The sequence below is a fragment of the Topomyia yanbarensis genome, chromosome 2 (assembly GCF_030247195.1).
Source record: "Topomyia yanbarensis strain Yona2022 chromosome 2, ASM3024719v1, whole genome shotgun sequence".
In the NCBI taxonomy this organism is placed as follows: domain Eukaryota; kingdom Metazoa; phylum Arthropoda; class Insecta; order Diptera; family Culicidae; genus Topomyia; species Topomyia yanbarensis.
Window position 1 is genome coordinate 254,553,209 of NC_080671.1, and position 144,179 is coordinate 254,697,387.

A 144,179-nucleotide genomic window follows, 5' to 3' on the forward strand; every position below is an offset into this window, starting at 1 on the left:
ATCTCGCATTTCGTGTTGGAGATGCACGAGCAAGTATCATTCGGCATCCGAGTGTCACGCGATTGACAAAATCTGTCGTAACTGTCAGCAAAAATGCCACATCGAACGAGCATGCCGTCAAATGCCTTTGACAATCCAACCAAAGCGCCGGAACAGCGACGACGACATATCAATGCTGCCTAAGGTCAAGAGAATTGCAGCTGTTTCTAAACAAGAAGAGGAAGATCCCGAGGAAAATTCTGTAAGTGTTCAACCATCTGTCTAAAAATGGCGATGCATAGTTCCTCCTCGCCACGACATTCCTTTTTTTCTATCCATGACAGACTAACGTCGTTTTTTTTCACTATTGTACTCTTAATACGATATTTTGTTCAATAAATTTATAGCAATAAACTCGATTCGATTCACTTCGTAATACTGTCAGAAACCAAAAAATTCAAATTCGTAATTACAAAATCGATGTTAAATATAAGCTTTAAAACAAAAAAATACAAATAATGGAAAGAACTTGGCGAGGATAATTTAACAAATTGGTATTTTTTGTTTGTCTCCTCTTATTGTTGTCTGTTACTTACAGAAGAATTATCTTGTTATTCATGATCTGAGTGATCGCCCAGTTACACATAATCAGGAAGGTATCATATATGCTCTTGTAGCAGGATTCCCCGTATCTTTCCTGATTGATTCGGGAGCTGAGATAAATACTGTCGGTAGCGATGTCTACGATTTGCTAATGAGCAATGAACAATCGCGGAAAGCATTATTTTGCATAAAAAAAGGATCTGACAAACCGTTGAAAGCCTACGCAACTTCCGGTGAAATCACAGTAATTGCAACATTTGTTGCGGAGCTATACATTTCTGATGATCGTCCAAGCGCCATGGAGAAATTCTACGTCATCGCAAATGCTAGAGCCTTGCTAGGCAGAAGCACAGCAATCCGTTACAGTGTTCTCAAAGTTGGTCTCACTGTGCAAATTGATTCAGACAAGCAGGTTCAGGGTGTCCAGAGATTACTGGCGGGTGAAATTTTCACGGTGAATTCCGTGGAAGAGTTTCCAAAATTTAAGGTGCCACCCATTTTGTTGTCTTACGATAAAAATATGCCGCCATCAAGAAACGTATTCACGAACATACCGCTGCCGTTCAAGGAAGAAACAGAACGCAGACTTAAGAATCTCTTAAATACGGGTATAATCGAAAGAGTAACTAATGGAAGGAATAAGTCATTCTGTTCATCTTTACTGGTTGTCCCAAAAGGAAAATGACATTAGGCTGGTCGTTGATTTGAGAGGACCAAACAAAAGCATAATTAGAACTCCGTTTAGAATGCCAACTCTAGAAGCAATATTAGGAGATTTGGACGGCGCCACTTGGTTCTCCACTATTGACCTCACCAGTGCTTTTTTCACGTCATGCTTCACGAGGATTCTAGACATCTGACCAACTTCTTTGCCGAAAACGCAACGTACCGATTCAAGAGATTGCCTTTCGGGCTATCCAATGCCCCTGATATATTCCAGGAAATACTTCAAACAACAGTCCTGGCAGGTTGTCGCGGCGTCCGCAACTACTTATCTAGGATATCATAGTATTTGGAAAGACAAAGGCAGAACACGATAAAAATCTTCAAGATGTGCTACGTCGCCTACAGGAACATAATGTTAGCTTGGATTTAAAAAAATGCGTTTTCGGAAAGCAATCCGTGATATTTTTGGGCTTCTCTTTGTCGCACGATGGTCTACGGATTGAGGAAAATAAGTTAAAGGATATAAAGAATTTTCGTAGGCCGGAAACTCAGCTTGAGGTCAAAAGTTTCTTAGGCCTGATGAACTTTACCGAGCGTTTTATTTATAAGAGAGCCGACAAAACAGTAAAATTAAGACAGCTCGCTAAATCAGATGAATTTTATTGGGGTCAAGAGGAAGATGATGAGTTCGTTTACCTTCAGCAAGAGGCACTAAAGTCTATAGTGCGGCTGGGTTATTTCAATCACAAAGATGAGACTGAGCTATACATAGACGCTTCTCCTGTTGGTCTCGGTGCTATACTCTTACAGTTCAACGACGAAGGAGTACCGAGAATAATTGCGTGTGCCTCGAAAGCACTAACAGAAACCGAAAGCAAATATCCCTAAACACAGAAAGAAGCATTAGCTATGGTATGGGGAATAGAACGATTCGCTTTCTACTTAACAAGCAAACACTTTTCTGTAAGAACGGATTCTGAAGCTAATGAGTTCATTTTTGGAGATGGTTACCGAACCAATAAACGAGCTGTATCCCGTGCAGAATCTTGGGCCTTGCGACTACAAACATATGACTTCGTCGTAAAGCGTATCCCTGGGCATCTAAATATCGCTGATTCTCTCTCGAGACTAATAACAAAGACACAAGTGGATGACCCGTTTGATGAAGACAACGAGAAACATTTATTGTATGCTCTGGATGCCGGGTCTATGGAAGGAAATCGAAATTGTGTCTGAAGCCGACGAAGAACTTATTTCAGTCAGGTTAGCTCTGCAGTCTGGTAACTGGCCGGAAAATATTCGTCGTTTCCATGCTCAAATGAAAGAGTTGCGTTCGTTAGGTTCGCTTATTTTCAATGGAGATCGAATTGTGCTACCAGAAGCCCTTCGTTACAAGGCCATTAAAGCGTCTCATCAAGGCCACATTGGGTGTGGAGCAATGAAGCGAATTATCAGGGAATATTTTTGGTGGCCTGGCCTGAGTTCTGAAGTCGAAAAGTTTGTGAAATCCTGTGAAACATGTTTAGTCATCTCAAGGCGAAACCCGTCAATTCCGTTATGTAGTCGAGAGCTTCCAGACGGACCATGGGAGATTTTGCAGGTGGATCTCCTGTCCATTAACAACTGTGGATCGGGAGAATTTCTCGTATTGGTAGATACATATTCCCGGTACCTTGCTGTAGCAGAAATAAAATCGACAGATGCAAAAAATACAAACTTGACCCTCGCAAAAATATTTTACACTTGGGGACTTCCCCTTATTCTTCAGAGTGACAATGGACCACCCTTCCAAGGGAAAGAATTTATTGATTATTGGCAAAATAAAGGTGTGAAGATAAGGAAATCGTTACCATTAAGTGCTCAATCGAATGGAGCGGTAGAACGTCAGAATCAGGGGATTTTAAAAGCGATCGCAGGAGCAAAAGAGGATGGTCTGCACTGGAAAGAAGCATTGCAGAATTATGTACATGTCCACAACACACTGAAACCGCACTTCCGTCTTTGCATTACGCCCTTCGAGCTCTTGGTTGGTTGGAAGTATCGAGGTACTTTCCCTAGCTTATGGAAAGCTAAGTCATCGGAGGAATTGGACAGATATGAGATTCGTGACAGGGATGCATTGTCCAAATTAATAAGCAAAACCTATGCAGACAGTCATCGAGGAGCTAAAGCATCTGATATTAAAGCAGGAGACAAAGTCATTATGGCAGTCCCTAAAAAACCAAGGTAGATCCAGTATTCTCCAAAGAAAAGTTCACGGTTTTAACAAGACAAGGTCCCAAGGTTGTCATCAGAAGTGATAGTGGAGTACAGTACACTCGAAATATTCAAGATGTAAAACGAGCACTTGAGTTTACAAATGAAGAAGGCATAGCTGTATCCGACAACGCGTCCGTTGTTTCTCGAGAATCCGATAGTTCTTCAAAAAACTGTGTGGACACTCTACCGCATGGTCTATGGTAGAACATAACTCATCATCATGTTTTACCGCCGACGCCGGCAAAAAATTCTTCACAAATCCTCGCCTAGAACGACCATGCGATCATTCTTCTCCCTTTCTGCTAGCATCAAGCCGTGACGTATGCATTCAATCGACACCAAGCTATCGGTGTCGCACCGATCCTATTGTGATTGAACTACTTATTTATTTTTTCGTTCCGCACACACGGATGGCTGATAGCAATTAATGACACAGCTCAGCTAGCAGAAATCGAATTTTTATCTACTTTTTTACCAACTAGTTTATATGTTACTATGTTTTAATTGCCGCAAGGTTCTACTGTATCGATTTTGTTGGCTATTTTCGGCAAATTTGAGACTAAGAGAAACGAAAGCAATGAAATTGAAAGACGGATAGGTATTCTATGCGATCATTCTTCTCCCTTTCTGCTAGCATCAAGCCGTGACGTATGCATTCAATCGACACCAAGCTATCGGTGTCGCACCGATCCTATTGTGATTGAACTACTTATTTATTTTTTCGTTCCGCACACACGGATGGTTGATAGCAATTAATGACACAGCTCAGCTAGCAGAAATCGAATTTTTATCTACTTTTTTACCAACTAGTTTATATGCTACTATGTTTTAATTGCCGCAAGGTTCTACTGTATCGATTTTGTTGGTTGTTGTTGAAGGCAAAAAATTCTTTACATTTCCTTTCGATCATGCCCATATGAGCCTGCCTAGTTCTAGTTTTCCGTTCTAAGTTTATAACTGATTCGCTCTAGAATACCTATCCGTCTTTCAATTTCATTGCTTTCGTTTCTCTTAGTCTCAAATTTGCCGAAAATAGCCAACAAAATCGATACGATATGATTTTGTACCATATATTCGAGTAAGCGTAGAAGAGAAATGAGATGTAGAGACTGTAGGGAATAGGTAATAAAAATATATATATGCACTATACATTTAACACTAGAAGAACGAATAGCACTCCATGAAAAACAGATTATACAAAAAATAAATTGAATAAACTTCAGTCCTAAAACGTGCTTCAAGACGAGTGGAGGTTTCTGCCGAAAGCTGAACAAATTGTTTTAATAATTTTCTTGAAGAAACCCGATGGCCAACGAAAATAATTTTGAGGGTGATACGGCAGATCACGACAAAAGGTAATTGTGATGTTACCGCCAGAGGTGGTTCTATCGTCATTCCGTTTGGTGCGTGAGTTTTACTGAATCGACAGTGGACCACACAATTGATGTTCAAATAACCGTCATAATTATATTAGGGTATGCCAGTGGCCGTAGAGTTTTAGCGAATATTTGCGACTTAGCTGTAACATATTAAATTATTTCTTATTGTCAAAAAACAATAATTAATACACACTAGAACAAACTAGCAGAATTAATTAGCAGGAAAATTACTATTTGGACATTACGGTTACCAGTGCTCTCTAAATAATTCGATTTATCCGCTTCAGACCTAGGGGACTCAAAAGGAGATCAGAAAGAAGACAGAAACGGAATAAATGCGAAGTTTTAATTGCATCACTGACGACTTAGCATGCGTTGTTAGGAGCGTGATACATTGAAATAGAGTTACACACTTCGAGACAAACAGGCGCAAAATTTAGTCCTGCCGAGGACCGGTGTTTTCTTGGCAGACAGTCGCTACTTCGCCTAATTATGAAAATTTTGTCTCGCGGGACGAACCGAAATCATCTAAACTATAATCTGCAGTCGTATCAGCTGGCCTTAAAAAGAAGCCTTCATTTCTTGTATGTAAACTGTAAATATTCTATTAAACTCTTGAATGAATATGTTACTGTTATACCGTTTACTTTTAATCAGTAAAAACTATTCTCTTTAATTTTTTTTGTTTTTTTTTGTAATTTCCATGCGAACCGAAACGAATAGTTTTATTTTAATGATTTCTTAACCCATTATGACTCAGCTGTTAAAACTTTGTTATTATACAATATTTCGTGATCCCTTAATCTGAATATGTCTTCAACAGGTTAAAATTAAAGCTCCGTTGACATGTACTTTTAGTCAATTTACTCTGAAGAACTCTAGCAGCTTGCAAATAGAAAATAAAGGTAGCGAAGAATTCAAACACGTAACCTGTACATATTTGAAATAAATGCCTAGGGTAGTTGGTAAATCGACTACCTTTTACGCACCTCTCCTGGGTTTGGTTCGCAACATATGGTTAGAGATTTTTCTAACCCGAAAAAGAGGCGAATGACCTTAAGGTTAAAACCTCTATTTTTGGATACGTGATATTACTTTTAGACTTTTAGCCTGTACACTTGTTGGCTGTTTAACATAATGTGTTTTATTCCATTTTAAAATCTTACGAGCTAACCTAGCTAACCTGACTTAAACTATTCTATGTACATCAAAATGGGAGGAGTCAGTTACAATTTCAAAGTACATAATTATGTACGGGTAGCGTATGACCTAGTGAGAATGTTGCTAAAACAAGTGGTGCGACCCAGAATGGTTTAACTGGAATGCGCCCATCTGGTTATGCAAGTTGGATTTGAAAACGATCGTTCACGTAATTTACGATCTGTGGGAAAACATGAGTGTGGCCTCGTTTCAAGTGGCCTAACTAAAGGATATGTTAAATTTGGTTTTTATGACCTGTGACCTGAGAAGGATTCACATTGGTGGGATTGGTTTTGTGGGAATAATTTGTGATGCTAGAAAGTAAGTCCGTTACATCATCCCCCTTTTAGTTGAATGATGTAGCGAAGTGAAATTATTCATGTGAAAGAACTGACTCCCTTACAATTCTAATGGATATTACAAATATTAGTTAGTATTGTGCTTTGTTGCTAGAGTAGTCTAAATAAAATTGCTTTGCTATTTTTTTATTCTCCTTTAATAAGTCTGTTTTTGTGTACAATGTTTCTTTGTTTAGTTATTTTGTTTTCTATTTCACAATTTGTATCTAGTATTTTTATAATGGTGTAGGGACCTATATCTTAAATACGTTTATTTAGGCCCAAATGCTTTAGCTTAACGAGGCCGATAAATCATTTTTTTTAATTACATGTCACATGTTAGTGGGGGAAGGGAAAGCCGTATTTAGGGGCGGCTTGCTCCCCTCTTATGTAAGTAAAGGAAAAAGGTAGGAAGTGGGATACATATTGTGTAATTGACATCGTCGTTTGCTGATTGATCATTGTGGCGGATATGCACACTTTGTTGTAGTGTTGTAGTTTCCAGCCTGTAATCGCAGGGGCGAGGGGAGGGTCGATATTTCGGATAATTATTGGCACTCTGATGCTGTCATGATGTTCTCTATATCATCTGCATGTGAGGTATGTCATGATGTTCTGGGTAGACGGTTATCAAGAAGGGTATGCACCGAAGCAATGCCATATTGTAGATGCAGGGATAGGTTGGTGAGATTCTACTGTGAATGAGAGAGGGGAAAATGTATTAAACTTGGACATCAATGGTTTTCAAAAAGATATAGATAAGAAAAATATAGGGGTGGTCATGGCTTGCCAGGACGTCCCGGACTGGCACATAGGGTGATCTACCTCGGGCCCGAAGGGAATCTATTAGTTGGGACCTGGCAACACAGTACTCTGCGCACAGCCAAACAACATGCTCGATGTCGTGATAGCCGTTCTCACAAACACAATGATTACTTTCAGCAAGCCCTATGCGACGGAGATGCCCGTCAAACGTGTAATGGTTGGACATGATCCTTGACATCGTACGAATAAAGTCCCGGTTCACATCCAACCCCTTAAACCAAGCATTCGTTGATACCTTCGGGATAATGGAATGTAGCCACCGTCCCAGATGCCCATTGCTCCATGAGGTTTGCCAACTATCGAGCGTCCTCTGACGAGAGATACTGAAAAATTCGTTGAAGCAAATTGGTCTTTCGTAAGTGTCGCCTTCTAATGCGCCCACCTTGGCTAAAGAGTCCGCCTTCTCATTGCCCGCAATAGAACAATGTGACGGGACCCAAACCAAGGTAATCTGGTAAGATTTTTCAGATAAAGCACTCAGATATTCCCGTATTTTCCCCAGGAAATACGGTGAGCGCTTTCCAGGCTTCGCCGCACGGATGGCCTCAATGGAGCTGAGACTATCCGAAACGATGAAGTAATGGTCTGAGGGCAGGGTGTCAATGATCCCGAGAGTATACTGAATGGCAGCTAATTCTGCGACGTAAATTGAAGCAGGATCATTGAGTTTGAATGAGGCAGCAAGATTTTCGTTGAAGATACCGAAGCTTGTGGACCCGTCGAGAATTGATCCGTCAGTGTAGAACATTTTGGCGCAGTCGACTTGATGGTATTTGTTATAGAAAATATTTGGGACCACTTGTGGGCGAATATGATCCGGAATTCCACAAATCTCTTCCTTCATGGATGTATCGAAAAATACAGTGTGATCAGAAGTATCTAATAGATGAGCACGGTTGACGTTATACGTAGATGAATTGATGTTCTGTGCCATGTAATCGAAGTACAAGGACATGAATCGGGTCTGAGAATTAAGCTCGACAAGCCTTTCGCAATTTGCAATCACCAATGGGTTCAGAATATCGCATCGAATGAGCAATCGATATGAGAGGTCCCAAAATCGATTTTTCAGCGGAAGAACGCCCGTCAGCACTTCGAGACTCATCGTATGGGTCGAGTGCATGCAACCCAAGGCAATACGCAAGCAACGATACTGGATTCGCTCCAGTTTGATGAAATGTATGTTCGCAGAGGAGCGAAAGCAGAAACATCCGTACTCCAACACTGATAATATCGTTGTTTGGTACAGCCTGATTAGGTCTCCTGGATGGGCACCCCACCATGTTCCAGTTATTGTACGGAAAAAGTTGATCCTTTGTTGGCAATTCTGTTTCAGATGCCTAATGTGACATCCCCAGGTACCTTTAGAGTCGAACCATACCCCGAGATATTTGAATGTTGAAGCCTGAGCAATAGTTTGATCCATTAATTGAAGCTGTAGTTGCGCTGGTTCACGCTTTCTAGAAAATACGACTAGCTCAGTTTTCTCCGTGGAGAACTCGATACCCAGCTTGAGAGCCCAAGCAGATAAATTGTCCAAGGTATCTTGCAGTGGTCCTTGCAAGTCGACGGCTTTAGGACCTGTAATAGAGACCACACCGTCATCTGCAAGCTGCCTTAGCGTGCAGGAATTGACAAGACATTCGTCAATGTCATTCACGTAAAAATTGTAGAGGAGAGGGCTTAGACATGAGCCCTGGGGAAGGCCCATGTAGCTAAATCGTGATGTCGATAAATCGCCATGCGAGAAATGCATTTGTTTTTCAGACAACAGGTTTGGCAAAAAGTTATTTAAAATTGGTGAAAGACCATGCTGGTGCAGCTTCTCTGACAGAATGTTGATCGAAACTGAATCGAAAGCCCCCTTAATATCCAAGAATACTGATGCCATCTGCTCTTTGTTAGCATATGCCATTTGAATTTCTGTTGAGAGCAACGCAAGGCAATCGTTCGTCCCTTTGTCTTTGCGGAAGCCAAATTGTGTATCTGACAGAAAGCCATTTGTTTCGACCCAATTATCGAGGCGAAACAAGATCATTTTTTCGAATAACTTCCGGATACAGGACAGCATTGCAATCGGACGATACGAAATGTGGTCGGAGGCTGGTTTTCCTGGTTTTTGGATGGCGATGACCCTCACCTGTCTCCAGTCATGTGGGACAATGTTATCCTCAAGAAACCTATTAAATAAATTCAACAAGCGTCTTTTGGCAGAGTCTGGCAGATTCTTCAACAAGTTGAATTTGATTCTATCTGGCCCCGGGGCTTTATTGTTACATGATAAGAGAGCAAGTGAGAACTCCACCATCGTAAACGGTGTTTCGTTCGCGGTATTGTAAGGCGACGCGGCGCGGTAGATTTTCTGCGCCGGGGCGGAATCCGGACAAACCTTCTTGGCGAAACCGAATATCCAACGGTTTGAATATTCCACGCTCTCGTTAGTACTGTTTCGGTTTCGCATACGTCGGGCCGTGCCCCAAAGAGTGCTCATCGATGTTTCTCTTGTTAACCCGTCGACAAACCGGCGCCAGTAACTGCGTTTCTTAGCTTTCGTTAAATTTTTCATTCGCTTTTCTAATATCGCGTACACTCGATAACTAGCAACTAACCCGTCGTTCCGGAAGGTTTTATACGCGGCAGCTTTCTCCGCGTACACGTCTGAGCACTCTTTGTCCCACCACGGGTTGGGAGAACGTTTTTGGGTGTTCACGTCGGGTACTTGTTTCGTCTGAGTTTGAATCGCGCTATCGAGAATCGAGTTGGACAAAAACTTATATTCTTCCTCCGGGGGAAGTACCTGTGTTGAATCGATAGTTTTGGATATCTCAGCAGCGTAGCTCTTCCAATCAATGTTTCGTGTGAGGTCATAGGGAACATTGATTGGTGCCGATGGTCTTGCACCAGTGGTGATTGCAATTACAATTGGTAAGTGGTCACTACCGTGGGGATCAGATATTACCTTCCACTTGCAATCTAACCGTAGTGATGTCGAGCATAAAGATATGTCCAGTGCACTTGCTTGCGCAGGTGGTCTAGGGATCCGTGTCATTTCCCCTGTGTTCAGAATTGTCATATTGAAGTTGTCACAAAGGTCTTGAATTGTCGAAGATCGATTATCGTCGTATAGACAGCCCCACCCCGTACCGTGAGAGTTAAAGTCTCCAAGAAGCAGGCGGGGCGAGGGAAGGTGTTCAATCACGTTGGAGAATCTTCGATATCCCATCATGGCCCTAGGAGGAATGTAAATAGAAGCAATGCAAAGATCTTTGCCTTTGATTGTTGTTTGACAAGCGACAACTTCAATGCCTGGCGTCGAAGGGAGGTTGATTCGATTGAAGGAGTAGCACTTTTTGATCCCTAAAAGTACCCCCCCCCCCCATATGAGTCTTCTCTATCCAAGCGGATAATGTTAAAATCGTGGAAGTTGAGGTTTATATTAGAAGTTAGCCATGTTTCACATAGGGAAAATGCATCACAACCAGCAAGCTTTTCATAGGATCGGTAATGTTGAAAGCTGTGAATATCCAGTCCACAATGTCAGAAAATTTAAGGAATCCCGTTTTAGGTTGAGTTTCTGGCTGTAAAATTGGAGCACTTGGGATTTTTGGTGCCCCGGGGAGTGCTGGGAACTCCTGGTTGTATCTCAATTTCCCAAAACCAGGAGGTATTATCTTCGGATTTGTACCAGCACTTCCAGTTGATGAATTATTTTTATTTTGTACCCTTGTTTGGGACAACCTAGGACCCTTACGGTGAGTTTTGATTAGGTCTTTTCCTAGAGTTTCCAAGCGGAGCCAAAGAATGCCCCTCGCAAGGGTCGTTAGAGGCGTTATCGTCAGTTGGTAAGAGAGCGAATGGGTTTTCGGAAATAAGTGGAACAGCTCTTTTAAGCATTTCTGCGTAAGAGCGTCTGGAGCGATCTTTGGCGGATCGCTTCAGTTTATCCGCGCGAAGTTTGTACGTTGGGCATGTCAAAAGTGCATGCGGATTCTCCCCACAGTAAACACACTTCTCAGCGGGCCTACTGCAAGTATCATCCGCATGGCGTTCCCCACATTTACCGCACCGTTGCTTGTTGCTACAGTAGGTGGCCGTGTGACCTAGCTGCTTGCAATTGGAACAATTCATGACCCGCGGTACAAACAGGCGTACAGGTAGACGAGCTCCTCCCACTTCAACGTAGCTCGGAAGTGCAGATCCGGCGAAGGTTACGCGAAACGAGTCTGATGGATAGTAATTACCATCTTCGATGGACTTTGAGTGCAATTGCTTGCACTCCAAAATCTTAGCTGATTGAAGGTTGGGGTCCTTAAAGCGGCCAGCCCCATCATTCATCAGGTCATCGACAGTTAGACCCGCATCACTTACCACACCGTCGATCTCCACATCACGAGAAGGGATGTAGACGCGATACTCCAGCGTAAAGAGGCTATTGCTAACGATATCATTGGCCTGTTTCAAGTCAGTAACGACTACGCGCAGTTTATCTGACTGAACCTTTTTAATCTCGGTTACGGCCGAGTAACGTTTTGTCAGCTCCCGTGCAACAGTTATGCTGTTTAACGGTTTATTTTTGGGCCGAAAGTATACCACCCAAGGACCAGCGGATCCATCCTGGTAAACCTTGACTCGGGGGGGCTGTGAGACATTGGGAGGAAGTGGATCGACCATAACATTATTTGTCTCAGTATCAGATATACGTTCTTCTTCCCCATAATATTCGTCTTCGGAGGGTGATCCTTCTGTTTGTTCCATTTTGTTGCGGGAGCAACACGCTCGACCGCACTGTTTAACTTAAATCAAAATAAAAAATCAAAAGCAATAAAAAGAAAAAAAAATCGATAAGAAAAGTAAAAAACGAAACACTTCACCAGTTGGTTCCTGACGAGCTGGTAGGTGAATTGATCCTTCGTTTGTTTTATCCGTCACCCGCGTGACCTTCACACAATAGAGCTGATATAGCTCGTCTAAACAAAGCCGTCTTTCAGGCAAGAAAACTGTTTAGTAACTTCACTGCACCGATATCGCAGGTAATAATTATCACTCGCGGAACTGTTTATTAATAATGCTTTACTGCAGCCTCTGCCACAGCAAGCACCTTCGTACTACCGAAAAAACTAAACCACACCGGAGAGAACAAAAAGCACTTGTTTCCCGGTACAAAGTTGGGTTACGAATGTAGGGACCTATATAGAATGGGTCTAATTTTTTTCTATTTTCGTTTTTTAAATATACTATATCTCCTATGTTGATTATTAATGGGTTTGTTAGTATGTGTATAAATTCTTGTCTTGAATGTTTATCCTTTTCTAATTTTTGTTTCGCTATTGCGTTTGATTTTTCTAACTTGTATTTTAGTTCTGTGCTATATAAGTCTAAATTGTACATTGGTGTTATTGTTGTTGGGTAATTTTCTTGTGGTAATTTTGCTTTGTTGCCAAAAATTAGTTCATATGGAGTGAATTTATGTTCTGAGTGTGGGGTAGTGTTATAAGTAAATGCGTAATATGGTATCCATTCGTCCCAATCGGAATGGTGTTCATTTACGAATGATCGTAGATATTCGTTTAAACATCTATGATTTCTCTCCAATGATCCGATTGTTTGGGGGTGGTATGCTGTAGCGAATGTTTGTTTTATTTGTAGATATTTACAAATCTGTTCAAGTACTTCGTTTTTATATTCGGTTCCTTGATCTGATTTGAGTTCCAGAAATTTTCCGCATATTAATATGAATTTCTCTACTAGATTTTTACATTTCTTATAAAAGAAATGTATAGAATTCGCTCAAACTTTCAAGATTTTTTCCGAGGCCCGGAGGGCCGTATCTTATATACCAATCGACTCAGCTCGACGATTTGGGACAATGTCTGTGTGTGTGTGTGTGTGTCTCTGTGTGTGTGTGTGTGTGTGTGTAACGGACAAATTCTCATTCGTGTTTCTCAGCAATGGCTGAACCGATCTTATCCAAACCAATTTTAAATGAAAGAACTAAAAAACAGTATGAACGCTATTAATTTGTTTTTGATTCTGATGTTTAGTTTCCAAGATATGAATGCTTGAATGCGTAAAAATGGCGTTTTTTGCAGTTTTTTTGAATTATCTGCCGAAATTGACAATATAGAATAGCAATTTATATGTTTTTAGACAGCTTTAACGAATACCTTTCGAACAAGCTACAGATTGTTGAAATCGGACTATTATCAAAAGAGATATTTAACATTAAATGCGGACGAATGATTTTTATCATTTCCCATTGCCAGAATTATGACCAAAACATGTAATCTATTTTTAACGCCAAAACGGCTTATTTTAGGTCAATAGTATCTTCGGTGAATTTAATGGAGGCAATATGCCCTTTCTTTTGGTATTGTGTTTTTGCTGATTAATCCCCCTATGAGTGAGATATTTTCCCAAATTTTCTTGGAAGTGATTATATCGAAATGATGCCTTCAGCAAATTTGTAGCTCTTACTTTTGCAAATAACTTTACTGAAGACTTCAAATATCTATTTTGAATACTTTAAAAGTTATGGCTTGTTGTTTGTGGATTACTCTTTGTCGCCTATTTATTGTTCAATATAGTAATAATCCATTGAAATAAGCCAAACATTATTTCGATAAAACGAATTTTGTATTTCAATTTTCTATCTACAACCGCTAGAAATAATCACCGAACACTTCCAAGTTGTCTGGAAGGAACTTGATAACTTATCAGTGCAAAAATGTTCATTTGTGCGCATCTTCTGACTGCAATTTTTCTTATTCATGACCATCGGATCGATCTGAAACATATTGGAAAATGAAAAGCGAAATAACTAACTCCAAGCAACGGCGTAGCCAAGAGAAGGTTTTGGGGTTTAACACCATACAACGCCCCCCCCCACCACACCCACAAAAAAAATTGGATTGAAGTTGAAAATTTATTGATGCAGACTGATTTAATTCAATATTACAATCTGATCCGTACATTGATATTCTGTTGTTGCAAACATCATGAGGACTTTTGATAAATTGTCGGAATGGGGTCCTGATATGTAACTGATCTTTTGGTCTTGATTTCACAGTTGTCTAATTGCATCAATATCAAAATCCTGCCTGAAAACATTCCAATAGAAAATTCCAGAGTTCTGTTTTCAATCATGATCCTCAGATTTCTTTTCAAATTGAGCTCGTTTTTGTAGAGATGTACTGTAATAAGGGTCTTTATTTAATAGGAAGCGAAGTAAAAATTGATTTAATGTCTATGAAACATAGAACTGCGCACCAAAAAATGCATAACTTTCAACATTTGCTAAAAATGTTTTTGCCTTTCTCATTCACTCTAAAATTCGTCAATCTAATCCCGACCGGGAGGGCCGAGTGCCATATGCCAATCGACTCAGTTCATCGAGATCGGAAAATGTCTGTGTGTATGTATGTGTGTATGTGGAAAAATATGTGACCTCTGTTTCTCAGAGATGGCTGGATCGATTTGCACAAAGTTAGTCTCAAATGAAAGGTACAACCTTCCCATCGGCTGCAATTGATTTTTTATTGATTGGACTTCCGGTTCCGGAGTTACGAGTTGAAGAGTGCAATCACACAGCAAATTCCCATATAAACTGAAATGAAAAATTTTCAAAATCAAATTTGTATTTTTGATGCCAAATGACTTTATAATGCATGAAACATCGAGATTTGATGTAAACTCGAAAAAAATAATGTTTGGCAAAAATTGATTTTTTTGGACTTTGGTACATTTTTGCCTTTCTTTTTTTTATTTCGATTATAGAGGTTTTAACCTTAAGGTCATTCGCCTCTTCGGGTTAGAAAAATCTCTTGTGAAAAATTTCGAACCCTATGTGCGGGGTCGGGACTCGAACCCAGGTGCGCTGCGTACAAGGCAATCGATTTACCAACTACGCCACGCCCATCCCCTTTTGCCTTTCTCATACAGAAAGGTTATGCAATCAATCTAAAAATCGTCAATCATACCGGCCCGGAGGGAGTATGCAGTGAGTGGTTGCTTTACTTTACTAGTTTAAAATTTCTTAACAAGTTGAAAATTTTCGGCAGGACCCGGACCTCCCGGATCTTACTATGTGATACTGAAACATCGCTTGAAACCAGCGGCGGTCAAGCGATGTTTCAGTATCACATAGTATCTCAAGATCGTGGCTGTCGATCCATTGTATGTATGTGCAAATCGTACTGAACATGAAATATTCATTTCCACCATTTTATTGAACATAACCATCGTAGTCTGGACAAGTGAGACAAGCACAATTGTACCACTAGGTGGATTAACACAGGTTTATATTTTGGGAATGCGTCGAGTTGAGACGCAAACGTAATATGATTAATAACGAGGATAACACTTTCCGAATGTAGAGAGAAATTTATGAAAAATGACGATTTCCATTCGATTCTAGCAGGTCCTGATCGATTTTGATGAGAATTTGATTTTTGTTGTATGACCAATTATATGTATAGGTCAAATGTTCAAAAACAGTAATTTAAGGTCAAGATAACATCATTTTTAAACCGCCAATTTCGGAGGTTTAGTATCTTCGATGAGTTTTACAAACGTTAAACAGCGCATCATTTGATAAAATAATTTTGGCGGTATATCGTCCAAGAAGTATTTATGGTGAATTTTCTCAGGTTAATATTCATGACTACAATAAAGTCTCAACAAATTCGCTAAAACACGAACTCTGTTACTATTTTCTGAAAAATTAATTCTGCATAATTTTAAAACTTCAAAAATTACGGTTTCGGAATTATGCCGTTTGGACAGTTAGATCGATTTTCACCAAACCCCCACCAATTGTAAAATTGGTATTGTAAAAAAAACGTAAGGGCGATACTTCAATGCTGATAGGTGGGACCGAAAAAGTAAACAATCGTCAAAGGGGCGATACTATCATTTTGTCAATTTCAATAGCAAACACAAATTTTAATTTAATAATTTCAAATACTTCATGAAGTTTTGGGTTTCGATCACTGAATCATGCAATCTAGGATGTAAAAAACACAATAGTGCTTAAATAGGAAATAAAACCAAGTCTGGAAATATTCACTGTTGATTTTCTTTGAATGGTGTCACTGCTAGTGTCGCTTTTTTCCAGAAAAAGCGTTGATTTTTAGGTCTCAGTCGCGTTGGAAATTTGAGTAAAGTATAAACTTAATTTCGATTCAAAAAAAATCAATTTTTTGGCTCAGTACAATATACATAACCCCTTTAGGAAAATTCAGTTTTCCCACCACAATGCATTGATTGAGGAATTTAGATATTTTATTAACAGAGCATTAGCAATAATTCGTTTGTATGTCTATTTTATGGGCCATTTTTTCGCTTTCCTATTGATTTGGTTTGAGATTTCTAGCACTGATGTTGTCCTATGCTGATTTGAGCGGTGTCCTGCCACAATCCCATGTAGTATGTGTTATCAAAAACATCGCGAAGCATCAAGTTTTATATGTTCTCATACGATATAATATCAGAAGAGAGTGATAAGAGTTATAAGAAATGTCTCATCACACTGTTAGGTGGATTAAAAGCGTTTTTGCTATTATGTTTGCTTCTTTGGTTGGTGTGGGTATTACTACGATGTATTTAGTTAATTCACATTGTATCGTTATTGCGTAACGATTATTGTTGATTGTTTTTGGTAATGGACCTATTGTATCTATGGATATTATTTCGAATGGTTTTGATGGTGTATTGGTTATCCAGCTTTTTACGTGCTATAATGGCGGTCTAAAGTGTTCAGTTCGTAATACGTTTGATTTCCCTATTTTGACAATAATCGTTTACGCCAGCTTGACAGCAACGCCCAGTAGAATATGTCGGGCGTTCATTGAATAAACATCCAACGCATTGGACTAACGTAGGATGACTTAATCTCACAGCGCGGTTGACGTAAACGATTATTGTCAAAAAGGGCCATTAAAAGTATTATGAACTAATCAATTTAGACCGCCATTATGGCACGTAAAAAGCTGGATTATTTGTTTTTCTTTGGTATGTTTTATTATTTTGTTCTTTTTGCACGATTCACAGGCCTTTATGAATCGAGAAATAGATCCTTTCATGTCCTTCCAATTGTAATATTCTCTGATTTTCAGGTACAGTCGATGCTGTCCTAAGTGTCCTCCAGCAGGGGTTTTATGGTGGTTTTTTAATATGTACTGTATCTCGCCAGGATCACTAATGAACTTGGGTGGTTGATACATTATTATCTGTATATTTTTAATTGTTTGTTTCGCTAGCGCTTTAAATGTTTCTATGGGTACCTCCTTAAATATTGTTTGGTTGTTTGCTATAGCGATTTTCTTTATTTGCATCTTATTCCTTTCTTTTTCCAATGTTGAAAGTGTGAACTCTAGAGTTCTTCTTCCACTTATATATGTTGTGATTCTGTTTATCATTTTTTTCATTTGCGCGTCTTTGTATATATTGAATATTAAATAGTTATTTTCTACCGTTATTCTTAGTTTAGGTAAGTTTCTTGTTTCGGTCGGGTTTTCAGTCGTATAGATAGTGAGGTGATCAGTCTCTCTACAATTCGTCTTTTGTCCATTGTCGTTAAGTAATTTATAATTGTTGTTCATATTATTACTGTTGTTAATATTATTCTTTACATTATCGTTAATATTATTATTATTATTATAGGTATTTCTATTATTGTTGATGTTAATATTATCATTAATATTAATATTGGAATTATTATTATTGCTATTGCTATTATTTAATTTTTTGTCATGGACCTAGTGTTGACAGTAAGTACGTTTAAGGCTTTCAATTCGTCTGAGGTTGCAACAATTCTGGATAAGGCATCCGCTGTAGCGTTGCTTTTACCAGGAATGTATTCTATATTAAAGTCGAATTCTTCTAAATCTAGTCTCATTCTAGTGAGTTTGGAGGTTGGGTTTTTCATATTAAATAAAAATACTAATGGTCTATGGTCTGTTCTGACCGTAAATTTTCTTCCGTATAGGTAAGGTTTGAAATAATTTATTCCCCAGTGTATTCCTGTTAGTTCTTTTAGTATTGTCGATTTATTTTTCTCTCCTGGAGTGAAGCTTTTCCTCGCGAAAGCTATGGGTAAGTCGTTTCCGTTTTTAATATGGGATAAAACTGCTCCGCATCCTACGTCTGATGCGTCAGTTGTTAGTATAAACGGTTGAGCAAAGTCGAGGTATTGAAGTAGTTTTGGTGAGATTAGGTGTGTTTTTAGTGTGTTAAAGGCGTTTTGGCATTCATGTGTCCAAACGAACTGTTTATTTTTCTTTAGAAGTTGATTTAGTGGGTGTGCTATTGTTGCAAAGTTTGGCACAAATTTGCGGTAATAGTTACAAAAAGCTACAAATCGTCTACAGTCGTCACTATTTTTGGGTACGGGGTAGTTGTTAATAGTGCCGAATTTGGAACTATCTGGTAGTATTCCATTATCTGTAATTTTGTGTCCTAGATACGTCACTTCTGTATTGAAGAATTTGCATTTTTGGGGATTTAATTTTAGATTATATTTTCTGATTCTGTCGAAGACTTTTGCTAGTTTTTGCAAGTGGTATTGGATGGAACATCCAATAACAATTATGTCATCGATATAGACGAATGCATGTTCTGGTGTTAGTCCAGCCATTGCGATTGTCATAATTCTCTGAAAACTGTTTGGGCTAATATTTAATCCAAAAGGTAAGCGTGTGAATTGGTAATGACCACTCTGTAGAAAGCGGTAAATTTTCTAGAGTTTTTTTTCTAACGCTATTTGGTGAAAACCAGACATTAAGTCTAATGTTGAAAAGTATTTGGCTCTGCCAAGTTGATCTAAAATTGTGTCGATTCTAGGTAGTGGAAATTTGTCTGCCAGGATTTTTCTGTTGAGTTGTCTGAAATCTATTACTAGTCGCTATTTCTTGGTTTCATCATTTGATTTCTTTGGTACTAATAAAATTGGACTGTTATAGGATGATATTGAAGGTTCTATTATTTCGTCTTTTAGCATTTTAGTAATTTGAGTTTCTATTTCTGTATTTTGAGAATGGATTGTTTTATAATTGGGTATGTATACGGAGGTAATGTCCTTTAAGTTAATGTTTTGGTTGTAAAAATTGTTAGTCGACAGTGGTTCGTCAGTGAGTGCAAAAATGTCTGAATAGTTTAATATTAGGTTGCTTAATTCTTGTTGTGCGTAGCTTGGTACATTTTTCATGTTTATCTCATTTAAAACTTTTTTATTTCTCGTATTATTCTTAGCTTTATTGTTAATTTTCATTATATTGTAGTTTGCTAAGGGTTCCATTTCAGGTTTAAGTTCTAAGTTGGATATATTTACAGTTGATTTCGTTGTGTTCATTATTTTTACATAGGGATTTTGTGGAGATATGATAGCGTTTCCTACCAGAATTCCAGGTGCAATTTCTGTAGAGATGACTACCATGTCTTCCTTAAGATTGTTGTTACTTAATTTTCTAATCACTTCGCATCTCTGCGGTATTCTGAAATTGTTGTTTACGCTGTCTTGTATAGGTACGGACACGTTAGAATTATTTACTGAGAAATTTAATAACCAACATTCGTAATCGATTATACATTTATGGGAGGAGAAAAAATCTCTGCCCAAAATGCCATCGGTTTGAATGGGAAAGTCTGCGTTAACTAGATGAAAGTTATGTTTAATGATTATGTTATTTCTGAAATTTAATTCAGTTTCGGTCAGTGCTGTTGTTTATATTTCGCCTTCCGTTATTCCAGATAATTTTATTTTGATTTTGTTATTTACTAATTGTTGTGGTATTACTCTATTACTCTTAAAAATAGAGCTATCTGCACCAGAATCTATTATCAACGTACAGATCGAAATGGCCATACGCACTCCAACTTTTATGAAGTTAGAAGCGCTTATATTTAAAGTCAACACATTGGCCCCAAAAAAATGGTTTGGAATTTGTTGTTGTTGCTGTTCGCTCAGTGCACGGACCGGCACAGCTGTTTGCGCTTGGCCTTGGTCAGGCATGCATGATTGCGGTTCAGTATTTGCTAAATACATGTTTTGTCGATTCTGCGGGAATTGATTTGTTCCAGATCGAGTCTGTTGAGGTTGGTAATGACCACGGCCTCGTTGGTTATTATACACGTTTCTATGCGGATAAGTATAATTGTTATTATACGATCGCTGTGGACCGTTATAGCGCTGATTGGTATTAAAATTTCGCTGAATTGCGTCGTTCCTCCCGCTTCCTCTTTGGGAACGGTAGTACTGCTGTGTGTTATAGTAACTTGGGGGGTTTTGGAAAGAGTTTCGTTTAACTCGGTTGTCCCATCTGTTCGTATTTTTATTTATGTTTAGTAGGGTGGCGGATTCTTTTTCATTACAAGTTTCGTTTTCAACCATTAAGTCGATTGCGTCGCTTAATGTATCAAATTTGCCGACTCTTAACATCATCTTAGTTTCGGGGTGGCATGAGCCGCTTATCAGTGCTTGTATACCCGCCTTTTGTGCCTTCTTTTTGGCTACTTCACCCGGAAAGGCTTCCCGGATGTATGCGTTGGCGAGCTGATTGCTCAGTTCGTCGACGCTTTTAGCAAAAGTTCGCGGGTCGCTGTTATGTTTTATATTTTTTAAATTGTTTTCTGCGGAATCCGAACTGCTTTTGTCTGTGCAGTTCAATTGAATTTGCAGGGCGATCTCAACTAGGCTGGCTGGGACCGCTGTAAAAAGGTCTCTCGCTTTGCCTGTGAGCTTGGTCAGTATTATTTGTATCGCCGTGGGTTTCTGAGCTTCGGTCACGATCGTGTTTATAAAATTTACAGCATCTACGAAACCTTTAGCTCCTTCTTTATTACCGTCGTATAGTGGAATTAAAGAGGCTAGCTTCGCTGCCGTTTTAATATCCAAATTTGCCATAATTTTTAATTTATTTAGCCGATTCGTGAAAATGATAGCTAGAATTGTCCCTTTTAGTCTAAATTTTATTTTAAATTTGTGCAATCTCTTGTTTATTGCAATTGTAATGTCGAAATTTATCGTTCTAGACGATTTTTCAAAATAAAATAATTTCTTTGAGGTTAATGTATCCTCAGTTATTAGTTGATATTCTTGTATTGCCCTGTAATTGGCTTTGCATAATTTTTCTTTTTCAATTAAATTGGAATAGGAAAATTTCTTGGTGATAGATTTTTTTAAATTATTGTCGATCTTTATTAATGTTTCTAGTGCTATTTCCATATCATGTTACATGTTTTTTTGTATTGTTTAATTTACTGTTTTATCTCTAATTTATGTGCATTCTAGACCTGATCTAGACTTGCAAGCGATTTCCTTGCCTTCTTAAACGCTTGGCGCTTGACGTATCTTGTGTATGTTTTTTTTTTTTTTTTTTTTTTAATTGCCCACCACACTCCCCCACACCAAAGAACTCATACATGAGCCCCCTGGTAGTGGACGCAACTTGTCTCAGCCCATGAACAATGGCAACAAAAACAAACAAAACAAATAAAACAAACTGAGCTGAGACAGACATTTATTGATGTGCAATTAGTTTAAGATAATTAACTAAGGTGGAATCCCAGTGGAAATAGATTTCCTGTTAAGGGATCCACATTATAAATTAAATTAAAGTTAAATACTGCTGACGGATGTTTACATTAAATTACAAAACAATATCATTAATTAAATATTTCGTTAAGCCTATGTTTAAAGTACTGTTTCAATCTAGCCTTGAAGATGGTACGATTGTCGATTCTCTGCATGTCAAGTGGAAGTGCATTAAATTTGGTAGGGCCAATAAAAAGAATGCGCTTTTGGCCAAGGTTTGTGGCTGCTCGAATGCGTTGCAAGTTACTATTTCGACGTGTTGAACGAGAATGTGTTAAAGTTGTAAAATGTATATTATGCTGCGCGATGGAGTTATGTAGATTGTCGTGTATGAATAATAATGTTTGTACGTCACATAAGTGGGCTATGGGTAAAATATTGTGGGCACTTTCAGAGTATAACAACAAAGTCGAATATAAAAGTGGTTTATTAAATATAATTTTCAGGGATCTGTTTTGTAGTGTTTGTAGCTTTTTAAGGTGAGAGCTCGCTGCTCGCCCCCATACCGATACTAAGTAGTTAAGTTGTGAATGAATGTATGCAAAGTAGTAGTTCAATAGAGCTCGCTGGGGAACAAACGCTTTAACTCTCCACAAAATACCACAGGAGGATGCCACACGCTTTTCGATAAATTTTATATGGTGTGTCCAGGATAACGTAGGATCTAAGTGTATACCCAAATATTTGAAACAGTCCACATTTTCAATTGTACAATCTCTAAGTTTGGGATGATGATGTGTTGGTAAAGTTTTCCGTATGGATCGGAAGATCATGTACTTAGTTTTGGAAAGGTTTAGTGATAATAAATTTGCTTTGAAATATTGGTCGAGAACACTTAGATCGTTATCGATCGAGTTAATAATAGTATTGACATCATTGTTGGGATAAAACAGAGCTGTGTCATCAGCAAACAGTCTAGGAGTTCCAGTAAGCCTCAAGTTACCTAGGTCATTAATATACAACAGAAATAACAAAGGTCCTATATTACTACCTTGAGGGACACCGATTCCAATGGGAGCAAGGCTACTACGTTCACCATCCACAGATACAAATTGCTTTCTATTCGTCAGGTAACTATGAATAACAGAATGAGCAATGCCCCTGATACCGTAACATTCAAGCTTGGCCAGCAGTATTGTGTGGTCCAAAGTGTCAAATGCTTTTTTAAGGTCTAGGAATAGAGCACCAACAATGTTTTTACGATCCACTTCGCTCATTATTAGATCTACTAATTCAATTATAGCGGTTTGGGTGCTAGAGCCTTGTCTAAACCCATACTGAAATCTATAGAGGACGCTGTGTTTGTTCAAAAATTCTAATAATCTAGCAACAAATAGTTTTTCGAGGATTTTGTTGAAAACGGACAGTGTAGATATAGGACGATAATTATTACAATCACAACAGTTACCTGATTTAAAAACAGGGATGACTTTAGCCACTTTGAGACAGTCAGGGTAATAACCAGATTGAACAATTATGTTGAAACATTGAGAAAGGATTCTAGAAAAAGCGCAAGAATTTCCTTTTAACATATTGACAGGAATGTTATCAGGGCCACTACTCTTCTTATTATCTAGGCTATGTATCAGCATAATTACTTCGTTTGTTGATGAAGGACGTAAAAATATTGACTCACGGACGCGACGAACATTACTTAAAGGACAAATGTTTGAGGTGGTGGGGATATCATTTGACAGTTTTTGCCCTATACTAGAGAAGAAGACATTAAAAGACTCACAGACTTCTGCATTATTGTTGGTTTTTTTACCATCGACAATTAGATTTATCTGGTCGCTTTTCTTTGCTAAACCAAAAGTGCTTTTTAGGTTTTTCCATAGTTTTGAATGTGGTGTGTTAGTAAGAAGGTTCTCATAGAAAGATTTTTTTACCCGTCGTTTTGTGGCATCTACCTTTTTGGATACATGCAATAGCATTTGCTTTAGATGTTGATCGGCGGGATTACTTTTGAGACGTTGAAGGTAATTACTCTTTATTTTTACTAGAGTCCATAAATCCAAAGTCATCCAGGGACAGTGAGTGCCTTTCACTTTAACTGTTTTAGTTATTGTTTTCGTATGACGTTGAAGTAATGAGTTGTATGTGGATGCGATAGATTGAATAGTAGATTCCGGGGTTTGGTAAATGGTAAATATTAGTTGTATGGAGCAACTGGTCAGTAATAACCAGTATTTCGTATCTTGGTTATCTTGCCAATTTGCGTGCTGTTCCAAACTATTGATAATATTTATTTGCGGATCTCCGCTTACTGTCGGGGATTTACTTGTTCTAGACCCCATTTTTTTTGAAATTTAATATATAGTAATTTAGTATCTAATAATTAAAAATTTAATATACAGTATATAATGATTTAATATCCACCTGTAATATATGCTTTTAGGGGTATTGGGAGGATACTTTAGTTTTGTGTAATAAATAGTTGAAACATGAAAAAAAACTGTATTGTGCTAACCATGATTTTATACATGTATATATTTCTTTTTTTTTGACAATTTTATTTTTATAGACAATTTTAGCCTAGATTTTAACTAAAACCTGTTTATTGTTTGATTTGAAATTTTACTCGAACTCTTACCTCCGGATTCTGCTGCTGTTGCTAGTATCACCGTCACTCTCCGTCAGTCATGCACCCAAACCGTCCGAGTAGGAAGAGATACTGCTACGTGTCGAATTAATTTGTAACAACTCGTGGGCCTGTGGCTAGTGTGGCGGCATCGGTACCAAACTGTTGCTGTACAACTGCTTAATTTGCAACAACTCGTGGGCTTGTGGCGAATGTGGCGGCATCGGTACCAAACTGTTGCCGTACAACTGCTTAATTTGCAACAACTCGTGGGCCTGTGGCGGGTGTTTTGGCATTGGTACCAAACTGTTGCCGTACAGCTGTTTCACTTCCTCATGGTGTTATTCGGGTGGATAAATAACTGTTATTTGTGTGAATTCTTCTGGATTTCTTGTCACTTGTCACTAATTTGAGTTCGTTCTAACGATTACTAGTATACAGTACAGCTGCTTCACTTCCTCATGGTGTTATTCGGTTGGATAGATAACTGTTATTTGTGTGAATTCTTCTGGATTTCTTGTTACTTGTCACTAATTTGAGTTCGTTCTAACGATTACTAGTGGGTGTTAGATGTCCATTTTCACTTCATATTTCGAGTTCTTCAGTGGGGTTTTTTTTTACACCACCAGTGGATGGAGTACTTTTATGGGTAGCTTTGGTGGCAAGCTGCTTACGCGGAGCCTTACCTCCAGTAGATTTACGAGCTGTCCGTTTAGTACGGGCTATTGTCTAAGAAATGTGCCGGTGAATTGAAGAACTTTTTGCAAGTTAGTAATCCAATAAATCGAGAGCGACGAAAATTCACTATCACTTGTGCTGCCTTCACTTTACTTTTCACAGTCGCCATTTTGGATACGTGATATTACTTTTAGACTTTTAGCCTGTACACTTGTTGTCTGTTTAACATAATGTGTTTTATTCCATTTTTAAAATCTTACGAGCTAATCTAGCTAACCTGACTTAAACTATTCTATGTACATCAAAATGTGAGGAGTCAGTTACAATTTCAAAGTACATAATTATGTACGGGTAGCGTAAAAAAAGGGAAAACAAATCAATAAATAAGTATGGGTGCATCGGTTGCTATCGGTGCTTTTGTTTGGTTACGCAAGGCTGTTTATTTGTCGCCTCAGCATAATAATGACCTAGTGAGAATGTTGCTATAACAAGTGGTGCGACCCAGAATGGTTTAACTGGAATGCGCCTCATTAGAAGGCGACACTTACGAAAGACCAATTTGCTTCAACGAATTTTTCAGTATCTCTCGTCAGAGGACGCTCGATAGTTGGCAAACCTCATGGAGCAATGGGCATCTGGGACGGTGGCTACATTCCATTATCCCGAAGGTATCAACGAATGCTTGGTTTAAGGGGTTGGATGTGAACCGGGACTTTATTCGTACGATGTCAAGGATCATGTCCAACCATTACTCGTTTGACGCGCATCTCCGTCGTATAGGGCTTGCTGAAAATAATCATTGTGTATGTGAGAACGGCTATCACGACATCGAGCATGTTGTTTGGCTGTGCGCAGAGTACTGTGTTGCCAGGTCCCAACTAATAGATTCCCTTCGGGCCCGAGGTAGATCACCCTATGTGCCAGTCCGGGACGTCCTGGCAAGCCGTGACCACCCCTATATTTTTCTTATCTATATCTTTTTGAAAACCATTGATGTCCAAGTTTAATACATTTTACCCTCTCTCATTCACAGTAGAATCTCACCAACCTATCCCTGTATCTACAAGATGGCATTGCTTCACGAGTCTTCGGTGCACACTCTTCTTGATAACCGTCTATCCAGAACATCATGACATACCGCACATGCAGATGATATAGAGTGCCAATAATTATCCGAAATATCGACCCTCCCCTCGCCCCTGCGATTACAGGCTGGAAAGTACAACACTACAACAAAGTGTGCATATCCGCCACAATGATCAATCAGCAAACGACGATGTCAATTACACAATATGTATCCCACTTCCTACCTTTTTCCTTTACTTACATAAGAGGGGAGCAAGCCGCCCCTAAATACGGCTTTCCCTTCCCCCACTAACATGTGACATGTAATATAAAAAAAATGAATTATCGGCCTCGTTAAGCTACAGCATTTGGGCCTAAATAAACGTATTTTAAGATAAAAAAAAAAAAACTGGAATGCGCCCATCTGGTTATGCAAGTTGGATTTGAAAACGATCGTTCAAGTAATTTACGATCTGTGGGAAAACATGAGTGTGGCCTCGTTTCAAGTGGCCTGACTAAAGGATATGTTAAATTTGGTTTTTATGACCTGTGACCTGAGAAGGATTCACATTGGTGGGATTGGTTTTGTGGGAATAATTTGTGATGCTAGAAAGTATGTCCGTTACACTATAATCAAAAACTAAATAGCGTTTTTAGTTGAATGCTGACAACCAGCGACCGTTATGTGGGAAAATGCCGGTTTGTTTTTATGTAGAAAAAATGAAAATAAAACATGCCTGAAATGAACAGAGAAGAAACTAGACTCGACTTTATTATCAATGGGACATCGCAAGATGAAGTTATCTGAGTAAAAATGCTAGTTCAGTGAGCTTGTTTACAAGGTATTATAATTTAAAAGCAATTGGTACTGAGTGGAATTAAAAACTTTCTAAGTTCAAATAAACAAGCTCTCTGAATTGTCAAAAAAGTGAGGTTAAACATTTTCGTGCAATGTTCTATGACTTTGTTTACAAAAAAGCCAAACTTGTCAGAGTGAAGTTCATTCAGTTATGAATGAATGTAGTATCGCGATTCACCACTTCATTTGCAGTGTTCCAGATAAAAAGATAGAAAATATACAAAACAGTGCTGCCGAAACGCATATTTTGCGTCTCACCATTCTTGCATTGGTGTAAAAAATATTCACCATTCTTGCAATTTTCAAATTTTCATGAAAAATCAAGGAATCGCCCTAAAAGCCTCATTTAGACGGAGTTGTTTATAAAAATATGAAATCTTTAGATAAAAAATAAGAAAAAGAGGGGTTAGGTCTGACGAGAAAGGTCTATTGGCTCAGGAGGTGATAGGTCATATAACCTTACATCTATATAATCATTCTCAATATATACGGGAATCTTAATTCCAACGTTGTCACTTTCAACTACGTGTTTTAAGTTGTTCTTCAAAACGAAACGCTCGGCTTGTGCTAACGTGTTGAATGATATTAACACTGCACTGCGAAGATGATGATACTGAATGTTGAGGTACCAATTTCCTACCCCTTATTTTGTCTTGTGGTGTTACCCCTACCTTGTACGCAGCCTCTGCTATAATATAATAAAGTTACCCCATGAATAAACTTAATACTTTATCCTCGTATTATTTATTCCGGTTGAATGTTCCGTTTTCCCATAAGCTTATGGGCCCAGTGAATCGCGGATTGTGAATATCGAGAAAATGGAGAAGGAAGAATTTGTGCGCGTTCCGTTGTTCGATGGTTCCAATTATCCGGCGTGGAAGTACCGTATGCTGGTTGTGCTGGAGGAGCACGAGATGACCGAGTGCATTAGTCGGGAAATCGCGGAAATGGATTAGTTAAAAATCGAAGCGGAAGATGCTGCTGCTGTTCAAACGGGAAAGAAGAAGCAGGTCGAAGCACGGAAGAAGAAGGATCGTCGTTGCAAATCTTTATTAATTTCTCGAATCCATGACAATCAGCTGGAATACGTCCAGGATCAGCCGACGCCAAAAGCTATTTGGTCGGCGCTACAGAGAGTATTTGAACGGAAAAGCATAGCCAGCCGTTTGCATTTGAAGAGAAAGATGCTGACACTTCGTTACGAAAGAGGAAATATGCAAGAGCATTTTCTTGTTTTTGACAAAATCGTGCGTGAATACAAGAGCACCGGAGCTCAAATCGACGATTTAGATGTTGTTTGTCATCTTTTGCTGACGTTAGGACCAGCGTTTGCTACCGTCGTGACGGCATTGGAAACGATGCCGGAGGAAAATTTGACAATCGAGTTCGTCAAATGCCGCCTGCTTGATGAGGAGATCAAACAAAAAAGCGATGACGTAGAAGCAGGATCATCAGCCGGTGAATCGGCAGCTTTTTCCGGGGCAAGCAGAAAGAAAACAGGCCAACAGCAGAAGAAAAAGTTCAAATGTTTTGGTTACCATAAAGAGGGGCACAAACTGTCAGAGTGCCCGGACAAGTAAAGGCGCGATCTATGTTGCAGGATTCTGGAGTGAGTAGAGAGCTGTGGGGTGCTGCCATTCAGACGGCGGCGTTTTTGGCGAATCGCAGTCCAGCTAGTGCCATCGATGCCAGGATGACACCTTTTGAGATGTGGGAAGGTCGCAAGCCAAATGTGGAAAAACTTCGTGTATTCGGTTCAGATGTTTTTGTGCATATTCCGAAGCAACTTCGAAAGAAACTCGATGGTAAATCGTGGAAAGGTATTTTTGTCGGATACTCGAATAACGGTTATCGAGTTTTGGATCCAAGACGGAAGCCAGTTGTAGTGGCACGAGATGTAGTTTTTGTCGAGGAAAAAGGCAAAAATAGTGATTCTGAATGCAGTGTATGATATAATGAAATTACAGCGTGTTCCGGAGAATTAGAGCATGGTGATGAAGAGAATGAAGATGTAAATGTTATCGAAGAAGAGGAAGATGATAACGATGGAGAGTATGAAAGTTGTGCCGAGGAGACGCTTCGTGAAGCAGGAACTCAAGAAGAGGTGGAAGCAACTGAAGGGGTCGGAAATCACAACGAAATCGGAACGCTCCTTCTTGGCATCGTGATTTTGATATGGATGTCACTGGATATGCGTTAAATGCTATGAGCTATGTGAATAATTTACCAAGTTCGCTACGTGAGATGCAAAAACGAGAGGATTGGCCAAAGTGGAAGGCAGCTGTTGACGAAGAATTCGATGCACTGAGGCGGCACCAAACATGGACATTGATGAAACTTCCTGAAGGACGCTCCCAAATATTCTGTAAGTGGGTATTCAGTGTGAAGAAAAGTGAAAACGGAGAGGAAGATCGCTACAAGGCAAGGCTTGTGGCACGGGGATTTACACAGCGTCATGGATTTGACTATTCCGAAACGTATTCCCCTGTGGCAAAATTAGATACACTACGTGCAGTTTTGGCCATCGCAAACCAAAAGAAGATGACTGTTCACCAAATGGATGTTAAGGCAGCTTTTCTGAATGGGACGATATCGGAAGACATCTACATGACCCAACCGGAAGGCTATGAAAAAGGAAGGCACCTAGTGTGTAAATTGAATAAATCGCTCTATGGGTTAAAGCAGTCCTCAAGAGCATGGAATAAGCGTTTCCATCGCTATGTAAGCAAAATCGGATTTCGACGAAGTGCTAGCGATCAGTGTCTGTACATAAAGGGTACGGGAGAGAATCAACTTTTTCTAGTTCTATATGTGGATGATGTTTTACTTATTGGGCGACATTTGAAATTAGTGGAAGATGTGAAGAAGCACCATTCGGCGGAATTTGAGATGACTGATGGAGGGGAAGTGAACTGTTTTCTCGGCATGAAAATTGAACGGAACGTTGAGGACAGGATTCTGCGAATTACTCAGCGTAGTTTCCTCGAAAGATTGTTAAAACGATTCGATATGAGCGACTGCAAACAGATATCAACGCCGATAGAGTGCAGATTGCGGCTGAATAAAGGAGAAGAATCGAAACGAACTAATAAACCGTATCGAGAGCTGATTGGTTGTTTAACATACGTAACATTAACATCGCGTCCTGACCTATGTGCGGCTGTGAATTACTTCAGCCAATTTCAGAGTTGTCCCACTGAAGAGCACTGGGTGCATCTGAAGCGTATTTTGAGGTACATCCGTGGCACTGTTAATCTTGGACTAGAGTTTCATGGAGATGATGATGTGGCAACTATGGAAGCATACTCGGACGCAGACTGGGCTAATGACCTGGTAGATCGGCGGTCGCTGACAGGATTTGTTTTTCGAGTACACGGATGTACTGTCAGCTGGTTAACAAGGAAGCAACCAACGGTTTCCCTATCATCAACTGAAGCGGAGCTGGCTGTTTTATGCGTTACTGTGTGCCATGGAATATGGATGACTCGGTTGTTGAAGGAGCCAGGATTAAAATTGGAAGAACCAATAGTCTACTTTGAAGATAACCAGTCGACCATTCGAGTGGTGGAGGAAGAACGAGATGTCGGAAGATTAAAACATATTGATGTGAAATTTCGTTTTGTGCGGGAGCTTATTCAGAAAGGACAGATAAATGTGCGGTATATTCCAAGTGCAAATCAGCTTGCAGACGTTATGACAAAAGGATTACCAGTTAAAGCATTTCTGCAACATCGAGCCAATTTGGGAATGGCAGAGTATAAAATTGAGCGAGGGTGTTGAGGTACCAATTTCCTACCCCTTATTTTGTCTTGTGGTGTTACCCCTACCTTGTACGCAGCCTCTGCTATAATATAATAAAGTTACCCCATGAATAAACTTAATACTTTATCCTCGTATTATTTATTCCGGTTGAATGTTCCGTTTTCCCATAACTGAAGGTACAACACTTCCGTAAGTCTAAGTTGCATTTTTACCTTCAGCAGGTATTCCACTTCACTAAAACTCGGTCGGTTTGAACAAAATTTAAAGTCAACGACCGCAGCGTTGGGTCGGAGTAGAGCTTTTTCGTCAACTTTACTCATAATGACAAGAATAATCCGATGTTTCCTCTGTTCTCGAGACAATGCACACTAGATCGAGAGGCCTATTGTTCACTTGGCTCGATTGTACGTCTGACTGCGGCAGAAGTAGAAAGTAGACTCACACAGAAGTACTTAACCGCTACTTTGTATAGATTCGGGAATAGACCTTTCTCGTCAAAAAATTTTATATGATAGGATGCTTCCTTTTTTATCCCCAATTCGTTACTACTGATTGCCGCGATAATTTGGTACCTCTAACTATTGAAAAAATCAAAAATAGTGCAAGCTGCTCATTTAACCCCATATTCTGAATACCTATCTTGCCTTGTTTCCCCGTATTTTTACACCATTTGGATGAATTTCCTGTGGGGAATACTAAAAGGATTCCAGATCTGCAGATTTTGCATTTTCACTGCAGATGTTCTGCAGATTACAAATATTTAGCAGAACAAAGCCTATGCCAGCCAATTTATACACAAGCCTTCAACATTTTTGATCATTTAAAATATATACATACTACATTTCTATGTCAAATTTATTGAAGATTTTTGTAGCAATCTGCAGACTTTTATATTTTCACTGCAGGCTATTGTTTAAATAGACCTGGCATCACTTATGCTGAAATGATTCATTCATATACCTGTCAAAAACATAGAGCATTGCATGAAAATGTATAACCTCACTTTTCTGACAGTTCAGTGTGCTTGTTTACCTAAGACTTGTTTACATGGACTTTTAAAATTTACATTACTTGAATACTTTCGATGCTCTTTGAAAGACTATCAACTCAAGAGGGATGAGGATTGGAACAATGGGAACCTGGTGCCACATTATGCAACCAATTCGAATCGACCTTTTTTTTTGTAAAACTTTTATTGTCCTGTTTCTTAATTTTAATTACATGTTAAATAAAACTTATAGTTATTTATGCTCTTCTCGTTTGCTGGTACACTTGTCATATAGCATAACATTGACGAAAATTCTCTAAGGATTTGTTGACGGGTACGTCTAGTTTGTTGTTGGAGAACCGGATATATACATTCCTCCTGTTGCAGCTGTAAGAGCCGTCGATCCAGGCCCAGAAAAACGCTTCGTTGGTAAGTCCAAATGTGCTTGTTTCCGCTGCATTGGAATAGGTGGTGTTCGATGTTATCCGTCTGGCCAGGACAAATGTTGCAGTTAGAGTCAGCTCTCCTGTTCACCCTATGCAAAAACTCGTTGGTTACAATTTTGCGATGCATAACGGAAAACCACACTGATCGTTGGTGTGAGTTTAGAAGCTTGCAGTGAATATTTTTAAATATTGTCTTCCAATCACGTTGAGGATTTTCCCGCACTATTTTGGGCTCTTTAAGCTGTTTTAAAAAGTAGTTGTATATTGAGCTTGAGTTCGGTGCTCTAGATATTTCTTCATTCAGAAATGCTGTTTCTTTAACTACTGTTCGGATGTGCTCGTATTTTCGTGGAATGCACGAGAGATTCGGAGGATTTGCATTGTGCTCCAAAAAACTCCACAAAAAGGGTAGATCCGATCCAATATGCATCATGCGGTTGGTTAGCAGGGCCTTGGCTTTGATGGGTGGTGAGTGTAAGTTCAAACCTCCCCGGCATTTTGGTAATATTATTGTCTCGAAGGCAATTCTGGTCCAATTCTTCCCATACCACAAAAAGGAGCCGATCCTCGAAATGAATTTTCCAGCGTATTTATTCGGTAGGGGGATCACTGATGCTGTATACCAGATTTTCGACGTAATAAACGTGTTCAATAAAATTGTTTTCTGTATGAGATTAAGATTCCTGGAGTTGTTCATCCACATACATGTTTGTACTCCCCGTAGAACCGCAAGCCAATTTTGCTCTACCATGCTCGAAAAGTCTTCAGCGAAGTATATTCCGAGGATTTTCACCGACGTCTGCGTTTGCAACCACTCGCTTTGTGGTGTCATATTCAATATACCGATCCTTAAGGCGTTTGTTTTCTGGGTGTTGAGCTTTGCTCCAGAAACAGCTGTGAAGTCGGCAAAGATGTTTACGATTGCGAGTAACTGAGATTCACTTTCGATGAACATTGAGATGTCATCCGCATATGCATTCAATACCGCGTGAGGGAATTGTCTCCGCAGTTTATCGAGCAAAGGTTGTAAGTAAATAACAAACAAAATCATTGAAAGTGGATCACCTTGGCGCACTGACCTTTGAATTTTGATCTCACTTCCCAATTTACCGTTGACCAGAACTCTTGAGAAACTGTTATTCATACAGAACATGAGGAGGTTTATCAGTTCCGGGTTGAAATTCATTTGTCCCATAGTTCTTGCAAGGAAGTTGTACTCTACTCTATCGAAGGCGTGGTCGAAATCAAATGCTACCAATATCGAGTTCCCATGCTGCTGTTTTAGCTCACAAATGCGGTCCAGTATGCGGGCGGTAGCCTCAAAAATTTTTCGCTTTCCGTTGCAGCATTTTTGGTTTTTCGATAACACCAGTGGAAGAAGGGGGCTTATTCTGTTTTTCAGTATCCTAGTGAAGATTTTGTAATCAACGTTCAGTAGTGAAATCGGCCTGTACGATTTTATGCTGTCGTTACTTCTCTTCTTTTTGACTAGTACAATCACACCATCCAAAAATTCCTTGGGGGCTTCTGAGGACAAGGCTTCATTTATGATGAAGGTGAACTCTCGCTGAATTACTGGCCATCTTAATCTTAAATACGTTTATTTAGGCCCAAATGCTTTAGCTTAACGAGGCCGATAATTCATTTTTTTTAATTACATGTCACATGTTAGTGGGGGAAAGGAAAGCCGTATTTAGGGGCGGCTTGCTCCCCTCTTATGTAAGTAAAGGAAAGAGGTAGGAAGTGGGATACATATTGTGTAATTGACATCGTCGTTTGCTGATTGATCATTGTGGCGGATATGCACACTTTGGTGTAGTGTTGTAGTTTCCAGCCTGTAATCGCAGGGGCGAGGGGAGGGTCGATATTTCGGATAATTATTGGCACTCTGATACTGTCATGATGTTCTCTATATCATCTGCATGTGCGGTATGTCATGATGTTCTGGATAGACGGTTATCAAGAAGAGTGTGCACCGAAGACTCGTGAAGCAATGCCATATTGTAGATACAGGGATAGGTTGGTGAGATTCTACTGTGAATGAGAGAGGGGAAAATGTATTAAACTTGGACATCAATGGCTTTCAAAAAGATATAGATAAGAAAAATATAGGGGTGGTCACGGCTTGCCAGGACGTCCCGGACTGGCACATAGGGTGATTTACCTCGGGCCCGAAGGGAATCTATTAGTTGGGACCTGGCAACACAGTACTCTGCGCACAGCCAAACAACATGCTCGATGTCGTGGTAGCCGTTCTCACAATCACAATGATTACTTTCAGCAAGCCCTATACGACGGAGATGCGCGTCAAACGAGTAATGATTGGACATGATCCTTGACATCGTACGAATAAAGTCCCGGTTCACATCCAACCCCTTAAACCAAGCATTCGTTGATACCTTCGGGATAATGGAATGTAGCCACCGTCCCAGATGCCCATTGCTCCATGAGGTTTGCCAACTATCGAGCGTCCTCTGACGAGAGATACTGAAAAATTCGTTGAAGCAAATTGGTCTTTCGTAAGTGTCGCCTTCTAATGCGCCCACCTTGGCTAAAGAGTCCGCCTTCTCATTGCCCGCAATAGAACAATGTGACGGGACCCAAACCAAGGTAATCTGGTAAGATTTTTCAGATAAAGCACTCAGATATTCCCGTATTTTCCCCAGGAAATACGGTGAGTGCTTTCCAGGCTTCGCCGCACGGATGGCCTCAATGGAGCTGAGACTATCCGAAACGATGAAGTAATGGTCTGAGGGCAGGGTGTCAATGATCCCGAGAGTATACTGAATGGCAGCTAATTCTGCGACGTAAATTGAAGCAGGATCATTGAGTTTGAATGAGGCAGCAAGATTTTCGTTGAAGATACCGAAGCCTGTGGACCCGTCGAGAATTGATCCGTCAGTGTAGAACATTTTGGCGCAGTCGACTTGATGGTATTTGTTATAGAAAATATTTGGGACCACTTGTGGGCGAATATGATCCGGAATTCCACAAATCTCTTCCTTCATGGATGTATCGAAAAATACAGTTGGATCAGAAGTATCTAAGAGATGAGCACGGTTGACGTTATATGTAGATGAATTGATGTTCTGTGCCATGTAATCGAAGTACAAGGACATGAATCGGGTCTGAGAATTAAGCTCGACAAGCCTTTCGCAATTTGCAATCACCAATGGGTTCAGAATATCGCATCGAATGAGCAATCGATATGAGAGGTCCCAGAATCGATTTTTCAGCGGAAGAACGCCCGCCAGCACTTCGAGACTCATCGTATGGGTTGAGTGCATGCAACCCAAGGCAATACGCAAGCAACGATACTGGATTCGCTCCAGTTTGATGAAGTGTATGTTCGCAGCGGAGCGAAAGCAGAAACATCCATACTCCAACACTGATAATATCGTTGTTTGGTACAACCTGATTAGGTCTCCTGGATGGGCACCCCACCATGTTCCAGTTATTGTACGGAAAAAGTTGATCCTTTGTTGGCACTTCTGTTTCAGATACCTAATGTGACATCCCCAGGTACCTTTAGAGTCGAACCATACCCCGAGATATTTGAATGTTGAAGCCTGAGCAATAGTTTGATCCATTAATTGAAGCTGTAGTTGCGCTGGTTCACGCTTTCTAGAAAATACGACTAGCTCAGTTTTCTCCGTGGAGAACTCGATACCCAGCTGGAGAGCCCAAGCAGACAAATTGTCCAAGGTATCTTGCAGTGGTCCTTGCAAGTCGACGGCTTTAGGACCTATAATAGAGACCACACCGTCATCTGCAAGCTGCCTTAGCGTGCAGGAATTGACAAGACATTCGTCAATGTCATTCACGTAAAAATTGTAGAGGAGAGGGCTTAGACATGAGCCCTGGGGAAGGCCCATGTAGCTAAATCGTGATGTCGATAAATCGCCATGCGAGAAATGCATTTGTTTTTCAGACAACAGGTTTAGCAAAAAGTTATTTAAAATTGGCGAAAGACCATGCTGGTGCAACTTCTCATAAAGAATGTTGATCGAAACTGAATCGAAAGCCCCCTTAATATCCAAGAATACTGATGCCATCTGCTCTTTGTTAGCATATGCCATTTGAATTTCTGTTGAGAGCAACGCAAGGCAATCGTTCGTCCCTTTGCCTTTGCGGAAGCCAAATTGTGTATCTGACAGTAAGCCATTTGTTTCGACCCAATTATCGAGGCGAAACAAGATCATTTTTTCGAATAACTTCCGGATACAGGACAGCATTGCAATCGGACGATACGAATTGTGGTCGGAGGCTGGTTTTCCTGGTTTTTGGATGGCGACCCTCACCTGTCTCCAGTCATGTGGGACAATGTTACCCTCAAGAAACCTATTAAATAAATTCAACAAGCGTCTTTTGGCAGAGTCTGGCAGATTCTTCAACAAGTTGAATTTGATTCTATCTGGCCCCGGGGCTTTATTGTTACATGATAAGAGAGCAAGTGAGAACTCCACCATCGTAAACGGTGTTTCGTTCGCGGTATTGTAAGGCGACGCGGCGCGGTAGATTTTCTGTGCCGGGGCGGAATCCGGACAAACTTTCTTGGCGAAATCGAATATCCAACGGTTTGAATATTCCACGCTCTCGTTAGTACTGTTTCGGTTTCGCATACGTCGGGCCGTGCCCCAAAGAGTGCTCATCGATGTTTCTCTTGTTAACCCGTCGACAAACCGGCGCCAGTAACTGCGTTTCTTAGCTTTCATTAAATTTTTCATTCGCTTTTCTAATATCGCGTACACTTGATAACTAGCAACTAACCCGTCGTTCCGGAAGGTTTTATACGCGGCAGCTTTCTCCGCGTACACGTTTGAGCACTCTTTGTCCCACCACGGGTTGGGAGAACGTTTTTGGGTGTTCACGTCGGGTACTCGTTTCGTCTGAGTTTGAATCGCGCTATCGAGAATCGAGTTGGACAAAAACTTATATTCTTCCTCCGGGGGAAGTACCTGTGTTGAATCGATAGTTTTGGATATCGCAGCAGCGTAGCTCTTCCAATCAATGTTTCGTGTGAGGTCATAGGGAACATTGATTGGTGCCGATGGTCTTGAACCAGTGGTGATTGCAATTACAATTGGTAAGTGGTCACTACCGTGGGGATCAGATATTACCTTCCACTTGCAATCTAACCGTAGTGATGTCGAGCATAAAGATATGTCCAGTGCACTTGCTTGCGCAGGTGGTCTAGGGATCCGTGTCATTTCCCCTGTGTTCAGAATTGTCATATTGAAGTTGTCACAAAGGTCTTGAATTGTCGAAGATCGATTATCGTCGTATAGACAGCCCCACCCCGTACCGTGAGAGTTAAAGTCTCCAAGAAGCAGGAGGGGCGAGGGAAGGTGTTCAATCACGTTGGAGAATCTTCGATATCCCATCATGGCCCTAGGAGGAATGTAAATAGAAGCAATGCAAAGATCTTTGCCTTTGATTGTTGTTTGACAAGCGACAACTTCAATGCCTGGCGTCGAAGGGAGGTTGATTCGATTGAAGGAGTAGCACTTTTTGATCCCTAAAAGTACCCCCCCATATGAGTCTTCTCGATCCAAGCGGATAATGTTAAAATCGTGGAAGTTGAGGTTTATATTAGAAGTTAGCCATGTTTCACATAGGGAAAATGCATCACAATGATTGTAATTTAGCAAGTGTTTTAATGAATCGATTTTGGGGATAATACTTCTGCAGTTCCACTGTAAAACAGTGATCAGATCCCTGATTCCGTCTAATAAGTTAGCCATCGAAGGATACGATCGCTGTAAGGAGGGGCCATTGTTCAGTCAACTGTTTTAAAAATGTTCTTACTGTTGGTAGAATAGCAACCAGCAAGCTTTTCATAGGATCGATAATGTTGAAAGCTGTGAATATCCAGTCCACAATGTCAGAAAATTTAAGGAATCCCGTTTTAGGGTGAGTTTCTGACTGTAAAATTGGAGCACTTGGGATTTTTGGTGCCCCGGGGAGTGCTGGGAACTCCTGGTTGTATCTCAATTTCCCAAAACCAGGAGGTATTATCTTCGGATTTGTACCAGCACTTCCAGTTGATGAATTATTTTTATTTTGTACCCTTGTTTGGGACAACCTAGGACCCTTACGAGGAAGTTCAGGTGAGTTTTGATTAGGTCTTTTCCTAGAGTTTCCAAGCGGAGCCAAAGAATGCCCCTCGCAAGGGTCGTTAGAGGCGTTATCGTCAGTTGGCAAGAGAGCGAATGGGTTTTCGGAGATAAGTGGAACTGCTCTTTTAAGCATTTCTGCGTAAGAGCGTCTGGAGCGATCTTTGGCGGATCGCTTCAGTTTATCCGCGCGAAGTTTGTACGTTGGGCATGTCAAAAGTGCATGCGGATTCTCCCCACAGTAAACACACTTCTCAGCGGGCCTACTGCAAGTATCATCCGCATGGCGTTCCCCACATTTACCGCACCGTTGCTTGTTGCTACAGTAGGTGGCCGTGTGACCTAGCTGCTTGCAATTGGAACAATTCATGACCCGCGGTACAAACAGGCGTACAGGTAGACGAGCTCCTCCCACTTCAACGTAGCTCGGAAGTGCAGATCCGGCGAAGGTTACGCGAAACGAGTCTGATGGATAGTAATTACCATCTTCGATGGACTTTGAGTGCAATTGCTTGCACTCCAAAATCTTAACTGATTGAAGGTTAGGGTCCTTAAAGCGGCCAGCCCCATCATTCATCAGATCATCGACAGTTAGACCCGCATCACTTACCACACCGTCGATCTCCACATCACGAGAGAGGATGTAGACGCGATACTCCAGCGTAAAGAGGCTATTGCTAACGATATCATTGGCCTGCTTCAAGTCAGTAACGACTACGCGCAGTTTATCTGACTGAACCTTTTTAATCTCGGTTACGGCCGAGTAACGTTTTGTCAGCTCCCGTGCAACAGTTATGCTGTTTAACGGTTTATTTTTGGGCCGAAAGTATACCACCCAAGGACCAGCGGATCCATCCTGGTAAACCTTGACTCGGGGGGGCTGTGAGACATTGGGGGGAAGTGGATCGATCATAACATTATCTGTCTCAGTATCAGATATATGTTCTTCTTCCCCATAATATTCGTCTTCGGAGGGTGATCCTTCTGTTTGTTCCATTTTGTTGCGGGAGCAACACGCTCGACCGCACTGTTTAACTTAAATCAGAATAAAAAATCAAAAGCAATAAAAAGAAAAAAATCGATAAGAAAAGTAAAAAACAAAACACTTCACCAGTTGGTTCCTGACGAGCTGCTAGGTGAATTGATCCTTCGTTTGTTTTATCCGTCACCCGCGTGACCTTCACACAATAGAGCTGATATAGCTCGTCTAAACAAAGCCGTCTTTCAGGCAAGAAAACTGTTTAGTAACTTCACTGCACCGATATCGCAGGTAATAACTATCACTCGCGGGACTGTTTATTACTAATGCTTTACTGCAGCCTCTGCCACAGCAAGCACCTTCGTACCACCGAAAAAACTAAACCACACCGGAGAGAACAAAAAGCACTTGTTTCCCGGTACAAAGTTGGGTTACGAATGATTACTGGCCATGATTTTAGGTAGAACTCCTTTGGTAGACCATCAATACCAGGAGATTTTCGTGAGCTACTTGCCTTAATTGCTTGTAGAATCTCTTCGGATGGAATTTCACTCAGTATACGCTGATTGTCCTCATTCTCATTCGGGATGCATTGTGTTGGATTGAAATTGTCATTTATTGCGGTGTGCGTAGAGGAGTACAGGTTCGCGAAATATTCCTGCACGCTTCGGCGTATCTCATTTGGCTCCCTTATTGTATCAGAATCATTCTGCAGCGTTTTAATCGATGTTTCGGCTCGTCGAGTTTTTTTGTTGGCTACGTGGAATATTGATGTGCTTTCACCTCCGATGTATGCTTCGTTCCAACTTCTTGTTTGCTGTGCATAGTTCCGTTGCAGCAACAGCATTTTCCCTTTAATATGGTTGATAGTACTTAGCTGACTGGGATCGCCATAATAATTGTCATAAGACGAACGAAGCAGAGCATAATATAATTCCATTGTGTCGCAGAACGAACGTCTTTTTAACGAAGCTTTCCATTTGAGGGAAGAAACAAGTTTTGGTTTAACATACTTGATCCACCATTCGATCCAGGTGCGATAATTCCTTCGATTCCTTGTCCAGTACACCCATTTGACGCGAAGTTCATCTATAACTGCTGGATCGTTTACTAGACTTGGGTGCATACGCCATACACCCCGACCAGGTGGGTTATCAAGTGTGGGGAGCACGGTGCGGATAATGTAAGCTTTGTGATCCGAAAAAGCCGTTGCTGCAAAATGTGCTGTTCTTATCCACCCTCGTATATTGGGAGTCAGAAGAATCCGGTCTATCCTGGAGGCAGAGTCGGATCTAATAAATGAAAACTCGACATGTTGACGATGTATAAGCTCCCAGCTGTCGTCAACTCCTGAGGCAGACATAAATCTTTTAAGCATTGGACTGTGTGTATTTAAACCGGTGGCGTCTTTTTGATTCACTACAGAGTTGAAAACACCCCCGATGATTGCAGTGTTCGTCGCATTGTAGAAGTAGTGTGGTAGCACGTTGTTGTAGAAGTTCTCCCGAGCGTTTCGATTTTGCGTTCCCGACGGTGCATAAACGTTGATGAAGGTAACGTCATTTATCCGTACGCTGATTATTCTTGAGTCCATGCTTCTATCAATGTGAGTGAGGGGGAAAAAATTTCGTGCTGCAATCGCTGTTCCTCTTTTATGCTCGTCTAAATTGTACTCAATTCTAAAACCTGGTATGCTGAGGCTTGAAGTTGCCACCTCTTGCAGGAAGATAATATCTAGTTCGGCAGACTGGATGAAGGAATTCAGGGCATCGAGCTTTGTCCCGTTTGTCACTGCGTTCATGTTGATTGTAGCAATCTTGTAGCTCACCATATCAGCCATTTCCATCGTAGAGAAAGCAGTTCGTTGACATGTTTGCGCGAACAGCTAAATGTTGTCACGGTAGTGGCAGGAACACGAACACCAGTAAGGCAGCTTATGGAGATTGCAGTAGCAGCGAAAGCTGAGAGAGGTGAAATCTTGCTGAGGGTGGTAGTATCGTATGTTGCTTCGGCAGGACATATACTGTCGAAAATGCTTACCAAGGAGGCTGAAAACGCTACTGGCATCTTCGCTTTTTGCAGAGTTCCACCACGGCAGGCGGACGATTGCAGAGACATCGGAAGATTACCCCGGCAGGACGGACAGCTTATGGGTGCAGTTACGGTGGAGACGTGTGCAGGAACCGATGGAAGTAGGGAGGCAAATTTCGCTGCTTGCACATCCAGTTTGTTGCTGCAGTGTTGAGACGAGTAGCTGGTCAAAATGTACCTGATGATGGGCGCTTGCGTAAACATTTGAATGTTGAGCAAACGAAATGGATGGTTATCAAGTGCAACTGCAGCAAAATAATACTGCATTCTGCATTTGTTTATGTTTCGCTGACACGACGAATAGCAGCAGAACTCAGCAACAGCGGGGTGAGCTGTGAACGGTGAAAACTTGCTGAGGGTAGCAGTATCGAGGTTTGCTTCGGCGGGACATATACTGTCCAAAATGCTTACCGAGGAAGCTGACATCGATGCTGGCATATTCGATCTATGCAAAATTCCATCACAGCAGGCGGACGCTTGCAGAGAGATTGAATGAATTCCCCGACAGGACGGACAGCTGATGGGTTCTGTTGCGGTGGTGACGTGAGCTGGAAGCGATAGAGGCTGTGAAGCAAAAGGCGCTGCTTGCACCTTCAGTTTGTTGCTGCAGTGTTGAGACGAGTAGCTAGTCAAAATTTGTCTGACGACAGGCGCTTGCGTAATCATTTGGATGTTGCACAAACTGGGCAAATGGTTGTCGAGTACAACTGCAGCAAAATAATACTGAATACTGCATTTGTTTATGTTTCGCCGATGCGACGAATGGCAGCAAGGCTCAGCGGCAGCGGAGGGAGCTGGGAGCGATGAAAACGAGGAAGCTGAAAACGCTGTTGGCATATTCGTTTTTTGCGAAGTTCCATCACAGCAGACGGACGATTCCAGAGACATCGGATGGTTACCCCTACAGGACGGACAGCTGATGGGTGCTGTGGTGGCGACGTGAGCTGGGAGCGAAGGAGGCAGGAAAGCAAAAATTTGCCTGACGACGGACGCTTTTTTTTGTTTCGCTGACACGACGTATAGCAGCAGGGCTTAGCGACAGCGGTGGGAGCTGGGAACGGTGAAAACTTGCTAAAGGTGGCAGTATCTAAATTTGCTTCGGCGGGACATATACTGTCCAAAATGCTTTCCGGGGCAGTCAGAAGCTCTGCTTGCTGATCCAGTTTGTTGCTATGGTGATGACACAGGTATTTTGTTAATTTTCCTTCACGAGCAGTGAAAGTGTGCGAGGCAATCGATAACAGTTTATTGGCGGCAGGAACAAGTAAGAAGCTAATACTTCCTTTCCTGCAGTGACGGACCCAAATGTAGGTAGCATTGGCGGAGCGCCCCTGCAGTGGAGTATTATTGTTGTATTGACGAGATAGGTACTCGCCGGGTACAGCAGCAGTGGCACCAGCTGATGATAGTAAAATTTTGCTGAGAGCGGCAGTATCGAGATTTGCTAGGGCTGAACATATACTGTTCAAAGTGCTTACCGGAGAAGAAAAAGCCATCACGTTTGTTTTTTTGTTATTGCTATGCCGGGGCTGGTTTAGGTTGGTTTTTCTACTTATTGTTTGTTGCGCGAAGTCGATCGAGTGAGATGCGGCTCTAGCCGTGTGTCAGGCCGGGACGGTCTGTTTTCATTGTTTCTTCTGTTTTCAAGAGGGGATGCCGGTCTTTTTGTATTCACAGTGCTGGTTTTGTTTTTGTCTGCAGTTAAATCGTTGCTTTCGTCTGCGAATCCGGCAAAGGGACTCGTAAGGTTTATGATTTGCTCATCATTCGTTGTTTGGGAAGTACTGATAGTCACTGCTTGTTGCTGATCACTGGTCTCAGGTGATTGATCGGTTACCATTACGGTATCACTTCCAGCCAGCGATATGTTTGACCCATGGTGAGGTGTGCTCTTTTTTAACCCTGTGGAGCTGGCGTTGCTCGGATGACGAAAAGTCTGCTGTGAAAATGACCGACTGTCGCCGTTTTTCACAATTTCGGCTAGGGTTAAACGACTGCTGACGCTCGGCTTCAACGATTTTGCATATTCAGAGCACTTTTGAGCATAGTGAACTCGTCGGTTGCAATGTTTGCATGTTGCGACTTGGCCTTTGTAGGTTATGAGAGTCAGAGTCGGTTTTACGAGCTTCATGCGCATGATCCTCACTCCATTTGGGACACCGGGAAAGAAATCTTTCCAGATTTCATCACGGATTGAGAGGATTTCACCGTACTCACGCATCCGGTATGCTAGCTGTCTGTTAGTTGTGCTCGGGTCATGAACTCTAACCTCAACAGATCCATCTTCCATTGACAGTGGAATGCTGTAGGATTTTCCGTCGTGTTCTAGCTGGTGTTTCATGTTGTGTTCTTGTACTATGTCCTGTGCTGTTTGAGCGGAATCGGTGCCCACGAAGACACGCCCGTTGGTGACTTGCAGGTGCTGTAGCTTGGTCGCTTCGATGGCGAGATTTTTGGTTATGAATTCCGCGATCGCGGGTAGGTTCAGTTTAGTCGGTACAACTTTAAAGTTGATGACAAATGTTTTGTCAATCGATGATGCCATTTTGGCAGTTGCTTGTTCCGAATATCGGAGTATTAAATTGTATTAATATGCCGGACTAAGTCCGCGAACTTCGTTGTAGAAAAACCACTATTGTCGTTAAAAACGCGTGTGCTCACGACAACAGTTTGCTGTCAACTGATACCTTTTCACACAAGCTTGAATACAATAAACCTTTCGTTTCGAGATGCGTAATGTCACCCCTGGTTCATACATTGACCAATCGGCGCTGGATGCAAAACCCGTTGGCATATGCTGAATCGTAAGATCAAGCATTGGGCTATAAAACGATTGCTTTCTGGATGATGGATAAGGATTTGTACACATTTGTTTGTTTGCTCGTGGGTTAAGTCCTAACAAGATGATCCGATTTATTACTCATTTTTAGGTGGTGAAGTTTACCTGAACTTTATAGGTAACGAATTCGGTCGATGATAGGTTGTTGAAATGATCGTTCAATGCCCATATCGAATAACGTTTCCATTGGTCAGAATGCCTACCAGCGTATGATAGCTGCAAACATGAGGACAACAAGGTTATCGCTTTCGAATGGAACAATTATTTATTATTCGTGTTCAAGTTCCATTACAGCAAAAGTTTCGTCAATTGACGATTATCGCATTGTCATTGATTTAGCCGGCAAATGCAAAACAGTGCTCGGCACTGACGATAAGGAGTAAGAAGGATTTGATAGGAGTGATAAGAATGCAGAGCATTATACATTCTGGAAGAATATCAGGGCGGAGAAATTAAATGTAAATTTATATTGTATCCCGAGTTGCCATCATTTTTGCACCGCAATAAAGCTTTCTGCAACTGCTGTCTTGTTCAAATTGGCAGGAAATAACTAGGCAGCGATTGATAAATTGCATAGTCAATTTATTTACTTTTTCGGAAGGATAAGTAATTAGTATGTTGTGAATATATATGTGTCACCGGTACCGTGTGTTATGGTGCTACCGGACGGAACCGTTGGTCAGCAAACCGTCCTTGTCGTACTGGTCATAGATGCGACGTTTTTTCTCATCTGATAGCACTTGACATGTTTCGGAGATCTGTCTTAACGCTCTCTACTTAGCGCAGGATACGCGAAACCGCTGCTAGCTTTCGAAAGAAAATTCCTAGCTGCTGCTACTCTATCAGTCTTTCTCTGGACTGAGGACTACAATTTCGGTCGACTAAATTGTGCTATGAAAATTGTACTTCCTGGAATTTCACCTAACGAGATCAATTCATTGTGAGGAATTTCGCTGCGTTCCAATATTGCTTGCCTCTGTAGGTGATGATGTGTGTGTATTCACTTCGGCAGCCAGGTCTTATGTTTTGGGTAATTTTGCTATCTTATTCTGCTGAATAAATCATCTGGCTAAAGCCTCTACGTTATACTATGGTCACTTTAAAAACGCATTGCTATTTTATCTTGTAGCTGTTGGCAAGTCAGTCCTGGCACTGTTCTAGACTAATCCTGACACTATTCCGCTGACGTCGCACTTATTACGGTGATCAAACTTGGCGAGAGCGGCAGTGGTTTCGTCGGAATTGTTCACTCGACAAGCAGGAAGTGTAAGGACTCTGCTACTTATGCCTGAGCCCCTCGTTGAAACCTTCGTCCTGTCGGAGTGTTAGCTTCGTCCGATACCGGAGCGTATTGCTGAACCGAAGCAGTGCCTGCCATTGACATAGCGACAGACGAGTGCGGCGCAGGTTGGACCATCGGTTGACTCGGTGCGGGCAGGGCGAAACAGCTGCAACAGGAGCGGACCTAGTATGGGGTGTAAAGGTCATCAATTGCCAAAGATCACCAAAATGCTCTGCGACTAACATTGTGAACAAAACAAACCAAACGAAATTGATCGCAACAACGATAAAATAATCTAAATTCTACCCAAACATTTGAAAATGAGAAAAAGGCAAAAGAAGTTTTGGTCGAATTCATTATAATTCTATTTAAAAATTGAATACTGTTTTATTTAGTTTGATTGCGCATATTGTTTACATCAGACACACCCCTTAATTCATTGAGTACGTATTTCACTGCCTTTATAATCCTTTTGGAATCAGTTACAATAATCCTTTATAATCATTTTATAATAAGTGTATTGCTAGTTAGGACTTTTATATCAGCTTTTATAATTTGTTATAAAATCATTATCAAAATTCTTCATAATCCATTGTTGCGTTATGTTTATGTACATGGCCAGATAGATAGTTTTTAACTGGGACGGAACGTGTGGATACGAGAAAACCTAATGTCAATTGTAGCCAGGGGGAGCTGTCAAATGCAGCCAAAGGGAACCGTCAAATGCAGTCAGGGGAGACTGTCAAATGTAGCCAGTCCATTTAAAATATGTGAGGAAGAAAGAGTGGCTATGCAAGACAAGAGAAAATGAACAGAAAAAAGAAAAAGAAAACATCTATCCACAGGTTCTGTCACAGGATTTTAATAGAGAACATCAAAATTCGATTTGTTTGCATTTGGCAGTAGGCCTTTTTCAAATGTTTGGCTAGAAATTCCTTGCTTCTTCAATGAATCATGTACAAGAAAAGTAAAAATGTTAAATTTAACGGAACAATGTATGATGCCGACATCAATTAAAAAATACAGCTGAGCGACCTTGTTGGGAAAGTGTTAACATTTGGCAGCGAACCAAACCAAGTTTCTCATACTATGATCGAATCAACAAAAATTCCAAGATCATGTAAACAATCTCTTTGAACTGTCAAAAAAGTGAGGTTAAACATTACCATGCAACATTCTCCACCGAGAGGTTCACTTTAGTTTGTTTACATAACCAATGAACTTTGTACCGCGACTCACCACTTCATTTGCCGCGTTGCCAGGAAGCCAAGCAAAAATATACAAAACAGTGCTGCCCAAACACATATTTTGAGTCCCACCATTCTTGCAAAGGTGAAAAAATACTCAACATTCTTGCATTTTTCAAATTTAAAAAAAATCATTAAAAAATCACGATAGCTCTAAAAAGTCTCATTTCAGCGGAAATATTCTTAAAAATGTGTAGTCTTTTGAATAAAAATAAGAAAAAAGGGGGTTAGGTCGGACGAGAAAGGTCTATTCTGTCCTATCGTTTTTAGGTAAACTCCAAGCGGACTAAAAACTTCAAACGCGTTTTTTTTAAATCCACGTCAAACCACGAGCTTTGAAATATTCACAGAATATTCTAAATTAATTTCTCCAGCAACGTACGAAGGATTTTAGTTGATAAATTATGTCTGAATCGATTTTCTTGGCTATTTTCGGTAAATTTAAGACTAAGAGAAACGACTGCAATGAAGTTGATTGTTGATTTTAATGATATTTTCAGCGTTTCGCGTAAAATTAAAATAGCGAAAAAAATCCTACGTAAGTCACTTTCTATCGTTCTAAGGAATCGAAAAAAAACTTTAGTTTTTGACACTAGGTCAGACATTACAGGAGATAGATTTCGGGCTCGGATTAAAAAAAAACGTGCTGGCGGGAAAATGCTGAACAAATTACTTAAAATTAATATTTTTTGGTGCTGCATAAGTCGTATTATGGATCCCATTTTGGGATCTTGATTCATCTCCTTATTACGCAAAGAAAAATATGCTTATACCGTACTTTATAATGGTTTAAATTCGTAACGATCAATTTAGAACGTCTTGAATTGCAGCCATCTTTGAAATTGAAAAGGCAGTGTTTTCTACAACGTTGGCAACATTTTTATGATAACCAATCATTAGTACTCTAAAAATGCCCTGAATACGTTGATTGATTTTTATGAAGATTAGGTAAAAGGTAACGAAAAAATATAAATATTTCCTAAAATTCAGTTATAAATATTTTTGGAACCTTTGAAATTTTATAGATTGTGAATGTATCTGTCTGAGATGCTGCCTTCTTAAAAATATGCAATCTTCTTTGGATTTTTATGTAGAATGTTATTTTTATCTATATGAAGTTTCTCTGAAAATACGCTTGGACTTTTATTGATTTTTATTCGCACTAATATTTGTTTTCAGTAACAGTGCATTGAAAACGCCTCCAGTTATTTTAAATTTCACTTCGTATTAAAAATTTCTATGTGAATTAGCCTTCTTTGGAACAATAGTAAATCAATGGAAATAATTTTAGAATTTTATTGATTTCAATACAATAAATACATATGCCTTCTTTAAAATTTTCGTAATATATTTTTGAAATGCTATTAATTTTAAACTAAACTACGACTTTGATATCGCCTTCTTTTAGCATAAGCTATTTTCTGGACCTTCGATTGATTGATAATGATTTCAAATAAAATTACATATACATGAGAATTAGTTTTTTTTAAATTCCCTAACATGATCAGCGAGCAAAGACAAGGGAACCAAACAAATATTTGAGTAGCAACATAGTTCTAAATGCAAATGTTCTCAAAGTACTTCAGATTTCAATAGTATAACAAATTGCCGAGAAAAAGTACGTTCCGGGAAATGGTATTCCGGGACTTGGTACATTCCGGAAAATAGTATTCCGGGAAATGGTACATTCCGGGAAACGATATTCCGGGAAATGGGACATTCCGGGGAATGGTTTTCTGGGAAATGGCATTCCGGAAAATGGTTTTCCGGGAAATGGAATTCTGGGAAGCGACATACAATCAATTGTATCATATGCGGCTTTGAAATCTATAAACAGGTGGCACGTTGTAATTACAACATTTTTAAAAGACTAGTCGAATCGAGAATATTTCGTTTGTTGTGATGCATTCCCCAGTAAAACCTGCTCTGTATTTCCCATTTTTCTCTATGGGCGGCGGTGAACACTTTGTAGGCGGTTTTCAGCAATGTGATTGACCGGTATTTGCAACAATCCATACTTTATACGAAGAGTATACTGAACGAATTTCTATTCGAAATGTTCAAGCCAGCAACAATAACGAATTCATCACCCAACAAGATAAATAAGCTGTAGGGAAACATATATCTGCAAAAACAAACACGGATGTTTAAAAACTACAACCATTTACAAAATCTTTCTCGATTTGGCAAAAGCTTTTACTAAATCGAACAAACGACTAATGCTACATATGCATACAATGCTGAAAAATGCTTTCTAAAATGTCATTTTGTGTAAATGTTTGGGAGAAAAATTCTTCATTCAAACATAGAGTGTAGAATTCTTCTCCCAAACATTTACAGAATCACTAAACTTATGTACCTATAATTCTCACAAGTTGACATCATAAGCCTGATAAATATAAACATTTGAATTGTGCGTTTATTTCCCCGGCAAGCAGTTTATCCTCTATTTATTCTTCATTAGTGGGTGGGTAACCAAATTTTCACCTCTCAAGAACTTGCGAAAAGCTACTGACAATGCAGTATGGAAGCTCCACCTCAACGGCATTCCTTATTATTGAACGCCCAAGCAGTTTAGTAACTATAATAACACATCGGAAAGAATGAAATATTCAAATCAACAGTCAGACTATAGAAATCATCACAGGGGAAACACGTGGCTCTCCATAAACAACCATGCGGTAGCATGCGGCTAACCGTCCTTTGTGTTTTTTACCTGTTTCACCATTCTGCTATATAATCGGTGTAAAGTCAGACAGGACTAAGCAGCAAAATCTCAAAAGATGAGATGATGATAGGATTGAATCAAGAATTTCTTCTTCAGCTACCTTTCATTTGCACCAGATTTGAAAAATATTATCATTAGCATGAATTATGAAATGAATCCATTGCGAATAATACCGTAAAGAATGCAAAGATTCAATCTTTGTACACGTTTTTCTCTGTATCAATGTAATATCGCTTAGTCCGGACTGGCACAAAACCGACATCATGCATGCGCGTTCGCTTTGTATTTATTTTCACTGAAGTTAGAATGGACATACGGCATTTGGTAAAAATGCGGCTGCAAATATGGATATTTCATCACCTTTACTAAAATATGAATAACTCAAAAACGAAGCATCGTAGCTATGTAATGTAAGCGAAAGAAAAATTCTACGCAAAGAAAGCTACAATCCTATGCAATAATATGGAGTACTTTTGAATAAAATTTCTGAGATATTTTGGTTCGAACTAGAAAATGCTAGCCGTGAGTAATCATCAAAATTTTAGTTATACCAAAAAATAGCTTAATTCCTTGCGCAACTTTACACGAGAGGGATTGTTGATATCTTTTACGTAAAAGTTTTAAAAATTCGAGAAAGCGCCGCGGCCGATCCTGTAACCTTTCGCCTTAAGCGATGCAAATGAGAGGTTGCTCATGGATGTTAACAGCAACGATTCGTTGTCGTTGGTACGATGCTCTTCGCGCATTGTCGAGTGTTTTCCTATAAAACCGAGACTTTCTTCGGACATGGTCATCGATTTTTCCAACTGCTTTTGGCTAGCCCGTAATTTTTGCAATTTGATTGATAGCAATGCACTACGTTTCTTTTCCGACTGCAAAGCCTTTGCCAGGTGAATCATATTCTTGCTTGTAGATTTCTTCGATTTTCTATAATAAAACTAGGTAAACTATCTTTATTTTCCATCTACCATTTTTTGAGATCGTGCCACTCAGAGCTCACGATTTTTTTATAATAATACATAGAATCATATTATCTAACGCTTAATTATTTCATGTCTATGTATCAACTTATTAGCCGCTCGGCGCATGTAAAATTTTGGTCGTTATAGTCTTTATATAGCGATCATGCTGTTCAAATTATGATCTTATGTTTTTGTATCAACATTTACAAATTGTCCCACCCGTGGGATCGAATATTTCTGCTCATCTTATTTGCTGGTGAATTCTTGTTTATAATTCAGCTCACTCGGAAGCGTCATTTTTCTATTGAATATAGCATGCGTTTATCATGTGAAACCAGTACTTTCTCAATCGCAAATGAGATCAAAAGCACCATCAAAGGAATAACTAATCAGAAACGGTTCATTTAGAGCAGTATAATATTAATTCTATTGGCACCACGCAGTTTCAAAAGCCCCTATCAGCAGTAGAAGGCTAGAGGTCGTAGAAGACGGAATCGCTTATGAAGGAACCAAACCATTATATTTCTTTTGTGAAAATGTACTGTAAATTTGGGTGGATAACACTATCTTCGGCATTTGAATATAGCTCCTACAGTATTATAATGTTTGACTTGTTCTGGCAAAATAATATCGGTTAGGGACCATTCATAAATTACGTAACGCTAAAATTGCCCAAAACTAACTCCCCCCTCCCCCCATGTAACAAATTGTCACAAATTTCTCCATCCCCCCTCCCCTATTACGTAACAAATTCCTAGCAAAAAATTTTTTTCCTTCGGTGAAAACATGTTACGTAACGATCTAGCTAACTCCCCCTACCCCCTATGTCACAACATGTCACAACTTGTTGTACCCCCTCCCACCCCTAAAAGCGTTACGTAATTTATGAATGGTCCCTTACAACGGACTACGGTGATTTTGCAAGATGATAAAACATTTCGTTTGGTTGCGTGGCGAGAGTTCCATTAATTGTTTTAATCAGTAACCGTTACCAATGACTACAATAGGAATTTTTCCAGAAAATGAGAATTTTGCAAGAATTGAATTAACAGCTTTTTTAAAATTCTAATGGAAAAGTCAAAAATTGTTGTAATTTCGTTCCAATTTTAACAAATCGCGCTAAAAAAACTACCGGGGAAAATTACACAGTAAGATCCAAGAACATTCGTAGTCAATGAGTATGGAACTTTTAATTTCACGGCAAAAGAATCTCACGAAACGAGTCGGTTTCTGGCGAATTGAAGGAACTAACTTTAACCAGGAATTGCTACTTCAATCGTGGACAAAGTTCCATTTGCGAAAACATTTGACCATTCTGTATACTAACCTTTTGGGAGCACGGTTTGCGCCATTGTCGTGATCTGCCGTATCACCCTCAAAATTATTTTCGTTGGCCATCGGGTTTCTTCAAGAAACTTATTAAAACAATTTGTTCAGCTTTCGGGAGAAACCTCCACTCGTCTTGAAGCACGTTTTAAGACTGAAGTTTATTCAATTTATTTTTTTGTATAATCTGTTTTTCATGGAGTGCTATTCGTTCTTCTAGTGTTAAATGTATAGTGCATATATATATTTTTATTACCTATTCCCTACAGTCTCTACACCTTTGCCGTAATTTGTTTACCCAAAGGGAACTTGGCCTTAAGCGCATTGCTCTGTCATCGATGTTACTTGATATTTGTTATGAAATATTGTTTGTTTGGGAGCCATTCATAAACAATGTCTCGCTGAGAAAAAATAGTATATAATGCACTTCCCCTCCAAGCATATTACAAATTGTTGTTGGTTTTATTATCCCAGCTCCGCAAGTAGGTCTCAAAACCATTTTTAGTTTTTATATCGGTAATTCATTTTATATCACGCTTTTCTCAGACTATCAGTACGCGACATCATTTATGTACGGCCCCTTGGTGATATCTTTAGAGCAGACAGTTTAATTAAAAATATGATTGACAGGATTATAGTGCTATTCTAGCATCTTGTGTCCTTTCTTTGTTTGTTATACATGCTAAGAATACTCTCCAAGAAATGAAGGCTTTATTTCGGCATTGATAGTATACAAGAATCGATTCACCTTAGCTGACAAGTTTTATTGCTTTCCCATTACTTTGCAACAGTATCTTACGTACTGGGCACTTCTCATCCAAAATTTAATGTGCAGCGAACAAATGTTCTGCAGTTCTTTTTCAGCAGCGACACCAGGAAAATGATGGACTGAACATTCTCGCCCCGAGTCATTTTGACGTGCCCAATGACAACCAACAGTTGGATAACAGTTTTTGCAACCGGCCGAGACGGTTGTGCCTCCAGGTGGAAGGTTTTGTTCTCGAGAGAGTGACGGAGTGCGAGATGCTGTATGCGTTTTTGTGGGAGAGAGAGATCAGTTTGTTAAGTGTGAGTCGACAGTTGATACGTCGGAGGCGTGGTCAACGGCATCCTCGACAAGTGGTGTTTTGACAGCAAACCGCGGGTAGACGAATTTGCCTACCGCGGTGGCAGAAATCGACAGTGATCGTGCCTGTACACACAGAAAAAATATATTGTATTGGTGTCGTCGGGCAATTCTAATCGACGAGAGGGGAAGCGTCACAGATAGACCCATTTGCTCTATTTGTCTACCGCAGAAGTGGTACGACGAATAAGGAAAACAAGTGGCACCGAAAAGTGCCGCATCGACAGTGTGATTTTCGCAGCAAGCCACAGGTCTACCGCGGTGGCGGAAACGGAGAGAGCGCGCGTGTGGTGGTGATACCGACGAGCAGCTTAACCGGAGAGAGTTTTGAAGTGTTGCAGGTGGCCTATTTCTCTACTGAAGAAGCAACGCGACGAAGAAGGACAGCAAGTGTCACATTGTCAAACAACGGGCACCGAGTTTACAACGTACCACATGAGGTGTGTTCTACCGGTGTTTTCGTCATCTAAGAGATAGCAGATAACAGGTATATTTTTCATTCCTTTTTGTGATAGTTTTTATTGCTACACAGAAAATAATATTCTTGTAAACACTACAATAAAACTATGTTCAAATTTACTATAGTGAAAAATGTTCACAATAACAGAAAATAAAGTCAATTTAATTGCGTTATTGCAAAAAATACTATTTTTCCGTTAGAAATCTAATGGTAACGTTAACTCTTTTCTACAGTTAAATCAACTACGTTTTTGTGCTAAAAATACTATATTTGCGGTTGAGTTTACTACACGTGTTTCTGAAACCGCATCTTAAATTTTCTCTTAAATTCTGAAATTTACTATATTTTTAGTTAACTCAAATGTGATGTGCCAACAAATTTCAGCTGACTACATTTTTCTTGAAATTTACTATAATTATAGTAATTTTCATCAGTGGTATGGGACGCTAGTTTGCGCCATTTTGATAAAATCAAATTGTTTTTGTGCTGCGTCGCGCGAGGTTTGTTTTAAAGGATAATAATTTTTAAAAAAATGAGTTTGCTACAAAAAGTTGAAAAAATTAGTATGATAGTGGACGACACCCTTGCCGACGTCGATAATATTGAAGGTGAGTGCCTGAATGATAGCAATGATGCTTTTATGAGGAATTATTCTGGTTTGTGTCTTTATTTTATCGCAGAACAGGACCACAATCCGGAGCTACAGGATTTGATTTGTAAATGGAATTTAAGCCCATCTATTTACGCCATTCTTATCCGTAAGTATCCATAAATAAAATGAAGTGTGAAAAAACTTTATAACTATAGTACATAACCCGTACTACAGAGCACGGTTTCTCAGTCCAGTATCTGAAGGAAATGACCGACAGATCGTTGGACGATGTGTTTTCGGTTGCCAAATGGACCGGTCATAAATTTGCACTGCGCCAAAAGCTGGTTTTGTGGCCTGAAAGCATTTTATTTCAATCGGCTAGTACATCGAATGCAAGTCGGAATTATACGGCCGCTATTCCAATTGAAGTGCCAACAACAGTGGTAACACATTCGAAGTATCGCCTACTGCCAACTTCCGTAACAGCGGAGTTATTAAATGACATTCTTCGCCGCAATGAGAAGGGGAAAATTGTTGCAAAATATTTTCAAAAACATCAAATCCTCGATGCCACGCACAGGAAGCACTTGGCCCACACAGTTGTCGATTACTACATCGCTAACGATTTATATTTTCCTCTACCCGATATGGCAAAATTTGCTGAATTGATTGCCGAACGTTTTCCGATGGAGCTAGCAGTAAATTTCTGGTTACACGTTGCATTTATCATAATTACATTGTCATTTATCTACAGGAAATCTACTACAATCCTAGGGACGCGAAAGCTGATAAGAAACATCCATCCGGTTTAATATACGATCGATTCCATAACCGGAATAAGAAAAGACCAGTTAAAGCTAAGTCTGCTACGGAAACGGAAAAGATTTTCTGCGAGGCTAAGTCCAGTGCACTTAATCTTTCTGAAGACGGTCGGTAAACTACATGATAACGGCTGTTTAGCATATTTTTATTTTTGGTAATTTTCAGACATCACAAAGCTATCAACACTGAAACTGGCTGCAAAATAACTTCGCTCCAGCAGAAGAAGTTCAGCTAAAGTGGAGAGAGTCAATGCCCTTGCGACTGAGAGCTATTATTAACGAAGTTGATATTGAAAAAACCGACGTGCTTTCTGAATGGCCTAGAATTCTTGATGAAACTGGATACCTACTGGTGAGTACACTGTTGCACATTTTACACCATATTGGACTATTTCACAAATATTCCATGTCTAAAAAGCATAATAAAAGTTTGGACTACCTGAGGATTGAAATTAGTACCCATTCGTTAATAGCAATATGTTTATATTCTAGTTAGCGACTACTGTTCTCTAATTGGCATGTATGTGCAACGCCAAACAACTGTTCTTGTAACATTAAAGTAAATTGGACATTGGCGCTAGATTAAAAACATTCCGTTCTTTTTTGCAGATCGATACGGATTTCGACTATCTCTTCGGAAATTCTGAGAAACTGTTCAATGATTGGGAACTGTTTGCTGATCACTTCCTAAACTATGTCCGAACAAATGAAATCAGAGACGACCACTCCCGGCAACTTCTGAGTCTTCTAGATGAATCGCCTGTTTGCCAAGGTAAGAATTAAGCTGTCCGCAGACGAGGTAACAGCACACAGATCACACCAAATATACATTGTAGATTATATTCATGCAGTAACACGTTGTTGCTTTTCCCGCTTGTGAATATCTAGCACGAAATTCATAGTGATTATTTTATGTGGCGTGTGTCTTGTTGTTCTGTCACTAATGTTTTAAGAAACAAAATTTATTCAAATAATCAACCAATTTTACAAATTCCAGATAGCCGAAATTTGATTATATGCTACGTTTTTCAAGCAATTATTAAGCCTACACGAAGCACTGGTCGAAAACTACCCACGATACTACAGGCACAATTCGATGTATGTTGTATTTGTCAAACGAACGATGACTATCGCGATGACCTCCGATCGGTGCGTGGGGATTGTGAAGCTGCGAGAATTCAGATGTCACCGCGTATATATGCTGTAGGTTGCATTGAAAACATTGAAGCGTTTTATGTCGTGACCGCAAAGTTTGAATATAGATTGCCGTCATATCTGCGTTGCATTGATGTGATTATAAAACTGAAACACGTAATCGGTTACAGCTTTCCAGAAAGTTGTGAGGTCTTCTGGTGCTTCGTGACCAGATATTTTTACGGGATCGACTACAAAAAAAAATCTAAAAACAACCAGCTTCTACAGTTGATCACCTATCTAAAAGCCCACCGAGGAGAGAATAAGTGATGGATTGCTATTTGTGCCCTACATTTTTTCGAACTATTAGTAACTTATTTGAACACATTCGAGTTGAGCATGGAGCTCCTGCTATTTCAAATTACAAGTGCACTGCATGCCAACCGGCAACACTGTTCAAGGACGTGCATCGTTTTAAGCGCCACGTAAACCATTGTCATTACTCATTATTTCAACATAGCAGTGCATCATCACACATCCAGTATGAAACAGGGATCCAAGCGTCTATTGTCGAAACCATCTCCAACGAAACTACCGAATACCTGACTGTACAGGAGTTATGCAGTAATAACATCGAAGACGAGGAGCGTGCAAAAAGTAAAGAAGAAGAAATATTAGAAATGAGAAGTAATTTAAGAGAAATATTCCTAAGTTTCACTATAAATTTACATAGCAAAAAAAATCTAAGCAGAAAAGATATAATTGAAATCCAACATAACATTACTCAAGACATTCTAAACCCGATATTAGATACTCTTAGCAAAATATCAAATATCCAAGAAGATCCAATGCATTTAGAGTTAATGAGTGACTTACGCGATCCATTTAATTTCATATGTACAGAGCACAGGCTAAATACCCATCTTAAAAATTTGAACATGAGAGAAACTCCTCAAGTTATTCAGTATGAAGACGAAGACGGTAACATCGTATCGAAGGGATGTCTTACACCAATCAAATTTCAGCTTAAAAAGTTTTTTGAAACCGGATCCATGCTTAAACAAACTATGCAGAATATGGCAAGACTAGAGCAGACAAATAAAATATCAAATGTTGTAAATGGAAGTTTATGGAAAACAGTTAAGCCTATGTACGGTGAACGATTAGTCATACCATATTTTTTGTATTCTGATGAAGCAGAACTAAACGATGCTATAGGTGCACATTCGGGAACCCACAAAGTGTGTGGACTTTATTACAGCTTACCAACGATTCCTTCCCGCTATTTGTCGCGATTAAGCTGTATTTTCGTAGCTGGGTTCGTTAAAGCATCAGATATTGCAAAACATGGGCCATCACGAGCGTTGAATGCACTCATTAATATTTTAATTGAGCTTGAACAAGACGGAATCGAGTTGATCGTGGAAAATAATGTTGTAAAAGTATATTTCGTACTAATGGGAATACTTGGCGATAACTTAGGCATGAATCTATTGATGGGATATACTACCTCATTTAACTCTCTTTTGTACTGCAGATTTTGCAAACTGCACAGAAATAAGTGTCAACAATCTGTGACATTGGATCCAAACTTGAGTCGAAATAAAGAATCATATGCAATAGATTTGACAAAAAACGTAAAAGAGTCAGGGATAAAGGAGGAATGTGGTTTTAATAGATTGCAGTATTACCATGTTGGAGATTTCGCTGCGGTTGATGTAATGCACGATTTCTTTTCACATGGTATATGCGCTTACGACCTTACCTTTGTTTTCGAATACATGATTACAACACTGAAAATCTCATTGAATGTTATTAACTATCGCATAAAAATGTTTGATTATGGTAACACAGAAAATCAAAAGTCAATTAAGGCAATCACACTACAACAAATTAAATTATCCTCATTCAAAATGACTGCTCGCGAAATGATGCTCCTTGTTCGTTACTTTCCCTTACTTTTCGGTGATTTGATCCCTCAGAATGACAGAGTGTGGAATTTTATGATGTCGTTAGTAGAACTAACAGATTTAGTGATTCTTCCATGTTTTGATTCCGAAATATTAGAGATACTTCAAGAACAAATTATTTATCATCATACACTTTATCAGAAATTATTTGGCGCGACCTTGAAACCTAAATTTCACATACTTTTACATTACGTCGACGTAATAAAGAAAATCGGACCTCCTAGGTATACTTGGAGCTTTCGTTTTGAATCCATGCATCAAATATTCAAACAGTATAGTCGCAACATTACATCACGAAAAAATATATGTCTAACATTATGTATAAAAGCTCATATGTACTTTATGCAAAATATGAAAAAATGTCAGAGAATGAGAAGAACATTTCGTTTCGGAGTGCTGTTTGCATAAAAGTACCTGAATTGCCATATTACAGTGTTTTATCGTATAAAAGTAACTTAATTTCGGACGAATTCTATGCTTGTAAAGCAGTAACATATAAAGGTACAGCATACAAAGTTGGAAATTTCGTCACCAAGTCAGATCATAATATGCGCAAAGTTGAATTATTCGAAATTAAAGATTTGCTGGTGCTCGACAATGAATTATTTTTAGCTTGTCAAACATGGCTTATTGGTGATTACTCATACCATTTTGCATCGCTTGAAGTGCATGAAAATATTATATCAAAGTTCGAAATCTGTAATGTAACCTTATTTGATGGACCCCCAATACATGTATATAATGTAGATACAAAGAAGTTTATTAGACTTAAGAAGTTTTTTGTATAAAAAAATATTGAACAGAAATCAGCTTTTTTCAAACATATATTAATTGTTGTTATAATAGGGACCTTGTGTTCTAAGCTTATAATTCCAAAACGTAAACAAAAGGAATTCGGCAATTGAACACTTGACCCCTATTCTGACAACTGGAGTGTTTACCCTGTTGTACTATTACAGTACTGCACACATAGTAAAAAGTATATCCAGCGGGGTCAAAATTACTATGAACGAGGAATACTCTAGTTATCAATTTGACTGCTTTCATAGTAAAAATAAACACCATTCATGAAAATTAAATACTACACACATGGTATAATATACAGAACACCCAGGTAATTTGATATGGTATAAAATACTATTTACATCGTTGCAGTAAAAGCACAATATTATCAGCTGAAAATTGTGGGTATTTAATTTAACCCTCTAAAATAGTAATTTGAACCGCAAAAATTTTATGCGTGTACCTATCAATTTAACTAGTTTCACAGTGAAAACGACTATCATGCATAAACATTGAAATACTACAAACATGGTAAAAATCCAAAAAGTATGATATGGTAAAAATGACATGTTGCATGGTTATGATAAAATCATTGTATTATCAGCTGAAAATCGTGGGTACATTGTTTTTAATTTAACCCTCTAATATAGTAAATTTTACCACAACTTTCTTTTGCGTGTAGGTAAAATGGATGACGAGATGAGAGAACGAGTAACAGACCCTCCCCCTAAGCCTTCTGCTGAAAATGTAAACCCGATTAGAATTAAAATTTACCCAGAGTCGTCAACGGGACCATGGATTGTATTTATTAGGCGTAAAGTAAAGGCGCTAAATATCATTCAAATTTCGAAAGATTTGACTTCGCGATTCCCGGATGTAAAAGAGATCGTCAAAGTTAATAAAGATAAAATACGCATTGTCGTTGGTAGTCTCAAACAAGCCAATGCAATTGCTTCTTGCGAGCTTTTTACGCGTGAATATAGAGCGTATATTCCTTCAAAGGAAATTGAAATTGATGGGGTCATCACAGAATCGAGTTTGACTGTTGATGACTCAATTAAGCATGGGGTTGGTCGTTTCAAAGACACCATACTTAAAAACGTAAAGATACTTGAATGCAAGCAATTGCATTCAGTATCACACGAAGGAGATAAAAAAGTTTATCGACTGTCTGACTCGTTTCGAGTGACTTTCGCTGGGTCTGCGCTGCCCAACTATGTCATTATCGATAAGATTCGTCTCCCTGTTCGCCTTTTTATCCCTCGTGTAATGAATTGCCTTAATCGTAAACAGCTTGGCCACACAGCCACTTACTGTTCCAATAAGGCACGGTGTGGCAAATGTGGGGGTTCTCATCAAGAGGATACATGCAATGAAAATTCAGAAAAATGTTTAATGTGCGGAGAAAACTCGCATGAGCCCCCTGCATGCCTCATTTATAAATTGCGCGAGGATAAAATTAAACGATCCTTGAAGGACAGGTCTAAGCGCTGCTATGCAGAAATGTTGAAAAATGCTACCCCTAAACCCATCTTTTTAGAAAACACTTACACATCTCTATTTTCGGAACAGTCTGACTCTGACGGAGCGTGCGAAGGTACATCATTTGTTTCGCCCGGAAATTCCAGAAAAAGAAAACAGTCTTCTTTTCCCAAGCTGCCAAGAAAGGGCCTTAAAATTTCTCCACCAATAGATAAACTGCGCCCAAAACCGAAAAATTCCGATTCAAAACCGAAATCAATTCCGCCCGGTTTTGGGAACGTACAATCCAAACAGAACACCATTACTGGAAACAATAAAATTCCGACTTCTTCTGAGCCTCAGCCGGGGGTAGGATTATTGAAATTTTCTGAAATTGTTGATTGGATTTTTAAAGCATTCAATATTTCTGAGCCATTAAAGAGTATACTTTCAGCTTTCCTCCCAACAATTGGAACATTTTCAGAGCAGCTGATTGCTCAATGGCCCATCCTTGCAGCAATTATATCTTTCAATGGTTAATTCAACTCCTAAGGTGAAAGACTCCATCACTGTTTTACAGTGGAATTGCAGAAGTATCATACCAAAAATTGATTCCTTAAAAATTTTACTGCATAATTTAAAATGCGATGCTTTTGCTCTATGTGAAACATGGCTTACCTCAAACATTAATTTCAACTTAAATGATTTCAACATTTTTCGCCTAGACCGAGACACCCCGTATGGAGGAGTGCTTCTAGGAATTAAAAAGTGCTATTCTTTCCATAGAATTACCACCATCATGATTGCTGGCATTGAGGCTGTAGCAGTCCAAACGAATATTAAAGCAAAGACATGTCTATCGCTTCTATATATATATATATATATATATATATATATATATATATATATATATATATATATATATATATATATATATATATATATATATATATATATATATATATATATATATATATATATATATATATATATACCTCCCAAAGTTCAAATTGGACAACGTCAAATTTTTGAGGTAGTGGAATCCATGGCTGCTCCGCGTCTAATACTGGGAGACTTCAACTCGCACGGAGTATTGTGGGGTTCCCTTTACAATGATAATCGATCCTCTTTGATATACAATGTTTGTGACAAATTTAATATGACAGTTTTAAATACTGGCGACACAACACGCATCCCCAGACCTCCTGCACGTCCAAGTGCATTAGATCTATCTCTGTGCTCGACATCACTTCGGTTAGATTGCACGTGGAAGGTTGTACCTGATCCTCACGGTAGCGATCATTTGCCAATCGTTGTTTCAATTAACAGTGAATTAGGCCTTACGAATTCAATCAATGTTCCTTATGACTTAACACGAAATATTGATTGGAAAACATACGAAACATTAATTTCCACTTCTCTTGCTTCGACAGAAGAGCTACCCCCTACCGAAGAATATGAATTCCTAGCGGGTTTAATTATTGAAGCAGCAGAACAAGCCAAACGAAATGCAATCCTGGAATGACAATAATTAGACGGCCCCCTAATCCTTGGTGGGACAAAGAGTGCTCTGATGCATATGAAGCTAAACAAGTTGCCTACAAAGAAATTATGAAACAGAAAGGGGAGAACTTTGAAAATTATTTCATTTTGCAAAACAAATTTGACAGTATACGTCGTGCCAAAAAGTCTAGTTATTGGAGACGCTTCGTTGATGGCTTGTCAAGAGAATCATCAATGAGTACTCTTTGGAACACAACCAGAAGAATGAGGAATCGAAACGTGACTAATGAAAGCGAAGATTTTTCGAATCGTTGGATATTTAATTTTGCCAAGAAAATTTGTCCAGATTCTGCTCCTGCGCAGAAAATCATTCGCGATGCTCCCACAAGTAACGATTTCATAGATTCGCCTTTGACAATGATGGAATTTTCAATTGCACTCCTCTCATGCAACAATAATGCTCCGGGACTAGACAGAATTAAATTCAACTTGGTGAAGAATCTGCCTGACCTAGCAAAAAGACGCTTGATGAATTTATTCAACAAGTTTCTTGAGCAGAATATTGTCCCGCGTGACTGGAGACAAGTGAGAGTTATCGCCATTCCAAAACCGGGAAAACCAGCCTCCGATCATAACTCGTATCGACCGATTACAATGCTATCCTGCATCAGGAAATTGTTGGAAAAAAATATCCTACGACGTCTCGACAATTGGGTTGAGGCGAACGGCTTGCTCTCAGATACACAGTTTGGTTTTCGGAGAGGAAAGGGAACGAATGATTGCCTGGCGCTACTTTCGTCAGAAATCCAACTCGCTTACGCAAAAAAAGAACAAATGGCGTCTGTGTTCTTAGATATAAAAGGAGCATTCGACTCAGTCTCCATTGATGTTCTCTCGGAGAAGCTACATCAAAGTGGTCTTTCACCGATATTAAATAATTATTTATACAATTTATTGTCTGAAAAGCACATGCATTTTTCATATGGCGATTTGGCGACACTCAGAATAAGTTACATGGGCCTCCCACAAGGCTCTTGTCAAAGACCCCTTCTCTATAAGTTTTAAGTGAATGACATTGATAATTGTATTGTCAGCCCATGCACTCTAAGACAACTTGCAGATGATGGGGTGGTTTCTGCCACAGGACCAAAAACTATAAATTTACAACCATTGCAAGATAGCTTGGATAATTTATCAATTTGGGCTTTAAAGCTGGGCATCGATTTCTCTACGGAGAAAACAGAGTTGGTCGTTTTCTCAAGGAAGCGTGATCCTGCTCAGCTTCAGCTTCAGTTGGTTGGTAGAACGATAGCCCAAGTCCTGACTTTTAAATACCTTGGAATTTGGTTCGATTCTAAAGGCACATGGGGAGGCCACATTAGGTATCTAATAACGAAATGCCAACAAAGGATAAATTTTCTGCGAACAATAACTGGATCATGGTGGGGTTCTCATCCAAGTGACATGATAAGATTGTATCAAACAACAATACTTTCAGTAATGGAATATGGGTGCATCTGTTTCCGTTCAGCTGCGAACACTCACATTATTAAACTGGAACGGATACAGTATCGTTGTTTACGAATTGCCTTAGGTTGTATGCAGTCGACCCATACGATGAGTCTTGAAGTACTAGCGGGAGTTTTTCCTTTAAAAGACCGATTCTGGGATCTCTCCTCTCGTGTACTTATTCGATGTGAGGTTATGAACCCACTAGTAATTGAAAATTTTGAAAGACTTGTCGAGCTTCAACCCCAAACCAGATTCATGACAGTGTATTTCAATCACATGTCACAAGAAATAACGCCTGCTAGGTATGTTCCCACATACGTCAATATACTAGATACTCCTGAATCCACTTTATTCTTCGACACGTCCATGCAAGCAGAGATTCGTGGAATTCGGGATCATCTACGCTCGCGGGAGATCCCTAAAATATTCACAAGTAAACATAAACACATAGACTGCCTTAAAATGTTTTACACTGATGGGTCACGAATCAGTGAGGCCACTGGTTTCGGTATTTTCAACAATAATTTTTCAATTTCTCTCAAACTTGCAGAACCCGCCTCTGTTTATATAGCGGAACTAGCAGCAGTTCACTATAGTATGCAAATAATTAATACTTTACCCCCGAACCATTACTTTATCCTCACTGATAGTCTCAGCACAATTGCAGCTCTACGCTCAAAGAGGATTGATAATCACGATCCATTCTTTTTGGGGAAGATACGAGAATCTCTAAGTAACCTAACAAGAAAATGTTATAAATTTACCCTAGTGTGGCTCCCCGACCATTACTCTATTGCGGGCAATGAGAAAGCTGATAATTTAGCCAAGATTGGTGCACTAGATGGTGAAATATATGAAAGACCCATCGCTTACAATGAATTTTATAGCGCTTCTCGACAGAGGACACTTGCTAGTTGGCAAACATCTTGGGACAATGGAGATATGGGACGATGGCTACACTCAATTATCCCTAAAGTATCAACAAAGGCATGGTTCAAAGGATTGGATGTAAGTAGGGACTTCATCCGTGTGATGTCTAAGCTCATGTCCAATCATTATACTTTAGATGCGCATCTCCGTCGTATTGGGCTCGTTGAGGGTAATCATTGTGCTTGTGGAGAGGGTTACCATGACATTGAGCATGTTGTTTGGTCCTGCACTGAACATCGTGAAGCCAGATCACAATTAGTAGATTCTTTACTTTATTTCCAAACATGGGAGTCATATTACCCTCAAAGGTGCAAATAATTTTTTTTAAATTTTTTGAAAATTGTTTCCTAGTTTCAATACATTACTGTGATAATTTTGAGATGTTTTGCGTAATATTGTTTTAAAACAGCGTTATGCATTTAAGGGTTAACTATATTTTATGCTATACGTGTTATATTTATTGATTACAATGCATAGAAATGTAATATTTATGTATTATATAACTGGTAACAGTGTAACTAGTGTCTGACGGAATCAATTTTTATAGTAAGACCCAGAGTCTGTGCACTTTAGAAGTCAAATACAGAGGAATGCGCTACACTGGATAATAAGACTATTCCTGGAGAAAATTTTCAAAAGAACCTTTTGTTTGGACAGTTGAAAGTGATTTTAGCAACAAAAATGGTTTTCTTCAAACCTAAATATCTTCAGGCATTACAATTCGATTTTCAATCTATCTAACTCGGTCACTAAAAACATGACGACAGTAACGCACCGGGTGGAGATATCCCAATTAGCTTCGACAACGTTAGTGATTTTTACACAAGTTGAACGCTAAAGATGGACGTCTGTTCTCTGTGGTATGTGCTTCTCTTTCAGTAATAAGCTACTACTCAATGTTTACTTTCCGAAGCACAATAGAATTCCCCTAGAATCTTTGCAAAATTCCAGTTGCTTGGAAAAGATAGCCGAAGACTGTCCAAATTGATAGTATTTATAAGCTCTTCAGTTCTACGCAGTTCTGTGTCGTAAGTGCCCCAGTTATCGCAATGAACACCATTCTCAGCAGATAGCTAAGCTTTTACAGGATTGTCATCACTTCTTCCATCTGACACCACACAAGAACATTATTAAACATACAATTTTTTATATAAACTCAAAGATGTAATTCGGTTTGAGACTCCAAGTTTTCCTAACAGCTTTTCTGTGCTGTCTGAAGGCTTTTCACATTTTTTTGGGTCTGACCCTAATGGGAACAGTTTAGTTTAAATTCTAATATAATTCACACAATACTCACAATCATAGAATTGCGAGCTGGATTAAAATTCGCATCTTCGTAAAACTAGCCATGTAACATTTTTCAAATTTGAATCTTAGGAAAGTATCTTTATACCGTGAGATTTAACCAATTTTCTCTGAAAGTATTATATAACATGGGGTCTACTATTAATATTAGATTCAAACTCAACTGGTCTTGTCCGATTCAGAAATTCCAATCGATTTGAAAATACTGTGATTTTAAACAATTTGAGGCGGATCGAAATGTTGTTGGCCAGTTATCATGATTTGGAAAAATATATGGCTACGAAAGTTGCACACGTTTTCCATCCCCGGTTTTTGAATGTTTGACACCGATCACTCGAAACCTTTTATGCTAAACTTTTTTTTTTTGATTTGTTTGTATCAAGAAACACTAAAAACCTCTGATTATCAAGAGTGATGCTTCTATCAGAGTGCTATGACCTGCCAATTGTTCAATAGCCCATAGCACAGGAAAGATAGACAAATATTGTTTACATGTATGTGTTTTTATCAGTTTTCAATAATAATGCAATATAACGAAAATATCTACAAATATCATTTTCACTGCTAAAGCTTAGTATGCACCTCTTGCGAAATGAGGTCGCGAAATATTTTTCCTTCTTCCGTGCGGAATTTTGACATTTGCTCGCGAAAACTAGTCTGTGTGTTTGCTGTTAGATGTCGCTTTTGATAACATGAAAAACGACATCAGCTGTTGTTTGTTTATTTTTTTTATATTTCTGTTGTCATTTGAATGTTTTAAATGATGTATTTTATTAATTCATCACGGATGTGTATGAAATCGGTAACAATTGTAAACCTATTTGCCATTCATGAAGCTCTCAGGGAAGTGACGTACTCAGCGTGAATCATATTTCGAGCATGATTAATCATAATGCTTATTTGTGACGGTTCCGGATGTCTCGGGGAAGTTCAGTCTGACCAATTTAGACAGCACAATTCCTGCAATCGGAAATTTAAATCATTGGCTGGCCATTTTCTATCTAAATTGGCTACTTCTACCGGTTCTAGAAGACTCAGAGAAATGATCGAAATTCGCTCAAACCAAATCTATTGTAATTGTTCGAATCGTAAGTCTAAATCGGCGTTTGACCATTAAGAAGCAAATCTGATTGCCTTGGCCGCCTTTACCGCTTTCACAAGTCTCGGGGAAACTACCATTCGAAACACGTTTCGGAATCCGGAATGGATTCCAGCGCAAATATAACAACCGACTCCGACTCAATCGGTTTCAGGTCGAACCAAACCCTAGGCTTTAAACTTTGGCTGACGTTAAAAATCGATTATGATAACAATGGCTACTACTAAAGGTTCTGGAAGTCTCAGGGAATGCTACCAATAATCAGTACGGATACAAAGCTATTTTTGTATAACAATTGTGAGAATCGTAATTCAAATTTATTGCCATAAGTAATTCGTGGTAATTCTTATTGCATGAAACACTAGAGAAGGTGGGAAAGTGTTCCATGGTCTGAATCGTGATTCCAAATTACTGGATTATATTATATAACTAAATTGGTCACTTAACGAAACTGAAGGTCAAACGAATCGTCAACCAATCGGATCAACAACTGCTGTACTTCAAGAATACCGTATGTGCTATAGCACGTTTACTTAATCACCAGGCTGCTTTTGTGTATGCTAGACGGTGGGTGCCGGTGTATGTGAATGATCACGTTTGCGACCGGGTTTGTATTATCGCGAAGTTCTCAAGCGTTACTATGTGATGCGCGCATTTATGTGACTTTTGTGTGACGAGTCTAGTAGAGCATTCATCATCATTGAGTATTGTATGTATATCAAATATAAAACATTGATCATTAAATACTAAATATCACGCATTGAATATGAATATTAAACATTGAATATTACATTTTATATATTAAATATCAAATGTTAAATATTCAACAATAAATATTAAATATAAAATAAAAAACATAAAATATTAAATACACTGAAGACCCGATTTTATCAGCCCCCTCATATGAAAATTGATAGTTGGTAGTTTGATGGGCTCTAGCAGTCGAACCAAGTTGAATTCGAGTAAATCCTTTCTTGGGCATATATTTCTTGTCTTAGTGGATCCCTATCCACTAATAAAAATCAGATTTTTATCCAAAAATAAAAATCATATTTTTTTAAAATTTTGCGCTGTCAGATCCGCCTAAGAAAAATTTAACCTAAATAATCAGAAAGGATTGCGAGACATCTACACTGATAAAATATAAATGAACAATAAATAAATATATAGAGAAATTAATACATCAATAAATAATTAAATTGGTAAATAAATTAATGAATAGTTTCTCGGTTCATAGGCATTAACATAAACATTTCACATATGTTTCAGCACATATCGAGGGACGAAGGTTTCGTCTAGCATATTATGCAAAGAACGAAGGGGCGAATGTTTAAGCGGCTTGGTTTATTACAGAGTAAAAAGTAAATAAAAAGAATAACATTGTTACTTACGATACGACCTAATGAAAATTTTCCCCAGAAATAAATGAACATATCTCGCGTACTTTTTGAAATGGACCTATGTGCAAAAGAGAGCCTCTCTTTGTTTACTTTCTCTTCCGATTATCACGGCATTACCATTAATCTTTCCAATAATGATCCAATACATATTGGAAGAGCATGGTTTTGACTAGCATATTATGCAAAGAGTTAAGCAGCAAACGCAAATGCGACCGAGTTATTAGCGGAAGAGAAAGTAAACAAAGAGAGGCTCTCATTTGCACATAGGACCTTTTCAATAAGTTTGCTTGATATAAGTAAATAATGAAGGAATAAATAAATGTAAAAATATACTAAATTCAAACCCAGTCGCTTTCGCCTTGAATCGCTTCAAAGCATATATCAGTTAAGATATCTTATTGTGTTTTATAGCTATGTTTTGTCTTCTTGGAATTTTGATTCACAGGATAATGAGCAAAATATTTTTTATCTTCTGCTTCAAGGTTAGTCTTTCGGATAATTTTTCCACCGCTTTCTCTACTGGCCGTTCAACGACAAAATAAAATAAAAAACAAAGTCGGGTTCTTAAAAGTCCATTTAACTGAAAGTTATAACCATTAAACATGCGCTATACAATCCTTGAATTACATCCTATTTCTAACAAATGCCCTTTTATAAATTGTTGAAAAATCGCTATCAAAATTCTTCATAATCAAATGTTGCGTTATGTACGTGCTCGGGTAGATATTTGTTAATGGAAAACATGAAATTTCCATTTGTTACATTTTGCAGTTAGGCCCTTTTCAAATGTTTGGATAGAACTGGGTAGAGCTAAATTGTAATTGTAATTGTAAATTTATTAGCTTACGATACCCTGTTAGTTACATTTGTATACCTTATGTCAGGTCAAGGAAGAAAAAAAAAATTAAAAAAAAAAAATAATAAAATTATAAATTCAGAATCAAAACACCCAAAAAAGCTCCTACGCCTTTCACTAGTAGCTGGTCGAAAACACTTTACGGTGCAACTGAATCTTTTTCCGGAAGTGTTTTTCAATTGATCTGCAAATCATCATGCATCGATCACTGCCCACTAGGTTGATGGTGATTCCGTTCTGTTAAAGAAGTGGGAAGAAATACAATCTATAGGATCACAAGAATGAGTCACACTTACCGAATCTACCGGTGCGTCTAATTCGATGTAGATACGTTTCGCAATCGGCTCGTCCCTGCTGATCCATCGGCAAGTCGAAGTTGACGACAATGGTCACCTGTTCGACGTCGATACCTAAGATGAAAGAATCTCTCCGTAACCTGGTGCTGTAGCCAGAATCAAGTGGTGGAACTTACCCCTGGACAAAACGTTCGTTATAATCTGTACCTTCTCTAGTCTGGTTCGGAATCGATCAAGGGCGTCCAACCGTTGCTCCACCGTTAGATCACCGGACAGTACCGCTACCGAGTGACCATCCTGGGACATCCTGCCGGTCAACCAACCGGCCGTTTTGCGTACCTGTTTCGATGGATTAACAGTTCTGAAAATAAGTTTACTTGGAGTTTGCAACTGTCCTATACATCATATGACAGAAAATGATCGCTTGTCCGACGGTAATCACACAATTTCTCGTCCTGGTTGCGGAACTTGACGTAGTACTGTTTGATGTTATCGAGAGATTCTTGCTCCCGCGCCTGCCAAATGACGATCGGATTGGGTAGGATGTACTCGGCAAACTATCACCTCGCGCTCGTACGTGGCCAAGAAGAACACCGACCATAACACCCGCCTCGTCCAGTACAAAAAGGGAAAACTAGGTCGTACGTCCTGAACTTTATACCCCAGTCCATTAGCTTGCCGAGTGTTCCGATGATGATATGATTAGTCAGCTTCGCCCCTTTGACGGTCTCCTCACCGCGAACGGCGTAAGGAAGTTTGATTTCAGGACAAAACTTTGCCATTTTGGCAGCTACTTCCCCCTTCTGAATTGCCAGCTCATACGTGGGGGAAAGGCAAATCACCTGCACATAGTTTTTTAACTGATGGACTCAACTGAGCGTTGCCAGCACGAAGGCAGCGGTTTTTCCTGTTCCCGACTGACTGGGCGATTATATTCCCTGGCGGACCGGCCAACAGAGTAGGTAGAGCCATCTCCTGAATCTTGGAAGGGGCGTTGAAACCCATCGCATAGACTCCCTGAAGTAATTCCGGCTTCATGTGCAAAGCTTCGAAAGTTTTAACCAACCAACCGACGAAGAAGAATCCTTCCGATGCACCTTCAGATCCAGCTTTGATTCTACTAGATCTTAGCGAACATCCTTCATTAGCAAACTTGCATCCGCCGGGCTAAAAGATTAGTCATGGATAATTTTAAAGCTGATACTAAATATTTCGGGAGAAAATTTAGAATAGGACGTAAGCAACAATGAGATTCTCTTTGGGGTCTTTCTCTTCTGTTTATTACTCGGTCGTTTCAATATTTAGTACTCAACTCTTTGCCTAATATTTTAGTAAAAACCATCGGCTATGTACTCGAAAATTAGTGCAAAGTGTTATAGTGACGTCATAACCGAAAGAGAAAGCAAACAAAGAGAGGCTCTCAATGTTCCTTATGTCCTAATCAAAATTTTCTGCAGATTTCGACTTACTTGAATGCCTCTGCATCTTCCGCGGAGGAAGCTGTTTCTCCATTTTCTCTTGCAGCTTGTTTTTCTTCAGGAGCTGCTAGAGTTAGAATTTCCGAAGCTACCGAACTCCAAACATCAGGTGCAGCTTTGGTCCTACTGCCGGTGGACTAGGTTTTTCCGCATTCTCTTTCTTGCCAGCCGCCGGCTCTGAATCCTTATCCTTGGTGATATGTACTCAGTTCGCTAACCTATTTGTATTGAAAAGAAAAATTCAAATCCCATCCCAATGATCGCTTCAAAAATAGGTTATTACGAAAAAAACACTTACCGAGTGCAGAAATTTCTTTTATCCGTTGTCTTTTTGACCCAGTTATCGGCAGCGCTTGCCATCGTTTCGATCGGGTATTAAAATTCAATAGCAAGGTACAAAGTATGGGTAATCGTCCTGAATCAGCACGGGTACTGTCCCTCGGGTGGTTTATTCCTTGCAATCCGCTGAAATTTTGACCAGAGCGACCTTGCGGAAAAAACGATGCCTTCTTTTACCTGCTCACTTCCCTGCCATGAAACCGATGATAAGCGCTTATTCCAAACGGTTAGCCGATTGAACATGACGTGCCATTGTTTGTTCTGGGAATTGATAAGGACATCTAGATATGCAAAGGAATGTTTGGAGGGGGATGCTACTGGTAAATACATACCGAAAGAGAAAGTCCTTTCCGAGCATCTTGATGTTGTGGTTTCTGTTGGCCCATTATCACTGCGTTCTCTTGCTGGGTGATTACCATATTATGTTGTTGGTGTTCGATCTGAAAAAAATGACAATAAAAAAATATCCGTAAATGAGTGAACTCGAGCTTTTTAAAGAAGAATAGGGTATTACATTACAGTAATATTTTTAAACTTACCATTCAAATTCGAAATATTGAATTTCTAAACAACGAAATTTTGACAGGTTGCGATGAAAAAAATACAAAAAATTACCAATCTTGTGTTTTCTTATATTTTTTCATTGCAACCTGTCAAAATTTCGCGAGCCTCCGTGCGAAATAATACCGCTGACCATTATTTCGCAAGGAAAAAGTTTGCCTTGGTGACAGCGAATAGAAAGCAGCGCTGTCTCGCGGAAGTATTATGAAACTTATCGTTTGTCGAACCGTGTCTCAGCTAACTACATTTTTCGTTATCGTTTTCGCGAGAGCTGCGTACCGCTTACGAAATGGAAACGAAAAAATTTTTCGCGAACATTTCGCGACGTTTTTTATGCATAGGTTTTGTATAGGAAATTTCATTTCGCAAGAGGTGCATACTTAGCTTAAAGCTAAGTATGCACCTCTTGCGAAATGAGGTCGCGAAATATTTTTCCTTCTTCCGTGCGGAATTTTGACATTTGCTCGCGAAAACTAGTCTGTGCGTTTGCCATTAGATGTCGCTTTTGACAGCTGAAAATCGTTATCAGCTGTTGTTTGTTTATTTATTTTTCATGTTGATATTTTAAAATTGAAAAACGGTGTACATAAAACAAGCTTGTGAGTTGCTAAACGGTTTCTCCAGGTGTCTTCCTGGCAAACACGCCCGAGTATATCCCGGAGAATGGTTACAGTTATGATGTCTGAGGTTTTGCAGGAAGTTTGATGCACGGTTACATCATATTTCACATTAGTGAGCGCCCACACAAGAGCACAACAATATTGGCTGAGAATCTGTCTTAACCGTTGTGCTAACGTTTCGCTCTTCATCAGAAGTAGGTTTACACAAGTGAATCCTTGCTTTTCTTTTGAGAAGTTCCTAGCCGAGTGTAGTACGAATTGCCTTTCCGGTATAATATTTGCGGTCATGTATTTACCATACTGGTGATATTGGAAAACACATTCGTGTGAGAGGTTGTACGAACTTACCGTGTATGGCAAAATTTTTGTGAAGAAGGAACCTAACGACGCATTCATATTAAAATTTTTATTGACGTAGTTCCGGGACAAATGTTCTCAGTAAAATTTAGCTGAAATTTTGGCTAGCTCTAGCTAGTATCCGGCTCCAGTGACAGCCGATTGTAATGAGAATCAGTTGTATAACGAGAGTCGGACGCTAACTAGATTTAGCCAAAATTCCGGTTAATTTTTGGACTGAACTTACTGGGTTGAGCTGACAAACCTCCTCCGCCTCTTATGTCTTACTCAAAAGGTTTGTTCCAGTACACGGAAGTGTTTCGGAGCAACAAATACTTGCTCTTTTTTATTCCGGTCTGCTACACGAAGAAGAAAAATGAGAAGAGAATACAGGTACGATTTTTTCCCTGTTTGCTCCGGAGTACTTTCAGTTTCTCCGTGTTCTGGAAAAAACGTTTTCTAATATTCGTCTATTATTTTATTGTTCGCTTATGTTTGTTTTTATTTTGTTTTCAGCAAGAAAAAGTAAGGAACCGAAAAGTAACTCACATCTGCCCTATACTTAACCTATTGATTCCACGCAGCTGCAAAGATGCGAGCTCTATGGAAATCGATTTCACCATTAAACTCAGCCAAACATGTTCGGATACATCGATTTCAACATCAATACAATTGCGATGCCGACATTTCCCCTGAACGGCAGCGGAACCTATGGATGCACCATCATGTACAAACTGGAAAGAAACACAAGTGCAACCCTAACCGAACACATGAACATACGAGAGAGCGGCTGTATAAGAAAATGGAACAAAAATAGTTACGAAGCCGAACACATGCACTGCCATGCGACAAAGAGTCTGGTTGCTAGAATGGGACTAGATATTATAACAGCTAGAGGGCACTTGCCGGTGCTAGCACGATTCTAAACGCGCTAAAGGCAGTTAAATTCGAGGTACCAAAACTAAACATAAACTTGCAAACTTTCTTACATCTAAAAATTTGCTTATTCGAGTATTGTCTATCTCGCACTGATGCAAATTAGATGGGCGCGTAATTCAACGTACGGCCTTGTGGCGCATGGCTGAAAAGTCGCAATGTAGATTTAAGAAAAAATTCGCAATATTCAGTTACGATGAAGAGCGAGCCAATATGTATAAGTATGATTTTTTGAATTTGTATATGCATTTTTCTTTACTTCCTTTTTTATTACTGGTACCATTTTGTGAGCATATACGCCAACGCATACCAAGGATATACATGTAAAGGACAGATTCAAGGAAGAATTCGCTACCCTACCTGCGGTATAAACCAGTTCGTGAACTATGGCTTTTCACAATACAATGGAGACAAAATGTTTAAGCTGGTGTTGCATTAGAATTAAAAAATAAAATTTAATTATATTCCAATTAGTTGTAAACAGTTTCAAATGAGAAAATAGGCTCTTTACCCTATTATAATAACCAAATGAATAAAACAAATCAAATTTATAATACCCGCGATATTACATTTTGTAGCAAAATTGGACATTATTGTTCGCAGCTTTGCTTAGCCACATGGCTAGTGCTATATCTTAAAATACGTTTATTTAGGCCCAAATGCTGTAGCTTAACGAGGCCGATAATTCATTTTTTTTATATTACATGTCACATGTTAGTGGGGGAAGGGAAAGCCGTATTTAGGGGCGGCTAGTGCTATGATCCTATTGACATATAAAATTGTTCCTATTAGCGACCCTCCGAAGCATCAGCCCAAGGCAGGAAATGAAAAAAATAAAAATATTACACCAATTCAGTACATTTCATGCTCTGTATGTGCAGCTTTTGGAATATGAAAATTTTTGGTATTTCAAGCTAATGATAAAATAATATTTCATTGGTTTCTCAGAATAATAATTATATCACTATTCAATATTTTACTAACATAAAAACTTTTGTGTTGCGAGTCTACTTTTAAAATGCGTTTTCTGCCGTTAGATTCAGAAGCTTTATTTGTCATTTTCAGGCATACTAAACATAATTCTACCGAAAACAGGCCGATCGGAGGTCATACATTGCATAATTCACGTTATGTTTCAGTGTTCACCGAGGGTTACTGTGCCCTTATTCATCTTAGCTCCTATATTCATCCCACCCATTTGAATACAGTAGGCGTGTTTCGAAATTCAACATTGCTCAACAATTGGTCATCGATGACCAAATTGTTGAGTTAAACATGGCCGCCGAGTTATTTTTTTGAGCGTAAGAAAATACTTTCGCTCTGTTGTGATACAAAAAATCAGATGCAACATTTCATGTTGGAGAGCAGCGACACTCATATCCTCTCACCTTTGAGCGGCAAAGAGAATTGAAATTTCCCCCTACCCGGGCTGCCACCTGCACGGGTTCTTTTCTGGTTTCACAGATGTTTTCAATCATTTTTTGATACAGCAAACATAATCGTAATAACCAATGTCGCACCGATGTACAATAAAATAGTGGCGAACGTCAATTTAGATAACTTCTCTAATATTATATATCGTATGATATTCCGCACAAACAACGTACCCAAAAATAAATTCAGATCTTTTCTACTTCCACTGCGAACTGTTTCGCAAACAGACCTGGCAGCTCGGGCTGTCATACATCTGCAGATCTGCGTTTTCGTCGTGGCGTTAATTCCTCCTAAAGCTACGGGTAAGCAAATAAAATCGTGATTAAATCTTCTCAATCCAAGCTATCTTTATTTTTCACAGGCTTTCCCGATATGGTAACAATTACCAGCACTATGAAAAATACACTTCATCAAACAGAATCAAGAAACAAACGGTCGGTTGTTTCTGCACTGTTCCACCAGTTCGGCTCCTAGTACTGGCTATAAATACCAATACTTCAAATTCAGCTAGAAGGTACACGTCACCTGTATATTGCTTCCGATAAATTATACATCCTAAACCAGACCGGCTGAATGTACTGTGTCAGGATAAAAGTAAGTCAGCCAAGATACCGGATGACAGAAAGCCAACGGTATCTGGCACATCCAACAACGGATCGTTACGGATATCCTGTCGGTTTAAGCATGGTAAAAGTTGCAAGGAACAATATAATCAAACGAAACGTGAGCTTAGCGAGTACTGCAACGGTGTCGAAGGTAAGTAATATTATGACTCGTAGTCGTAGCCAAACTTCCCAAATTATTTCAAAATTGCAGACCATTGTGTGATTGGCTTGGTAGACACTGGTTACTGTTCATTGATCCTGTGGTAAGACATTCGTTTCATTCCGGAACAATTCTGCACGCCAGACGAATTTGCAGTATATTGCAAGCTAAAGCACCAGCCAAACAACTCTAACGGATGAGGCAAGTTCGGACTTTATCGGTCGACCAACAGTTATTCCGTCTCCTAGATACCGAAAGAAGTATGCATGATAGATGGCGTTGCAACTAATGTATGACTTTTAGTGAGCTCTACATCGGAAAAGTTGAAAACGGAAGATCGATTGGTGGTTTTGCGAGTTATGTCACCAGAAGAATTTTATGTCAGTCGAATGCTGTGTTTTAATAAACCTAAAATTTATTTGCATTAGTTTTTTTTTCTGTACCGTAATCGCAGTGATTATATTGCACATCCTTGATTTATTTGGAGCCCTCATATTATGTCCAAATAAGTGTGGGAAAAACAAAATAATAGTGGTCACAGTTTGAAATGTTTTGTTGCGAGAAAAACTAACGTCTGAAATATCATACGCTGGGTCGATAGAGTATCAACAAATCATTACAGAAAAAATAAGATCGTTATATTTAGCATTAGTTCGAATAGGGGTCCATCCATAAATGACGTAGCATTTTATGGGGGAGGGGGAGTTCTGTATTTTGCGATGATGCGGGACGACAGGGGGTAGCGGCTCATGTCATGCATTACTTGCATTTAAAGAGAGCAGCCAATTTTTAATTCATGCGTAAGCGTTTCCTTATATGAATATGATTCCAAAATCAAATTGTGTGCAAATTATTTGGTCCCTGTACTGAATAATATTTAGTCTTGCAAGAATATATCCGCTTTTTTAATGTTTTAAACATTGCCATTCTCCCTTGTGGCGCTTTGTCTCATGATAAGTTTATTGCATCAAACCATATTTCCCTCTAAACTTCATAATTATAAAGACAAAGGACATTCGTGTACGAGAATTTTCATAAAAACATATTTCGGTTAGAATCAGGCCATCGTTGCAACGGCCTTGCCTTGGAGGCAATTATACGACGTTAAAATCAGTGAGAAAGTTGCAAAACCCCTACGAGTTCAGTTTGCCATTTGTCCAAACTAGGGTGATGTACCCATTTTTCACTAAGGAGGGTGCCTCACTAATTCATTAATTAATCGACCAATCAATGGAATGCGTACAAATTGGCATCAATAGCTTTGATTCGTTGTTAAGAACCAAGATAATAACACAAATTCTCTGAAAGCAGTGGAATTCTCGTGTTTTAGCGCAACTTAGAGGTCCTGACTACACCGAAATTTTTTAACTTGATAAGTAATTTTAAATTAGTTTCAATTTTAAAGTAGTTTAAAATTCAAACTCATTTCAAACTAAAACAGTGAAAAGACTAGTTTTTATTAAATACGGTTATTGCATATTAGGGTTGATGTAGGGGAACTGGGGGTAAGCCCGACACCCCACGACTTTTCCCAGTTGTCAAATTTTAAACCATACAATAATGACAGGATATTATTAGTACGATTATTTTAGGCACATTGAAGCCATATGGGTTCATTAAACGTCAACAAAATAAATAAAACAAGCGAAAGCAAAGTTGATGCGCTTTTGAATATTATTTTTAGTTGATACATTTTTAGGTTTTAATAACACAAAAGCTTTAAAAATGACCAGTTTTTTTGTCGCACATTCTATTCTACTCTCCATATCGTTATTTATGTATGTTGAAGATAAGTTTGAGTATTTCAATACTGTAAATCGAGTATTTAACAAAAATGTGCGCTGTTGGGGTAAGACCGACACGGTGTTTAGATGATTGGGTTCGTTTTTGATTTGATACAAACGACTGGGTATATTTGTTGTGTTCAATTATATTATAATTACGTCATACTAATAATTAAAATACACGGAAACTATGTTTTTTGCATTTATTTATCAGTATTGTCTCAAGCCGACCAAAAAAATTAAGAATTAAATTGAACGTGATTCATAGTTATATTACAAAACGAAACAAAAAGTATAATCCAATATGAGATAATATATTAGAAATTTAAGCATCCCATGATTCAGAATTTAGCTAATTTGTATATTTTAGAGAAATCAGGCCTAGACAAAATTTGGCTTCCGTAGGTTTAAGCAGATATCTAGTAATTCCCTATTTGGGATTTTAGAAAAGAACTTCAGAATTCCACGAGCCTAGAAATTTTAGATATATTACTCATTTGAAGCATAAATAAGCCTTAAAAAACGGAAGCGCAATATTTACAGAGTTCTACCGACTTACAAAACTGAGAATATACCGCAGCCACCAACCTAAAACTACGGATCCAATAATCTTATTGGGATAGTCAAAATAAGGCCGACTAAATGGGTAAAATCATTCTAGCGAAACCCCATCTGGAACCTGCCACATCTAATTAAAACAGAAGAATATTCTCCCTCTATTCCATTCGAACAGTTATAATATATAAAAATATTAGTTATTGATACTTCCTTTGGTCGGACAGATGTCTTGTCTTTCAATGGCGACCACTCTCTGTAAGATTTTGCTATATTGAATATTTTGCTAATATTGAAAGTTTTGCAATTTTTCGCTGAGCAGTCTATGTTTCATAGACATTAAATCAATTTCAATTTCGCTTCCTATTTAAAAAGACCCTAATCCATATTACAATACATCTCTTCAAAACTGAACTCAATATGATAGGAAATCTGAGGATTATGATTGATTTCAGAACTCTGGAATGAGTTTCTATTGGAATGTTTTTAGGCAGGTATTTGATATATTAGACAACTGTAAGATCAAGACCAATAGATCAATTGGGTCATTAAATGAGAAAAAAAAGTCGTTTTTTATTACTTACATCGATAAAGCTGATTTTCGTGATTGCAACAATATTTTTTTCCAACTCAGGAAACGTGAAAATAATATTAAAATTTAAAATAAAGAAATATGTTGACAGTCTGGATTTGACACTATAGGAAGGGTTTGACATATCGAATTTCACGACAAATGATGCCCTGTCAGAAAAAAATAAGTCAAGTTTTCTCGGTTTTTCCACAGGGTTATTTTTATTTGACATAAACACCATACATTGCATATAGTTTTTTTTCATTTTGGGTGTTGTCCTGATAGGCCAGATGTAAACAACCGCTGTTTTCCTATGTATGGTTGCCAAGTTTACATTAGATTTATTTTAAAAAACAAAAAAATCGTTTTTACGTATTACAACGAATTTTTTTTTGAAATCATGTTATATTATGTATATTGGACCTAAAATTTATCGAATGGAACGGAAAACTATATATAGCTTAATGACCCAATTACAGATCAGGATCGCATTCCCACAGCTTTTCTAAGGTCCTCATGATGTTTAAAACAGCAGGTTATCAATGTACTGATCGGGTAATTATCATTGTAATATTGAATTAAACCAGTCTGCATAAATGAATTTTTAACTTCGATCCAATTAATTTTTTTGGGTAAGGGGGGGGGGGGGGGTGGTTGAACCGCAAAGCCTCCTTGGCTATACCGCTACTTGGAGTTATTTATTTCGCTTTTCATTTTTCTCCTGTAACTATCCAAACATAAAAGATAGATACTTTATTGCTTCGGCAAAAATGTGCAATTCTAAATGTTCTAAAAATCTCTAGAACAAAGTATTTACGAGAAATAAACACATAAAAATTTATTATTAAAAAACCAATTTTCAAGAGCCACCCTACCTTAAATATTGCAAAGATTATAACGCATGAACCATTACAGATAGCCATACAGTTTCTTCAGAAAAGTTGCTTCAATTTGTTTAATTTATAACTTTGTAGAACATTATGTAGCTGAATTTAACACATCTAAAAAGTTGATACTTGGAACACCCAAACCACAAGGACCACCCTAATTTAACTAATATAAAAAAATCGGCAACAAAGTTCTAAGAAAGTTCTCCGAAGATACTATATATCTAAAATCAACGGTTTGGGCGCAAACAGCTTTGTCTTCCTAAATACAGCTTTGGGACCATAGTGCACTGTTCTTTCATGCCTTCTCTTAGCTCTTCTTCCGAGGATACTTCATCCAGGTCCTTTCGTTGGATAGTTGTCTCCAGGCACAAGGTTCTCACTTCCACTGCGTCGCCCATGGCTTTCTCGGTGAGTATTAAAACCAGAACTAAAATTCCGATCTAAACAAAATTCAACAGCAGCCTATATTACACTTTTCCTTTGAGCGTAAATTTGTTAAAATCGGCCCAGCTATCTCTGAGAAAAGTGAGTGAAATTATATAACACATACATACATACACACATACACAAATACATCCACACAGACATCCCGATCTCGACGAAATGAGTCGAATAGTATATGGGATTCAGTACTGACGGCCTCGGTTAGGAAGTCGATTTCCAGAGTGATTGCATAGCCTTTCTTTATATCAGAAAATCAAAATACAGCTAATCGAACTACCTGAAGGTTTAAATCGAATTTTAATTTCAACTTTTTGTACACTTAGAATAAATATAAATACTTGGAAACACGGTATTGAGCTCGGTCCATCAGTGTAGTGCAACTTACTTAACAGCGTTAACATAAACTGAATAAACAAGCCCTCTGTTAGGCCATTTTTTTAAACAACCATCTGTCTTTGTAAATAACAAAACAACCCATTGTAACAGCATAGCGGCATATGCCTCAGCGGGCCTGGTTAAAGTACATAATTTCGGAGACTATCTGTATAACCTTTCATATAAGAAAAACTTTTGCTACAGCTAAACCTACGATAAGTACACCCAAAACAAAAATCTCTTGCAATTATTGCAAGCGACAATCACTTGCAAATAATGTTAGCATCGCTTGCAATTTTGCAGTTAAAGCCGCTTACAATTGTTGCAAGCATATAAAATCACTTCATCCCTCGCTATACGTACATACGTTTCTTCAACACACTGTCAAAGGATTACCACCACATTCACATGCCTATGCTGGTTGGTATAGCAACGCACGGCGAGTTTTTATTTTCCGTCTACTTTTTATTCATTCCTCACCAACATCATCAAACGCAGTTTTGTGGTTTATTCATTACATACGAGACGGCATCAAATTGCGGATGTGACAACTGTAAGAGTTTTAACGTCCTGTTCTTATGTGTAAGGACAGATCAGTGCTTATAGTTAGCGCTATGATGCGGAAAGGCCTGAGTTCAAATCTGGCTGCTTGTTTTACTTTTTTCATTAATCGTGAAATCATCTAAGTGTTTATATATGGCTTTTATCCACTTATTACTATCTGGTAGTATGGTTGGGTGGATAAAGAATTGCTTAGCGATCTGTTTGTGCAGGATTCATTTTTCAATGCCAACAGTCTTTTTTTCTAACGCATATTGGTCACCAATACACATACATCGCTAATACATAGGCAAAATTCGGTTTTTCTGTTTCTTGCATTGCATGCAAGGAAGCTTCTTGCAATTTTCGCACATTACCAGAAGGCTTGCAATTTTCGCTCGTATTTATTGCATTAATGTAAGCGAATCATACCGGGTACGTTTTGGGTGTATATGCCAATTATTCATTAGCTTACTTCAAATACTACTTCTATTACTACAAATACGAACCAACACTACTACAATTAAATGATTATTTGTATGATAAAAACTTATCTGTAATTATGTTTGATGATGTATGTAGCACTGATTATCCCCTCAACCTTGACTCTCGGATCAAATCTGACAACTAAAATATCCTACTTACACATTTTAGGGGCCGTACACTAATTACGTAAGGCTTTTTTAGAGCTTTTCAACCTCCCCCTCCCCCCCGATAAGAGTTCGTAAGATTTTGGTGAACTCCCCCTCCCCCTACATAAGATCTTATCATGATTATCGTAATTAAAAAATCGAATTGTTAATTCATCAAATAATAAGATAGTGAAAACGATATGTATAGAATTATTACAAGAAAACTCATGACAAAATTTAACTGTAATCATCTGCAGTATTTTAATTGCATGCCAATCTCGCCCAGTAGAAAGAATAACTGTTGTCAGATATTCAGTAACTCCAATTTGGTCCACATGATCTGCTTTGCTATATTCCACTTCCTTTGAGTCTATTTTCTTGTGATGTAGAATTTAAAGGAGTTTATAACCTCTTCTGGCATGAATCGGTCTAACAACACGAAGGGTATCAACACTTCTTAACTTGTAAGGCATATTGTGACTCCAGTTCTCGAACAGAAAATGTACAACCAAGAGCCAAAAAATTACTCATATTGATTGATATACAAGGATTATATGGTACAAATGAAAATAGTTCCCTTTCCTTTTAAAAAGAATATTTTCCTCATGGATTTATTTTTTTAAACTTGCTTTATGATATTACGTAAGAAAGGATAAACCCTCCCTCCCCCTCAGATAAGAATTTGTAAGATATTTTGAAACTCCCCCTTCCCCCATATGCCCTTACGTAATTAGTGTATGGCCCCCTATCTACTCGTTTCAATGTGTTTTAGACTTGCTAATTAAAATTGCTGGTATTTGAGAACTAATCCATTTTATTCGTCGGTCTGGTTCTCGTGGGTGAAGGTTCTTCTAAGTAACTAGGAAGGTTTTATATTTATGAATTGTTTACTGTGATGTATTTACAACCATGGGATACTGCATCAAACTGGGTCTAGTTGAATATTGACAGAGAAAATAGTTCAACTGGCTATACAGACCCTTCGCTGTCATCCACCACCACAGGAATGAAATGCCGTTAGGCTAACAAAATGCGGGGACCATTGGAATCTGGGAGCTTTACACTCTAAGCATTAGAATTTTAGACTAAAACCCATGTAAAACTATTATTTTGTTATTGCGCTAAAATTGTCAATTATTTTGTAATTTTATTGCATACAAAAATCGTTTACACTGTACATCAGGTCAAGAAAAAGTTGATGTAGGACAAATAAGAGAAATGTCGCTTTATAAATTATTTATTATGAATCACCTCATATTTTCTCTTTTGTTTTAATGGTAGTATCACATCGTTCATAATGGACCCTACTCAGGATCCTTGACCTGCCGCCCAATATTTTCGCATCCACTCCAGGCAGAAAGCATTCGTCAGCTAAATATTCTGGCCTATATATCGTGCACCGTAGGCATCCAGTGGCCGTCACAAGATTCAAATAGATGAAGGCTGTGATATCGACTGAACGAACTATTACACCTAGGAACCTAATCAGGGCCTGCTTCTTTCTGCTGTGCAGGTAACATGGCATGTTGAGACGAGGACCGCCAGCAAGATGAATCGAAAATGCTTGTACATGCGTGAGCTCTGAAAAATTAAAAAAAAATAATTAAGTCATGAATTTCCTGAAACTCCACATACCTTTGCGTTTGTGTAGGTTTGTGATTTTTCCAACTTATGATGCGCCGGATACTTCCTGGAACAGCGGGTAAATACTAAATTGCGGACCGACAATCTTTGTTTTTCTTCAGTCACATATCTTATGAACGAATACGAACATCATAGGAACGAGCGAGAAGTGCTCTCGTTCGGATTGACAGCTGTATGTAGAGGGCAAGGATGCCACTTTGAAATCTATTTTCCAGATGAAAAAAGAGTGAAGTTTCAAATAACAAAAAATCTGCAGTGTCTCCATGCAATCCGTTGAAATATCAGGGCTTTTAGAATAATCTATTGAAATCTTGCGAAAATGTTAAAAATTCTGTCATTAGTGGAAAAGAATCTGTGTCCAAAAGGGATTGAATAAAACTGTGATATTTTAGGAAAATCTGTGAATGTGGCAACCCGGGTAGGAGGAAATATAAATTCTCTTTGCCGCTCGAAGAGAGAGCATGATTTGTTTGTTGACCAAAGCATCAAGCCGAACCGTACGGTTAGTTGATGAGCTCTCGATGTCTCTCGCGCAACATAAACAAGCTCTGTTTATGTTGCGCACTGGTGTCACAGCGCGTCGCTTTACTCTCCCGCAACAAAAAGTCATCAAAATACCGATGAGTTGCTGGTGGATTTAAGGACGCGGCTAGTTAGAACAGTGTCTGCTCCCTCTATTCAACGCATTAGGTCAAATGATAGGATGAATAAGGGTTCGTTGTACTCGACTTTCGCTCAAACGCGAGTATTTTACATTTTCCAAACCAGATTTTCTATGTCACTGCTTCTTAAGAACGAAGCAAGCATGTTGATACCTATTTAAGCGCAATCCAATCACTGTAAGCCGAGTTACAATCGAAAAAGTGTGACATCCTGACTAATGAGATGAATAACGGCTCCTCTACCTTATAGGCTATCGCAGTAGAACAAAAATAAAGGATTTTTCTAAGGAAGAAAATCAGATTTCAATATGATATACATAATTAAACCATCACAGACAAACAGGCATAACACTATTGTCTTCGAGTGTTATGTTTGATAGTCTGTGATTGTCCTAAAGGTTGGGATAAGCTAGTAACGCAATGCAAGTATTTTAACGGATATTCGTTTGCTGCTTACACGAATATTATTAATTTATTTGTTGGAACCAAAGAGAATAGGGAAAGAGACGAAGAGTGAAAATTAGTCATAACGGCAACACTCCCTTTATGATGATTTCAACACTAGAATTTTAGCAACCGCTTCCACAGGCAGCACTTTAAATGACTTCTATTATATTTTGAAAACAAACCGTATGTCGATCGTTGGATAAGTTTATCAAACGATGCGCATTTCGAAACAAAGAGATGAAATAATTCTATAGCTTGTTTTTACTCATGCATATACTGTAGAATACACCTCACAATCACGATTGAACCAAATTCTGACGAAAATTGAAATTTCTTTTTTAATAGATGTACAATACTTATCTCCTCCAACTCAGGCATGAGTAATGTTTATTTACATTGCACGATTGGTGTGCTCAATAAGGTATTTTTGGCTTCACACTATTCGTCTCTTTCCCTATTCTCTTTGGTTAGAACACTGATGTCTGTTCTCTGTGGTGGTATTGCTTGTGGCACTAAAAACTGGATTCCGACTGCACTGCGCACTTACCATTCTTCCATTAAATTCTTCTCATAGACCGGTTAGTTCGACTGGTCTGTCTATGAAGGTACCATCTCTATCACTTGAAATACATGTTTTTTGACAGCTCGCAGTTTTGAGATCACTCGCACTTTAAAAGTGCGGAGTCCAGGTTGGTGGGAAGTGCGCAATAGTAAATCAAGCAATTCTATGTACCATGAGACAGTCCTTAACGTGCTGAAAAACTTTGTCGCAGACATCACTCTTCTAAATTATCATTATCTCGAAAAATGCTCGAAATACAGGACATTAAAGAAATCGTTTGCGCATAGAGCTGTCTGAAAAATTCTAAGGAACTAGATCAATATCCAGTCCTTTGCTAATTGAATGCCGTTATTACATACGAAAAACTTGAGAGCAAAGCAAAGATATTGATGCCAATTTTTAGACATTCTATTGGTTGAAGGCAGAGTGAATAACGAACCAGTGCGGCTCCTTCCTAATAAGACCAACAGAGGCTCATTACCCTACCATTGGCGGAGGGTTTTGAAATTTTTTTAAATAAAACACCTTCTTCGATACATATTCATGATCAGTATATGCTGCTATTGAAATACATAAATTTAGGGACCGTTAATAAATTATGTAACACTTTTAGAGGGGATGACAAAATGTAACAATTTGACATCTGGGGATTGGGGACTATGTTGAAACATGACATGTTTGTACTGAAACTATTGCATTTAATTGTTTGTTTACCGGCGCCTTGTTCCCCACTGTCCTACACTCATGACTGAAAATGATCGCTTGTCCGACGGTAATCACGGTAATGTTCGAAATTGCTTGATATTTCTCGTCCTGGTAGTGGCATATGACGTAGTACTTTTTGGTGTTATCGAGTGATTCTTGCTCCCGCGCCAGCCAAATCACGATGGGATTGGTTACGGCGTACTCAATCACTTCCCGCTCGTATGTGACCGAGAACATCATCTGGCAAGACGACGACAGCTGCTTGTGTATCCGGATGAATCATAACGTGCAAAAATCAGTACAAAAACGGCAATCTTCTTAATGTCGAAAGCCCGGAACTTTATATTGCAGCCCATCAGCTTGCCGGGTGTTCTGATGATCAGCTTCGCACTTTTGACGATCTCCTCACCGCGAACGGCGTAACGAAGTTTGATTTCCGGACAAAACTTTGCCATTTTGGCAGCTACTTCCCCCTTCTGAATTGCCAGTTCATGCGTGGGGGAAAGGCACATCACCTGCGGAGTTTTTTAACGGATCGACTCAACTGAGAACTGCCAGCACGAAAGCATTGGTTTTTTCTGTTACCGACTGACTGGGCGATCATGTTCTGTGGCGGATCGGCCAACAGAGTATGTAGAGCCGTCTCCTGAATCTTGGAAGGGGCGTTGAAACACAGACTCCCTGAAGCAGTTCCGGCTTCAGGCGTAAAGCTTCTAAAGTTTTAACTGAGTATAGCGGCGAAGAAGGATCCTATCGCTGCACCTCCAGATCAAGTTTTGATTCTACCAGAACTTTGCGAATAATTTTCAATTGCAAACTTGCATCCGCCATGCTAAAAGATTAACCATGAATAATTTTACAGATGATACTAAATATTTCGACTTACTTGAATTCCTCTGCATCTTCCGTGGAGGAAGCTGTTTCTCCAATTTCGCATGCAGCTTGTTTTTCTTCAGGAGCCGCTAGTCAGAATTTTTGTAGCTATCGCGAGCTCAAAACTGCAGTGCAGCCGTTTCTACGGGAGTAACCGTCGCTGGTGAATTAAATTTTTTTGAAGTCTGGTAAATAAAAAAATAAAAACTGGACTAGAAGGATTTTCCGTATTTTTTTTTTTCTCTTTTCATTTTCTATCCCATTCCCATTAGAAATTTTGATTATTTTTAAAAACAGAAACCAGTTGGCAAAATGCACTTTAAATAACCTCTCAGATCGCTAACCTATTTGTATTGGAAAAAACACTTACGAGTGCAGAAATGCCATCGTTTTGACCGGGTATTAAAATTCAATAGCTGCAATGTATGGGAAAACGGCCTAATTCAGCACAGGTACTGTCCCTTCGGTGGTTTATTCCTCGCAATTCGCAGAAATTTTGCCCACAGCGACCTTGCTGAAAAAACGATGCCTTCTTTTGTCTGCTCACCTCGCTGCCATGAAACCGATGATGAGCGCTTTTTCCAAACGAGTCACACGGTTGGCCCGATTGAACATGTCGTGCGTGTAGGCTTCCGTTGTTTGTTCTGAAAATCAACAAGGACATCTAGATATGCAAAGGAATGTTTGGAGGAGGGAAGCTAGTGGTAAAAACTTACCGAGAGAAAGTCCTTTCCAAGCATTTTGCCGTTGTGTTTACTGCTGACCCATTATCACCGCGTTCTTCTGCTGGATGGTTGATGGTGTTCGGTGATGTGTCCACTGGATCTGTAGCCGCTATGGTTGCTGCTCGATCTGAAAAAAATCATGATATAAAATATACGTGAATGAGTGAACGCGAACTTTTTAAGAATAAGGTATTTCATTACAATGTACTGAACACTGTACTGATCCTTTCGAAATTAAAAAAGATAGTAAAAATATCTCACCTTGCTGCACCAACTGAATTAAAGGACCTCCTGCACGCGGTATGGTACAGTATCGTATGCTACTGTGTTTGACCGGTGCTGTAGCTGTATCGTTTTCTGCGGATGGGTGATCATAGTTCTGATTTGTTTGCTGCTGCAACTGCCAAAGTTGGCCAATGGTCTTCTACATCGGCCCTGATTGGCTTGGATCGTTTGCACTAGTTGCGGATGTAGACTAGGTCATACGTTGTTGTTATTGAGGCAAACTGCTGAGGTAGATCGATGTTTCCTGCTTCTACCACTAACGGAAAAGACTGCTCTAGCGGCTTTGAAAAATAGTAAGTCGGAACGATTTTTATCATTTCTCCAGCTGTACAATCCTCTGCCGTTGCGACTGAATCCGGGTTTGTTTAGGCGCACTGTAAATAATCATTACATACTGAAAGATAATTTGAATTAGAAATTAAAGAATTCCAATCATATTTTATAACTCACCATTCGAATTTCAAATATTGCATAACAAAAGCAAATTCTATATTAAGATATTTTGACAGCTTGCGATGAAAAAATACACAAATCTTGTTTTTTTGTATTTTTTATCGCAGTCTGTCAAAATTTCGCGAGCCTCCGCAGCGGAATAATACCACTGATCATTATTTCGCAAGGAAAAAGCTTGCCGTGGTGACAGCGCATAGAAAGCAGCGCTATCTCGCGGAAGTAATACGAAACTTATCGTTTGTCGAACCGTGTCTCGGCTAACTGCAAATTTCGTTATCGTTTTCGCGAGAGCTGCGTACCGCTTACGAAATGGAAACGAAAATTTTTTTCGCGAGCATTTCGCGACGTTTTTTATGCATAGGTTTTGTATAGGAAATTTCATTTCGCAAGAGGTGCATACTTAGCTTAACTGAAAATGTCCCTGGCAGCACTGCTCCAGCGGAATCCTTTCAGACTATCCCGCTTGGAAGAAAAACGGGCAGCCAGCAAAAATCCGTCAGGATTCCGGCAGCTGTCAAAATTATCAAAATGGCGCTGCCATCAGAATTCAGCCATACTCCTTCCAGTTATGGCAGGCAGATTCGCCTCACCGGTTCTGTTTTGTTTATCGTTGTTTCATTTTCGCCATATTGATATTTTTCCAAGAAGGATGGTTTTGACAGATGAAAAAATAGGAAGAAACAAAGATTTTGGTTTCAAATCAGGTAAGTAATATGGATTTCATGTCTCCAGACATGTTTTTATTATAAATTTACATAAAATTAAAAAAAAATTAAGAAAAAATACAAGCAAAACCTGAAGCGGTACAAAACCGGTCCTGCCGGTGCGAGCCTGGCAGAAATCCGGCAGAAAAAACCGTTAATAACCGTAAGGTGAAAAATTCTGCCAGAAACGGTTGTTGCATTTGAGCCGGCCGGCTGGGCAGCGCTCTGCCAGCCAGACCCCCAGAAATTCTGTCAGAGTTTTTATTTCGCTGCCTGCTATCTGGGGGGAATCCTGCCAGGCACGTCCGAGCGGGATAATATCAATAACTGCACGGAAACGAAAAACTACCTAAAATTGCGTCCTTTGACTCAATCTCGTGGTATCGTGGGAGAACTTAAAATTAGGTAAACCGTGTTGAAGGTAGTTTCCATTGAAAGCTAAGTATGCACCTCTTGCGAAATGAAATTTCCTATACAAAACCTATGCATAAAAAACGTCGCGAAATGTTCGCGAAAAAAAATTTCGTTTCCATTTCGTGAGCGGTACGCAGCTCTCGCGAAAACGATAACGAAAAATGAAGTTAGCTGAGACACGGTTCGACAAACGATAAGTTTCATAATAGTTCCGCGAGACAGCGCTGCTTTCTATGCGCTGTCACCAAGGCAAACTTTTTCCTTGCGAAATAATGGTCAGCGGTATTATTTCGCACGGAGGCTCGCGAAATTTTGACAGGTTGCAATGAAAAAATATAAGAAAACACAAGATTGGCAATTTTTTGTATTTTTTTCATCGCAACCTGTCAAAATTTCGTGGTTTAGAAATTCAATATTTCGAATTTGAATGGTAAGTTTAAAAATATTACTGGAAGTGATTGTTTCTAGTTTTAAACAATTAAATTTAAATAATTAATATTATTTGCAGCACACCCAAACAAAGCAAATCAGCTCAACTAATCTTGTCTCAATATCCTGGATCTGGCAATCAGCCAACCAACATTAAATCGATACAACCGCAGCAGTACCAACTACTCCAAATCCAGCAACAGCCCCTCAAAAAAGGACCACATAGCAATTACTGCTCAAACGAACAACAGGAGTTTACGAATGATGGACACATCGGAAAACATTTCATCGGCACATTCTGCCTTAAAACATGTCTGCCGCTATTTTTGAAAATATCACTGCCTACACAGTGCTCGTGATTCCATTCCAGCAGCAGCAAGCAATCACTATTCGAGTGCTTATCGCCAACATTTCACAGCAAGCTCAGCAGCAGAACCACCTTCAACCACAACATCAGAAAATTAAGATTTCTTCCAGACCATGACCATCATCCTAAAGGTCGGTAGCAATAACGTTCAACCGACGGTACAACCTGGTCAGCAACCGCAATTAGTGCAATAGATCCAACCCAAATGTAGATTTACCAACTGCAAAAAAGATAGCAACAGCACATTCAAACACAGTAGCAGCAGCATACTATACTGTACCATGCGGTGTGCAGGAGGACTTTTTTATTCAGTTGGTGCGGCAAGGTGAGACATTTTTATTACCTTTTTTATTTCGAAAGGATCAGTACCGTGTTTAGTACATTGTAATGTAATACCCTATTCTTCTTTAAAAAGCTCGAGTTCACTCATTTACGGATATTTTTTTATTATGATTTTTTTCAGATCGAACACCAACAACATAATATCATGGTAATCACCCAGCAAGAGAACGCGGTGATAATGGGCCAACAGAAAACACAACATCAAGATGCTCGGAAAGGACTTTCTCTTTCGGTATGTATTTACTAGTAGCATCCCTCCTCCAAACATTCCTTTGTATATCTAAATGTCCTTATCAATTCACAGAACAAACATAATGGCACGTCATCTTCAATCGGCTAACTGTTTGGAATAAGCGCTCATCATCGGTTTCATGGCAGGGAAGTGAGCAGGCAAAAGAAGGCATCGTTTTTTCCGCAAGGTCGCTCTGGTCAAAATTTCAGCGAATTGCAAGGAATAAACCACCCGAGGGACAGTACCCGTGCTGATTCAGGACGATTTCCCATACTTTGTACCTTGCTATTGAATTTTAATACCCGATCGAAACGATGGCAAGCGCTGCCGATAACTGGGTCAAAAAGACGACGGATCAAGAAATTTCTGCACTCGGTAGGTGTTTTTTTTTTGTTATAACCTATTTTTGAAGCGATCATTGGGATGGGATTTGAATTTTTCTTTTCAATACAAATAGGTTAGCGAACTGAGTACATATCATCAAGGATAAGGATTCAGAGCCGGCGGCTGGCAGTCCAGAGAAAGAGAATGCGGAAAAACCTAGTCCACCGGCAGTAGAACCAAAGCTGCACCTGATGTTTGGAGTTCGGTAGCTACAGAAATTCTGACTCTAGCAGCTCCTGAAGAAAAACAAGCTGCAAGAGAAAATGGAGAAACACCTTCCTCCGCGGAAGATGCAGAGGCATTCAAGTAAGTCGAAATCTGCAGAAAATTTTGATTAGTGTTACAGTTGTGTTGAAGAATATGACGCTCAGAAGAGAGCCAGTCATTCGAAAGAGAGAAAAAGAGAATATAATCGCTATGCATGAAGCGAGTTCAGAAATAAAGATGATTATCAAATTGTACAGTAGTCGAACTACTTGTGTATTCCTGTCAGCGCATACCACGTCCAACGAATTTATCTGTTGCTGTTTCCCGCGGTAGTCCTCTTTGAGATATTTCAATTGGCGACGAGGAGTAAGTACGTTTCGGAAAGTGAAATTTCGCGATATTAATTGCGAAAGTAATTTTGTTTCCGCAGTAAGTATTTTTGTCTTCTCCCAGATAGGAGACCAAATCTGCGTTTTGGCATTGTTTCGAAGTGCTTTTGTTGCGCTTTCAATAAGGGTTTTGTTTAAAAGTAAATGCCGCTGAAAGTGCCCATTGTGATTTGATAGCACGATTGGCTTCCGCTTGTTTTAGTCAGCCTGAGTTGTATCGAGTTTTTTTTTGTTCTCAAAACTAAATTTTAAGAAATAGATTTTTAGCAAGTGTGGCATCGTTTAAATTTATTGGGCCTTTATTTAACACCATTTTGTTTCTTTTACCGCTGTATAGTAACTCCATTTTGCAAGACGTTGAGAGTGGTGAGAGTGAGTTCTCCGATCGCCCAAATTAGCCGAAGTTCACTCACGGTGAATGGTGTTCTGCTTGTGTGGTTGACAGTGTTGGCTGACGAAGAGCGCACAGTTCGATTTAGGCGAGCTACGTCAGTGAGTACCATACCAGCACCAGTGTATACAACTATTATAGGCCGGTCGGACAGCTGGGCACAGTTTGTGTGCATACAGCAGAATTTTATCCATAATTGCTAGTTTGGAGAGACGGACGGACATAAACAACGCTCCTGCTGTGGGTCTTAACAGTTTGCCGATTTGCACACCCGAGTGTGAATTTTTTCATAGCTTTTTTCAGCAAGCAGTAGGAAAAACACTACAGCGAATAAGGTACGTGTATTTGTTTTCGGTTATTAATTATATTTTTTTTGCAAAGTCTATTTTGAACCAGTGTGAAATTATTTTATGTGCATTTATTTTGTGTTTTACTTTTTGTTATTATTATTTTCAAATCAAGAATGTCGGTAGCAACAACGGTTGAACCTTATCTGCCAAATTCAATCCCTTTTGCTCAATACATTGAACAGCTTGAATATGTATTTATCAACAACACTGTGCCCGAAGAACGTTACAAGACTTCATTTTTAGCAGTTTGCGGTGTGACGGTATTTTCTGAGATAAAAAAGCTTTTTCCCGGTCAAGATGTTAAAACACTATCTTACCAGCAGATTACGGAAGCACTTAAAAGAAGATTTGACAAATGTGACTCAGAAGTGATTCATAGCTACAAGTTTTGGAGTAGAAGACAGGGAAAAAATGAAAAATCAGAGGATTTTGTGATCGCGGTTAAAGTTTTAGCGGAGCAGTGTGGTTTTGGTACCTTTAAGGATAGGGCCATACGAGATCTTTTAGTGATAGGAGTTCACAACCGAGATATTCAAAAACGTTTATGCGACGAAGATGACCTTACTGCTGCTAGAGCGGAAAAACTTATATTAAACCATGAAATTTCTAGTAACAGAACAAGTGTTTTAAAGGACGATGATGAACATAATACTTCAATAGTGGCACATTTAGGTAGAAAAGAAGTTCGTTCTCGTTCAAAGCAAAGGTATAGGAGTAGAAGCAAAAGCCATAATCGCAGTGTTTCATTTTCGCCTAGAAATAAGCAGGAGAGGTACAGTGACCGGAGATATGACTCAGATAAACCATTATATTTATGCTCCTTTTGCAAGAAAAGAGGTCACACGCGCAAATTTTGCTACAAATTGCACGGCAGAAACAAGCATCAGGCAGATGTAAAGTTTTTAGGCCCTCCGAGGAAACTTACTATTGGCAGCTCAAGTGGAATATTTAAAAGACCGGAGCTTACTGATGAAGAAGATGAAGAGGATTTACCTTGCATGATGATTTCTTCGGTAAATCGTATTAATGAAGCCTGTTATGTTGATATTTTGGTGGAAAAAAGTACTCTAACGATGGAGATTGACTGTGGTTCGGCGGAGACCGTTATTTCTGAAGAACTGTTTTTAAGGAATTTCGAACACAGTAAACTTTTATCTTGTAACAAGAAACTGGCGGTGATTGATGGCAAAAAGTTGCAGGTTCTAGGGAGAATAAATGTTTTCGTTCAATTGAAAGGCATAAGGCAGTTATTGAGCCTGATAGTTCTTCGATGTGACAACGATTTCGTCCCATTAATGGGTCGTACATGGTTGGACTGCTTTTACGTAGGATGGAGGAACATTTTTTCGAACCCTGCAGTCCAAGAAGAGAGCATTCATAAACTAGACGAAGACAGCTTTATTGAAGGTTTGAAATGTAAGTTTGCGACAATTTTTGATGGGGATTTTTCAACTCCAATAGTTGGGTATGAAGGAGATCTTGTGTTAAAGGATGACAAACCTATTTTTAGAAAAGCATACGGTGTACCGCTAAGGTTAAGAGACAAAGTTATTGAGCACTTAGACTTTTTAGAGAGAGATGGGGTGATTACACCAGTTGAGACCAGTGAATGGGCGTCGCCGGTAGTGATCGTAATGAAAAAGGATCAAAATATCCGTTTAGTAATCGATTGCAAAGTTTCAATCAACAAAGTAATAATACCCAATACTTACCCATTACCCGTCGCCCAGGACCTTTTTGCCTCTCTTTCAGGATCAAAAATGTTTTGCTCACTCGACTTAGCGGGTGCGTATACGCAACTATTGTTATCCCAAGCCTCTAGAAAGTTCATGGTAATAAATACCATAAAAGGATTGTATGTTTACAACCGTCTGCCACAAGGAGCGTCGTCTAGCGCCTCCATATTTCAAAGGACTATGGACCAAGTTCTCCAAGGTTTGGAGAACGTTGTTTGTTATTTGGACGACGTTTTAATTTCGGGAAATAATTTGGAAGATTGCCAAAGAAACAAAACGGGATAAGTTTTTGATCGAAGTCCTATCTTACCTTAGAAAAGGTTGGCCAGATCGTCTAGATAGGAAATTCAGGGACATTTATTCACATCACCAAGAGCTTGAGGAAGTAGCGGGATGTTTATTGTTCCGAGATCGCGTAATCATCCCAGACATTTTAAAACTACAGATTTTGAAGCTGCTACATAGGAACCATGGAGGTATAAGTAAAATAAAACAACTAGCTCGTAGAACTGTATATTGGTTTCGGATGAATAAGGATGTAGAAGAGTACGTTAGATCCTGCAGAACATGCAATGAAACGACTCCAATTACGAAACCAGCAGCGTACTCACAGTGGACTCCGGGAAAAAAAACCGTTTAGCAGAGTTCATGCTGACTTCTTCTATCTGAACCATAAAACATTTCTGGTAATCGTAGACAGCTACACAAAGTGGATCGAGCTGGAATACATGAGGTTTAGCACGGATTGTAAACATGTCATCAAAGTTTTTCTCAACATATTCGCTAGGTATGGGTTACCTGATGTCCTAGTGACGGATGGCGGACCACCTTTCAACTCATTGGATTTTGTTGACTTTTTTATAAAACAAGGAGTGCATGTGATGAAAAGTCCGCCATATCACCCTGAAAGCAATGGACAGGCCGAGCGTATGGTTCGGTTAGTGAAGGACGTTTTTAAGAAATTTTTGATAGATCCTGAAATCAAGAAACTGGAGACTGAATTGCAAATTTCTTATTTCCTTTTGAATTATAGGAACACTTGTCTAGAGGACGATGGTCGTTTCCCATCTGAAAGACTCCTTTCATACAAACCCAAAACGCTATTGGATTTGATTAATCCCAAGTCTAATTTCAAACACAATTCAGAAGTAAGGCATGATGAAATTTCGCCCGCCAATTCAGCAACTACTGAAAGTTTTAATGATCAGTTCGTTGATCTTAAGTGCGGTGACCTGATCTACTACAAAAACGCTAACAGAAGTGATATAAGACGATGGTTACCAGCAACTTTTCTCAAACGAATTTCTACAACTATTTTTCAGATTTCGCTAGGTGGCAGGCTGATTGCGGCACACAGACAGCAGCTAAAAGTTTCTAATGCTTCTGGCCAGCAAACGGGTCCAAGTTTTGATTTTAGTGGACAAAATATGCAGACCAATTCGAAGAACCGCAGAAAAGATGGCGATGGCGAAAATTCCGGAGACGTCTCCGAACAGGAGCCTGATTTTTATGGATTCCCGGCGGAATCTTTCATTTTTGGAGGAGAACCTTCGATCGAACAACAATTAAATTGTCATGAAAATAACCAGCAGTCAGATATAGTCAGAAGATCAAATCGAATCGCTAAGCAGAAGCGTAAACGGGATTTCTTGTACTATTAGCTCAAATTTAAAGTTTATAAATGAATTTGTTTAAAAGTTTTGAATTCAGATTTAAGTAAATAGGGGAATAGATTTCTTACTTAAAGTAGGAAGGAGTTGTTACAGTTGTGTTGAAGAATATGACGCTCAGAAGAGAGCCAGTCATTCGAAAGAGAGAAAAAGAGAATATAATCGCTATGCATGAAGCGAGTTCAGAAATAAAGATGATTATCAAATTGTACAGTAGTCGAACTACTTGTGTATTCCTGTCAGCGCATACCACGTCCAACGAATTTATCTGTTGCTGTTTCCCGCGGTAGTCCTCTTTGAGATATTTCAATTAGGACATAAGGAACATTGACAGCCTCTCTTTGTTTACTTTCTCTTTCGATTATGACGTCACTATAACACTTTGCACTAATTTTCCAGTACATAGCCGATGGTTTTTACTAAAATATTAGGCAAAGAGTTGGGTACTAAATATTGAAACGACCGAGTAACAAACAGAAGAGAAAGACCCCAAAGAGAATCTCATTGTTGCTTACGTCCTATTCTAAATTTTCTCCCGAAATATTTAGTATCAGCTTTAAAATTATCCGTGACTAATCTTTTTGCCCGGCGGATGCAAGTTTGCTAATGAAAGATGTTCACTAAGGTCTAGTAGAATCAAAGCTGGATCTGAAGGTGCAGCGGAAGGATTCTTCTTCGCCGGTTGGTTGGTTAAAACTTTCGAAGTTTTGCACGTGAAGCCGGGATTACTTCAGGGAGTCTATGCGATGGGTTTCAACGCCCTTCCAAGATTCAGGAGATGGCTCTGTTGGCCGGTCCGCCACGGAATATAATCGCCCAGAGTCAGTCGGGAACAGGAAAAACCGCTGCCTTTGTGCTGGCAATGCACAGTTGAGTCCATCAGTTAAAAAACTATCTGCAGGTGATTTGCCTTTCCCCCACGTATGAGCTGGCAATTCGGAAGGGGGAAGTAGCTGCCAAAATGGCAAAGTTTTGTCCGGAAATCAAACTTCCTTACGCCGGTCGCGGTGAGGAGACCGTCAAAGGGGCGAAGCTGACTAATCATATCATCATCGGAACACCCGGCAAGCTAATTGACTGGGGTATAAAGTTCAGGACGTACAACCTAGTTTTTCCTTTTTGTACTGGACGAGGCGGGTGTTATGGTCGGTGTTCTTCTTGGCCACGTACGAGCGCGAGGTGATGGAGTTTGCCGAGTACATCGTACCCAATCCGATCGTCATTCGGCAGGCGCGGGAGCAAGAATCACTCGATAACATCAAACAGTACTACGTCAAGTTCCGCAACCAGGACGAGAAATTGTGTGATAACCGTCGGACAAGCGATCATTTTCTGTCATATGATGTATAGGACAGTTGTAAACGTCCAAGTAAACTTATTTTCAGAACTGTTAATCGATCGAAACAGGTACGAAAAACGGCCGATTGGTTGACCTGCAGGATGTCCCAGGATGGTCACTTGGTAGCGGTACTGTCCGGTAATCTAACGGTGGAGCAACGGTTGGAACGAACGTTTTGTCCAGGGGTAAGTTCCACCACTTGATTCTGGCTACAGCACAAGGTTACGGAGAGATTCTTTCGTCTTAGGTATCGACGTCGAACAGGTGACCATTGTCGTCAACTTCGACCTACCGATGGATTAGCAGGGACGAGCCGATTGCGAAACGTATCTACATCGAATTAGACGCACCGGTAGATTCGGTAAGTGTGACTCATTCTTGTGATCCTATAGATTGTATTTCTTCCCACTTCTTTAACAGAACGGAATCACCATCAACTTAGTGGGCAGTGATCGAAGCATGATGATTTGCAGATCAATCAAAAAACACTTCCGGAAAAAGATTCAGTTGCTAGACGCGGAGAACTCGGACGAAATTGAAAAGATCGCACCGTAAAGTGTTTTCGACCAGCTACTGGTCATACTTGTTTTGATTCTGAATTTATAATTTTATATTTTTTTAATTTACAAATGTAACCAACAGGGTATCGCAAGCTAATAAATTTACAATTACAATTACAATCTCTACCCAGTTCTATCCAAACATTTGAAAAGGGCCTAACCACAAAATGTAACAAATTGAAATTTCATGTTTTCCATTAACAAATATCTACCCGAGCACGTACATAACGCAACATTTGATTATGAAGAATTTTGATAGCGATTTTACAACAATTTATAAAAGGGCCTAATTGATTTTTATGACCGAACTGATTATGAAAAGACCTAACTGATTGAAAAGTGCCTAACTAGCAATACACTCGTTTTAAATGGATTATAACATATTATTGGATTATGACTGATTTTAAAAGGCTTATAACATCTTTTCCATAATTTATATACAGGGTCAATTTGACCATCAAATTAGAATTCAGTTAATTCGTCTAACTTTCGGTGTAACATCAGACTTGAACAGCATTTTTTGTGTGAGGTATTCTGCCGCTAGAAGCAAAACTGTCCCATGTTGTATGGGAATCCCTATACACATGGGACAATTATGCTTCTGGCGGCAGTAATACAAGTAGTAGCAATATGCGCAATTCCTTAAACCTCTCTAGTGTTTCATGCAATAAGAATTACCACGAATTACTTATGGCAATAAATTTCAATTACGATTCTCACAATTGTTATACCAAAAATAGGTTTGTATCCGTACTGATTATTGGTAGCATTCCCTGAGACTTCCGGAACCTTTAGTAGTAGCCATTGTTATCATAATCGATTTTTAACGTAGTTTAAAGCCTAGGGTTTGGTTCGACCTGAAACCGGTTGAGTCGGAGTCGGTTGTTATATTTGCGTTATATTTCCGGATTCCGAAACGTGTTTCGAAAGGTAGTTTCCCCGAGACTTGTGAAAGCGGTAAAGGCGGCCAAGGCAATCAGATTTGCTTCTTAATGGTCAAACGCCGATTTAGACTTACGATTCGGACAATTACAATAGATTTGGTTTGAGCGAATTTCGATCATTTTCCTGGGTCTTCTAGAACCGGTAGAAGCAGCCAATTTAGATAGAAATTGGCCAGCCAATGATTTAAATTTCCGATTGCAGGAATTGTGCTGTCTAAATTGGTCAGACTGAACTTCCCCGAGAGATCCGGAACCGTCACAAATAAGCATTATGATTAATCATTCTCGAAATATGATTCACGCTGAGTACGTCACTTCCCTGAGAGCTTCATGAATGGCAAATAGGTTTACAATTGTTACCGATTTCATACACATCCGTGATGAATTAATAAAATACATCATTTAAAACATTTAAATGACAACAGAAATATAAAAAAGAAATAAACAAACAACAGCTGATGTCGTTTTCCAGTTATCAAAAGCGACATCTAACAGCAAACACACAGACTAGTTTTCGCGAGCAAATGTCAAAATTCCGCACGGAAGAAGGAAAAATATTTCGCGACCTCATTTCGCAAGAGGTGCATACTAAGCTTAACCACGGCAAAAATTACAACTCATTGTTTTTTATACTCAAATTTAAGTTGAATTTACCTAATTTTGAGTTCACCCCAAACAACTCAAAAGTACCTTCGTTCACGGAAGACCTCGACTGAGTCGAATCTCTCTTTTTGTTTTTGACAACACTAATAAGTGCGAAAGCGACGCACAACTCAAAAGTAAGTTAAAAGAACTTATGCTGCAGGTTGTTTTGTTTAACCGTGTGCAATGCTATAGATAATTCGCGACTACGAAGCTGGATCTGACAGCTCATGTGCGTGAAGTCGGATGTAAACAAATGAGTAAAAAAGTGACATTTTTGAACGTACTGTTTTCAACTAGTTTTTCATTATTATTAAAAATGGTAAGTTCAAAACTAACAAATAAGTATTAAATATGCTAATTTAATCGAAAATCAATAAATAATTGCTCTATGAGATGTTTATTTTATCGCCTAAAATTGAGTCATTTTTGTGAGTCATGAAACAAGCAGGTTTTCAAAAGCCAAAATATGAATCAAAATCCACTTTTTGGTTGAACATTCATATCGTGTATTATAGAGTGATATGTTTAGAGTTCGTGGTATTTTTTTTTTTTATTTAATGCATTAGTGGATTATAATAAAATAATGATTTTTCTGTGACCATATTTATATCACCAGGAGCCTTCAGTGGAAAAAAAACCAAACATGCACTGTGCTGGTGAATTTGTCAGATGTTTTCAATTACGCTGCTGGTGGAAGCCGTTTAGTAGTGGAAGGTGAAAGAGTTTTAAACGCTGGACACTTGCTAATAGTTGGAGTGGAAGAAGTACACAAAGACGGTTTAGGTATATTTTCTACATGTCTCCAGTCATCCTCGCCAAGTTCCGAACCTCACACAACAAAAATCCGCACGAAGAGGTTTTTCTCAGAGTGGTCGTATTTGTGTTCCTGTAAAGCTGGCAAAGGGAAGTGCAAACACGTAATGGCAGTTTTGTATCATTTGCTAAAGTATGAATTACATTTATGTTTTACGGTAGCACTTATTTTTAATTAATTTTTCGTGCTAGAAACCCAAGCCTACCGTTACTAACCGTGACCGATTTGAAGCAGAAGTGGGGGAAAATTGCTGCTAAAACTGCATTTGATATGTACAAAGCAACACGTTTGAAGGAGCTGTGTTTCTGCAAAAAATGGCTTGACAATACAACTGGAGATAGTAGTGTGCTAAACGATTCTACACTTGAAGAAACATCATTCGGACCTAATGCTACAAAACGCGCTTCAAGTTATAAAACTATTGCACCTGATGAGAGCGAGAACAAGCAGATTTTGCAATACTTTGCTGAAGGTGCGTGTCTCCAAAAGTGATAATCACTTTCGATTATCTTTTTCGAGTAACTAGGGTAGAAGTATCATTCTTCGCCCCCTCCCTAATTTTCGCCCCCCTTGCAAAACAATTACAAATAATTCTATCTGCTTTACGATCTGGACCTCCGCTTGCGACTATTATTGAAAAACAAACCAAGTCGAATAAAATGTGAAAACTGCCCTATTTTAAACAAAAATATTTCATAACGTATTTTTAATCGTAAATAAAGTAGTACCTGTAGAGCACTTATTTTCCTGAAAACTAAAAATGGTGACAATTTTTTATCGCGGGGAAAGTTATATAAATGTTGTGAGTAAGCGTTAGAATATTCAATAGTAATGTTTTTCAGCATTGCAGGAATACATGTCAACGCACATCCGCGATTATTACCTTTATTCAATTAAGTTTGAACAATTTTAAAACGTGGCGAAAATTAACGCAAGATGAAACTCAATTCTAATCTTCGCCCCTGGCGAAATCCCATATAGCGTTCTTTTCTTCGTATGGGTTTTTATCTTCGCCCCGTTCCACAGTGGTCCCAAAGTAGACTATTGATTTTAGCTAAGTGATGTCTTTAAGGAAATTTCTTGAAATAAAACGCTCTTTCTTTCAATCACATCGGATCGTTGACTAATAGTGAGTTACGAAATTTATTTTCTTCAACAATTCAGATAGAAAAATACTCACTTCAATTAAGTTGTACAAAAACTTACCAAGAAGCTTTCTTTCGGAAACTCTTGGTTTTCGAGATACAGGGCGTTGTTTGTGAAAGGCCCCTCAAAAACAGTTTTTTTTTATCATAACTTCGATTATGGAGCTTCAAGCGATTTCTGATGTTCTAGAAAGTAATATAGACGGCTAAAATAGACAATTTTCTAAAATACCATAACCTGTTTTCGCTTCGCTTTTCGCTATTTACAGAGCTATTCACTATTTCTAAGGTCAACATCTCTAAACCAAGTAAAAACGGATAAACTACTTGGTAACTAAACGAAAGTACCTTTTTTATATACTGGAAAAATAAGAGCGCCCCAAGACTGCTCTCTACCTATTCAGTTGCAGTGAGGATAATCAGATTCTGCAATCTATCTTTGAATCCAGCGCAGTTATTTTCGATTTCTAAAATATGTTATTAACAATTCAATTAAATTATATCAATAATAATTAGAAAACCTATTACAAACGTAATGTTTGGTGTTTTACGAATTCTAAACAGCACCGAGCATGTTTCTAGGCTCTCTCTGTAAGGAAGACAAAACCTATCAAAATACAACCTCTCCATACATTTTTTTAATAGTTTAAAGAGAAAAAAGCCAAAAATTAATTCGTTTGGAAAACCTTATTGAAAACATATACAACGGAGTTTCTGTCTGTGATTAAGGGGTTCTATATATTAAGGTGCAGGACGAAAGGGAAAAAAATTGAAATTTTATGAAGGTATATAGCCATATTTATATCAAATACTTATTATACGTTTAGCGTAGTACAATGTCTAATTTGCAAAACCCACTTGTGAACATGATTAAATATTAATAGGGTGGATGCTCCTATAGTTGAGGTGTACCAATAGTTTCAGTAGTGGGTTATACGCCTAGCTAAGGTACCAACCATCAACAAATATTTTTTTATCGATTCATCGCACTAAAATTATGCAACAATAAAACTGTTATCCTTGAAATTTGCTCAAAAAACTGTTGAAAAAAATTATGTTCTTTGAATTTTAAATAGGTGCTACCCTGCACCTATAGTTGATATAGTGTACCTATAGTTGCAAGTCCCATAAGAAATCAATGGGATTTGCAACCATAGGACCAGAAATTAGCGATTGCACCACTATTAGTACATCTTTATATTTTTCCTATGAAGTAGGGATTGAAAGCTTTCGTTTAATGCATTAACATTGCCCATAGGTCTATTCATCGATTTTTAGCAGAAGTTTTCCTTACATCCACCCTAATTGTCGAAGTTATAACCATTACCACAAAAGCGCGTTTTTCTCTAAGAGATTTACCGTGACTACGATTGCTGTATAACAGCTCAATTGAAAACATAAAAACAAAAATAATCATGGTGTCCTTGAACTATACATTGTAATTTTTTTATTTTTGCGAACGGGTACGATTTTTCCAAAATATCCACTATTTTTCTATTATCACTGAGAATTTTTTTTAAGAAATTCATAACATTGATATGAAAACTTTGACAAAAAAATGGAATCATTCAAGGACACGACAGTTAAATTATAAACAATTAAAAAAAGAAATTTGACATCGGTTGAAAACATTTTCGGCAGTCGTAGTCACAGCAAAGACGTTTTTGGAAAAACATGATTTCGAGATAATCACGTGCAAAGTTTCTAGTATATACCCGGGACCTCATTAGGGAATAGTGAATACGCTATAATGTTGGTTCTACTGCTTGGATATTTATAATAATTTGGGCAAACATTCTTAACAACTTTATACTGCCGCTCTACGTATAATTGTCTCATGTGTATTGGGAATTCCATTGCACATGGAGTGTTTTGGCGTATAATGATAAGAAAGATAAAAGAATAGTTATTGTTTCGATTTTTGGATGTACACATATATCCTTTTAATTTAAGTCAGCATCTGTAATCATTTTGGGCATATTCGAAATATTTGAACGAAATTGAAATTGTTGCTCCAAGTCAACTACCAAAAAATATATCTGTTTCATTCATGATTTACATAAAGAATATCAGTTGATAATTCCAAAATGATTTTTAAAACATATGCTTGACATATTAATTTATGTATCCATTGCATCTGCTGCAAAACCGGAAGCAAATAAATTTTTAATCCTGTGCAAATACGAAAATGTAGTGAGAAGCCTTGGGGTGTCTTGATTTTTCTAGCATTTAGAGTATTTTTCTAGTAGTGCCATTTAGTTAACGAATGGTTTGTTCGTTTTTGAACGTTGCTATTCTCGTTCGTTGGCGCGTACATCGCCTTCCTTGTTCGCGCGAAATATCGAGAACACTCTTATGGCATATTCGTTTTTGACAGTGCACTACACCGGTGTAGTCGGTGCTACACTCATTCAAACTTGGGTGTAATCAGTCTAACTCATTCTTTGCACTACACCATTGTAGCACCAAGAAAAAACGAAAACGCCATTAGTAGTCCTTGCTCTTCGTGCATCCACACTCGCGTGTGCTCTTCAACGCATTTCTCGCTTGCGAGATAACAAAGCACACGAGACTTTGCAAGAAAAGCTTCCTGGATATGCCCTACATACTAGATGAAAGCTTGGGTTTCTCGCGAGCATTCCCGCTCGAGATTTTACTCAACCCGGGCGCGAACGATAAAGAGCGCTAGGCATGCTATTCGTACACGCTCGCGAACGAACGGACTTGGAGTGCTTCTCGCTCGTTTCGCAACACAACATAACAAGACTATAAATACAAGAGCTTGTAAGTTAACGTATTATTTGTTTAATAGTTAGTTTTTGAAAATATAATCAGGATTTGTCTAATCTTTTCTCGATTACCAATTCTGTGATATTGTAGCATGATAAAAGTCGTGAAATTGTGCGTGGGCGCACGGGGGCGAAAGAATAGAGCAAGAGGGTGGCGAAGATTAAATTTAGGGGGACGAAAATTGAAACACGTCTTGATTTAGAATTATGTTATTTTTTCGTTAATTTATTGTTTTAAATCACTTTTATTCAGTATTATTGGATATTATATGATACGTGATGAGAATGATAAAATAAAATTAGTTAGAGCAATTCAAAATCGTTGAAATTCAAAGTTTTTCCGCAAACAAATGCTTTAGGGGGGCGAATTATAGTACATTTACCCTAGCATGTATTTTTTTAACATATTGGAATTTCCAGTTTTCCCGGAAAGTTCCCTCGGATACGAAATACATGGTAGGCCATCTATGATAGCAATTGATGATGGAGTACCAGACAGAAACAGCAATGTTGCAAACGGATTCATGATGTTGGAAATGCCCAATCAGCTGTCATCGGATTCACTGAGTTCCTTGGTGTCGTTCGATGCAGATGTTCATTCAACGATTGTAAAATCCTATCTAGCTAAACTTTTCGAGAGGCACGTCGAACTTCACCACAAATATTTTATTGGGCCTCTAGAAGCTGATTTATGTACATTCTATGAGCTAAAAGTTTGCATCTCTTCGAAAGAGAGCGTTGACATATGTCTCCGAACAACTTATCAGAACACAGAAGACTGGAAAGAGGAGCGAAGTTTAAGGATTACTGCTTCTAACGCTTATCAATTATTCACTTACTACAAAACTGAATCACATAAAGCAAAAGACTGGAAACGTAAAGTGACAAAACTTATTGTTCCTAACGTTGTCAGCTCACCCGCAATTGATCACGGACGATTGTGTGAAGCAAAAGCATTGTATGTATACGAGAAAACAACTGGAAAGACCGTCACTCGATGTGGATTGGTAATACCACCGCATGTACCATGGATTGGATGCTCTCCAGATGGTCTCATTATCGAAGAATTCAAGATTGTTGAGATAAAATGTCCTCTGGCTGGTAAATGCTCGTATTCGTGAAGTACTGAATAACATACCATATTTAACTAAAAATTCAATGTCACTTCGAAAAAATCATCAGTACTTTGCCCAGGTGCAGCTAAATATGTTTATTCTTGAATGTACAACAGCAGATTTAGTAATCTATTCTGAATTTGATGATAAATGCTCGATAATAACTATTGATTTCGATCAAGATTATGTGTTAAATTTGCTAAATAGTTTGAAGGAGGTATATTTTAATGTATATTTGAAATACCTACATACGCTGAAAAATTAAATGGAATACAGTAAAGACGATAAATTTAAATAAAAAAAACGATAAGAAATAGTAAAATAAACAGACAACTAAAATCTTTTATTCGCCAATATCGGATTTGACAAATTAACAATTGCGCAAGCAATGATAATAAGTTCATCTAAAACAGGCAAGAATCGAGAATCGACCTTAGAATTAAAAAATGAAAAAATCCGTATTCGTTGTATAGCTCGCTCGACGTGTACTCTTGCTGCAGCAATAGAAATATTCAAAGTTGCATCCATCCTACTTAATTGTTTTTGAGGGGCATTTAGAAAGGGAGGTCTAACTAGCTTAACACCTTTTAATCTACATTCTTCACCAATCATGAAACCTTTGTCCGTCATCACTGCTTGGCCTGGTTTAAACCGGTCTAGAACCTTCTCCTCCAGAACGATTTGCTTATCAGATGTTTTACCTCCATATCCAGCACTAATAAAAGATATGGTTCCACCAGGCGTTACACCAACCAAGTATTTCGCAGTTTCACGAGATTTGTAGTGTGAATAAGTGTTGATTCTGCAATGGAGACATTTTGGTTTCATTATTGGGATTTCAGTGCAGTCCAGTACAGCGATAACATCTTCAAAATCAGGCCTAAAATAATGTGGCATGTTCTTCAAGATTTGTTCTTCAGATGGCCAATATATGAGAGGTTTAAGGGCAGCACTTATAAAAGGTAAAGTTCTTTGAAAACAAGAAGAAACCGTTTGAGCATGCATACGGAATAAAACAGATATGCAGCGGAAGGATACATTAGTTTTCAACTTTATGAAAACGATCAGTATTTCTTCTTCTACGGTAACTGAAGAACGAGGCCTATTACGATACTGCTTCAAAGCAGTTACAGCTTTTACAATTGATGCCAGCATCACTCGTGATTTCAGTCCTGTCCAGGTCAATAGATCGTCATCATTTCCAAAGGAGATCGCAGGTGTTCGCCTAACTTTCAGATACTCTAAATCGGTTGTATCTACTTGAACTTCTTTGTCCGTCATGATAGATATTGTTGTATCTGTTGGATCGTTACATCTTTCATCGGTACTGATGTCAATGGATGCAATCACCTCCTCGTGTTTCCTTTTATAACACGTTCGATTAACAACACGCTCCGCACGATGCTTCATCAGCTTTTTTTTCTTTTCTGAAGTGGGACCTACAGGCAAATTCGTGTCGGGAATGGCCGAAGACCTCAACATTAATCGATCAGTAGAACGCTTCGCGTCTGTAAATTTAAGATCAATAAATATACATATACATTTATCTGTATATAGGTAAATAAATAACGCATACGAACTTGGTGGAAAGAAATTTGAAACAGTAAAATGAAGACTGCATACACGGGAACTTTTCGATGGTTCGATCTTCAACCGGAGCCGTTGAATCCAATCCAGGTATCGTTTTCTATCTGCTTTTGCTGGGAAAGAATGAAATGATATTCCTGGTCGATATCTCTGCTTACAACCAGGAACAACACACACCGTTCGGCATGCCGGTTTCGTATCATTGTTATTCCTTATAGCACTGCAGCCGTCATCCTCAAGTATTAAATTTTTATAACAATCCGAGCAGCTTTTGAGGTCCATTCTCCACGAGATCTAATATGGTTTTCAAATGTGTTTTATTAGGGATGCGATCTACTGGTTTGTTATTATAGATCAACAATTAGGACGTGTTTTCATTCAAAAAAATCAATTTGAAAATGGATATTTGAAATATCTATGTAAAACCAGGTAATGCATTCTGATTTTTTTTTGCAAACAGCCAATGGCACAGAACCACACACGCTATAATAAAACTTAACGAAAGTTAGTTTAACAACTTTCACTTACTTTATGAAGCGAATATTGCCGAAAGTTAATAAAAAAATACATCCGAAAGTTAGTGAAAAATCACCATCGTTTGTTTACATACACTTCACTCACAGTTGAAACTTTAATAGATGGCGGTACCGTACCTTCGATGAGGCGAATTAGGCAATCCATGAGACGTTTCTGATCAGCTGATTAATTCTTGTTTACTTCTTCTGACGTTACTCCGAGGGGTGCGACGTCCAACAATATCGTTGATTCGATCCAACATCAAACGAATCGGACTAACGAAGATGTTTGTCGGACGAGTTTTTTCTGTTCGCAGGAATAGACTTGTTGACAGAACCCACCGCTGAATTGTCAAACAAACGTCGTGGTGGATTGCCTAATACAACTGTAAACGCATACATGAATGGTTATAGTCCTAGTTACTAGCCTTATCTATTTTTGTGAACAAATTTTGCCTGAAACAAACACCGTTACTCCGCCAGAACAGTGATCCTTGTTACTAAATATCACGCAATCCACATTCCAATTATTATTGCTTGTGGCACTAAAAACTGGATTCCAACCGCACTGCGCACTTACCAATCACTTTTAAATTCTTCTCATAGACTGGTTAGTTCACGTATATGGCACCCCTATCCCTTTTGTATTGAACTGACATAAGTCAACATCTCAGCGGGCACACAAATTATGGGCCCCACTGACAGTTCAAATTGTTTTGCTCGAAGCTCGATTTTCACTAGTCAGATACCGTACGGCATGACTCGATTTTTAGACATTAAATGTCTCGAAATTTTGTTGAAAAGCGAAAATATTGGATAGCTAATTGAAGGAATGCGTTGTTTTTGGCATGTCTGTGAATAACAAAAACTTTCCATAATGATGCACGAATAAATTAAACAAACTCGACTATCACAAAATTGTGTCGAAAGGAATTGATTCTGTTTATTGTGGATCGACCCTAACGCGACGTTTTAGATGTTGGCATAAAAATCATGGCGGCGTAGCAGATACCTGGGTTAGTTCGACTGGTCTGACTATGAAAGTATCATCTCTATCGCTTGAAATACATGTGTTTTGACAGCTCACAGTTTTGCGATCACTCGCACTTTGAAAATGCGGAGTCCAGGTTGGTGGGAAGTGCGCAATAGTTCCAAGAAACTTAATAAACTTAACAGCATTTCAGTGAAAATTTCGCTTGGTAAACTGTTTTTAAAATTTCGATTTATCTATTATATTTTATTATATTGTTATTAGTTGATACATATGATTCCCTTTCTATCTGTTTATTCACACCTAATTTCATGCACACAAAAAGGTATGAACTTTATGCGCCGGACTCTTTTGCCCTAGCACGAATGCGTTTTTGTTTGATCTCGAAACTGAGTCAGGTTTCAACCGAAACTGTTATCACTTAAGGCTCAAGTTACCTCAAGGCTTGGTAGTATGCGTAAGAAAAATTGTGTTCAGCTTTGCCACCAGATTATCCATTTAAACCTTTTCAAAACTCTAAAAGAAGAATATCAGTCGATTTATTAGATCATCACGATTCAATTCATGCAAAATACCTGCTGGAAAAACCATCGGCTTAGCTGGATGGTGCTTTTGAAAAAGTGGCTGTGATTTTTTATCACACTACCACACCGAGCTGGGGTACGCAACACAACTGCGCAATGAAAAAACCACAGCCACTTTTTCAAAAGCACCATTTAGCTAAGCCGATGGTTTTTCCAGCAGGTATTTTGCATGAATTGAATCGTGATTATCTAATAAATCGACTGATATTCTTCTTTTAGAGTTTTAAAAAGGTTTAAATGGATAATCCGGTGGCAAAGCTGAACACAAATTTTCCTACGCACACTACCAAGCGTTCAATTCTAACACTTGCTTAAAAAAGGTAACTTGAACCTTAATTTATTTTGATATCAATTTGAGTTATAACCTGGGCTAGCTTCGTCTCAAGCCAAAACCACCTAAACGTGGATAATCATATGATTGAAGCAAAAGATATTATCATTACAGTTAAAAACAAGAAAATTGATCAGCGACAATCGATATTTTGTCAATTTTATGCAAATGCGTATCACCGGAAGTAGTGAGCTATATTCGCGCAATGATACGCTATAAAACGCACAACTTTCGAGATTATTTATTGGCATAGAAAAGAAGACAAATCTAAGTTTCCTCTCGAATGTAGCGCATGGAAGGAGCCGAATGCGCCTGAACATTGAAAATTAAACTAAATCCAAACAAATCTAAACCAATGTACATTACCACGCATCTTGTCTACATCGCAAGTACGGCATTTGTACATACAATGGTAGAGTTCAACTCGAGCGATAACATGCGCATGATAAAGTTAACACGCAGCAAGGAAATGACTGCGAGTTGAACCTACACAACAGAAACTGCCACTCCGTGCGGTGTCCAGGCGGACACTGACTCCTACCGATATTTTCAGTCCAGTCATATATTTCAATCGTTTAGTTTCTGGATTGCGCACGAAGATTTGGATCATTTTTCCGAACGAACATGTTCGCTACCGAATATGTTCGATGGCACTCATTACCTCACTGCACCGGCAATGCGGAACGCGTTAAAAAAATTTGCGATTTCCGATCCTCTCTCTCTTCGTAATCGCATACGGTGTGATGCGGAACGAGTTGTGTGGGTCTGTATCTTTTTAACGAGAGCGTAAACCCCCGACGATGTATAAGGAAACACATTCATGTACGCTCATGGCGGTGAGCGAGTTTTCCACACCTTGTCCAAGGCTAATCATTCACCAATTAAAGTGTCCTAGAATATTCAGTTTTTAAATTTAGACAATAACAGAAAAAAGTAAATAAATACACCCGAAAATACTAGATCATTATGAAATAAATAATGTAAGGAAAAAAGCAAACAATAAAGTGATTTCAGTGTTAGTTTTAGACAAATTACTAGTATAGTTAAAATTAGTCTTAAGGATTTTTGTAACGCGCTATGTAAAAAAAGAAACTGGCGTAAAAAGCTTTTGCAAATGCCGTGTCAAATAAACGTATGAAAAAAAAACCGACAGTTACAGAAATTTAATGCTTGCCTTGACTTTGTCGATCTGCTAAGAGTTCGATTCACTGATCGCTAATAGACCGGACAACTTGCCGGCCTCGTTGAGACACGGACCGAGCAGTCGTGGAATTTGTTTGATCAATGATTCGAATACCAGGAAGGCATCGTACTTTGTAGCTGTTCTTGTTCTAGCTTCTTAAAAGATTCCGCATTCACGTATGGGACACCATTGGCTTTTGCTTCGTCGCAGTGCTGCTGATCACCAAGAACACAAACCTGCATCTTCTTGCAAGGAATGTACTTTGGCCTAGAAAGAAACAAAATCCTCTATTAATTATTAGATACTTTGGAAAATCTGACCCTGAAAAAATACTGCACAAAAATTTAAAAAATACTCACGTAATTTTACTATAGCTATCCGCACTCTACGACGACTGCACGAGAAACCGAGTGTTGACTTGACCGTCTCGATTCACAACTAATTTCTGCCTCTGCAGCAGGCCAACCTTCCAGATTTGTCTGGATTCTTCCAGATTTTTAAGCGTCGTCCAGACATACAGATTTATGTTTATCTGATCCAGATTTCAGAAAATTTGTCCAGATTTATCCAGACAATTTGAAAAATAACAAAATGAGATACAAGAATGCATCGTTGATTTTTAAATCACCTTTTCGAGCTACGATTTTGAAAACAAAACTTTCTAGAATAGCTGGAAACATAAAATGGCAAAGTTTTTGTTCGCTAAAAGCGAATAGATTTTGATGAGTTTGCATCAGCTGGAAATTTCAACAATCCAAGATGCTGAAAGTTCATAGCCTCAAATTCAATCCTCAAGCTTTTTCAAAAAAATTAGGCAATCCAGACAATTCCAGACTTTTTCGAAAATTATTACAGACTTCTTGGAAAAAACTTGGCATCCCTGCTCTGCAGTTTGAGGACTGATGTTTTGACAGTGTTGAATGAATTATTGACCATTGTATGAAATGCCTTAACCTCACAAATTTGACAGGTGCTGGTCCTTTTGTTTGCAGTTTGTACTTAACAAATTTGAATTCCATTGAAATAAGCTTAGTGCTAATAATTAATTACCAAGAAATTTAACCGCAAAACTACTTCCCGATTCAGAGAACACTAGAAGTAATTGAAAAACAAATAATTAGTTCACTTATTAGATCTTTCATGTACATTTTCGCACAGTAGGGAATAGTACAATTTAATTGTAAGGCGCTCTGGAGAACATTTATACTTCTAAAAATATGATTCCCAATATATTTTAAATGCTTCATTTTGAGAATACGAATAATCTCTAAATTCAAAATGTAATCAACAGGACCACCACCTGTCACATTTAATGCATGACGTCACTGTGCAGTGACCAATTGTGGTATCGCGGTTGCCAGATCGATTTATGCAATAGCATGCGGTAAAAATCTAAGTCTGCAAACTTCTGCAAGATAATTGAGGGAGGAAAGAAGTGCGACGATTTTTTTAATAATCCAAACTGTTAATTATATTGAAAAGCCAGAAGAGTTGGGTTTTACCAAATTATACGGAAGCCATCTGACGTACGTCCTTCAGACGCTGCAGTCAAATATATTCGGATGGGAGAAAAATTGCGCGTTAATGTATGTGAGAATACTGCCATACCCCAGGTAATAGACGTTTACACTGATTTTTACATAAATTTTGTAGCCCAAATGTCCATCAGCTGTGGTCATATTGTAGACAGCATAGCCGGGTAAACATATCTGGGTTTTAAGTATATTCAAAGGCAATTTTGAATCGCAGAATAGTGGGCTTATTTATGAATACTTGGTACGCTGGACTGTAACCATTCGAAATGAAAACATTACTGTAGAACTTGGGCAGAATAGTATTTAGTAAAACAAAAATAATTAAGTGTTAGTATTTTATGTGTGGCTTCAATAATAATATTAACTTGCGTAAAATGCGTTGTTTTCGTAGGTTGATACACGGAGCACGTTGTTATAGTAATCATATCTCATCTAACTAACCTAGAACTAGAATCAGTAGCGACTGGTTTAAATAGCACGTTCCCCATGTTGATCGGAGATTTGTGCTTAAAAGACAGTTATCAAAATTCACGTTGAGAGGAAGTTCCAAACCAATATTCACCAAACACATCTAGTGCTCGTGAACAAAAGGAGTATCGTCAACTCTTTCGTGACTGCTGTGAATTGCGCTGAACCAACAATAGTTTCTCCGGAATTTCCCCACTGTCAGCCACTGTTTCGTGGCTTATAGCACTTTATTCTTGATACTATTCCATGTAATTTATTTTACATTGTTACAAAAAAAGCATAATAAACTGAATACAATGTCTTGTTTCGACGATTGAAATATTTCGCCATGATATTAACTAACTAATACATTTCCGAAAGAAGAATATTTGTTTACTTTGCACGATAGGTAGGCATCTGACTGTTCGATAGGTAGATTTGGGTTCACTCTGTGCGAGCCTTTATAACATAAACAAGGCCTTTGGCAACAAGTAGCCGCTAGCCGGCGCTACTATCGGCCAATAGGTTTCCAGTAATCGATATATGAACTTTGCGTGCACCTATGGGTAAAGTAAAGTTCAATCGGAAATTCTGGTTGGTTCTAATTCGTATTCGTAATTCGTATTCCGGCTGATTTCCCGAAAAAGCTTAAGGGGTCATGCATAAATGACGTAGCATTTTAGGGGGTAGGGGGGGTACACCAAATTTGTGATGAAGTGTGACGAGGGGGAGGGTAGGGTCAGAAGTTGTGCGACGTAGCATTAAGTTTTAATTTTTTGGCGGGCATCAAAACCCATTAATTAGAGAAAAAAATTTAATGTTCCTCCATTCCTAAGTTGATTTTCACGCGGTTTTTTCATTTTGTAAATTTTACTGTTCGCGGAATGGCAGGCTCGCAAAGAAAATGATAGATTTTTCATGCGGATTTAAATTTCCACATTAGTTAGCTAATATTGCTAACTAGTAGACTTATTTTAATAGCTGAATTGAATTTTCTTTCGGATTCAATCAAAGAAAATTTAGTAATTTAGTTGAGCTTATGCTTCCTAAAATCGTTGGCAGCTGCAGGATTGTGAACTTTTCTTCGTGCTTTATGACATGTAAAATTCTAAACAAAACTATCCACACTATATATGTCATGAAATGGGCTTCTTTTGTAGGCAATTTGCTGTTACAATGAAAATGTCGATAAAAGTCGTCAAACATTTTGTAAGGACATATATTTAAAAGAATTGAAAAACATATGAAATTTTTTCATCTCCCGGTCGCGTTGCGTGGGGGGGGGGGGGGTTAGAGATATGCTACGTCATTTACAAGGGGGAGGTTAGAATTTTGTGACCAAATGCTACGAGGGGGGAGGGAGGGGTCGAAAATCGCCAGAAAAAAGCTACGTCATTTGTGTACGGCCCCTAACTGTGTAGTATTCCGGCGCCAATAACATAACTAATTCTAATTACAATCAGTTGTATCGCTGGAGCTGAAATACTAACTACAACTACATCTACTTCAAGAAATAAACATTAAGTGCGTACCCTGGAGCAAATTGGTACACACGAATTTGTGGCAAGTTAATACAGATATATATTAACTGAATTCAACATTTTGTCGTCGATACGGTAATTCCAAAGATGGAATCAAATAATGAGTTATTGCTCAAAAATTATAAATTTGATTCCAATTTATCAGTATGGCAAATGACATAACACGGAATCTTGCTTTCAAACAACGGTCCTGCGGGGTAGTGCCAAATTCCTAGCGTCAGCGATAAGAATTTTTTCATAGTTCGAACACAAAGAACAGACGTCCATCTTCAGAATTCAACTTGTGTAAAATCTCTAACGGTCTCGAAGGTAGTTGGGACATCCAAACCAGGTGCGCTACTGTCTTCATGTTTTTGTGGCTGAGTTCGACAGAATTGACAGCGGTTATTTCTCTACCCAGTCAAACTAGTCCGGAACCGGTTCAGACTTCTAGCATGAATTCCAGCTCAAATGCATCAACCGATAGAGTCGGAATCGGTTGTTTTCTTTGAGCAAGATTCCATACTGAATCCGTTTAGGATTTCGAACCGGTTCCGGAATGGATTTGACGGATAGTTGGGATAGGTTGGTGTGGCGGCGCTAGTGTTTATCGTATATTAATTCAGATGTTTACACACGTTTTTTAAATATTTTTGTTCGATCATGGATGTCTGTTCTCTGTGGTTCGAAGTAGCGTACTGTGTCTCCAACTTTTAACTCAAACAATTTGAAATTCTATTAGATCTTCGCCTGTCAAATGCATTAGCATCGATGCGATGAGCTGAAGCGACAATAATGTAATGTAATGTTCAGATGTGCTCTTTTGAATATCATCGATGTATTTCCCAAATCAGTCTTCGAATTGTTATATTTGTTTGTCTGTGCTTAGAACGAGCCAAAGCATCATCAGGTGTTTGCCATGGCCTGACACGGGTCTTAATCATAGGTAGGTTAAACAGTGGAACGTTCGAAAAATTTTGAACGTGACATTCGCTGCTTACTAAATTGGTCGTCAAATCCACATCCATGTATCCACAGTTTGCATAAAATTGTCGGAGTAAGTCAAAAACTATTGCAACGAATTAACAAAAGTGGCTATCCTAGAATTATAGGATATTTCCACATTGTTCGATGCGGAATACTTCTAGTTTAAATTTATAATAAACGTCGTAAATTATAATGTTAATTAACATTTCGTGTTACTGTTTCTAAGAACAATATTAGAAATGTTAAAATGTATTAAACATATCATTTTTATAAGTTAAGTACAACCACCCAACCCCGTCTACTCCCGCCCTCCCCTTATTTACAGACTAAGTGAATTGAATTCCAAGTGCATTCACGTTCATGCATTTCACTATACTGCCTATGATCGCAAGTCAGTCCCATGAAGATAGGAAATCCCATAGAAAACGGGGCAAATAAGCGATCTTTGGTAGTATACAGTCGTGATTCGCTGGTTGGGCCACAGCCTTGTCCAACTAACGAATTTGATTCGCTAGTTGGACCGACTGACAAATGTCAAAAACGCTCCAAAGGAGATGTTGGCAGTGTAAATGCATCTGTTCTTATCTCTAAATATTGTCAGATTGATTGTCAAAGTAAATTTGGCACGAGATTTTGACGTTCAGATGCTTTTTAGTTGGACAATGGTCCAACTAGCGGAGGTCCAACAAAAAGCGGTCCAGTTAAAAAGTGTCCAACCAGCGAATCACGACTGTAGACCACAACACAATATTATCCCTCGAAAATATGATGAACCACCGGATGAAATGAGATGGTGATGATATAACAGGTGTGATCTGTGTCCTGCCATGCGTACCTATTAGCAATTAAATCCAGCGTTTTTGAACTAAGCGCTGCAGAGTGTGTGATAAACCATTATCGTTGTGATCTTCTTTTTACTACTGGTCCTGAATTAAAAACTTTGCGCGAGAAAAATACACGCATTTTCTTTCTTCTCGAATCTTAGTTTCCACAGTCCCCACAATCATCACCATTTGTTCGCAGCGATTTTCGATTTTCGTTGGACACTATCATTAGCTTTCGTATTGGCCTCCACATATAAAAATTTTCGGGCTTTTACAAGCTTCAAAGCCAATGAAATTCCGCTTCTTGCTAGCATCCCATCAATCGGATCCTGGGACACATCATGCCCAGCTTGACATAATGCTACATCTTCCAGTTCAATCCAAGCTGCTTATATGCACTCATTTTTACTTCCACGCAGAAAACATACAGCATAATCAAAACTGTGGGTAATTGAATACAAACAAATACTGTTCATTGTATCAAACGACAAAATAATTGGTGTGAATCGAGGTTTGAAAGTATATTTTCATTAAAGTTACAATAAACTTTTAATTTCAATAATTGTTTTAATTTCTGTAAACTTTAAAAAAAATGTTATTGAATTCAATCAAATAATTTATTGTCTCACAACCGATAGTTTTATTTATTGAGCTCAATCCATAATTTTATTTAAAATAAAAATCTTTCACGAGTCGAATCAAAATTCACGCAGAACACTTCTGCATAACATTTATCGCGAGATCCTATTTTTTACATTTTCCTTTGTTGTGCCTCCTTTCTGCGAATAGCAACGTTGGCGTCGGTTGGAAGAAGTTACCAAATATAGACACTCACTGTAAACCGAAACGATAAGTTTCCATTTCCCAACCTGTTTACCAACCGCCGGTGCGGTGTCGTGTTATGATGACGGTTAGTAAATTGCTTATACCCACGCCCGGTGCTGATAGTCTAACATGACGTTTGACGTAAAATTGCCCTTTTTAATGTTATAATTGCAATATCTCGCAAAACGTTTTGAGATCCACTGCAAAATTTTTACACAATATTTCTAACATGATTTTTATTATTTGAAGAAAAAATAAGCAAAAAATTTGATCCAACTTTTAAAAAAATTCTTAATCTTTCCGGCAAGCTCATGCGAAAATGCAACATTTTATATTTAATATTTTTTCCATGCATCAAATACTTTACGAGCTATCAGCGATTGAAAAATGTTCAATTTTTCTAACTTCAAAAGTTGAAAGCTCATACCTTGAAGTAAATATTATATTCAGCCATAACAAAAATACCTGTCAAATGTTTTTAGCTGAAGAATGCAAGAAAAAAATTTGGCATGAACTAAAATTTTATTTGTAATTCTGACGTCGATTGGACCATACGGTGCATAAAAGTTATCATCGATGTCTAAACTATTTTTCGTCAATAAAACGAAATGATTCGTTCTTTTATCAATTGTTTTATATAGTATAAATATTTTTGGAAAGGGTAAATTTATTTTTCGTACATAAAAGAAAAAATGGTATTTCCGTATTACATCGGATCTTTTTGGATCTATGTTTGACAACATCGATTTTATTTCAAAGAGCGCACCCCTATTGTGTACTAGAAAAAAATGTTATATTTGCGAAACTTATCCAAATATATTTCGATAACAAGCAACTAAAAACTAAAATTAAAACAACTCCTATATTTTACCAAAGTTGGTTATTTGAAACTAATTCGTAGCAGAATTAAAAATATTTTTTCTCAGTGTATTCTCTTATTTGACAGTTTGCGCTCGAACAGGCAGTCGAAATCTAGTACGTATTCTAACAAGCTCGAACGCTTGGTCGAATGCGATACGTAAAGCGAACCCTACACGAGACAGAAATATTATCAATAAATATATTGACAAGACTGCTTCAATCCATCAATCCCATTTAAATTCTAAAGCGGACCCTACACGAGCAGAAATATTGACAATAAATCATTTATTGATCAATATATTGATGGTGTAAGGTCATCTTAAAAATATTGATCCTGTAGAATTTAAATGGGATTGATGGATTGAAGCAGTCTTGTCAATAAATTTATTGACAATATTTCTGTCTCGTGTAGGGTCCGCTTAAAGCGGGCCCTACACGTGTAGAAATATTGTCAATAAATTGAATATTGATCAATATATTGATCGTGTAAGGGTAGCTTTAAAATATTGATCATGTAGAAATCAAATGGGATTGACGTATTGAAGCAGTCTTGACAATATTCTTGTCCCGTGTAGGGTCCGCTTAAAGAATCAATATTTTCAAGATGACCTTACACCATCAATATATTGATCAATAAATGATTTATTGTCAATATTTCTGCTCGTGTAGGGTCCGCTTAATGCCGCAATTTAGTCGAAACGACCTCAAAACGTTTCGAATCGAGTCACTCGAAAGCGGGCCCTACACGAGCAGAAATATTGACAATAAATCATATATTGATCAATATATTGATGGTGTAAGTTCATCTTGAAAATATTGATTCTGTGAAGTTTAATGGGATTGATTGATTGAAGCAGTCTTATCAATATATTTATTGACAATATTTCTGTCTCGTGTAGGGTCCGCTGAATCGAGACGCGGAATGCCACCCCAGTTTTTAAGCGGACCCTACACGGGACAAGAATATTGTCAAGACTGCTTCAATACGTCAATCCCATTTGATTTCTACATGATCAATATTTTCAAAATACCCTTACACGATCAATATATTGATCAATAATCGATTTATTGACAATATTTCTGCACGCGTAGGGTCCGCTTTAGTGCCACAAGCAATATTTTAATTTATCTGTGTGTATATATAAGAGTGTAACCACGCCCGGCACCTATTGGAGGGATTGTTTCGGAAGAAACAGTGAATGTCGACTGAAGGTTACAAGTGTCATGCAAAAGAAGGAAAATTTTCATTTTTAATTAAAAATTGTGTTGCTGAAAGTGTGTGGTATTATGTTCCCCGTTTGTTAACTGTACGAATGCTAAATCGAACTAAGTGAAGGTATTTTATAAAACAAACTATTAGATATCTACAACATTTTTTTTTTTATGAACGCGATAATAGAAGTATTACAAAATGGAGAACACTTCCTATGGAATAAATGTGGCTAATCGATATGAACTTTTCTCTATCGATGATGAAGGGGATGAATTGTTTGTCACAATAACTCAGAACAAACAGAAAATCCAGAGGAAACAACCTTCAGTTGCAGAAAATGCTATAAAACCTGTGTCGAAAAATGCTAGAAACGCGGAAAAGGAAAATAAAACGACACAAAAAATAAATAACGAGAATAACTATCTTGAGAAATCGGATGGAAAAAAGTCGGCAGGGGTTTATAATTTATATAATCAACGTGGTGAGAAACCTACAATCAAGGAAACTCAGAAGGATAATATCCGTACACGTGACGACGGAAACAAGTACAACTATACTGGGAAACATTCTGAAAGAAAAGTCAAAATTAACATGGTAGTGTCAGAACAGCATGAGGACAAGAATAGAAAATCTCGCGAGACTCACAATGACGAAAATGTTCAACGCAAGTCTCAGAACGGTAATAAGCGTTTAGAAATTCGCGGAAAACGGGAGTTTGACCGACAATCAGGATCCAATAAGACAGGTATAAAACCAGTAGAAAAGCGCGATGGAACAGGATCGCATAATTGGGGCAGTGTGAAGGTAGATGCAAAAGAGTTTAACAATTATCAAGATGGTTATATGCCACAAGATTCTGAGGATGGTAAGGGGACCGTTTCCGAACAGGACAAGGATGAGCATTCCGATGTACCAGATAGTAAATTGCCCATTGAAGATATTCTGAAAGAAATGACTCTAGACGAGTGGAAAGCTCAAGTTGCTGCTATTAGATCCAAACCGCAATATAATCTCAGAAAAGCTGGTGAAGGCGAGAATGCAGCGCAGTGGGAGAAAATGGTGGCTTTGAATAAAAAGAAGGCAGAAATCGAAGCTGACGAAGAAAATGAAATCCAGAAAGTTGGCAAATCTAAGCAAGTTCTTGAAATTGAAGTTCACTTTAATGATGGGCGGCGTGGTGGATTGATTGGTCGCTCTAGAGGGCGTGGCGGAAAGGGTATCAGAAGCACTGGAAAACGTGAAAACGAAAGGAAAGATGCTGTAGACGCACGTGAAGGAGACATGGAAAAACGTGAGCGACGCAGTCGTTTACCCCAATCAAATGATGCAAATTTTGGTAACCACAAACATTTAAAACAAAGTTCCCGTTTCAAAAACACCGCTCCCAAAGTAGACGATGAACACGATTTTCCATCACTAGGTTAGTAATTAATAACTAACGTTTTTACGAACCATGTTTCGTAAGCAGTTGCTTTATTTCTCATTAGTTTTATATTGGAATATTGCAAACATACCAATAAAGTAAAACAAATATTTCGTTTCAATTTAATGCATATCAAAGCCTTTATTTACGGCGTTTTCGTTATTTCCTGGTGCTACACCGGTGTAGTGCAAAAAAGAGACAGACTGATTACGCCTAAACAGACTAGAACAACAAAGAGACGCCATTTTCCGTTTGGAATTCCAATTTTACTGTCAATGTCATTCCAAACGAACAAGAGAATTGTCAATCGTAAATGGGCCCTATTCTCACAGTCACGTCACCTAGTGACTAGAAGGAATTTTCCTTCTAGTCACTAAGTGACGTGACTGTGATAATAGGGCCCAATGTTTAGCATTATGTGGCATTGTTTTTAAGGAAGTATTGTTATGCAATCTAGAGTTCAGTGCTAGCGGCAGATCACTCTAGGAATGTATAACAAATTTGCATCAACTTAGAAAAAATCGAAGACTCCATATCAAGAAGACTGGCAACTCTGTCCAGAATCCGGAGACAGTAACAGCAACGCCACTTGCGGGTAAAGGTGGTACTTTCCATAGTGATGCACACACACATATACATTTTTACATAAAGCTTCCTCCCTTCTTCCAATAGAGGCGCTGTAACCTCTGTCGCCTCTCGTTTGTATGGGGGAAGGAAAGAGATATCAGTCTTCTTGATATGGAGTCTTCGAAAAAATGCTAATTTCCATTTTTGCATTTACTTTGCACTCCCTCGCAGAAAATATTACTTAAGGCAGTACCGGAGCGAAAAAAATCGGATGGCGACCTTGTGCTGGTTAAACTCATTTTTCACAAAAAACTATAGCCAATTTGTTTTCCAGAATGACTCATTCCCTAAGTTAGTATATTGCGCAATTTTTGAGATCTTTTCCGCATAGATTGGTTCAATATAAGTCCCGGCGTGTTGTCGCGAAATTTGAACATCAATAGTCAAAATCCAAAATTCTGATTTTGTATGGCAAAACAGGACAGCGCTGTGTTCCGATCGCCCTAGCTAGTAAACGGCAGCTCAGATCCACACCAAAATGCTTCATTCCCTAATTGAAACATTGGGGAATCCGATAGAGTGAATATCACATCGATATATTGTTCCGAATTCAAGATTTGTTGTCGCGAAATTTTGTAATCAAAAGTAAAAATCTCAGCGGACATTGGCAACCATTATTTCAACAGATTTTGTTGCGAGCACCATGCGTGAATTGGGATAAATTGGTCAAAGAAGTAATCAACCAGAACAAGCCATGCTTTTATCGCTTATTTTAATCATAACAATGCACGTGTATTTTTGATTGTATGCAACTAGTAGATGGGATATGTGGCATCCATTACTGACTTGAGAAGCATTGATAAATAAAGAAACAGAAAACATTTTGGTTTGGCCAATTGTACAGAATTAATTTTGGTGTGCATATTATGTCAGATTTCATGCGTGCTACATTGCAGAGTAACATTGCGCAGTTCTTTGTGTCGCATTGTTATGTAGTTGCTGTGCATATGACTAACTTTAGGAGTAATTTCTCGGCATGAATGATAAATAAGAAGTCATTTAGGATTTTATCTGCTTTTATTTTTACCATTTTTTTGTTAACCATTTTTGTTAACGACCTATTGAGTTAATTTGTCAACAGTTTTTTCGGCATTTAATTAGCAAGGGACTGGAAGGTGAAGTATATTTTTCAATATTTAGAGCCATAGTACTCAAGGGAGAGCAAGGTGTTGAAAGGAGAAAGTTTAGAAAAGCGTGGAAGGATCATATATGCAAGCTTAGAGCTCACCGGCGACTTAACCCTTTGTCTGCTGCCGTAGTGGTCAGGGTCTTTTGGCATTAGAAATGCGAATCACCTGAGTCTACGGCATGTCCGAACAAGCGTAAAGTAACTTGTTACTTCATGCTGTCGGAACCGACAAAAAGTTAAGTCACGGTAAACTTCCACACTAAGCATTTGCGACGTTGAAACTCATTGAATGAGCCAGTTTTGTTTGTTCCCTCACCAATTGCCTGCCTGAGTGATTTTATTTTATCGACTATTGTGACTGTCTCAGCGTGTGTGACAATATGGTCACATGTGTTGCTGATTTGCACGGTGTCGGCAGCTTTCACCCAACGCTGCAACGATGAATCCCCATCACGGTAAGTTCTATTTTTACCATTTTTTTGTTAACCATTTTTGTTAACGACCTATTGAGTTAATTTGTCAACAGTTTTTTCGGCATTTAATTAGCAAGGGACTGGAAGGTGAAGTATATTTTTCAATATTTAGAGCCATAGTACTCAAGGGAGAGCAAGGTGTTGAAAGGAGAAAGTTTAGAAAAGCGTGGAAGGATCATATATGCAAGCTTAGAGCTCACCGGCGACTTAACCCTTTGTCTGCTGCCGTAGTGGTCAGGGTCTTTTGGCATTAGAAATGCGAATCACCTGAGTCTACGGCATGTCCGAACAAGCGTAAAGTAACTTGTTACTTCATGCTGTCGGAACCGACAAAAAGTTAAGTCACGGTAAACTTCCACACTAAGCATTTGCGACGTTGAAACTCATTGAATGAGCCAGTTTTGTTTGTTCCCTCACCAATTGCCTGCCTGAGTGATTTTATTTTATCGACTATTGTGACTGTCTCAGCGTGTGTGACAATATGGTCACATGTGTTGCTGATTTGCACGGTGTCGGCAGCTTTCACCCAACGCTGCAACGATGAATCCCCATCACGGTAAGTTCTATTTTTACCATTTTTTTGTTAACCATTTTTGTTAACGACCTATTGAGTTAATTTGTCAACAGTTTTTTCGGCATTTAATTAGCAAGGGACTGGAAGGTGAAGTATATTTTTCAATATTTAGAGCCATAGTACTCAAGGGAGAGCAAGGTGTTGAAAGGAGAAAGTTTAGAAAAGCGTGGAAGGATCATATATGCAAGCTTAGAGCTCACCGGCGACTTAACCCTTTGTCTGCTGCCGTAGTGGTCAGGGTCTTTTGGCATTAGAAATGCGAATCACCTGAGTCTACGGCATGTCCGAACAAGCGTAAAGTAACTTGTTACTTCATGCTGTCGGAACCGACAAAAAGTTAAGTCACGGTAAACTTCCACACTAAGCATTTGCGACGTTGAAACTCATTGAATGAGCCAGTTTTGTTTGTTCCCTCACCAATTGCCTGCCTGAGTGATTTTATTTTATCGACTATTGTGACTGTCTCAGCGTGTGTGACAATATGGTCACATGTGTTGCTGATTTGCACGGTGTCGGCAGCTTTCACCCAACGCTGCAACGATGAATCCCCATCACGGTAAGTTCTATTTTTACCATTTTTTTGTTAACCATTTTTGTTAACGACCTATTGAGTTAATTTGTCAACAGTTTTTTCGGCATTTAATTAGCAAGGGACTGGAAGGTGAAGTATATTTTTCAATATTTAGAGCCATAGTACTCAAGGGAGAGCAAGGTGTTGAAAGGAGAAAGTTTAGAAAAGCGTGGAAGGATCATATATGCAAGCTTAGAGCTCACCGGCGACTTAACCCTTTGTCTGCTGCCGTAGTGGTCAGGGTCTTTTGGCATTAGAAATGCGAATCACCTGAGTCTACGGCATGTCCGAACAAGCGTAAAGTAACTTGTTACTTCATGCTGTCGGAACCGACAAAAAGTTAAGTCACGGTAAACTTCCACACTAAGCATTTGCGACGTTGAAACTCATTGAATGAGCCAGTTTTGTTTGTTCCCTCACCAATTGCCTGCCTGAGTGATTTTATTTTATCGACTATTGTGACTGTCTCAGCGTGTGTGACAATATGGTCACATGTGTTGCTGATTTGCACGGTGTCGGCAGCTTTCACCCAACGCTGCAACGATGAATCCCCATCACGGTAAGTTCTATTTTTACCATTTTTTTGTTAACCATTTTTGTTAACGACCTATTGAGTTAATTTGTCAACAGTTTTTTCGGCATTTAATTAGCAAGGGACTGGAAGGTGAAGTATATTTTTCAATATTTAGAGCCATAGTACTCAAGGGAGAGCAAGGTGTTGAAAGGAGAAAGTTTAGAAAAGCGTGGAAGGATCATATATGCAAGCTTAGAGCTCACCGGCGACTTAACCCTTTGTCTGCTGCCGTAGTGGTCAGGGTCTTTTGGCATTAGAAATGCGAATCACCTGAGTCTACGGCATGTCCGAACAAGCGTAAAGTAACTTGTTACTTCATGCTGTCGGAACCGACAAAAAGTTAAGTCACGGTAAACTTCCACACTAAGCATTTGCGACGTTGAAACTCATTGAATGAGCCAGTTTTGTTTGTTCCCTCACCAATTGCCTGCCTGAGTGATTTTATTTTATCGACTATTGTGACTGTCTCAGCGTGTGTGACAATATGGTCACATGTGTTGCTGATTTGCACGGTGTCGGCAGCTTTCACCCAACGCTGCAACGATGAATCCCCATCACGGTAAGTTCTATTTTTACCATGTTTTTGTTAACCATTTTTGTTAACGACCTATTGAGTTAATTTGTCAACAGTTTTTTCGGCATTTAATTAGCAAGGGACTGGAAGGTGAAGTATATTTTTCAATATTTAGAGCCATAGTACTCAAGGGAGAGCAAGGTGTTGAAAGGAGAAAGTTTAGAAAAGCGTGGAAGGATCATATATGCAAGCTTAGAGCTCACCGGCGACTTAACCCTTTGTCTGCTGCCGTAGTGGTCAGGGTCTTTTGGCATTAGAAATGCGAATCACCTGAGTCTACGGCATGTCCGAACAAGCGTAAAGTAACTTGTTACTTCATGCTGTCGGAACCGACAAAAAGTTAAGTCACGGTAAACTTCCACACTAAGCATTTGCGACGTTGAAACTCATTGAATGAGCCAGTTTTGTTTGTTCCCTCACCAATTGCCTGCCTGAGTGATTTTATTTTATCGACTATTGTGACTGTCTCAGCGTGTGTGACAATATGGTCACATGTGTTGCTGATTTGCACGGTGTCGGCAGCTTTCACCCAACGCTGCAACGATGAATCCCCATCACGGTAAGTTCTATTTTTACCATGTTTTTGTTAACCATTTTTGTTAACGACCTATTGAGTTAATTTGTCAACAGTTTTTTCGGCATTTAATTAGCAAGGGACTGGAAGGTGAAGTATATTTTTCAATATTTAGAGCCATAGTACTCAAGGGAGAGCAAGGTGTTGAAAGGAGAAAGTTTAGAAAAGCGTGGAAGGATCATATATGCAAGCTTAGAGCTCACCGGCGACTTAACCCTTTGTCTGCTGCCGTAGTGGTCAGGGTCTTTTGGCATTAGAAATGCGAATCACCTGAGTCTACGGCATGTCCGAACAAGCGTAAAGTAACTTGTTACTTCATGCTGTCGGAACCGACAAAAAGTTAAGTCACGGTAAACTTCCACACTAAGCATTTGCGACGTTGAAACTCATTGAATGAGCCAGTTTTGTTTGTTCCCTCACCAATTGCCTGCCTGAGTGATTTTATTTTATCGACTATTGTGACTGTCTCAGCGTGTGTGACAATATGGTCACATGTGTTGCTGATTTGCACGGTGTCGGCAGCTTTCACCCAACGCTGCAACGATGAATCCCCATCACGGTAAGTTCTATTTTTACCATTTTTTTGTTAACCATTTTTGTTAACGACCTATTGAGTTAATTTGTCAACAGTTTTTTCGGCATTTAATTAGCAAGGGACTGGAAGGTGAAGTATATTTTTCAATATTTAGAGCCATAGTACTCAAGGGAGAGCAAGGTGTTGAAAGGAGAAAGTTTAGAAAAGCGTGGAAGGATCATATATGCAAGCTTAGAGCTCACCGGCGACTTAACCCTTTGTCTGCTGCCGTAGTGGTCAGGGTCTTTTGGCATTAGAAATGCGAATCACCTGAGTCTACGGCATGTCCGAACAAGCGTAAAGTAACTTGTTACTTCATGCTGTCGGAACCGACACCACTACGGCAGCAGACAAAGGGTTAAGTCGCCGGTGAGCTCTAAGCTTGCATATATGATCCTTCCACGCTTTTCTAAACTTTCTCCTTTCAACACCTTGCTCTCCCTTGAGTACTATGGCTCTAAATATTGAAAAATATACTTCACCTTCCAGTCCCTTGCTAATTAAATGCCGAAAAAACTGTTGACAGATTTTATCTGCGTTTACATAGAATAGTTTTATGAGTAAGCAAGATTGTTATTGTACTTTATGTTGTACATATCAGTAGATATTAAATGATAGCTGTCATTGCTAAAGACATTCATTCAAGAACTATTTCAAAAATTCGAAAGTGATTATGATGAATTCGTTATGCTAATACTGCAGAGTGAAATAAGTAAAAATAAAAAGCAGGAACAAAACAAAACTATTTATAATATTATATATCTATTATCACTAGCACATACATTGTATTAGATTTTGGCCACTTCCGTAGAGCATTTTGAAATGACGAAGTAGCTAGGGAATAATTAGCTGAAGTAGCTAATGTTGAATATTGTTCGCATACGAAGAAGAATCTAGCGCCTTCTAGCTGTCATCGTCACCAAAATTCGCCAATCATCGACATTTCATCGACATCTTTACCAATGCCCAAAATTTGACCAGAGAGAAGAGTTTCCGGGACAACTTGTTTCCGACTGAGCCACTATAAAATGAGCAATAACAGCATTGGGCAACCTTCTTACCCGACTGTTGAGTGAAACGTCAGTGTCATCCGATGTCATAGAGAGCATTTTTCACAAAGTTTATATTAGAAGTTATAAGTTATTTTATTCTGAAGTTATATGAAGAATATGTAGTTAAGTGAAGAAAAGCTGAAATAAGAAAATTTAGTTTAACTTACCTGCTGTTTGAGCCGCCGTTCCTGCCGAAAGTCCGTCACACCTGTACCAACATCACTTACCTGCATCTGCCGTACCTGAAAAGGGAAAAAGGATTAACTCACCTGTAAGTCCAACTCCGCTGCTTTCGCTGATCGCCGTCATCTGGTCCTTCGAGCCGGATAAGTGTCGAAACTCCACTTGTCCGCAACCGCCATCCCATTGTGGCGAATCGAATCGCCATCTTACGTCCGCCATCCTGTGGATTCACTCGGCTGGGAATCGGCCGCCATCTTGTATTCAACTCTACCAGGAGGAATTTATTCGTACAAGGCACATTTATTGCCTCAAAAAGGTAATTAGTATTCTATTAAGTTTTACCCGTCTCGTTTGAGCTACGCGGTCTTCCGTTTGCAGTTCCCGTTCAAAATGTCTACAGAACGACGCATCAAATCGCTCAAACTACGGCAGCGTAGTATCCAGACGTCCTTCGATCTCATCAAGGCGTTCGTGAATTCTTACGAGGACGATACTGACGCCAGCCAAGTTCCGGTACGATTAGAGCATCTTGTATCGCTCTGGTCAGACTTCAACAAGGTACAAACGGAGCTTGAATCACTCGATGAAGTCGGTATTGAACAGCAGTTCAAGTATCGCACCAGCTTTGAATCGTCCTACTACAAAGTAAAGGGCTTTTTGCTCACCATTAATAAAACACCCGTTACACCATGCGCCGCTTCTAGTTCTCTTTATGCTGGTCATTTCCCTCCATCGGCATCGCACGTGCGCTTGCCCGATGTAAAGCTCCCAGTGTTCAATGGAAACTTAGACAATTGGCTTAACTTCCACGATTTGTATTTGTCACTTGTCCATTCATCGGCAGAACTATCGAACATACAAAAATTCTACTACTTACGTTCTTCTCTGACTGGGGACGCTTTAAAATTGGTTCAAACAATACCCATTAGTGCCAACAACTATGCGGTAGCCTGGAACATGCTAGTGGACCACTACCAGAACCCTGCGAGGCTGAAGCAGACCTATGTGGATGCCCTGTTCGACTTTTCCACCATCAAGCGAGAATCTGCGTCGGACCTACATTCGCTCGTGGAGAAGTTTGAAGCCAACGTCAAGGTGTTGCAGCAGTTGGGCGAGCAAACGCAATATTGGGACATCATTCTTATTCGCATGCTCAGTATACGACTGGACTCAACAACACGGAGAGACTGGGAAGAATACGCCTCAACTAAGGACACAATATCGTTCAACGACCTCACAGCTTTCATTCAGCGTCGCGTGACTGTGCTGCAAAATATTCACCCCAAAGCCGTCGAAGCACCGGCAGTAAATAATAACGTGAAGAAGCCAAACTTTCGTCCAGTTGCTAGTAACGGAGCTAGTCGGTTTAATCCCCGAAAGTGTGTCATATGCAGTGAGCATCACCCGTTATACCAGTGTTCAACATTCTCGAAGATGCCCTTAGAAGACAAGGAGAGGGAAGTACGTCGTCATCAGCTATGTCGTAATTGTTTGCGTAGGGGACACTTAGCCAAAGATTGTTCGTCATCCAGTACGTGTCGCAAATGTCAAGGTCACCATCATACTCAATTGTGTGCTCGTGGGGTTAATCATGGGAAGTCAATAGATTCGTCTGCCTCCAAACAATCATCTTCGCAATTGCCCGAACAGCAATCAGCACCGTCAATATCAGCCACTGTCGTCGAACGTGTCAACTACTCGACATCGAGCCACGGGCGGCAATTCGTTCTTTTAGCTACTGCCGTCGTTATCTTAGTAGACAACAACGGAAACCAGCACACTGCAAGGGCACTTTTAGACTCCGGTAGTGAGTTCTGCTTTATTAGTGAGGCTCTCGCCCAAACACTCAAAGTTCAGCGAAAAAAGATATCACTCCCGATCGCGGGAATCGAGCAATCATCCACTCAGGCCCGCCAGAAATTTGCAACGACAGTACGGTCACGCATCAGCAATTACACTGCTAATGTAGAGTTTCTAGTCCTCCCAAGGCTCACTGTAGACTTACCAACAGCTTCTGTTGACATCACATCTTGGCGAATCCCACCTGAAATCCAATTAGCAGATCCATCATTTTGTAAGGCCAATCCAGTCGACCTCATCCTAGGCGTCGAAATCTTTTTCCATCTCTTCAAGGTGTCAGGCAGAATTCCATTAGGCGACTCGATGCCAGTGCTTGTAAACTCGGTACTTGGCTGGATAGTAGCGGGAAAGACCACGCACTGCAAGCCCATCGCTCCCGTTGTGGCGAACGTAGCTACAATTTCTGATATACATAAATTGATGGAAAATTTTTGGACATTAGAGGAAGGTCATTCGTCTCCCTGCTATTCGGTAGAAGAAGCGGAATGCGAGGAACATTTCCGTCAAACCGTCTCTCGTGCGCCAGAAGGACGGTATATCGTCAGACTCCCACTAAAACGGGACACACTAGCCAATTTAAGCGATAATCGCGGCACTGCTATCAGACGGTTTCATTTGTTAGAACGTCGGTTAGCACGTAACGAAGAGTTAAGTCAAAGGTATAGCGAATTTATGGACGAATACTATACTCTCGGACACATGGAACGTGTCGACAACCCGCAAGAAATAACTAAACCTTATTTTCACCTCCCCCATCATGCCGTGGTACGTGAGAGCAGCTCAACAACGAAGGTACGAGTCGTCTTCGATGCTTCGTGCAAGTCAACCAGTGGACCATCTTTAAATGACGCTCTGATGATAGGTCCAATCGTGCAAGATGAGTTAAGGTCCATCATCATGCGTTCTCGGAAGCATTCGGTAATGCTCATCGCAGACATTAAGCAAATGTATCGGCAAATTCTGCTGCACGAGCAGGACATTCCTCTGCAATGAATTGTTTGGCGAAATTCAACTGACGCACCCATCGACACATTTGAACTCAAAACCGTTACTTACGGAACGGCCAGCGCCCCTTTCCTAGCCACACGATTGTTAAAACAACTAGCCGAAGACGAACGAACTAATTTCCCTGAAGCAACTGCTGTACTCGAAAAGGACTTTTACGTAGACGACTTGTTCACTGGCGCGCGAAACATTAATGAAGCTACAACACTACGGAAGCATCTAGAAATTCTCCTAGCGAAGGGCAGATTCGAGTTGCGTAAATGGGCATCGAACGAGGAAGCTGTTCTAGAAGGCATCCCGAATGAAAATCGCCCGCTCCAACCATCCGTCGATTTCCATCGTGATCAATGCATCAAAACACTTGGCTTGCATTGGGAACCGGCTTCAGATGTACTGCGAACTGAATCCAACTACCCAGTTCAGATACAACCACCTCACTCATCAAACGAATTGCACTCTCACAAATTGCTCAATTATTTGACCCACTTGGATTGGTAGGTCCGGTTGTTACAACGGCGAAACTTTACATGCAAGCACTATGGACGATGAAGAACGAAAATGGACACTCCTGGGGATGGGATCAGGTACTGCCGAAGGCGATGATAGAACGATGGATCGCATACCAATCTCAACTTACACTTTTGAACGAACTGAGCATCGAGCGCTGCGTGCTATGCCCAAATCCAACATCGATTCAACTGCATTTGTTTTCTGATGCTTCGGAACGTGCCTACGGGGCATGTGTGTATGTACGGTCAACAAATTCAGCAGGCACCGTCAAGGTCGCCCTGCTAACAACTAAATCAAAGGTTGCACCACTCAAGCAACAAACCATCCCACGATTGGAACTGTGTGGGGCCTTACTAGCGGCACAACTTTATGAAGGGGTCGTCGAATCTCTACAACTACCAGTCCAAACATTCTTCTGGGTGGACTCAACTACGGTACTTAGCTGGCTCAAATCACCACCCACAACATGGACCACCTTCGTAGCAAATCGTGTTTCCAAAATCCAACAAGCAACGGTGAATTGCACCTGGCGACATGTAGCAGGGAAGGAAAATCCTGCCGACCATCTATCACGAGGAATGACAGCAGAGACACTCCTAGAATGTGTCAACTGGTGGCAGGGAACAACCTGGTTGCACCTTGATGAAAACGAATGGCCCATACAATGTCCATTTGCAATTGAGGATCCTAAAGCATCCATTGAGGCGCGCAAAGTAAGTTGCACAGTAGCACCGGTGGAACCCGACCAGCTCGTCAGTAGATTCTCCCAATATCAACGAATGCTGCGGATCGTCGCATATTGTCTTAGATTTCCTAGAAACTGCCAACTCGCAAAGGAAAATCGACCAGAGAACACCTGCGTTACTGTAAACGAAACACAAGAAGCAGAAACAAATTTAATTAGACTCGTTCAGCAGCAATCATTTGTGGAAGAATGGCGGTTAATCGAAAAATCAATGCCAGTTTCCACGAAATCACGAATCAAATGGTTTCATCCCATGCTATCATCCCCTGAGCGCCTGATGCGAATTGGAGGAAGGATAAATCAGTCCCAGCAACCCTACGACGCGAAACATCAAATTATCTTACCGTCATCCCATCATTTGTCAACTCTACTGGTAAGAAGTTATCATGAGCGACACCTTCATGCCGCTCCCCAGCTGCTAGTCAGCATTCTACGTCTCCGGTATTGGATTATAGGAGCCAGGAACTTGGCACGCAAAATTGTCCACAAGTGTGTTGTTTGTGTCAGAGCTCGTCCAAAACTAATCGAACAGTTCATGGCTGAACTACCAGCGAAACGTATCATCGCCTCTCGACCGTTTTCAGCAACTGGTGTTGACTACTGGGGTCCGATACTGTTACAGCCACCTCACCGTCGAGCCGCTGCGCGGAAGGCTTACGTAGCCGTTTTTATATGTTTCTGCACAAAGGCTGTGCACCTGGAACTGGTGGCAGACCTCAGCACTCAAAAATTCATACAAGCACTTAGACGTTTCGTTGCTCGTCGTGGATTGTGTTCCAACCTATACAGCGACAATGGTAGAAATTTTGTTGGAGCTGCTAACGAACTAAAAACTCTCATTCGCAGCAAAGAACATCAGCAAGCAATTTTCCAGGAGTGCAAGGAAACCGGAATCAAATGGCACTTCAACCCACCTAAAGCTTCACATTTTGGCGGCTTATGGGAGGCTGCAATTCAATCGGCACAGAAACATTTTGTTCGAGTTTTGGGAAACCGTTCACTAGCTCATGACGACATGGAAACACTATTAGCGCAAATTGAATCCTGCCTCAATTCGAGACCAATCGTGCCTCTCAGTGACGATCCTTCGGACTACAACCCACTAACACCAGGACACTTCTTGACGGGGTCAGCATTGAAGGCCGTTCCTGATGTCGATCTGTCCACTGTGCCTTTCAATCGCCTAAGACAGTGGCAGCAGACTCAAAAAATCCTGCAGGATGTATGGACTATAAAAGGAGCAATGACAGCATTGGGCAACCTTCTTGCCCGACTGTTGAGTGAAACGTCAGTGTCATCCGATGTCATAGAGAGTATTTTTCACAAAGTTTATATTAGAAGTTATAAGTTATTTTATTCTGAAGTTATATGAAGAATATGTAGTTAAGTGAAGAAAAGCTGAAATAAGAAAATTTAGTTTAACTTACCTGCTGTTTGAGCCGCCGTTCCTGCCGAAAGTCCGTCACACCTGTACCAACATCACTTACCTGCATCTGCCGTACCTGAAAAGGGAAAAAGGATTAACTCACCTGTAAGTCCAACTCCGCTGCTTTCGCTGATCGCCGTCAGCATATTTAAAAATCTCCCAAAAAATGCACATGTCTTGCTATTTGCAGATGACATCTTAATAGTAACAACTGGATCTACCTTTGCCAGAAACAGGATCAAGCTACAAGCAGCAATTCGAGCGATCGGTAGATGGGCTAACAGCATAGGGAATGATATTGCTGCTGAGAAATGCGCAATCCTACATTGTTGTGAGACGCGACATCAATACTGGAAACGTCCTGTCACACTAAGTGGAATAACCATCCCAAACAAAGAAAAAATAGGAGTTCTAGGTATAGTTTTGGATCGTCGGCTTTCTTTCCAACAACACTTCAAGCAAATTAAAGAAAACTGCTATAGTCGAATAAGACTGATCAAAACGATAAGTAGTAGACACAAAATTTGCAACCGAAATCTGATTGTGAAAAGAGGACCGAGCATCATCACATCCAAACTTCTTTATGGGATAGAAATAACCTTTAGTGCCTTCCCGGTGATGATCAGCACTCTAGCACCTGTATATAATGAAACCATTCGGCGCGCATCAGGCCACATGAAAAGTACCCCCATATTGTCTGTGATGGCAGAGTCAGGAAATCTACCCTTCTCCTACAAAGCAACACAGGTCCTAGCTAAAAAAACAGCTGGAATCTTGGAAAAGACCAACACTGACAACCCATATCTAAGGAACATTACAGACAAAATCCTCACTGAAGGAGCAGGTTGCACCATCCCGAAAATCTCAAAAATGCAGCGATTAAGAGAACGAAGATGGACTGTTTTGAAACCACGTATTGATTGGAGAATGAAAATGCGAGTTAGGGCCGGTGATAACCCAGCAAAAGTAATTACTCACTTCAACCAACTAATTGCACAACGGTACTCCAGGCATCAGTAACTCTATACTGACGGATCGAAAAGCGAAATAGGAACTGGATATGGAGTATATAGTAATAACCGAACCATCTCAAAATAACTGGACAGTAGGTGCTCTGTCTTTACGGCCGAAACAGCCGCCTTAATTACAGCAGTGGATATGATATCATCTGATGAGATCAAAGAAACAGTAATCTTTACAGACTCCGCCAGTGCACTATCTGCCCTGGAGTCTGGAAAATCGAAACATACATTAATTCAAACACTGGAAAGGAAAATAGAAAATCGTCATGACATTACATTCGTATGGATACCAGGCCACTGTGGCATAATTGGCAACGAAAAAGCAGATCAACTAGCCAACCGTAGCAGCAATAGGCAACTGTGGAAAGGCAGTCTACCATGCCAAGATGCAAAAAAATGGATCGACGCACAGATCATTATCTCTTGGGAAAATCATTGGCATCAAACCAATCACCATTTCACAAGGAAAATCAAGCATACACAACAAAATGGGAAGATAGAGAAAATCGAACAGAACAACGAATACTTTCGCGTCTTAGGACAGGACATACCAGAATCACCCATCGACACTTCATGGGCCTTGGACCTCGACAAGAGTGCGACAACTGTAGGACCTCGTTAACCGTAGAACATATTCTAGTTGAATGCCCCATATACGACGCACACCGACAAGATAACACATTGTCAACATCGATTCGAGAAATATTATGCAACGACCCGGAAGCCGAAGAACGACTAATCCAGTTTCTTCGTGACATAAATTTATACAAATTAATGTAAATAATTATTACCAAATGTAAAACAGTTTCCTCCTCTCTGTATCCATCTTTCTATAAGAAAAAAGGCGAATGCACGTGCAGTGTAAAACCTCTTTAATAAAACAAACCAACCAACCAACTTTTAAATATTTTTTCTTAAATTTTTAAATTCCTGATAAAATGTTCACAAATTTTTATATTTATAAATGCTTAAATTTTCAAGATTTGAAGCGTTTAAATTTTTAAATTATTAAACTATTAACTTTTTAAATTTTTGAATTTTTTTTTACATGTTCACATTTTAAAATTTTTGAATTTTTAAATTTAAAATTTCCTTAATTATTAAATTTTTAAATATTGAAATTTATGAATTTTTAATGCTTTAAACTATTAATTCTTAAATTTTTAAATTCTTATTTGACAATGTCTGTATGTGTGTGTGTGTGTATGTATGTATGTACAAAATGTCATGTAATTATCCCAGCAATGGTTGAACCGATCTTAATGAAATTAGTTTCAAATGAAAGGCCTAACGTTGCCATTTGACACTATTATTTTTGATTTTCGATATGTTGTTTACTTTCTGAGATATGGGCGATTTTGTCAAAACACAGCAGGTTTTTTGCAAATAACTTTCAAACAATGCAATATTAACTGCAAAATATTGCACACAAATAGAAAGCGACAGTCGGTTCCGACAGCATGAAGTAACAAGTTACTTTACGCTTGTCCGGACATGCCGTAGACTCAGGTGATTCGCATTTCTAATGCCAAAAGACCCTGACTCCTACGGTAGCAGACAAAAGGTTAAGTCACCGGTGAGCTCTAAGCTTGCATATATGATCCTTCCACGCTTTTCTAAACTTTCTCCCTTCAACACCTTGCTCTCCCTTGAGTACTATGGCTCTAAATATTGAAAAATATACTTCACCTTCCAGCCCCTTGCTAATTAAATGCCGAAAAAACTGTTGACAAATTGACTCAATAGGTTAACAAAAATGGTTAACAAAAAAATGGTAAAAATAGACATTCCACGTGCGATATTTAAACTATTCGTATCTCTATTGAATTTTGAATGAAATATATGCTCAAAGACTGAAAGCTGAAGCCAGCAGGATTGGACTTGCCATCAACGTTTCGAAGACAAAATACATGAGAGGAAGAGGTTCTAGAGACGACAATGTGAACCTCCCATCCCGAGTTCGGATCGACGGTGACGAAATCGAGATGGTCGACGAATTCATGTATTTGGGCTCACTGGTAACCGACGACAATGATAACAGCAGAGAAATCCAGAGACGGATATTAGCGGGAAATCGTGCCTACTTTGTACTCCAGAGGACGCTCCGGACGAACAAAATTCGCCGCCGCACGAAGTTGATTATATTCAAGACGCTGATTAGATCGGTGGTCTTCTACGGCCACGAGACCTGGACTATGCTCGTGGAGGACCAACGCGCCCTTGGAGTTTTCGAACGAAAGGTGTTGCGTACCATCTATGGTGGCGTGCAGATGGAAGACGGAACGTTGCGCAGGAGAATGAACCATGAGTTGTATCAGCTGCACATTTGTTGTATTGGTACGAACTTTCATGAAAAATAACGGATCAAAGACCAAAAATATCCACAAATTAGTTACAGGAAAAGAAGTCTCCCAAAGTACCCACTCTCGATAGGGGATGCAACTACAATGTGTCTTCTAACTTATCGTCGTCCATATCTGGATATACTGAGTAGTTTGAACCATTTCTTTTTCACAGTATTGGTCTGTATAGGACTTATTTATCCATATTTCCTGCACGAGAATTCCGAACGAAACAATATGAAAGCTAAAAGGATGAATGGAAAGAGACTGCATTGTAATCAACTGAATGCACGGCTTTTATGCTATCGACATAGCCTAGACATTTCACACTATTTACTTCAATGCAAATAAAAACTTTGAAATATCTACCTGTCTCATTCACGAATCGCATTCTCCCTGTCGTTCTCTGTTCAAGGGGCTTGAAAGCACATGTGACCTTGTCTAACTTTACTATATTCAATTGCGCGTTAAAATACTGGACCAGTAAATTCTATTCTGTACATAAATCTTTTTTTCGGGAATATGTGACCAAAAAGTAAACTTCAAAATCCAAAACAAATTGAATGTTCCAGGTTCCTGATAACTAATTAAGGTCCAACAATAAAGTAGAAACACCAGATAATCTTAAAACGACGCCATCAAGTAAAGAAGCATGAAAACAAAAAGAATAAAACCAAAAAGGATGCAAGCCCTAGAAAGTCCATTGCATATTTATTAGCCTTTTCTCAGAAGATGGGATTTTTCAAAAACATTTCAAAACTTTCTGATGCAATGGTTCTCAAATTCGTACAATCCGGTTTATTCATTTTCTTTATTCAAAAATATTTTTAGCTTCAAATATATGACCATTTCATTTTAGTTATTTCATTCAGCATCTTTTTATTCGTTTTGTTCATCTGCGTTCATTTTACTTATTTTATTCGTTTCATTCTTTGGATTCACTCTGATCAGTTTATTCTTTTTGTGCATTTTACTCATATCATTCATTTAACTTATTTTATTCATTGTTTTCATTGTATGAATTTTATTCATTTTTTCCAGTTTATTCATTTTGTTCAGTTTCTTCATTTTAATAATCTGACTACTTTTTCAGTTTTAATCATTTCATCCAAATAATTCATTTGATTCAATTTATTTCTTTATATTAATTTATAACCTTTTACCATTGTTCAATTTTTCATTTAAATGAATGCATTTAATTGTGCTCATTTTCTTCTTTTTATTCATTTTACCACTTCAGCTCATTTTGTTTATTTGATTCGTTTGTTTTATTTATGTATTTCATTTATTTTTTACTTTATTCATTTTGTTCATCCATTCTTTTTATTCATTTGATCCATTTCATTAATTTGATTCATTGTATTCACTGGATGAATTCAATCAATTTGTTTCATTTGATTCATTTGATTAATTTGATCAATTTGATTCACGTGATTCATGTAATTCATTTGATTCATATGATTCATTTGATTCATTTGATTTATTTGATTCATTTGATTCGTGTGGTTCATTTGATTCATTTAATTCATTTGATTCATTTGATTCGTTTGATTCATTTGATTTGCTTGATTCATTTGAATCATTTGATTCATTTGATTCATTTGCTTCATTTGATTCATTTGATTCGTGTGATTCATTTGATTCATTTAATTCATTTGATTCATTTGATGCATTTGATTCATTTGATTCATTTTATTCATATTTTTAATTTTATGCATTTCATTCGTTTTATTTCATTCAATTTGTTAGTATGAGTCAATTTATTCTATTAATCTTATAACTATTTCTAAATATAATCTTAATTTTTATGTAATAACCTAATCTAATTTGATTCGTGTATATTATAATTTTGATTTACATTAATTTTTCTACTCATTTTATGAATTTAAAAACCTATTGTTTCATTTTTTGCTTTACTTTTTTATTTCGGTCGTTTTGTTGATTTCTATAATTTATTCAGTTTATTCGAGATTTTATTCGTGCAAGACTAGAAACTGTTTTCATCCCACCTCTAGTTGGGTGCCTACTTCTCGTGAGTTCTGCAAACTAATCCAATAGTGAAATGTGTAAGAAATGTCTCATCTCACTGCTAGGTGGATTAAATCGGTTTTTTAATATTAAAATCTCGAAATTTCAAAATATTTTGATATTCAAATTTCTTAAATTTTTGTTTTTAAATCTACATTTTTGCATTCTTTAATATTTAAATCTTTTATTTATTAAATATTTAAATTTTTAGATGCTTAAACTATTAAATTTTTAAAACTTTTAGGTTTCTCAATCTTTAAATCTTAAAATTTTTAAATTTTTGAATATATAAATTTTGAGATCCTTGAATTTTTAAATTTTTAGTATCCTTAAACTTTTTAAATTAAATTTTTTTTGTATTTTTGGATTTTTTTACTCATATTTTTTTTTTTTATCTTCAAATTCTTTTCAATTTTGATTTTTCCTAACTTTTAAATCTTTGTTTTTAAAATTACCTTTAAATTCAAAAATTTCAAAAAAATTAAGTTTCGAAATTTTAAACATTAAAATCTTTAAATTTCTAAACGTTTAAATTTAAAAAAAATATTTAATTTCAAAACTTTGAATAGTTAAATTTTTACATTCCAAGATTTTAAAATTTTTGAATTCCTAAGTTTTTAAATTTCTAAACATGTAAATTTTTCCAATCCTCAAATTTTCGCATCTCTAAATTTTTAGGTTTTCAAATTAATAAATTTTCAAATCTCAAAATTTTTGAATCGGTAAATTTTTAGATTCACATATTTTTAAATTTATGAAACTTAATATTTCCAAATTTTTAAATTTATTGAATTTAAAATTTCCAAATTTTTAGATTCTTAAATTTTTTTGCCGAGTTTCTATGTACGCATTTGAGTAGAATACGTGAGTATGGAATTTAAGAAAGTCGCTATAATTGGGATTGGTTCTGATAGTCATTTGCATAAGTACCTGGCAATGAGTATGTATTAGGTTTAGATTCTCTTTAATTAAGTGATGCTACTTAACACTTACAAATACTTCATCACATGTGTGACAAATCTTCTTATCGTTTGATTTGCCTTGAAGCGGAGAGTACTATGCAATATTAGGAAGCTTTTCCTCCTGACATTTCTGATAAACTATTTCACAATTGTACATGAAACCCTTCACCTTGACTAGGACAAAGAAAATATTAGGATTGTTGCAGTAAACGAAAGTTGCTCCGGAGCAAAACATACTTACTCCTTTTTACTCCGGTTTGCTAGCAGAAGAAGAAAAAAGAGAAAAGTAATTGTCTAGTTTAGTGACTATAGTGATAGAGGTCCATTTTCAATGAGGTTTTTTGCCAATAGGGTGTATTTTGGCCTGAATAAACCGAATCCGAGAGCGGAAATATGAAATTTTTAACCAATATTCAATAAACTGAAAAAATAAGCTGTGATTAATAACACTCATAACAATAACAGTGCTTAAACAAGTGAGCTTATACAGTGGAGCTAGTGTGATGTGGCTTGGTCGCATACCCGAGGCGAAGGATCCGAAGAGGCGCAAAGCCACTGAGAATCCGCCGGACGAGGAATTGATCAACCCGTTGCTGGAATTGCAAGCAAACCTGTGATCCTCTCGCTTGACAGGTTTACTCAAACATAGGGGCTATAGTTAGTTGAAAGCTCGTACACCAGAAAGTGATGTGGCATATCCATATTAGTCAGTAATCGGTTGACTAATGTGGCTACCCCACACCGTATTCTGGTGTATTGTCAGACTTCGCTGCCGCTCAGTCGGCTTTAAACTACCTATAACCCTTATGTTTAAGTAAACCGGACAAACGAGATGATCACAGGTTTGCTTGCAAATTCCAGCAACGGGTTAATCAATTTCTCGTTCGGCGGATCCTCAGCGGCTTTGCGCCGCTTCGGATCCTTCGCCTCGGGTATGCGACCAGGCCGCATCACACTAGCTCCGCCGTGTTAGCTCACTTGTTAAAGAACTGCTATTGTTAAGACTGTTATTAAGCACAACTTATTTTTTCAGTTTATTTAACTACGGTTGAAAATTTCACATTTACGCTCTCGGATTCGGTTTATTTAGATTGAAATATATTCTTTTGGCTAAAAACCTAATTAAAATTGGACATCTTTCACTTTCTAAACTAGATAATTATCAAGAGAAAGAAGAGACTACAGGAACGATTTTCTCATTGTTTCCTCCGGAGTACTTCAAGTTTCTCTTGGCATTGGAACAAACCTAACACTTTCTACGCAATATTACTCAACGGACAAAAAGGCATGAAACGAGAAATTTCCACAATACATCGTGCAGCACCTCCAGCGAGGGTTGCTGATGTACGAAGCACCGCGGTGGAACAGTCCACCCTCCGGGTACTAGATCACAATTCCTCAAGGTGAATATTTGAGAGCAAAGCAAATGACAAACGAATGCAATAATCAGTGGATACAATTTAGTTTGCACCGAAATTCACTGCTGTACATCTCCAGTAAAATACCTTAAAGTCCCATAACAAAAAATCGAAAAAAAAACTATGTCCCGAAAAAACACAAGTCCCGAAAAAATCGCGAAAACGGCTAAGTGTCAGCCGTCGATGAAAAAAAAATACAAGTCCCAAAAGCGGGCTGCGCTAATACGTTCGCCCGCCGTTTACTAGCCATGGCGGACGAAATCAAAATTTCATTAGCCATCATGCCTCAGCAGAAAGTGGGATGACGGCGGCAAATCGCCCAAATGTTGCATTTAAAATAGCCCCCTAATTGCCAGCAATTTGCTGGCAAATTGAAGGGTAATTAGCGCATGCGAGTTGGCAAATAGCACACCGTCAGCCTGCAACTTGCCCTTTTTGACTGGCATGCTCTACACGCAACCGTTAAATAACCTACAGAATAAGTTCTTTTAACTTAAATTTAGGTACTTTTGAGCTGTGCGTCGCTTTCGCACTTATTAGTGTTGTCAAAATCAAAACGAAAGATTCGACTCAGGTCGAGGTCTTCCGTGCAGTAAGGTACTTTTAAGTTGTTTGGGGTATACTCAAAATTAGGTAAATTCAACTTAAATTTAAGTAAATTAAACTCAAGGTTGAGCTATTATTTTTTCCGTAGTTAAATGGAAACTACCTTCAACCAAAGAGGATAGGGAAAGAGACGAATAGACTTTTCTACGGCTCATGTACGTACACGCCACATGACACAAACACTACATTACAAGCTGGTGGAAAATAATAAACAAAGACGGCAAAAGTAAATGGGATTGTTTTCAACCAGGAAACTTCATGAGTGTTCGTGAGACCAGTCGCAAAGAACTCAATAGTGTGAAGCCTTATTGAGCAGACCAATCGTGCAATGTAAATAAACATTACTCATGCCTGAGTTAGAGGAGATAAGTATTGTACATCTATCAAAAAAGAAATTTGAGTTTTCGTCAGAATTTAGTTCAATTGGGATTGTAAGGTGCATTCTAGAGTATATGTATGAGTAAAAACAAGCTTTAAAAATATTCCATCTCTTTGTTTCGAAATGCACATCTTTTGATAAACAAATCCAACGATCGACGTACGGTTTGTTTTCAAAATATAATAGGAGTCATTTAAAGTGCTGCCTGTGGAAGCGGTTGCCAAAATTATAGTGTTAAAATCATCATAAAGGGAGTGTTGCCGTCTTGACTTATTTTCACTCTTCGTCTCTTTCCCTATTCTCTTTGCCTTCAACACGGTTTGAGTCAAAAGTACTGAATTTTAGGTAGTTTTTCGGTGGCGTGTACTGCACAGAGTGACAGGTGCCCAGTTAAAAAGGGCAAGTTGCTGGCTAACGGGGGGCCATTTGCCAACTCGGATGCGCTAATTGCCCTTCAATTTGCCAGCAAATTGCTGGCACTTTGGGGGCTATTTCAAATGCAACATTTAGGCGATTTGCCGCCGTAATTTTTTTTGCCGTCCAACCCGCCTTTAAGTCGTCCACGGAACGCGCCATTTAATCGCCCTTAACCCATTATATCCTAGCGTATGAAATTTCATACGCAGAACTATCCATCGTTTAACGAGTATTTACTGTAGAATTTTGGCATCTAACTGCTTTATTATTGCTCTAACGGGATCTTTACACCTCATATGAAATATGTTAAAAAGACTGCTGCCATTTTTTGTAATTTTATTTACATTTTTGAACCGTCCATAGTAGGGACAAATGGCGGCTGAAAAGTAAGCAATACATTTAGTTAGATTTTATTGTTGGAATTCGTTCTAATAATTCCATTATGTGACAAAACGTTCCCACAGGTATAAAAGAAGTGTTGTCTATCGGAAAATCCGAAGAAATATGTGAACCAACTTAAAATTTGTTGTTTTTGTTTAATCGTACGAAATTTTTTGCACGAGATATTTTCATTCTCAAAACCATTTTAAGCGGCGATTTTATTTTTCCCATAATCTTTGATACATTTTTTGATGGAATTGAAGATATCACTGCATTTGGCTCACTTTTTGAAACCCCTGGGATATAATGGGTTAATTGCCTACAATTAAAATTACAAAATAATACTAATTTTCGGATTCATTATCTACTCACATATATTTACCAGTATAAGCTGAGTATGCACCTCTTGCGAAATGAAATTTCCTATACAAAACCTATGCATAAAAAACGTCGCGAAATGCTCGCGAAAAAAATTTTCGTATCCATTTCGTAAGCGGTACGCAGCTCTCGCGAAAACGATAACGAAAAATACAGTTAGCCGAGATACGGTTCAACAAACGATAAGTTTCATAATACTTCCGCGAGACGGCGCTGCTTTCTATGCGCTGTCACCAAGGCAAACTTTTTCCTTGCGAAATAATGATCAGAGGCATTATTTCGCACGGAGGCTCGCGAAATTTTGACAGGTTGCAATGAAAAAATATAAAAAATTAAAGGGTTGTGTACAGGACACGACCACGGTGACATTAAAAATGTAGCTTTTTTCAAGAGCGTGCAAATGAGATTTTATCTATCACACATATCGACTCACGTTCTTGCTCACTCGCCTGTTTTCATATGTTACAATTTGTTATATACCCTCCTCATTAAAACATAATTTATTGAAGGTCATTTAACGGTAATCTATTATTACAATTAATCAAGTATCTCACTATGTGATTGGCATTATTTGGCTGATCCATCTAGTAAAAATAGGCTGGTCTGTCCAGAAAATATATTCAAAAGAAAAGTTCCATATTGAGAACTGTGATGAGGAAGCCCATGCCTGCCAACGGAAATATAAAGATTCTCCATGAAATATGAAATTTCATTTTCCATTTTTTTTATTTTGATTATAGAGGTTTTAACCTTAGGGTCATTCGCCTCTTTGTCGGGTTAGAGAAATCTCTTTAGAAAAATCTCTAACCCTATGTGCGGGGTTGGGATTTGAACCCAGGTGATCTGCGTACAAGGCAATCGATTTACCAACTACGCTATCTCCACCCATTTTCCATTTAAATTATCAATAATGTACTAATGAACTTAAGTAAACAATCTTAAGTTTAAGTATTTCTTGATCGATTGGTGGTGGAACAAATGAAATTATTTGATAAATTACATTGTTATGAAACGTTCGCACTACCAGTTAAAACGGGTTTTTATGCTATCTTGGTGACATTTTTCTTGTTGCTAATTATTAAAACGTGTTATAACTCTGTAGTGTAATCATTGTATTATTAAACCAATTCTGCAGCGTTTTATGTTATATAGGTGTTTTATGTGGTAATAGGACTGACATAATTATATCTTCAGTACAGCGGTTTGTTTCATAATTTAAAGCAGATTTATTTTAAAATTTAAATTAGTATACTAAACCATTCTATTTGTTGAATACTTTAAAACGCAATTAGAACTGTGTTTTAAATACATAGGGTAGGACAGATACTCTGACTGGATAAACTGGGAAAACAATTTTAAGACCAGTAACACTTAAGACATGGCTTGAATTTGAATCGAAAAAGAACAGCCGCTTAAACTGCTGCTGGGACGGTAAGTTCTGTTTTAAAATTTTCCGTTGTGTGCAGTACGAAACAAAAGTGTTTGAAATTAGAAAACAAAAAGTTCTGCTGGGAATGTGATTGATTCCGATGCAATTACACTCAGATTTTTTCACGCAGGGGATACAGGCCGTGTAAATGAAAACCGCGTAAATTTCAAAAAAACGCGTTAATGAAAACCGCGTAAATTTCATAATCCGCGTAAAAAAACCTGAGTGTACTCTCCTATATAAAATACTACGCTGCTGAACAGTGCAATAACTACAGAAGCACGTTGTCAGATGCCTTACTGAAAAAAAAACAACCGAAATATGAAACATATGAAAACCAATAGGCTCTTTACCCTACGCAGCTTCAAAGCGCCGTAAACATGGATTAACAAGTTACAACGCACACGCATGCATAAAAATAAATATATTTTTTTCAAACGCAACACTCTTAAGCAGCACACACCGTATTGAATTAAATCCAAACCACCCCACCCACCCACTTTGCAAATCATTCTGTGACACCGTGCTGGTACCCGAAAAATCCGCACACGGCCACCGCTGCCGAAAATGCATAGCGTCTACCGCTTATTGTAGTGCCCAGACGCTGCAGCCATGATCTTACCTGTTCGACAAAAGAACAAAAACTGATTCAAACGGGTACGCGTCACTTCTATTTATAAACTAACCGTATATGGTTTAGTCACTTAGGTGCGAGTGTGTGCAAATGCCAACGTTGCCAAAAATCGATAGCGCTTATTGCATCGCCCGGAGAAGATGTTGCTCGTATGGGGTAAGAGCAACAACTGATTTAAACGGACATGCGTTGCTTCTATTTATGACTTTTCGTGTGTGATTGAGCCACTAACCTACCCTCTAATGACGGCTGTGTCTGAGAAATCTGCCTCACGAATGGTAATTTTCCCGT

The 144,179-nt window shown here is 38.8% G+C and overlaps 5 protein-coding genes, 6 long non-coding RNA genes and 2 pseudogenes across 13 annotated transcripts; 10 read left to right on the forward strand and 3 right to left on the reverse strand.

Moving 5' to 3' along the window:
• The first annotated feature begins 2,446 nt into the window (after nucleotides 1–2,446).
• LOC131680249 (uncharacterized protein K02A2.6-like) lies at nucleotides 2,447–3,478 on the forward strand. The gene has a single exon (XM_058960968.1). It carries the CDS (start codon nucleotides 2,447–2,449, stop codon nucleotides 3,476–3,478), a length of 1,032 nt encoding a protein of 343 aa, XP_058816951.1.
• A 50,425-nt stretch (nucleotides 3,479–53,903) lies between these two features.
• Nucleotides 53,904–56,248, forward strand: LOC131683072 (uncharacterized; annotated as a pseudogene).
• An 11,558-nt stretch (nucleotides 56,249–67,806) lies between these two features.
• LOC131683074 (DEAD-box helicase Dbp80-like) lies at nucleotides 67,807–70,827 on the reverse strand. 2 transcript variants are annotated; one of them, XM_058964898.1, is made up of 5 exons: nucleotides 70,810–70,827; nucleotides 70,503–70,729; nucleotides 69,210–70,200; nucleotides 69,034–69,147; nucleotides 67,807–68,974 (listed from the first exon to the last, which is right to left on the reverse strand). In XM_058964898.1, the coding sequence occupies exons 3-5, from the start codon at nucleotides 69,337–69,339 to the stop codon at nucleotides 68,943–68,945; spliced, it is 276 nt and encodes a 91-aa protein (XP_058820881.1). In that variant the 5' UTR covers nucleotides 69,340–70,200; nucleotides 70,503–70,729; nucleotides 70,810–70,827; the 3' UTR covers nucleotides 67,807–68,942. The 2 variants fall into 2 exon arrangements, with proteins under 2 accessions (XP_058820881.1, XP_058820882.1); XM_058964899.1 differs by lacking the exon at nucleotides 70,810–70,827 and having other exon boundaries at nucleotides 69,210–69,372; nucleotides 69,435–70,200; nucleotides 70,503–70,772.
• Nucleotides 70,828–70,832: 5 nt separating this feature from the next.
• Nucleotides 70,833–71,809, reverse strand: LOC131683078 (uncharacterized). The gene is made up of 3 exons (XR_009304349.1): nucleotides 71,390–71,809; nucleotides 71,183–71,290; nucleotides 70,833–71,111 (listed from the first exon to the last, which is right to left on the reverse strand). It is a non-coding gene; the product is annotated as an uncharacterized LOC131683078 (long non-coding RNA).
• A 3,151-nt stretch (nucleotides 71,810–74,960) lies between these two features.
• LOC131683079 (uncharacterized) lies at nucleotides 74,961–75,986 on the forward strand. The gene is made up of 3 exons (XR_009304350.1): nucleotides 74,961–75,039; nucleotides 75,099–75,493; nucleotides 75,554–75,986. It is a non-coding gene; the product is annotated as an uncharacterized LOC131683079 (long non-coding RNA).
• A 9,468-nt stretch (nucleotides 75,987–85,454) lies between these two features.
• Nucleotides 85,455–87,782, reverse strand: LOC131683077 (uncharacterized). The gene is made up of 6 exons (XR_009304348.1): nucleotides 87,647–87,782; nucleotides 87,173–87,590; nucleotides 86,903–87,038; nucleotides 86,557–86,830; nucleotides 86,200–86,371; nucleotides 85,455–86,145 (listed from the first exon to the last, which is right to left on the reverse strand). It is a non-coding gene; the product is annotated as an uncharacterized LOC131683077 (long non-coding RNA).
• A 1,107-nt stretch (nucleotides 87,783–88,889) lies between these two features.
• Nucleotides 88,890–90,856, forward strand: LOC131683076 (uncharacterized). 2 transcript variants are annotated; one of them, XR_009304347.1, is made up of 5 exons: nucleotides 88,890–89,197; nucleotides 89,276–89,952; nucleotides 90,027–90,137; nucleotides 90,210–90,512; nucleotides 90,595–90,856. It is a non-coding gene; the product is annotated as an uncharacterized LOC131683076 (long non-coding RNA). The 2 variants fall into 2 exon arrangements; XR_009304346.1 differs by having other exon boundaries at nucleotides 88,893–89,197; nucleotides 89,276–89,888; nucleotides 90,595–90,855.
• Nucleotides 90,857–94,166: 3,310 nt separating this feature from the next.
• LOC131680250 (uncharacterized) lies at nucleotides 94,167–95,255 on the forward strand. Its single transcript, XM_058960969.1, has one exon. The coding sequence runs from the start codon at nucleotides 94,167–94,169 to the stop codon at nucleotides 95,253–95,255; it is 1,089 nt and encodes a 362-aa protein (XP_058816952.1).
• A 591-nt stretch (nucleotides 95,256–95,846) lies between these two features.
• On the forward strand, nucleotides 95,847–96,680 carry LOC131680252 (DEAD-box helicase Dbp80-like; annotated as a pseudogene).
• Nucleotides 96,681–96,690: 10 nt separating this feature from the next.
• On the forward strand, nucleotides 96,691–97,289 carry LOC131683080 (uncharacterized). The gene is made up of 2 exons (XR_009304351.1): nucleotides 96,691–96,788; nucleotides 96,851–97,289. It is a non-coding gene; the product is annotated as an uncharacterized LOC131683080 (long non-coding RNA).
• Nucleotides 97,290–117,981: 20,692 nt separating this feature from the next.
• Nucleotides 117,982–119,551, forward strand: LOC131683073 (SERPINE1 mRNA-binding protein 1-like). The gene is made up of 2 exons (XM_058964897.1): nucleotides 117,982–118,141; nucleotides 118,205–119,551. Exon 2 carries the CDS (start codon nucleotides 118,217–118,219, stop codon nucleotides 119,441–119,443), a length of 1,227 nt encoding a protein of 408 aa, XP_058820880.1. The 5' UTR covers nucleotides 117,982–118,141; nucleotides 118,205–118,216; the 3' UTR covers nucleotides 119,444–119,551.
• A 7,185-nt stretch (nucleotides 119,552–126,736) lies between these two features.
• Nucleotides 126,737–129,199, forward strand: LOC131680253 (uncharacterized). Its single transcript, XM_058960970.1, has one exon. It carries the CDS (start codon nucleotides 126,737–126,739, stop codon nucleotides 129,197–129,199), a length of 2,463 nt encoding a protein of 820 aa, XP_058816953.1.
• Nucleotides 129,200–140,170: 10,971 nt separating this feature from the next.
• LOC131683081 (uncharacterized) lies at nucleotides 140,171–140,752 on the forward strand. Its single transcript, XR_009304352.1, has 2 exons — nucleotides 140,171–140,297; nucleotides 140,359–140,752. It is a non-coding gene; the product is annotated as an uncharacterized LOC131683081 (long non-coding RNA).
• The last annotated feature ends 3,427 nt before the right edge of the window (nucleotides 140,753–144,179 follow it).

Bases quoted from the DNA above. Each gene is read 5' to 3' on its own strand.
- LOC131680249 (XM_058960968.1), top strand. From the start codon at position 2,447: ATGCCGGGTCTATGGAAGGAAATCGAAATTGTGTCTGAAGCCGACGAA.
- LOC131683074 (XM_058964898.1), bottom strand. From the start codon at position 69,339: ATGTCCCAGGATGGTCACTCGGTAGCGGTACTGTCCGGTGATCTAACG. The intron at 69,148-69,209 runs GTAAGTTCCACC...CTTTCATCTTAG, and splicing joins AACGAACGTTTTGTCCAGGG to GTATCGACGTCGAACAGGTG. The intron at 68,975-69,033 runs GTAAGTGTGACT...CTTCTTTAACAG, and splicing joins TAGACGCACCGGTAGATTCG to AACGGAATCACCATCAACCT.
- LOC131680250 (XM_058960969.1), top strand. From the start codon at position 94,167: ATGAAACGACTCCAATTACGAAACCAGCAGCGTACTCACAGTGGACTC.
- LOC131683073 (XM_058964897.1), top strand. From the start codon at position 118,217: ATGGAGAACACTTCCTATGGAATAAATGTGGCTAATCGATATGAACTT.
- LOC131680253 (XM_058960970.1), top strand. From the start codon at position 126,737: ATGTCTACAGAACGACGCATCAAATCGCTCAAACTACGGCAGCGTAGT.